General features: G+C 41.4%; 1 protein-coding gene and 1 non-coding gene across 8 annotated transcripts; both read right to left on the reverse strand.

Annotated features, from left to right (window-relative positions):
- Positions 1–22,730: 22,730 nt before the first annotated feature.
- LOC110568090 (ankyrin repeat domain-containing protein 62-like) lies at positions 22,731–121,429 on the reverse strand. Of its 7 annotated transcripts, XR_010340905.1 has the most exons (22): positions 121,288–121,429; positions 94,119–94,233; positions 93,795–93,968; positions 91,133–91,239; positions 89,665–89,802; positions 87,222–87,289; positions 85,855–85,908; positions 81,100–81,170; positions 78,996–79,159; positions 72,067–72,100; positions 71,656–71,797; positions 59,730–59,943; positions 57,901–58,078; positions 55,881–56,819; positions 54,059–54,211; positions 52,138–52,216; positions 51,233–51,271; positions 50,470–50,626; positions 49,705–49,827; positions 30,691–30,844; positions 25,654–28,681; positions 22,731–24,802 (listed from the first exon to the last, which is right to left on the reverse strand). XR_010340905.1 is itself a non-coding variant. In XM_064371808.1 (15 exons), the coding sequence occupies exons 1-15, from the start codon at positions 121,383–121,385 to the stop codon at positions 54,020–54,022; spliced, it is 2,688 nt and encodes an 895-aa protein (XP_064227878.1). In that variant the 5' UTR covers positions 121,386–121,429; the 3' UTR covers positions 53,916–54,019. The 7 variants fall into 7 exon arrangements, 2 of the variants coding, with proteins under 2 accessions (XP_064227879.1, XP_064227878.1); XR_010340904.1 differs by having other exon boundaries at positions 50,470–51,271; XR_010340906.1 differs by lacking the exon at positions 49,705–49,827 and having other exon boundaries at positions 50,470–51,271.
- Positions 88,304–88,410, reverse strand: LOC135273004 (U6 spliceosomal RNA). Its single transcript, XR_010340909.1, has one exon. It is a non-coding gene; the product is annotated as a U6 spliceosomal RNA (small nuclear RNA).
- Positions 121,430–123,603: the final 2,174 nt, after the last annotated feature.

A 123,603-nucleotide genomic window follows, 5' to 3' on the forward strand; every position in this document is an offset into this window, starting at 1 on the left:
TGAGATGGAGTCCCACTCAATCGCTCTGGCTGGAGTGCAGCGGCGCGATCTCAGCTCACCGCAACCTCCACCTCCCGGGTTCAAGCGATTCTCCTGCCTCAGCTTGCCGAGTAGCTGGGACTACAAGCGCACACCACCTCGTCCAGCCGTTTTTTTTCGCCCCTATCTCAGGTGATCCGCCCGCCCTGGCCTCCCTAAGTGCTGAGATTACAGGCTTCAGCTACCGCGCCCAGCCGCTAATATTATTTTTAATAACACCGTACCTAGATAATTGGAGTCATATATATTGACAGGCATGAAATTCTTTCATTCATTTATACATGGGTTAATTCAGCAAATATTATTGAGAACTTATTTTGTGCCAGATTCTACTCTAGGGGCTTAAGATACATTAGAGAACAAAAAACAGTAGTATTGGTGGGGCGCGGTGGCTCACGTCTGTAATCCCAGCACTTTGGAAGGTCAGGAGTTTGAGACCAGCCTGGTCAACATGGTGAAACCTGTCTCTATTAAAAATACGAAACATTAGCCGAGCTGGTGGTGCATCCTTGTAATCCCAGCTACTCAGGAGGCTGAGGCAGGAGAATCACTTCAACCCAGGAAGCGGAGGTTGTGGTGAGCTGACATTGCATTGCACCCTAGCCTGGGTTAGAAGAGCAAAACACCGTCTAATAATAATAATAGCTACTAAAGACTAAACGCTGTTTGAAAGATGTTATACATGTTATTTCATTTAATCTTTGCAATAACCTTGCCAAGTAGGCTTTTTGGCTTTATTTATTTATTTATTTTTGAGATGGAGTCTCACTCTGTTGCCTAGGCTGGAGTGCAGTGGCACCATCTCAACTCACTGCAACCTCCCCCTCCCAGGTTCAAGCAATTCTGCCTTCTCAGCCTACCGAGTAGCTGGAATTACAAACACATGCAACTATACCCGGCTGATTTTTGTATTTAGTAGAGCCAGGATTTCACCATGTTGGCCAGGCTGGTCTCAAACTCCTGACCTCAAGTGATCCATCCAGCCAATTTTTTTTTCCTGACCTCAGATGATCTGCCCATCTTGGCCTCTCAAAGTGCTGGGGTTACAGGCATGAGCCACTGCACCTGGCCCAAGTAGGCATTTTTAAATTCTCATTTAAAAAATGAGACCATTTAAGCTTGGAGAGGCTAGGAACCTTTCTAGAGTGACAGAGCTAGCAAGTGCCAGGGTTAGAATTTAAACAAAATTTTATGTTTTTAAAAATAATTCTGCTGACATAGTCTGCCATGGAACAAATGTTGTTGTTGTTTGTTTGTTTTGAAAGGGAGTCTTGCTCTGTCACCGGGCTGGAGTACAGTGGTGTGATCTCAGCTCACTGCAACCTCCGGCTCCCGGGTTCAAGGGATTCTCCTGCCTCAGCCTCCCAAGTAGCTGGGATTACAGGAGCCTGCCACCACACCCACCTAATTTTTGTATTTATAGTAGAGACAGGGTTTCATCATGTGGGCCAGGATGGTCCTGATTTCTTGACCTCGTGATCCCCCATTGGCCTCCCAAAGTGCTGGGATTACAGGCCTGAGCCACTGCCCCCAGCCTGGAACAAATATTTATCTAGATTTTGTGCTTTTATTTCTGGCTTCATTGTGAACTTTTTGAGAGCCTATATTTTATTAATTTTTTTTTGGATAGATGATGTACTGACATAGTTGAAAACAATATAAAAAAGGCATTCATGCCCTGGCAGAGTCTGGCTTCCACCCTTTTATCATACACTTTGCTTTTTTACAGATAACCATTTCTATTGGTTTCTGCTCTTACTTTATACAAAACAAGAAAATCTTAATATATATTTTTATTATACATGAACACCCATATACTCAAAATCAATGAATTTCAATGAAGTAAATAAATTCTTTCTTTTTGGATTTATCTGGAATAAAGGTTGACATGATTCACTGATTAATCTTGGACTAACAGCTCTTTTCGGTTAGGCAAATCTTCCTGTGACATTTGACTGACATTATTAATATTTTACAGCTTCAAAGGACATCAAACTATAAAAGTATCAGTAGGGTTCTTAAATTAGTTTTGCTTTAATAGACACTAATTAAAGTATCTACCACTGCTTTTTTGAGGATTTAAAGATTTTTATAATCTTAGTATGACCTGATACATATGTCAGAGTTTAGAAATTTTGAGTTGACATGCTATGGCTGCACTGGAATGTGGAAGTATTGCAAGATTCAGCTTTAGAATTCTTTGGTATATTAGCATTAAATGTTTTTCCCCAGGACATAAACATATTAATGTTTTTCCTTCCAAGCACAGAAACTAGGAAATCTATTTTGTTAAAAAAAAAAAAAAGTCCAGTTTCCTTTCTTTTTTCTTTTCTTTTTTTTGAGACGGAGTCTTGCTCTGTCACCCAGGCTGGAGTGCAGTGGCCTCGGCTTACTGCAACCTCTGCCTCCCGGGTTCAAGCGATTCTCCTGCCTCAGCCTCCTGAGTAGCTGGGATTACAGGCACATGCCACCATGCACAGCTAATTTTTGTATTTTTAGTAGAGACGGGGTTTCACCATGTTGGTCAGGCTGGTCTCTAACTCTTGACTTCGTGATCTGCCTGCTTCGGCCTCCCAAAGTGCTGGGATTACAGGAGTGAGCCACCGCACCCGACCACAAAGCCCAGTTTCTGAATAGCTACATTCAGTGTTGAATCATTATTTCAGCATATTTTAGGGGCAAGACTGGCTTCATGGCCTGTTGATCCCTGCAGTCAAATAAGATCCTGTGCCTAGAAGGACCCCTTGCCTGGCCTAATGCTTTGCTGTCACTGTCTTGAAATTCTTCCTATATTTTGAGCAAGCAGACCCACATTTTCATTTTGCACTGGGGCTGGCAACTTACATAGACAAGTCCATCTTGGGATATGAAACATACATCTATCCTACTATTTATAGTCTTTTACCTGACCTTAGTAGTAACAGAAGTTAACTTATTGAATTATCCTTCTTTTATCCCCTACTGATATAGATAATAAAGAAAATGAGAGGCTGGGTGCAGTGGCTCATGCCTGTAATTCCAGCACTTTGGGAGGCCAAGGCAGGTGGATCACCTGAGGTCAGGAGTTCGAGACCAGCCTGACCAACATGGTGAAACCCCAGCTCCACTAACAATACAAAAAATTAGCCGTGGGTGGTGATGGGCATCTGTAATCTCAGCTACTCAGGAGGCTGAGGCAGGAGAATTGCTTGAACCCAGGAGGCGGAGGTTGCAGTGAGCTGAGCTTGCCCCATTGCACTCCAGCCTGGGCAACAAAATCAAAACTCCATCTCACAAAAATAACAAATAATAAATAAATATTTTTAAAAAAGAAAATGAGGTATTCTTACTATAATGTTTCTTTACTAGTTAATAAGCAGCCACTATATTTATGATTTATGTTGCTTCCTACATTCAAATCATATTATAAATTGTTTACTTTTGACACTGGCAATATTTTTCCCAGAGATTTATCTTCCTTGACAGTTACTTTGTGGATTAATTATTCTGAGGTTCTTCTAAAGCACTTAAGTGTAGTTGATTCATAAATTGTTTAAGAAGAAACTCAGTTGGGCATGGTGAGTCATGCCTGTGTAATCCCAGCACTTTGGGAGGCCAAGGAGGGAGGATCGCTTGAGTCTAGGGGTTTGAGACCAGATTGGGCAACATAGAGAGACCTTGTCTCTACAAAAAATAAAAAATTAGCCAGGCATGATGGTGTGCACCTGTGGTCCTAGCTACTTGGGAGGCTGCAGTGGGAGGGTCACTTGAGCCTGTGAGGTCAGGGCTGCAGTGAACTGTGATCTTGTCACAAACACACACACACACACACACACACACACAGAACAACTCTTAAATTATTTCATCATACATAGCCTCCTATTACAGTGTTAGAAATCTAGCTTTTAGATTCACTAATAATGATAGCAACAAGCATTCACTTAAAGGCCATTTCCCCCAATTCGTTGATACTTAGTGTCTGCTATAATTATATAAGTAGGTGACATTAGGTTCTGATGTTTAGTACCTGCTATAATTATGTAAGTAGGTGACATTAGGTTCTGTAAACTCAATTCTGGATGTCTTATGAGAAAGCTAGATATCAAGAAGCCAAGAAACTCACTTCTCAGGAAGAACTACTCTAATTCAAAATTGACTGAGTTCCCACAATGTACCAGTCAGCATGTATACAACCAAAAACTAAGAAAATCCTTTCCTGGCTGGGGTAGGTGGTTCATCCCTATAATCACAACACTTTCAGAGGCTGAGGTGGGAGAATTACTTAAGCCCAGGAGTTCAAGACCAGCCTAGGGAACATAGTGGGACCTCATCTGTACAAAAAAATTTAAACAATTAGCCAGGAATGTGCACACCTGTGATCCCAGCTACTTGGGAGGCTGACATGGCAGACTTGCTTAAGTCCTGGAGGTTGAGGATGCAGTGAGCCAAGATCATGCCACTGCACTCCTGCCTAGGTGACAGAGTGAGGCCATGTTTCAAAAGAAAAAAAAAAAGAAAATCCCTTCCACAAGTTCCCATTAATTCTGATATCTTTCTCATCCCTCGTGGGTTGCAGGAATCCTCCCAATGCCTTCACAATATAGGCTGTCCAAGTTGCCTGCAAAATGTATGGATGAGAAGAGACTTTCTTGATGTTTCATTTTGAATGTGACAGACTACAGCTTTATCATGTAAGAGAAAGTGAAGTATCAAATAGACTTATAGATCCAACCTCAAAGAAAAACAATAGCTTTGGCAAGAGAAAAAGGAGAGATTTTTAGAAAAGTTTACATGATTATTTCTAGTGTTGTATTTATACAACAGGTAAGCAGACAACTTTAGCTAGGATGGTTGGCTGCCCGTGTTGCATGAATTTGATTAGCTATAATGAGGATTGCATTACATGTTTCAACTCACTAGAATGCCATGCAAGTCCATATTCTCTCTGGATCTTCCCTTCCTCCACCCTTTAAATAAAATCGAATCAAAGTGGATGGCTCCCGAAGCAGCTGATGTACTACAATATGTATTTAATAGGAGGAGCTAGTAAATTAACCTTCCTCAAAGTTTTGGAACTCTGCTGTTCCTTCATAGGAAAGAGAACAGCAAGGAATTGTCTCCCAAAATAATGCATACAAACTTCATTCTTCTTCTTTCATCAAAATAATGTTTCCTGTTTTAAAACAAGCATTTGCTCATATTGGTACATTCCTAATCAAATTCAGCCAAGTATATCCTCCTGCCAAATTAGCTTTCTAGAAAACATTACAAGTAGAAGAGGTGATACTGGAGGCAATGAGCAGAGTTGATACACATTATTTACCAGTAATGTACAGAATTGTTATTAAAGCAGCCAGATGCAGTGGCTCATGTCTGTAATCCCAGCATTTTGGGAGGCCGAGGCAGGTAGATCATCTGAGGTCATCCTGACCAACATGGAGAAATCCTTGTCTCTACTAAAAATACAAAATTAGCCAGGCATGGTGGCACATGCCTGTAATCTTAGCTACTCTGGAGGCTGAGGCAGTAGAACTGCTTGAAGCCGGGAGGCGGAGGTTGTGGTGAGCTGAGATTGCACCACTGCACTCCAGCCTGAGCAACAAGAGCAAAACTCTGTCTCAAAAAAAAAAAAAAAAAAAAATTGTTGTTAAAGCAAAGTATTTAGTTTTTAGTTCAAATAAGCTCTCACTTTGAATAAACATATAGATCACATCTGAATTCATATACATTTTTTCCTTTTTGTAAGTATACATCAAAATGACATACAGAAAAACCACTTAATTTGATAAAAAGGCAGCATTAATGAAATGAACAAAAAATAACCAGTTTATTTACTGGAAAAAGTTATACATTACACCATATTCAGTTGGTAACACAAACCAAGATATAAGAATCAATATATTGGCTTCTGGTTATTTTCTTAGCACTGGAGTGCCTTTGCCAACCATTGAGTGCATGATCAGATTACACAAATATAAGCACATATGTCTCATGGATTCTCCCATGAGACATTATTCACTTAGGATTGTCTACAATAAAAAAATTCTAAAGTACAAGCAATAATAAATTAATAAGAATTTTTTGAATTTAAAATAAATGCATGTGTCTTTGAGCACATCTCTTTTGAAATTAATATTTTTTAAAATAACAAGAAAAAAGTTTCTTAGATCAGTCTTTTAGTCATGTTTTCATATGGTATTTATCAGTAGGTGGAAACATTTCACATTATTTAACCCCAAAAGGCAATAAAACTTCAATTAAATGTAGGAACAGTTGAGTCATTATAACAATAATACAGTGTACAAATCAGGGTTGGCCACACAATATACATGTTAATACTGGAAAGAAATACAATATCAGAATCATGGATGGTTCATCACATCAGTATAATCATGCAAATAAAAACACTGAGTAGATTATAAAAATGTCATAAGTGATTTCCAAATAATAATTGTTTGACTCTCATAGTGAAACCATTGAGCTTAAACATTTCGTGAGAATAATGTTAAAATGATGTATTTCCTCTAAGATTGGCTGCACAAATCATACCTATGAACCCGATGATTCATTCTGTATCTCCATGGTCTATCATTGAATAGTTATTTTTAAATAAAATGATATTTCCCCTTACTTTATAGTTCTCTCATCTTTGTTTTAAAATGACTTTTTTTAAAAGAAAAACATATTTACACTAAGAAGCACCAGATTTACTTCTCAGTGTTTTCATTAGAGAACAATGATCGTAGAGTAGTTCTGAAAAAAAAAAGAGTGAAAAATGTGTTCTCAACGACTGTTCTACAGCAATTAAACTCCAAAAACAGGAATAATCTGGCTCAGCAGCTTATCCAGGCTTCAGATTAAATAGGGAAAATTTTAAATAATTCAAGAAGTAAGGACTAGAAATACACTGAGGATTAGAGCCATGCATTTCAGTATGGAAAGGAGACTAGGTACAGATTAAAATCTCCTTGCGTTCCTAATGGACAGAAGATCACAGAGAAATGAGACTCCTATAGTGTTCATCTTATGAATATGGGAACGCTCACATGATGTGAAATAACTCAGGCAAACATTTTACACTGCATATTTCTATGCACTCTAGCTCTTAACTAAAGGCAGTTAATTGCTCTTCTTAAGTAGAATACTATTTCTGGAAAATTCTCAGTTGTGAAACATGTCTTAATACTAAATATGTCTTTCAATTACACTTTCAATAATAAGGATGAAAGACATGTCTACATGAAATCTTTCAGGTGTTAACATAATAGGATCAGGTTAGGGCTGGGTGCAGTAGCTCATGCCTGTAATCCTAGCACTTTGGGAGGCCGAGGTGGGTGGATCACCTGAGGTCAGGAGTTCAAGACCAGCCTGGCCATCATGGTGAAAGCTCATCTTTAAAAAAAAAAAAAAAAAGGAGCAGGTTACAAATGCAACACATCAGGGACTATGGTAATTAAGTTGGCATATAAATAAAGAATAACTTAATTTTTGACACAACGCACCTGGGGGCACTATTACAGACAATAGAAAAGGTCACTCGGGAGCTAGATTGATCTTGTAGTTCCATAGAAGTTGATTTTAAGGTAAAAAAAGTACTTGTCAATATCAGCACTGATCATTCTATCTGTCATAACCTATCATAACTCCAGTTCAACAGCTTTTTGAAGAATTATGTTCCCTTTACTTGAAAACATATTCTTGTAGATTTTTTGCAGTCTTAAATATAAGGATTACTTAAAATCACTCTAGTTTATAAACAAACAAAAAACTGGAGGGCAAATTTTTTAAAATTGTGAACTTTATTGTATAAATTTCTTTCAAATTTAGCCATACTTCCTACCTACCATATCAATGTATTTGTGGCAGCCTGGGGTTGAACCAGCACAGTTCCTTACTGGAAATCCATCAGCTTCTCCTGATGTCTCTGAGGGACAGATTGTAACTTTTGGCTGATTATGACAATTATACATTAAAATTGACACTCATCCCAGAAGAAAGGATATTTTATTTCTTCCTTTTCATGTTTTGTGATCTCCATTTGAGACACGCAGAGAACTTTATTTAATACAGAATATCCAGAAATCTCTACATTCTTAGATTACTGGACCAATGTTTTGTGCTTGTTTCAAACAAAAGAACTTAATCTGCACAAGGATATTTTCCAAAGCATGAAAAAGCAAATGTTGTATATTGAAGATCCTTTTAAATAAAGACAAAATCCGAAATGTGTTTGCCCCCACTAAGGGATTGCATACCTTCTATTTTTGAAGTATTCCTGAGGACATTGTTTTTTAGACTATGATAATTGAAGTTTTTTAGTAAAAGTACTATATTCTGAATAATTTTAAAGATACCATGAAATATAGCTGGAAGAAAAAATAACACCAGCAATCCTTTTTTTCCCAACCAATATCTTGGAAAAATTAAGATTGCTAACCTATTTTCTTTTTTTTTTTTTTTTTTTATTGCATTTTAGGTTTTGGGGTACATGTGAAAAACATGCAAAGTTGTTGCATAGGTGCATTCATGGCAGTGTGATTTGCTGCCTCCCTCCCCCTCACCCATATCTGGCATTTCTCCCCATGCTATCCCTCCCCAACTCCCCCCCCCCGCTGTCCGCTCCACTCCCCCGCAACAGACCCCCGTGTATAGTGCTCCCCTCCCTGTGTCCATGTGTTCTCTTTGTTCAACACCCTCCTATGAGTGAGAACATGTGGTGTTTGGTTTTGTGTTCTTGTGTCAGTTTGCTGAGAATGATGGTTTCCAGGTTCATCCATGTCCCTACAAAGGACGCGAACTCCTCATTTTTAATGGCTGCATAATATTCCATGGTATATATGTGCCACATTTTTCCTGTCCAGTCTATCATTGATGGGCATTTGGGTTGGTTCCAGGTCTTTGCTATTGTAAACTGTGCTGCAATGAACATTCGTGTGCATGTGTCCTTATAGTAGAACGATTTATAATCCTTTGGATATATGCCCAGTAATGGGATTGCTGGGTCAAATGGAATTTCTATTTCTAGGTCCTTGAGGAATCGCCACACTGTTTTCCACAGTGGTTGAACTAATTTACACTCCCACCAACAGTGTAAAAGTGTTCCTATTTCTCCACATCCTCTCCAGCACCTATTTTCTCCAGATTTTTTAATGATCGCCATTCTAACTGGCGTGAGATGGTATCTCAATGTAGTTTTGATTTGCATTTCTCTAATGACCAGTGATGATGAGCATTTTTTCATATGTTTGTTGGCCTCTTGTATGTCTTCTTTTGTAAAGTATCTGTTCATATCCTTCGCCCATTTTTGAATGGGCTTGTTTGTTTTTTTCTTGTAAATCTTTTTTAGCTCATTGTAAATTCTGGATATCAGCCCTTTGTCAGATGGGTAGGCTGCAAAAATTTTTTCCCATTCTGTTGGTTGCCAATTCACTCTATTGACTGTTTCTTTTGCCGTGCAGAAGCTGTGGAGTTTGATTAGGTCCCATTTGTCTATTTTGGCTTTTGTTGCCAATGCTTTTGGTGTTTTGGTCATAAAGTCCTTGCCTACGCCTATGTCCTGAATGGTTTTGCCTAGGTTTCCTTCTAGTGTTTTTATGGTGTTAGGCCTTATGTTTAAGTCTTTAATCCATCTGGAGTCAATTTTAGTGTAAGGTGTCAGGAAGGGGTCGAGTTTCTGCTTTCTGCATATGGTTAGCCAGTTTTCCCAACACCACTTATTGAACAGGGAATCCTTTCCCCATTGCTTGTTTTTATCAGGTTTGTCAAAGATCGGGTGGTTGTAGATATGTGCTAACCTATTTTCAAATATAAAATATTTTATGATTAACCAGTAACACTTTAATATGTTTTAAAACTTAAAAGAATCACAGAATTATGAGCTCCCAGAATTGAAATGCATTTTTCTATCTTGCCACTTAATACTTACTAGACCACCAATGTCAAATTTTTAAAAAACAAATATTCCTTATGAAGATCAATTTCCATGTAGATTTTTCAGTGTTAAAAATCTCTTTCCATGGAGGATCCAAGATGGCCGCTTAGGAGGAAGTCGGGATTGCAGCTCCGAGAAAAGGCGCAGAGGGTGAGTGGACGCCACATTTCCAGACGGATTTTTACTGCCCACAGACCAGGAGACTCACAGGAGGACAAGCCCCACGGGTTGCCAGCACCGCTGGTTTGAGTGGCGTGGCCGCTCAGCCTACGCCCTGGGGCGGGGGGCAGTGGCTTCTTATGCAGAGCGAGAGAGACAGAGTTCCCTCTGAGCCAGCAAGGGGAGGTGAAGCAGGGAGCCAAGCCAGGAGACCCCGGGCAAGGGAGCGCCACGAATCTCAGAGCCGCTGCTTCAGCTGACGCAGTGGCACACAGGGCAGTGGATTTTAACTGCCCACAGACCAGGAGATTCACAGGCGGAGAAGCTCCACGGGTTCCTAGCGCCGCTGGTTTGACCAGAGCAGCCGCTCGGCCTGCACCGGGGGCGGGGAGCAGCGGCTCCTTGAGCAAAGTGAACAAGACTGTGTCCCCTCTGGGCCAGCAAGGGGAGCTGTGGCAAGGAGGCAAGCCAAGAGATTACCGGGCAAAGAGGGCCCCTCTGGAAACACGCCTGAACCCGGGACGGTCCAGCTCTGTGGGGTAGGGGCGTCCTCCATCGGGAAACACCCTGCAGTTCCCGGGGCAATTTTCCGTAACCAAGACAACCCGCCACTACAGAGACTCCGTCACTACAGGGGCGGGCCAGCATAGCGGAAGCAGTTCTAACTACACCCACAGGACTGCAGGGAAGCTCACACGGAAGCTGGGTGGAGCCCAAAACACCTCAGGGAAGCCTCTGCAGGCTGAGTGTGACTAGACTGCCACCTTGTGGGCAGGGAAAACAGTAGCAACACAGCTGAAAAGCATAAAGCGCTAACCCCCTCGGCCGGAACACCTGGGGAGAAGAAAAGGGGGTTTATGAGTTCAGCTGCTGCAGACTTAAAATTACCAAAAGCAGAAAGACAGCAAGTACAAAGTCAATAGGTGGATAAATCCACAAAGATGGGAAGAAACCAGTACAAAAAGGATGAAAACACCCAAAAGCAGAACACCTCTCCCCCTACAAGGCAGCATAACTCCTCACCAGCTCGGGAACAAGACAGAGAACGAGTGTGATGAAATGACAGAATCAGCTTTCAGAAAATGGATAATAAGAAACTTCTGTGAGCTAAAAGAACACGTTCTAACCCAATGCAAAGAAACTAAGAACCTTGAAAAAAGACTTGATGAAATGCTAACGAGAATGGACAACTTAGAGAGGAATATGAGTGAATTGATGGAGCTGAAAAACACAACACGAGAACTTCGCGAAGCATGCACAAGTTTCAACAGCAGAATTGACCAAACAGAAGAAAGGATATCAGAAGTCGAAGATCAACTCAATGAAATAAAACGAGAAGGGAAGATTAGAGAAAACAAGGTAAAAAGGAATGAACAGAGTCAACAAGAAATATGGGACTACGTGAAAAGACCTAATCTACGTTTGATAGGTGTACCTGAATGTGACGAAGAGAATGCATCCAAGCTGGAAAATACTCTTCAGGATATTATCCAGAAAAACTTCCCCAACCTAGCAAGGCAGGCCAATATTCAAGTCCAGGAAATACAAAGAACACCACAAAGATATTCCTCTAGAAGAGCAACCCCAAGGCACATAATCATCAGATTCACCAGGGTTGAAATGAAGGAGAAAATACTAAGGGCAGCCAGAGAGAAAGGTTGGGTTACCCACAAAGGGAAACCCATCAGACTCACAGCAGATCTCTCAGCAGAAACCCTACAGGCCAGAAGAGAGTGGGGGCCGATATTCAACATCCTTAAAGAAAAGAACTTTCAACCCAGAATTTCATATCCAGCCAAACTAAGCTTCATAAGTGAAGGAAAAATAAAATCCTTTGTGAACAAGCAAGTACTCACAGATTTCATCACCACCAGACCAGCTTTACAAGAGCTCCTGAAGGAGACACTACACATAGAAAAAAACAACCAGCACCAGCCACTCCAAAAATGCACGAAATGGTAAAGAGCAGCAACACAATGAAGAATCTGCATCAACCAATGGGCAAAACAGCCAGCTAGCATCAAAATGACAGGAGCAAACTCACACATAACAATATTAACCCTAAATGTAAATGGACTAAATGCCCCAATCAAAAGACACAGACTGGGAAATTGGATAAAAAGCCAAAACCCATCAGTGTGCTGTATCCAGGAAACCCACCTCACATGCAAGGATACACAAAGGCTCAAAATAAAGGGATGGAGGAAGATTTACCAAGCAAACGGAGAGCAAAAAAAAGCAGGAGTTGCAATTCTCATCTCTGATAAAATAGACTTTAAAGCAACAAAGCTCAAAAGAGACAAAGAAGGACATTACATAATGGTAAAAGGATCAATGCAACAAGAAGAGCTAACGATCCTAAATATATATGCACCTAATACAGGAGCACCCAGATACATAAGGCAAGTTCTTAAAGACTTGCAAAGAGACTTAGACTCCCACACATTAATAGTGGGAGACTTCAACACACCATTGTCAATATTAGACAGATCAACGAGACAGAAAATTAATAAGGATATCAAGGACTTGAACTCAGACCTGGAACAAGCAAACCTAATAGACATTTACAGAACTCTCCAGCCCAAATCCACAGAATATACATTCCTCTCAGCACCACATCACACCTACTCTAAAATTGACCACATAATTGGAAGTAAATCACTCCTCAGCAAATGCAAAAGAACGGAAACCATAACAAACAGTCTCTCAGACCACAGTGCAATCAAGTTAGAACTCAGAATTCAGAAGCCAACCCAGAACTGCACAGTCTCATGGAAATTGAACAACTTTCTTCTGAATGTTGACTGGATAAACACTGAAATGAAGGCAGAAATAAAGATGTTCTTAGAAACCAATGAGAATGAAGACACCACATACCAGAATCTCTGGGACACATTTAAAGCAGTCTCTAGAGGAAAATATATAGCAATAAGTGCCCACATGAGAAGAAAGGAGAGAACTAAAATTGACACCCTATCATCAAAATTGAAAGAGCTAGAGGAGCAAGATCAAAAAAACTCAAAACCTAGCAGAAGACAAGAAATAACTAAGATCAAAGCAGAATTGAAGGAGATAGAGACACGAAAAACCCTACAAAAAATCAATAAATCCAGGAGCTGGTTTTCTGAAAAGATCAGCAAAATAGACAGACCACTAGCCAAACTAATAAAAAAGAAAAGAGAGAATAACCAAATAGATGCAATAAAAAATGATAAAGGGGATATCACCACAGATGCCACAGAAATTCAAACCATCATCAGAGATTATTACAAACAACTCTATGCACATAAATTAGAAAACCTGGAAGAAATGGATAAATTCCTGGACAGTAGCCTCCTCCCATGCCTAAACCAGGAAGAAGTCGAAACCCTGAATAGACCAATAACAAGGTCTGAAGTCGAGGCAGCAATTAAGAGCCTACCACCCAAAAAAAGCCCAGGCCCAGATGGTTTCACAGCCGAATTCTACCAGACATACAAAGAGGAACTGGTACCATTCCTACTGAAATTATTACAAATAATCCAAAAAGAGGGAATCCTTCCCAAATCATTTTATGAGACCAACATCATCCTAATACCAAAACCCGGCAGAGACTCAAGAAAAGAAAACTACAGGCCAATATCCATGATGAACATAGATGCAAAATCTTCAATAAAATACTGGCAAGCCGATTACAACAACACATCAAAAAGCTTATCCACCATGACCAAGTAGGATTCATCCCGGGGATGCAAGGCTGGTTCAATATATGCAAGTCTATAAATGTAATTCACCACATAAACAGAACCAAAAACAAAAACCACATGATTATCTCAATTGATGCAGAGAAGGTCTTCGACAAAATTCAACAGCCCTTTATGCTAAAAACTCTCAATAAACTAGGTCTCAACGGAACGTATCTCAAAATAATAAAAGCTATCTATGACAAACCGACAGCCAATATCATACTGAATGGGCAAAAACTGGAAGCATTCCCTTTGAAATCGGGCACTAGACAAGGATGCCCTCTCTCACCACTCCTATTCAATATAGTACTGGAAGTTCTAGCCAGAGCAATCAGGCAAGAAAAAGACATAAAGGGTATTCGATTAGGAAAGGAGGAAGTCAAATTGTCTCTATTTGCAGATGACATGATTGTATATCTAGAAGACCCCATCACCTCAGCCCCAAATCTCCTGAAACTGATAAGCAACTTCAGCGAAGTCTCAGGATACAAAATCAATGTGCAAAAATCACAAGCATTCCTATACACCAATAACAGACTTAAAGAGAGCCAAATCAAGAACGAACTGCCATTCACAATTGCTACAAAGAGAATAAAATACCTAGGAATACAACTAACAAGGAACGTAAAGGACCTCTTCAAGGAGAACTACAAATCACTGCTCAACGAAATAAGAGAGGATACAAACAGATGGAGAAACATTCCATGTTCATGGTTAGGAAGAATTAATATCGTGAAAATGGCCATACTGCCCAAAGTAATTTACAGATTCAACGCTATCCCCATCAAGCTACCAATGACCTTCCTCACAGAACTGGAAAAAACCACCTTAAACTTCATATGGAACCAAAAGAGAGCCCGCATAGCCAAGTCAATTCTAAGCAAAAAGAACAAAGCGGGAGGCATCACTCTACCGGACATCAAACTCTACTACAAGGCTACAGTAATCAAAACAGCATGGTACTGGTACCAAAACAGAGATATAGACCAATGGAACAGAACAGAGGCATCGGAGGCAACACAACATATCTACAACCACCCGATCTTTGACAAACCTGAAAAAAACAAGCAATGGGGAAAGGATTCCCTGTTCAATAAGTGGTGTTAGGAAAACTGGCTGGCCATATGCAGAAAGCAGAAACTGGACCCCTTCCTGACACCTTACACTAAAATCGACTCCAGATGGATTAAAGACTTAAACATAAGATGTAACACCATAAAAACACTAGAAGGAAACCTAGGCAAAACCATTCAGGACATAGGCGTAGGCAAGGACTTTATGACCAAAACACCAAAAGCATTGGCAACAAAAGCCAAAATAGACAAATGGGACCTAATCAAACTCCACAGCTTTTGCACGGCAAAAGAAACAGTCAATAGAGTGAATCGGCAACCAACAGAATGGGAAAAAATTTTTGCAGCCTACCCGTCTGACAAAGGGCTGATATCCAGAATTTACAAGGAACTAAAAAAGATTTACAAGAAAAAAACAAACAAGCCCATTCAGAAATGGGCGAAGGATATGAACAGATACTTTACAAAAGAAGACATACATAAGGCCAACAAACATATGAAAAAATGCTCATCATCACTGGTCATTAGAGAAATGCAAATCAAAACTACATTGAGATACCATCTCACGCCAGTTAGAATGGCGATCATTAAAAAATCTGGAGAAAACAGATGCTGGAGAGGATGTGGAGAAATAGGAACACTTTTACACTGTTGGTGGGAGTGTAAATTAGTTCAACCACTGTGGAAAACAGTGTGGTGATTCCTCAAGGACCTAGAAATAGAAATTCCATTTGACCCAGCAATCCCATTACTGGGCATATATCCAAAGGATTATAAATCGTTCTACTATAAGGACACATGCACACGAATGTTCATTGCAGCACAGTTTACAATAGCAAAGACCTGGAACCAGCCCAAATGCCCATCAATGATAGACTGGACAGGAAAAATGTGGCACATATACACCATGGAATATTATGCAGCCATTAAAAACGAGGAGTTCACATCCTTCGTAGGGACATGGATGAACCTGGAAAACATCATTCTCAGCAAACTGACACAAGAACACAAAATCAAACACCACATGTTCTCACTCATAGGCGGGTGTTGAACAAGGAGAACACATGGACACAGGGAGGGGAGCACTATACACGGGGGTCTCTTGGGGGGGAGGGGGGATAGTGGGGTGGTGGGGAGTTGGGGAGGGATAGCATGGGGAGAAATGCCAAATATAGGTGAAGGGGAGGGAGGCAGCAAATCATACTGCCACGTATACACCTATGCAACAACCTTGCATGTTTTTCACATGTACCCCAAAACCTAAAATGCAATAAAAAAAAAAAAAAGAGTACTTTGAGTGTGATTATATTCAGCATAAAAGAGTATTTTGAGAGGGAGTATATTTTTTATAAAAGAGTACTTCCAGTGTGATTATATTCAATATAAAATAGTAATTTGAGAGGGAGTATATTTTTTATAAAACAGTACTTCCAGTGTGATTACATTCAATTGAAAGAGTATTTTGAGAGGGTGTGTATTTTTTATAAAAGAGTACTTCTAGTTTGATTATATTCAACATAAAGAGTACCTTGAGAGGCAGTATATTTCTTATAAAAGAGTACTTTGAGTGTGATTATATTCAAAATAAAGAGTACTTTGAGAGGGAGTATTTTTTTTTATAAAAGAGTACTTTGAGTGTGATTATATTCAATACAAAAGAGTATTGTGAGAGGGAGTGTATTTTTTAAAAAAGAGTAGTCCGAGTGTGATTATATTCAATTTAAAAGAGTACTTTGAGAGGGAGTATATTTTTTATAAAAGAGTACTTTGAGTGTGATTATATTCAACATAAATGAGTACTTTGAGAGGGAGTATATTTTTTATAAAAGAGCACTTCCAGTGTGATTGTATTCAATATATAAGAGTACTTTGAGAGGGAGCATGATTTTTATAAATGAGTATATCCAGTGTGATTATATTCAATATAAAAGAGTACTTTGAGAGGGAATATATTTTTTATAAAAGATTACTTTTAGTGTGATTATATTCAGTATAAAAGAGTACTTTGAGAGGGCATATATTTTTTATAAAAGAGGACTTTGAGTGTGATTATATTCAAAATAAAAGAGTACTTTGAGAGGGTTTATATTTTTTAAACATTTGTACTTTGAGTGTGATTATATTCAATAAAACAGAGTATTTTGAGAGGGAGTATATTTTTTATAAAAGAATACATGGAGTGTGATTATATTCAATATAAAATAGTACTTTGAGAGGGAGTATATTTTTTATAAAAGAGTACTTTTAGTGGGATTATTTTCAATATAAAAGAGTAGTTTGAGAGGGAGTATATTTTTCTTAAGAGACTAATTTGAGTGTGATAATATTCAGTATAAAAGAGTACATTGAGAGGGAGAATATTTTGTATGAAAGAGTAGTTCTGGTGTGATTATATAAAATATAAAAGAGTACTTTGATAAGTAGTATATTTTTTATAAAAGAGTGCTTTGAGTGGGATTATATTCAATATAAAAGAGTACTTTGAGAGGGGGTATATTTTTTATAAAAGAGTACTTCCAATGTGATTATATTAAAAAAAAAAGAATACTTTGAGGGGGAGTATATTTTTTATAAAAGAGTACTTTTAGTGTTATTATATTCAATATAAAAGAGTAATTTGAGAAAGAGTATATTTTTTATAAAAGAGTACTTCCAGTGTGATTATATTCAATATAAACGAGTATTTTGAGAGGAAGTATATTTTTTATAAAAGACCACTTCCAGTGTGATTATATTCAATATTAAAGAGTACTTGGAGAGGGAGTATATTTTTTATAAAAGAGGACTTTGAGTGTGATTATATTCAGAATGAAAGAGTAGTTTGAGAGGGTTTATATTTTTAAAAAAATTGTACATTGAGTGTAATTATATTAAATATAAAAGAGTACTTTGGGAGGGAGTACATTTTTTATAAAAGAGTACATCCAGTGTGATTATATAAAATATGAAAGAGTACTTTGAGAGGTGGTATATTTTTTATAAAAGAGTACTTTGTGTATGATTACATTCAATATATAAGAGTACTTTGTGAGGGAGTTTATTTTTTATAAAAGAGTACGACCAGTGTGATTATATTAAAAAAAAAAGAGTACTTTGAGAGGGAGTACATTTTTTATAAAAGAGTACTTTGAGTGTGATTATATTCAACATAAGTGAGTACTTTGATAGGGAGTATATTTTTAATAAAAGAGTACTTCCAGTGTGATTATATTTAATATAAAAGAGAACTTTGAGAGGGAGTATATTTTTTATAAAAGAGGACTTTGAGTGTGATTATATTCAAAATAAATGAATACTTTGAGAGGGTTTATATTTTTTAAAAATTTGTACTTTGGGTGTGATTATAGTCAATAAAAAAGAGTACTTTGAGAGGGAGTATATTTTTCATAAAAGAATACATTGAGTGTAATTATATTCAATATAAAAGAGTACATTGAGAGGGAGTATATTTTTTATAAATGAGTACTTTGAGTGTGATTATATTCAATGTAAAAGATTACTTTGAGAGGGAGTATATTTTTTATAAAAGAGTGCTTTGAGCGTGATTATAGTCAACATAAAATAGTACCTTGAGAGGGAGTATATTTTTTATAAAAGGATACATCCTGTGTGATTATATTCAATATTAAAGAGTAATTTGAGAGGGAGTATATTTTTTATAAAAGAGTACTTCCATTGTGATTATATTCAATATAAAAGAATATTTTGAGAGAGAGTATATTTTTTATAAAAGTGTACTTCCAGTGTGATTATATTCGATATAAAAGAGCACTATGAGAGGGAGTATATTTTTTATAAAAGAGTACTTTGAGTGTGATTATATTCAATATAAAAGAGTATTTTGAGAGGGAGTATATTTTTTATAAGAGACTAATTTGAGTGTGATTATATTCAGTATAAAAGAGTACATTGTGAGGGAGTATATTTTTTATAAAACAGTAGTTCCAGTGTGATTATATAAAATATAATAGAATAGTTTGAGAGGGAGTATATTTTTTATAAAAGAGCACATCCAGTGTGATTGTATTCAGTATAAAAGAGTACTTTGAGAGGGAGTATAATTTTTATAAATGAGTATTTCCAGTGTGATTATATTCAATATAAAAGAGTACATTGAGAGGGAGTATATTTTTTATAAAAGAGTATGTTGAGTGTGATTATGTTCAATGTAAATGATTAATTTGAGAGGGAGTATATTTTTTATAAAAGAGTATTTCCAGCGTGAATATATTCAATATAAAAGAATATTCTTAGTGTGAGTATATTTTTTATAAAAGTGTACTTCCAGTGTGATTATATTCTATATAAAAGAGCACTATGAGAGGGAGTATGTTTTTTATAAAAGAGTACTTTGAGTGTGATTATATTCAGCATAAAATAGTATTTTGAGAGGGAGTATATTTTTTATAAAAGAGTACTTCCAGTGTGATTATATTCAATGTAAAAGAGTATTTTGATAGGGAGTATATTTTTGATAAAAGAGTAATTACAGTGTGATTATATTCAACATAAAATAGTACTTTGAGAGGGAGTATATTTTTTATAAAAGAGTACATCCAGTGTGATTATACTCAATATTAAAGAGTAATTTGAGAGGGAGTATATTTTTTATAAAAGAGTACTTCCAGTGTGATTATTTCAATATAAAAGAGCACTTTGAGAGGGAGTATATTTTTTATGAAAGAGTACTTTGAGTGTGATTATATTCAATATAAAAGAGTATTTTGAGAGGGAGTGTATTTTTTATAAAAGAGTAGTTAGAGTGTGATTATATTAAATATAAAAGAGTACTTTGAGAGGGAGTATATTTTTTTATAAAAGAGTGTTTGAGTGTGATTATATTCAATGTAAAAGATTACTTTGAGAGGGAGTATATATTTTATAAAAGAGTACTTCCAGTGTGATTATATTAAACATAAAATAGTACTGTGAGAGGGAGTAAATTTTTTATAAAAGAGTACATCCTGTGTGATTATATTCAATATTAAAGAGTAATTTGAGAGGGAGTATATTTTTTTAAAAGAGTACTTCCAGTGTGAATATATTCAATATAAAAGAATATTTTGAGAGTGAGTATATTTTTTTTAAAACTGTACTTCCAGTGTGATTATATTCGATATAAAAGAGCACTATGAGAGGGAGTATATTTTTTATAAGAGTACTTTGAGTGTGATTATATTCAATATAAAAGTGTACATAAAGAGGGAGTATATTTTTTATAAGAGACTAATTTGAGTGTGATTATATTCAGTATAAAAGAGTACATTGTGAGGGAGTATATTTTTTATAAAACAGTAGATCAGGTGTGATTATATAAAATATAATTTAATAGTTTGAGAGGGAGTATATTTTTTATAAAACAGTACTATGAGTGTGATTATATTCAACATAAAAGAGTACTTTGAGATGGATTATATTTTTTATAAAAGTGTACTTCCAGTGTGATTATATTTAAAATAAAAGAGTACTTTCAGAGGGAGTATATTTTTTATAAAAGATTACTTTGAGTGTGATTATATTCAACATAAATGAGTACTTTGAGAGGGATTATGTTTTTTATAAAGGAGCACTTCCAGTGTGATTGTATTCAATATAAAAGAGTACTTTGAGAGGGAGTATAATTTTTATAAATGAGTGTTTCCAGTGTGATCATATTCAATATAAAAGAGTACATTGAGAGGGAGTATATTTTTTATAAAAGAGTACTTCCAGTGTGATTATATTTCATATAAAAGAGTACTTTGAGAGGGAGTATATTTTTTTATAAAAGAGTAGTTTGAGTGTGATTATATTCAATATAAAAGAGTATTTTGAGAGGGAGTATATTTTTTAAAAATGAGTACTTCGAGTGTGATTATATTCAATTTAAAAGAGTACTTTGAGAGGGAGTATATTTTTTATAAGAGTCTAATTTTAGTGTGATTATATTCAGTATAAAGAGTATATTGTGAGGGAGTATATTTTTTATAAAAGAGCACTTCCAGTGTGATTGTATTCAATATAGCTATTTTTGTTCACAGAGACATGACAGTCTAGGTAAAAAATCTGAAAGAATAAAAATTAAAACTCCTGTAACTAATAAGTGAAATAGCAAGGCTGCAGGATACCAGGTTAATATACAAATTAATATCAATTACCAGTAATAAACAAGTGTAATTTGAAATTAAAAACACAATACTATTTACATCAGAACCCCCCATAAAATTTTTTCACCAAATGAAGAAATGTATCTTCAAATGAAATACATCTTCATTTGATGGGTGAACTCAATAGATCAGATTAAATATATCTTCAGCAAAGAAGGAATACAGATGGCAAATAGGCATGTGAAAAGATGTTCCTCATCATATATCATTAGGGAAATGCAAATTAAAACCACAAGATACTACTATTCACCTATTAGAATGGTCAAAATCCAGAACACTGACAACACCAAGTGCTGACAAGGATGTGAAGCACAAGAACTCTCATTCATTGCTAGTGGAAGTGCAAAACAGTACAGCCATTTTGGAAATCCGTTTGGTGGATTCTTATCAAACTAAACCTACACTTACCATGTAATACAGCAATCATCGTCCTTGTTATGCACCCAAATGAATTGAAAATTTATGTCCCTACAAAAACCTGCACATGGTTGTTTATAGTAGCTTTATTTATAATTGCCAAAACATGGAAGCAACCAAGATGTCCTTCAGTAGGTGAATAGATAAACTGTGGCACATTCAGACAATGGGATATTATTTAGCTTCAGTGCTAAAGAGAAATGCATCAAGACATTAAAAGATATAGAGGAGACCTATGCATATTACTTAGTGAAATAATCCAGTCTGAAAAGGCTATATTCACCGTAATCTCAACTATATAACACTTTGGAAAAGGCAATATTACGGAGACAGTAAAAAGATCAGTGATTGCCGGGGGTTGTTTTGGGGTGATGAGGAGCAAAAATGGATAAATAGGTGGAGCGCAGATTATTCTAACAGTAAAACTACTCTGTGTGATACTATAATGCTGGATTCATGTCATTATACATTTGTCCAAAACAATGAATGTGCAGCACCAGGAGTGGACCCTCATCTAAACTACGGACTTTGGGTAATAATAATGTGTCATTGCACATTCATCAATTATAGCGAATATACCAACGCTGTGCATTGTGGGGAGGGGGAAGGGAGTATATGGGATATCGCCATAACTTCCTCTCAATTTTGCTGTGAACCTAAACTGTTCTAGAAAAAAAATGTTTAAAAAAAAACCAAAAAACAAAAAAACAAGTGGCAGGCCAGGTTTGGTCCAGAGACGTCATTCTTTGCTGCCCTACAGCCTACAGGGTCTCAGTGCTGGACTGAACTCATGGGAAACTACCAGGCACATACACTGCTCCCCCGAGCAGATGTCAGAGCAGTTAATGGGGGAATTACAAATCTATCTGACTTCTCCATGTTTTTCTCCAGAGACAATATCCGACTGAAGCCAGTTTACAGTCTCTCAATGAAGGGTGATGGCAGGCTTTTGGTTTTGTTTTGGTTTTTGTACTAACTTTCATGCCTCAGCGATCTGTGGCAATCCAAGCACCTATTAAAACAACTCTGCTGTTCCTGCCACCACTGAGGTTCATTCCTGATGAAATTGTGGTCCTTCAATGACCACCCAGCTGTGGGGTCTTTGCTGCTAAAGAGAAATGAGACACCATGAAACACTCAAGAGTGTGGGCAGGAAGGGAGGTCTTCAAAACCAGCAAGAAAAATAACCACTGGAGCTTCCCTTCCACAGGAAGGAGTACAAATGACTGATGAGGGGTGTGAACGCGTGGCAGGCTGAGACTAGAGGAAAAGGATCTCTGTTTAATATTTCCATGGTAAATGGTGTATAATTGTTTCAGCACAAGACAAATATAACTGAAAGGACCAAGCTTGGATTTGTTTTAACAGGCAGGTTCGTGGGGAGGAAAAACATCAGCCGAGGGTATAGAAAGGAAAAAAAAAGAAATTTATTTACAAAATATAGATAGATAGATAGATAGATAGATAGATACAATACCATCCACAGCAACACCGGCATAGGAATCAGCACGGGTAATCACAGCAACACTGGCAAAAGAATCAGCACGGGTAATTGCAACCACACTGGACTCAGCATGGGTATTCGCAAAGTCAACCTGGAAGCTTTGTTTTTCTTCTTCTCTCTCTTCTACATAACACTGGACTGTTTGTTTTATACTGTATTAGCACTAGACTATTTTTATACTGTACTAAAAAAAGACATTTATTTCTTTTATACTGTGCTAAAAAAAGTTTATTTACAGTCTATGTAAGAATATGCTGACTCCGTCTTCATTATGTAACTACATCCTTGAAGTTATTTATTAAAGAGCAGACATGGGAATTGGCCAGATTCCCGTGCCTTGTTTATTTAAGTACATCTAGGAACTTTCTGAGCTCTGAAAGCCCCCAGACAGTTCAAGGAAATGAAGATTATGAGGAGTCTGTGCAAAGCCTTATAAACAATCTAGTTAACCCTTACGTTTAGGTCCTAAGGCTTTCACAGAGGAAGTATGATCTTCATTTACACTTTATGTATATGAGTTGGACGATATATATTGGGTAGTGATAACAGAGCAACAAGAAGGCAAGCAACATATTAAAATACAACATGTTAAGAGTAGACATAAGAAATATTTGTTTCAACCAAGTAGTAGGTAATCAAGAAGTAATTTAGTTAAATAAGTTCCATCCTTCTCTATTTTGTTTAATTTCTTGCATTAATTGCTTAAGCTTGTTAATTTTATCCTGTATTTTTTGACTATTATCAGTTAAGTTAAAACAACACATGCCTTTGATTTTCTCACATCCTTGGTGATGGAATAAGTAATTAATGGCGGCTCTATTGTCTAAAATAGCTTGTCGTAAGTTGTGTTGTTTATTGTTTAATAGAGCTAATGCTTGAGAGGTTTGATTTAAAGTTTTTGCCATATTACATCCTAGGTGTTGTAACTGCCTTTGATTTATAGGCCCAAAGAAAAGTGTACCAATTACACTAGCAATCATTGCTGCTCCTTCTGCTTCCGATAGGAAGGTTACTTGATCATTACAAGTTTCTTGATCTATAGGTACAGATCGGCGGGTTCTACTACTATTATGTTTAAGCTGTACAATGCTATCCTGAGTAGGGAGAAATACAGAAATGCGTGATAAGCAACATTTAGTATTGGTTGTGACATTAGCTGGAATATAATTGTAAGTATAGCTATTACAAGTGAAAAACCATCCAGTGGGTAAGGTTACATATCCTTTAACAGATGGGTAATTTTGAGTAGTATTACACAAAAGAGTGCCAGGTATAGATTTACACTGAGTAGTACAATTAACAAAGTTTACACAAGTGTCATTAGGGGTAATAATTGTTTTAGGAGTACATAACTGCAAATAGTTTACAGGTAATGTATATGAAGATTTTCCCCAATTAGCTAAATCATCATAGGATATAGTCTTGTCAGGGAAATTTGCAAGGAAAGTCATTTCTTTAATATCTTTGGCAGGTTTACATACTGGTCGAAGACAGTTTCTCAACATATAATGGTGGTGATGGTCTTGTTCCAGGCAGAAAGAAGTAACATTTAACACCCGCGCTAGCGAGAGCCAGAAGTTTTCTTCCTGACTTGGAGATGATATCAGGGCAATGGCGAGGTGTACAGTTATCAGGATTATGAACATCTGTAAAGAAAGCTCTTTGCTGGGCCCACTTGTACATGGCGTTTGCTCCACAGTGACCTGTGTGTTCATGTATCCATTTGGCACATGTTAGATGATCTTCAGCATGGGTATTGGAATTAATTTTAGTTAAATCAACCTTTTTATTGTGTAATTTTTTAACAGAATCTGAAGAGGTGTGAGCATCTACATGAAAAACAGAAACATTAGTATATTATAAAACAATCTATATATTTTGCCATATTTCTGCTCCCCATAATGATTTGTCTCGAATTTTCCACCCATCATGTTCCCATTGTGTCTGGATCCCAATCAGCCTTAGCGGTAGCAATGACTGTATGAACCTTCTCAGCATTTACCTTTTTCTTCCTTTTACGATATTTGTACTGAGCACAATGCACTGCAGTTTTTTCAGCTACCCCCTGATATGTTTTGACCTGATCTCCCAAAACAAAGTTTTGACATTGTAACATAGACAATTTACTTTGTAAATCTGCCAACTCTTTTTCCAGCTGCAATTTTTCTTGCATAACCTTCTGTCTGCCTATATATTGCTTTCGATATGCAGATAACAAGATCCAACCTCGGTGACTTACAGCTGCTATTTCTTTTCCTTTCTCCACTGGAACCAACTCTAACGTTTCACACACCTGCATAGGGTTAGGAGATCGCAAACGACCATCCCAATTCTCACTCAATCCTGTCCCACAAACCCAAATACGAGCTACTGATGAGAAGGTGGGATCATCCCACCCTGGAATATCACAAGTTACAGCTTTAATTTCTCACTTAAAAAGAGGCATGTTGCTTTCCCTTCTCCCCGAATCCTGCCGACTATGCCAATTTGTTTCAGCACAAGACAAATATAACTGAAAAGACCAAGCTTGGATTTGTTTTAACAGGCAGGTTCGTGGGGAGGAAAAACATCAGCCGAGGGTATAGAAAGGAAAAAAAAAGAAATTTATTTACAAAATATATAGATAGATAGATAGATAGATAGATAGATAGATAGATAGATAGATAGATAGATACAATACCATCCACAGCAACACCGGCATAGGAATCAGCACGGGTAATCACAGCAACACCGGCAAAAGAATCAGCACGGGTAATTGCAACCACACCGGAATCAGCACGGGTATTCGCAAAGTCAACCTGGAAGCTTTCTGTTCTTCTTCTCTCTCTTCTTCTACATAACACTGGACTGTTTGTTTTATACTGTATTAGCACTAGACTATTTTTATACTGTACTAAAAAAAGATTTATTTCTTTTATACTGTGCTAAAAAAAGTTTATTTACAGTCTATGTAAGAATATGCTGACTCCGTCTTCATTATGTAACTACATCCTTGAAGTTATTTATTAAAGAGCAGACACGGGAATTGGCCAGATTCCCGTGCCTTGTTTCTTTAAGTACATCTGGGAACTTTCTGAGCTCTGAAAGCCCCCAGACAATTCAAGGAAATGAAGATTATGAGGAGTCTGTGCAAAGCCTTATAAACAATCTACTTAACCCTTACAATAATCCAGAGATCACTACTTCCAAAGTCAAATTTCACTAGAAAGCCAGCTTCCTGTGCAGTTATCACAGAGATCTGTGTGAGATCCTCATCATAGCTTTGTTTACAAACATAAATTTGACTTTTGCAAAGAATACAGCAAATATGAGGTTGATCTTTTGGGTTACTGAAAAATGGTTTTCTCACAAAATTTGGAAGGTCTACAGACAATGAGATAAAGGAATTTTCTGAGTGCCAGACACCCCCATGAGGATGAGTCAGGGCTCCTGGCATCCACCGAGGAAAGGCTAAGGTATCTTGCTGAGATTTCTGCAGATTCCATGTCTGGAGCTTGCTCCAGTGGCTCCTCTCCAAGTGTAAAGCCCAACTTGGACTTTATTTTACTTCTCAGTAGCCAAGTTTCTTTTTTATTTTTTTATTTCATTTTTATTTTTTAGATGGAGTCTTGCTCTGTTGCCCAGGCTGGAGTGCAGTGGCGCCATCACAGCTCACTGCAATCTCTGCCTCCATGTTCAAGTGATTCTCCTGCCTCAGACTCCCCAGTAGCTGGTATTACAGGTGCACACAAGTAATGTTAAAAAAAAAAAAAAAATACATTTTTGTATTTTTAGTAGAGACAGGGTTTCACTGTGTTGGTCAGGCTGGTCTTGAACTTCCAGCCTCAGGTGACCCACCCACTTTGGCCTCCCAAAGTGCTGGGATTACAGGCATGAGCCCTTCCAAATATAATCTCCAAACTCAATAATTACATTGCCTAGTTGGAAGGAAGCAGGCTCACATTTTTTTTTTTAATAGAGATGGTGTTCTCACTATTTTTTAAAAAAGTGCCTAAGCTGTGGCAATAAGTTGAAAATAGTGATTTTCCTGCAAAGGAGACCTGGAGAGGAAGTTTAAAATGCAAAAGATAATGTAACAGAAATAAAGGTTGCAAAAGGGGCCTCAGGTATTTTAGGACCAATGCTATGTCAGTCTGGAGATGCCTGAACAGAACTGTGTGTGCTCTATAGCTCTGAGGACTGAAAAGAGACAAAGCAAGGCCCCTAACACTTAAGATATTATAGGCACAGGAATACTGAATGACAGCTAAAGTCCCTTATCTTATATGAGGCAAAATCTGGAATTGACAATGTATATAACCACTATGTGTCACAAACTTAGATATAATTAGGTTTTTCTAATACTCTGCAGTTTTTAATGTCTATTTAAATATTTTGTCAGAGTTTTAAAGAATAATTGTACTTAAAAATAAAATGGTAATATCTCATTTAAAACTAAATGCTTAATTTATAGGCAAAAATCATCTATAATGATTCAGAGATCCAAGTAGAAGAAGATGCCTTAATTTTGATATAATTCTAAAAGAATAATTATACTATACCAAATGGAATTTATTGAATGCAGAAATGCTTTCATATTGAAATTAAAATAGGAGGCGCTTTTTAAATGTTAACCAAGGAGCGCACAGTGAAATGACTGTGTCCAACGCTGCAGATATGAAACATAAATGAGATAAAATATTGCAGAATTGAAACTGAGTTACTATTAATTATAAAGAAAATCACATTGATGAGTGCAAAAATGTCAAAATTATTTCAATGTCAAAATTGCTAAAAGTGTTAAATATGTCTATTATGCAAAAGGAAAACTGGCAGAAATATTTGTTAATTTAATTAAGTTAAACAGTACCAAGTAAGTATTGAGCTTGGAAATACAATTCGAACTTTTTTGAAACTACTAAAAGTATCACAACATATGGCAATTCTGAAAACTGCTGATGCAAAAACTTAATGTAATCAAATTACCTTTCTTTGATTTTTCTAATACCAAAAAGTCTAATCATAATTTGCAAATGTCAACTCTTCTCTGTCATCACTAGATCACTGTCTCCACTAAATACAAAATATACACCAAGTAGGTATGAAACCTATACATATTTACTATTTCTGAATAGAATAGGGTAAATCAACTGGCTACATCCTATACATTATTACTGGCATTGTGAGGTATTGTAGAAATACCTCTACTAATCCTAGAAATGTTCTGACACTTGTAGGAAAGATAGAACATCTAGCAGATTAATTTCCAAATTATACTAGAGAACTTTAAGAAGACAGATGTTATGGCTTTATACATCTCAATCTGACAATGATCAACAGTGAGAATTACACAAAATTAATTTAGGAGCACTTACGGATTGGCTTATGGTCCTGGGCATCCTTTACTTCTATACAAGTTAAGCTCGTGATTCAGTAATTATTTCCATTTTCCTGCATGGCTTTGATGCTGGTCACCTTGTAGCCCAGAAAACTCCCTTTCCCAGAAAACAGTACTTACTCTGTCTACTGATCCACATACTTCCTTTTCCTTGCAGACCTGGCCTCACAGATTGAAATATAAACTACTCACCTGATTTCCTTCTACTAATGGGAGAATGGGCTCTGGTTTGTAGTCACTACAGCCAGTGAGTGTGTAGGAAGGAGGTCTGAGATGTGGGTTTGTGATCCTGTGACTTCACTTCCCCAGAAAACTACAATTATCACTTCACCTGTAGATAGAATGGCAGTACATATTTGAAGAGTTAAAGTTATTTTCAGAAAACCAATTACCAAAAACAATGACAATGTTCTAATGTGCATCTCCAGAGACATAAAAATATTTGGGAGAGGTGATAAATTTCCACAATATCTGGAAGAAAATGGGCTCCTGAAGGAAGGAAGCAGGAAATGATGAGTCTGAGACGTGAGAGACTGAAGCAAAGCATGTGTGTCTTACTGAATTCTGTGCTTCCCTGGGTTATACATCTGCTGAAAATCTAATTTTCAGCTAATCTCCAAACTATGGAGCCAAACTGTTCTTTAAACAGATGAGATCACACAAAGAGCTTGAGAAGGAGATGTCAACAGTTTACACAGCAGAGAAGAACTTAAAGTCAAACATTAATATAAAGAATAAATAGAAAACAAATTATACAATTCAATGCAAATTAATATTTAAATGTAGATAATATGTATTCTAGGAACATATATTTTATCAACATTTACCCCATAGAGACAGAGATTCTAAACTAAATATTTATAGAAGAAACAGAACATTCACTAACGACCCCTCCTATCCATAAAAATGTACTGATTTTATGGATTCCAGAAGAAAATTCTACTCATGTACTAATGAATATACCAATAGATCCTAAAATTTTTAAAAGCTATAATTATTCTTCCCAATCATTTTTAGGAAGGATAAATTGATATAAGAACTGTTTGCATGAGCAATAGAATATCACAAAGAATTAAAAGGTATGAATATGAAAGTAACATTTTTACATATTAGAAACAATTGTGTTAACACATTAAAATATTATAGCATTATTAAGTGCCCTTTATGCCAGAAAGGCAAGTGAGATTCATTCTCAGGAAATTCTATAATACAATAAATTACATTAATTGAATTAATGAGAATGTCATGTGCTCATGTTCATAAATGCAAAACAGATAATGTCAAAATGTCACAGAAAATTATATTTCAAATAATGTAATCATTAAGAAATTAGCAGAAAATATTTTTAAACATAAAAATAGATTTGTAAAATGAAAAGTCGTGAAGTTACATGATTAGACAGGAAGAGTCAACATTATTAAGAAATCAAAAATACTTTTTTTTTTTGAGACAGGGTCTCCCCCTCTCATCCAGGATGAAGTGTAGTGGCACAATCTCAGTTCACTGCAACCTCCACCTCTTGGGTTCAAGTGATCCTCCTACCTCAGCTCCCCAAGTAGCTGGGATCACAGTTGTGCAACACCATGCCTGGCTAATTTTTTTATTTTTTGTAGAGCCAGGATTTTGCCATGTTGTCCAGGCAGGCTGGTCTCAAACTCCTGAATTCGAGTAATCCACCTGCCTCAGCCTCCCAAAGTACTGGGATTACAGACGTGACCCACCATGCCTGGCCAAGAAATAAAAAATACTTCAATAAATAGATTTTAACTCCAACATAGCTATCATCTGTTTGTATTCTAGAGATAGAAAGTTTACTCTAAAGAAGAATAAACAAATAAAAATGTCCATGAAAAGTCTGAACAGACTGTAGACTTTGAGATTAAAATTGTGTTGTGTTAATTCATAAACAGAGTGAGAGACCAATGGAATGTAAAATTCAATAGTGGACTAATATGAAATACACTGTACAACAAATGCAGCAGTGGTGAAAGAAGCCATGCAAGCTCAGTGTGTCTCCCTGGGGACTGAAGCTCACAGACATGCAGCACAGATTCTGTCTCTCACTGTGTTTGCTCCCTGCAGGTCTGATATTCCTACATGTGCAGGAAGAATACTTTGCCTTCCTGCAAGAATATTTTTAGCTAAAATCTAATGAATGTGATTCCTACTGCCTCAATACTCATTGTAACCTGTTTTCAGAGCCCATAATATGCTTCCTGGTGAGCTGAGATGTCACTGCCATTACTAAAACTTTATTACCTGCAAGTGACCCATGTCTATGTTTGTGAATTATAGAACCAGTCAGATATTATTGTAGTAATTCTGTAGTTGGTGACTTGCCTGGTGCAGGACTATATGGAGGCTTCTTTCCTTACTAGGTCTGCAGGTGAAGAGAGTCTAAATGAAGCATTCAGAGATACTGGGATGGGCCACTCCAAGGTGTTATGCTCTCAATGTATACCCCAAACTAACACAGGCACAAAGTTCCATGTCCCTTTAGAAGAAGAAAAAATATATTTGGAAAGAATAATCATCATTGGTTGTGAAACAGAAAGTCTTCAGAGCATGTGCTAAAAAACAAACAAACACTAACAGATGTTCCATGGCTGGAATAAAAGTGTCAATAGACGCTGGTGAGGCTGGATGGAAAAGGGAACACATACAGAGTTGGTGGGAATTTAAATTAGTTCAGCCAGTGTGCAAAGCAGTTGATTTCTCAAAGAACTTAAAACAAGTACCATTTGACTCAGCAGTTCCCTTACTGGTGCTGGGTATGGTGGCTCACACCTGTAATCCCAACACTTTGGGAGGCCAAGGCAGGTGGATCACCTGAGGTCAGGAGTTCAAGACCAGCCTAGCCAACATGGGAAAACCCTGTCTCTAGTATAAACATAAATATTTGCTGGGCATTGTGGAGGGGACCTGTAATCCCAGCTACTCAGAGGCAGAGGCAGGAGAATTGCTTGAACCCAGAGGAGGTTGCAGTGAGCAGAGATCATGCCACTGCACTCTAGCCTGGGAGACAGAGCAAGTCTCCATCTAAAAAAAAACAAAAGCATAATAAAAGATAAAAATTCCCATTACTGGGTACATACCCAAAAGAAAATACAACATTTTACCAAAAAGACACAATGTAAACCTGCATATGTACCCCTTCTATCTAAAATACCACTTGAAAAATATTTTAAATAAATATTTGTGAAAAATGTTATCTCACTGTAGGAATAAAGAACTTTCTAACTAACTTAAGAAGCACACAGCCAAAACTAAGGACTAGTAGCAGGGCTAAGGAAAGCCAAAAGTGTCAGCATGCTTGGCACAAGCTGATAGGTATTTGCTGAAATGACAGCTGCCCTGGGGAAATGAAAAAGTGTTATTCAGACACAATTATGGATTCTTCAATTTCTTGATTTTCCTGGGACATCTTTATCATTCTCTGACCTCCTGAGTGTGGTCAGACATCTGCCTCTTAGAGGTGACTTGTTGGCTGCAAACTGTGGCATTTATTACTGTCCTTTGCTCAAGGAAGAGGGACCTCTCTAATCCTAGAAATGTCTACATCTGATGAAAGAAATCAAGGAACTAAACAAATGAAGAGATATACCATATTCATAAACAGAAAGACTCAGTATTGTTAAGATGCCAGTTTTTCCTAATATACAGATTCAATGCAATTCCAATCAAAATGGAAGCAAATAAGTTGGAGAATATAGACAAACTAGCTCTAAAGTTTATATAACTAGGCAAGAGACCTTCAATAGCAAAGCACAATTTTGAAGAACAAAATTGGAGGACAGACTAATCAACTTCAACACTTACTATAGAGCTATGTTAATCAAGAGTGTGGTATTGATGAAAAAATAGACAAACATATTGGTGAAACAGGATAAAGTTCAGAAATAGACACATATATTCAGTTTATCTTTGAAAAGGAAATAAAGGAAACATGATGATGAAACAAATATTTTCTTTTTCAGGAAGGGGTGCTGGAAAAACTGAACATCCACATGCAAAATAATAATAATAATAATAAATCACAGACCTTACACCTTAACCGAAATTAACTCAAAATAAAGACCTAAAAATATAACAGAAAATGATAAAACTTACAGAACATGACACAGGAGAAAACAGATTATTGGGTTTGATGATGACCTTTCAAAAAAACAAGAGTTGCAGTTCATAAAAGAAGTAATTGATGAGCTAGATTTGATGAAAATGTAATTTTTCCCCCCCCCGGGGGAAGACACTAAAAAAAAAAAAAAAAAAAAAGAAAAACAAACCACGGACTGGAAGAAAATATTTGCCAAAACCTATCTGATTAAGGGCTGTCACAGAAATATATTAATATTCTTAAAACTAAACATTAAGAAACACCTTAATTAAAAAATGAGCTAACAGGCGGGAGTGGTGGCTCACATCTGCAATCCCAGCACTTTGGGAGGGTGAGGCTGGTGGATAACTTGAGGTAAGGAATTTGAGACCAGCCTGGCCAATATGATGGAACCCTGTCTCTACTAAAAATACAAAAATTAGCTGGGCATGGTGGTGCACACCTGTGATCCCAGCTATTTGGGAGGCTAAGGCAGGAAAATCACTTGAACCTGGGAGGTGGAGGTTGCAGTGATCCAAGATCGTGCTGCTGCACTCCAACCTGGGTGATGGAGCAAGACTTTGTCTAAAAATGGAGCTAAATACATTAACCGGCACATCATCAAATAAAATATACAAATGAAAAATAAGCATATGTAATGATGCTACACAAAATATTTCCTCAGGGAAATGTAACAATGACATGCCACTGCACACCTATTAGAATGACCAAAATCCCAAATACTGACACCACCAAACACTGGCAAAAATTTGGAGAGGAACTCTCATCCAATGCTTTTGGGAATGTAAAATGGTGCTGTCATTTAAAATTTTTATTTATAATTTCAACTTTTATTACAGATTAAAATATAAACATGCAGGTTTGTCACATGGGTTAAATTACATAACACTGAGGTTAGTGGTCCCAACAATCCCATCATCCAGGAAGTAGGCATAGTACCCAACAGGTGGTTCTTCAACTCAGCTGGCCCTCCATCCTTGCCTTGTCTAGTCATCCTCAATGTCTATTCCCATCTTTATGTTCATGTGTATTCAATGTTTAGCTCCCACTAGTAAGTGAGGACATGTGTATTTGGTTTTCTGTTTTTGCAGTAGTTCACTAGGATAAGTACCTCCAGTTCCATTATGTTGCTGTAAAGAACATGATTTTATTCTTTTTATGACTACATAGTATTCCATGGGGTATATGCACCACATTTTCTTCTTTATCCAGTCTACCATTGATGGGTGCTGCCATGAACATGTATATGAATGTGCTTTTAGGGTAGACTGGTTTATATTCCTTTGGGTATATGCCTAATCATGGGATTGCTGGGTCCAGTGGTAATTCTGTCTTTAAGAAATTGCCAAACTGCTTTCCACAACAGCTGAACTAACTTACATACCCACCAGCTGTGTATGTATTTCTTTTGCTCCACAGCCTGGCCAGCATGCTATTTTTTGACTTTCGAATTATAGCCATTCTGACTGGTGTGGGATGGTATCTCCTTGTGGTTTTGATTTGCATCTCTCCACTGATTAGTGGTGTTCAGCATTTTTTTGTAAGCTTGTGGGCATTATGTATATCTTCTTTTGAAAACTGTCTGTTTATGCCCTTTGTCTACTATTTAATGAGGCTGTTTTTTGCTTGTAAATTTGTTTCTTTTAGATATGGGATAATAGACATTTGTTAGCTGCACAGTTTGCAAATGTTTTCTCCCATTTGGTTGATTGTCTGTTTACCTGTTGATAGTTTATTTTGCTATTCATAGCAAACGTTCAAAAGGGAAGCTCTTTAGTTTAATTAGGTCCAATTTGTTGACTTTAGTTTTTGTTTCAATTGCTTTTGGCATCTTCATCATGAAATCTTTGCCAGGTCCTATGTCCAGAATGATACTCCCTAAGTTATCTTTGAGGGCTTTTATAGTTTCAAGTTTTACATTTAAGTCTTTAGTCATCTTTAGCTGATTGTTGTATAAGATGTAAGGAAGGGGTCAAGTTTCAATCTTTTGCATAAGTCTAGCCAGTTATTTCAGCACCATTTACTGAATGGGAATACTTTCACCATTGCTTGTTTTTGTAGATTTTGTCAAAGACCAGATTGTTGTAGGTGTGCAGCATGATTTCTGGGCTCTCTATTCTGTTCCATCCATCAATAAATCTGTTTTTGTACCAGTAACATGCCGTTTTGGTTACTGTAGCCTTGTACTATAGTCTGAATTTGGGTTATGTGATTGTATATATACCACATTTTAAAATCCACTTATCTATTGTTGGACACCTAGATTGTTTTCATATCTTAGATACTGCAAATAATACTGCAATAAACATGGGAAGGCATACATCTTTTTCATATACTGATTTTAATTTCTTTCTGTATATTCCCAGTAGTGGAATTACTGGATCACATGACAATTCTATTTTTAGCTTTCTGAGGAAACTTTTGTTTTCCAAAATGGCTGTATCAATATACAATACCAATAATGGTGGATAACAAGTCCATTTTTTCCCTCATCTTCTCCAAAACTTATCTTTCATCTATTTGCTAATTGGCTGTCAAACAGATATGAGGTGACACCTCATAGTGGTTTTTACTTTGTATTATCTCATGATTAGAGATGTTGAGCAATTTTTCATATATCTGTTAGCCATTTGTGTGTCTTCTTTGAGAAATATATATTTAGGTCTTTGCCCTTTTGAGACAGTGTCACCCAGGAGAAAGTGCAGTGCTGTGACCAAGGCTTAATGCAGACTCAACCTACCAGGATCAATCCTCCTACTTCAGCTTCCTGAGTAGCCGAGACAAGAGTAATGTGCTTCACACTTGCCATGGTGGTTTGCTGCCTCCATCCCAACATCCCTTATATTAGGTATTTTTCCCAATGTTATCCCTTCCAAATCTCCCCACCAACCCATCCCTCTGCTAGCACACCACCCAGCAACAGACCCCATTGTATAATGTTCCCCTCCCTGTGTCCTCATGTTCTCATTGTTCAACACCTGCCTATGAGTGAGAACATGCGGTGTTTGGTTTTCTGTTCTTGTGTCAGTTTGCTGAGAATGATGGTTTCCAGATTTATACATGTCCATGCAAAGGACATGAACTCATCCTTTTTTATGGCTGCATAGTATTTCATGGTGTATATGTGCCACATTTTCTTTATCCAGTCTATCATTGATGGGCATTTGGGTTGGTTCCAGGTCTTTGCTATTGTAAACAGTGCCACAATGAACATACATATGCACATGTCTTTATAATTGAACGATTTATAATCCTTTGGGTATATAATCAGTAATGAGATTGCTGGGGTATTTCTATTTCCAGATCCTTGAGGAATCACCACACTGTCTTCCACGATGGTTGAACTAATATATACTACCACCAACAGTGTAAAAGTGTTCCTATTTCTCCACATCCTCTCCAGTATTTGTTGTCTCTAGATTTTTTAATGATCGCCATTCTAACTGGCATCAAATGATATCTCAATGTGGTTTTGATTTGCATTTCTCTAATGACCAGTGATGGTGAGCATTTTTTCATGTTTACTGGCCGCATAAACATCTTCTTTTGAAAAGTGTTCATATCTTTTGCCCACTTTTTGATGGGATTGTTTGTTTTTTCTTGTAAATTTGTTTTAGTCTCTGTAGATTCTGGATGTTAGCCCTTTCTCAGATGGGTAGCTTGCAAAAGTTTTTTCCCATTCTTTTGGTTTCTGGTTCACACTAATGATTGTTTCTTTTGCTGTGCAGAAGCTCTTAAATTTGATTAGATCCCATTTGTCTATTTTGGCTTTTGTTGCCATTGCTTTTGGTGTTTTAGTCATGAAGTCCTTGCCTATGCCTATGTCCTCAATGGTATTGCCTAGGTTTTCTTCTGGGGTTTTTATGGTGTTAGGGCTTATGTTTAAACCTTTAATACATCTGGCGTTAATTTTTGTATAAGGTGTAAGGAAAGGATCCAGTTTCCGCTTTCTGCACATGGCTAGCTAGTTTTCCCAACACCATTTATTAAACAAGGAGTATTTTCAATGGAGAAAAGGCAGTCTCTTCAGCAAACAGTGTTAGAAAATCTGGATAACCACATACAGAAGAAAAAAAAATTGTCAAACATTAATTAACTGCAGATGCATCGATTTGTTTCTGTGCTATCTCTCAGAAGATAGCACAGTTGGTATGTCTGTCTTGATGCTACCGCCATGGGGTTTTGATGACTAAAGCTTTGTATTGAAATCTGGTAGTGTGATGTCTTCAGCTTTAATATTTTTGGTCAAGATTTCTGGCTATCTAGAGTTTCTGTGGTTTCTTACAATTTTTTTTCTACTTCATCAGAGTGAAATTGGAATTTTAATAGAGATTGCACTGAATCTGTAATATTGCTTTTACTATACACTTTTTTAAACAATATTAATTCTTCCAGTTCATAAGCATGAGATAGAGATAACTTTTTCTTTGTTTCTGTCACATTGAATACTTTTATCATACTATAAAACTACAAACCAATATTACTGATAAACATAGATTCAAAAATCCTCACCAAAATCGTTTGAATCTGTATTCAACAGTACATTGAAAATGATCATTCTCTATGACCAAGTGGAATTTATTCCTTGGTTGCGAGGATGGTATAACATGTTAAAATCAGTAAGTGTTGTTTACAATTTTTTGTAATGTTTCATAGTTTTTAGTATATCTTTCACTTTCTTGATTAAATTTACTCCTAGTATCTTATTTTGTTTCACTGTATTTCTTTTTGTCAGTTTTAGTGTGTAGTAACACTTTACTGTTGCTTGTGCATCCTTGTCTTGTTCCTGATCAAGAGACACAAGAAAAGGCTTCAAATTTTCACCATTGAATATAATGGTAGCTGTAAACATGTCATATTTGGGCCTTATTGCGTTCAGAAACATTCCTACTATACCTAATTTATTAACAGTTTTTATCAAAAAATGATATTAAGTTTTGTCAGATGCTTTTCATGCATCAATTAGAATTACTGTGCTGTTTTTGTCTCTCATTCTGTAAAAATGGTAAATCACACTAACTGGTTTTAATATGTTATGTCATCCTTGCAATCCAGGAATAAATCCCATTTGGTGATAGTGAATGATCCTCTTTAATGTACTGCTGAATACAGACTCATACTATTTTGTTGAGGATTTTTGCATCTATATTTATCAGTAATATTTGAAAGGGTTTGACAACAATTGGGATTAGTTTTTCTTTAAGTATTTGGTAGAGCTTAGCTGTGGAGATATCTTTTCCTAAAATTTTCTTTGGTGGGAAATTTTATTTACTAAATCAATCTCGTTATTCTGTTAAGACCTGCACCTTCTTCATGATTCCATCTTGATAGGTAGGAAGGTATGTACATCTCGTTTGTCCAATACATTCCTGCATAATTGTTCATAGTAAGTCTCATGGGCCTTTATATTTGTCTTATCAATAATATCCCATTTTATGTTTACAATTTTATTTGAGTCTTCTCTTTTTTCATAGCCTAGCCAAGCATTCATCTATTCTGTTTACCTCTTCAAAATACTACACACATCTCAGTTCTATTGATATTTTCTATTTTTTTCTAGTCCTAATTTATTTCTGCTCTGATCTTTGTTACTTCCTTTTTTCTGCTAAATTTTGACTTAGTTTGTACCTTTTATTCTAGTTTCTTTTGGTGTAACTTTGGGTTGTTTATTTGAGATCTTGCTTTTATTGATGTAAGCATTCATCGCTATAAAATTTCCCCTTAAGAACTGCTTTTACTCGATAAAACATGTATTGAGAAGTTGTTCACACATTTTCATTTCTCTCTTTTGTAAATTTCTTATTTAATTTCTTCTTTATGCAGTTTCTGTTAGTAGTTCAGGAGCATATTGTTTAATTTCTACATATTTGTTAATGTTTTATGATTCTGTTGTGAATTTCTACCTTTATAACATTGTGGTCAGAAAAACACTTGATATAAACTCAACACTGTCAAATTTCTTATTACTTGTTTTATGGCCTAGAATATGACCTATCCTGGATAATGTTATATGTGCACATGAAAAGAATGTGCATTCTGTTTCTCTTGGATGGTATGTCCTACATGTGTTCATTAATTTCATCTAGTCTAAAATGTAGTTGCAGCTCAATGTTTCCTTATTGATTTTCTATCTGGATTATCTGTCCAGTGTTGAAAGTGGGGTACTGAATTTCTCTAGCATTATTGTGTTGCAGTCTATGTCTACCTTCACATCACTTAATGTTTCCTTTATATATTAAGATGCTCTGTTGTTGGGTACATATAGATTTACAATTGCTACATCCTGTGGCTGAATAGACTCTCTTATATCTATATAATGACATTCATAGTCTCTTTTTACAGTTTGTGACCTAAAATCAATTTAGTCTGAGATAAACATAGTTACCTCTACTCTCTGTTTTTGTTTTCATTTGCATGAAATAACTTTTTCCATTTTTCACTTTCACTCATGGATGTCATTTAGCATTAAGCAAGTCTCTCATATGCAGCGTATATTGCATATTGTTTTACGTTATTTACTAAGCCATTCCCTATCTTTTGAACTATATTAGTTTGTTCTTGCACTACTAGAAACAAATACCCGAACTGGGTACTTCATAAAGAAAAAAGGGTTAACTGGCTCATGGTTCAGCAGGCTTTAAGCATGGCTGGGGAGGCTAGATCTTAAAATTATAGTAGAAGGCAAAGAGGAAGAAGTACCTCTTACATGGCTAGAATAGGGGGAAATGAGAAAGAAGGGGGAGGTGCTACACACTTTTGTAAACAGCCAGATCTCATGAGAACTATCATAAGTAACAGCAAGGGAGAAATCCACCCCCATGATCCAACTACCTCCCTCCAGGCCCCTCTTCCAACACTGAAGATAACTGATACACGAATTCAGTAAAGTTGAAGGATAACAAAATAAGCTAACAAAAGTAAGTAGTGTTTCTATGTACCAATAAACTAACTATCTGATGAAATTTTGGAAAACAATCCCAAGTACAATAGCAACAAAAGATTAAATACTTGGGTATAAATTTAACCAAAAAGATAAAAAGGCCTGTATATGAAAAACCTATAAAATACCAATGAACTACAGTTTAAAAACACAAGTAAATAAAAAGATATCCTATGTTCATGAATTGGAAGAATTAATATTGAGAACATGTACAAAAGGTAACATATTTAATGCAATCACTATCAAAATGGGATGCATGGGCTAACTGAACAGAATGGAAAACTCAGAAATAAACCCACATGCTTACAGTCAACTTATTTTTCACAAGGATGCCAAAAACACACAATGAGGAAGGGACAGTCTTTTCAATAAATGGTGTCACAAAAATGGAATATCCACCAGAAAAATAAAATTAGACCCTTAACTTACATCATATTAAAAAATCAACTCCAAATAAAGACTTAAATATGACACTTGAACTGGAAAACTATTAAAAGAAAACAGGGCTAAAGCTCCATGACATTGGTCTGAGCAATACTGTTTTTAATATAACCCTGACAGCACAGTCAACAAAAGCAAATATAAGAAAAATTTGTTGTAGCTTATGTTTTGAATTTCTGGTCATTACTTAACCTGGTCACTACTTTCCGTCACTTCATGGTTGAAAACACCAGCCAAGAGGTGCATCCACCTCCTTACCTGCAGGATCTGAAAATAACTGCCTGTTTCATCCTCTGCTTGGTGCTTTCCGGCATTCTTGGGATCTATATCCTGATGGAAATGTAATGCTCTGGAACCCTGGACATACTAGCCACATGTACATAGACTTTACTTACGGGCAGCAACACAGCTGGAAGTATAATAATCACATTTGGACAGGAATAAGTATTTTATATCTGCTTCTTAGAGATCTGGATTCTATTAAAATGGATTCATGGGTATTGGGGAATGAAAGGATGAATTGATAACAAATATTTCCCATTTCAGTAATAAATCAACTTACAAATAAAAAAAGAGGAGAGATCCAAGATGGCCATATAGGGACAGCTCTGGGGTGCAGTTCCCAGAGAGAACAACGCAGAGGTTGAGTGATCAAAACATTTCCAAGGAGTTTTTACTGCCCACAGACCAGGAGATTCCCAGGATGAAAAGCACCATGAGTTTCGGGCATGGCTGTTTCAGCTGGCACTGAGGGTCTCTGCATAAAAACTTGCACAAATCTGGGTGGCCATTTCAACTGGTGCCTGGAATGCCTGGGAGACAGAGCCACCCACTCAACTGAAAAAAATGGGTCTGAAACAGGGAGCCAGGTGATCTGGCTCAGCAGGTCCCACCCCAACAAAGACCAGCAATCTGAAATGCTCTGGATTGAGAGTTTCACAGCAAGCACAGCTGGACCCAGGATGGTCACATAGCAGCGGGGTAGAGCCCACAGCAGCTCAGCAACACCTCTTCTGGCAGACTGTGACTAGACTACCTCCTTGCTGGGCAGGGCATCAGCACATCAGGAACTTATAAATAAAGCCCCACCTTCCCAGAACAGAGCACCTAGGAAAAACAAGGTGGTTATGAGTTCTGCTGCAGCAGACTTAAATACACCTGCCCAGCAGCTCTGAAGGGAACAATGGAGCTCCCAGCTCAGCACTTGAGATCCTATAAGGGACAGATTGTCTCCATAAGCAGCTCCCTGACCCTCATATATCTAAAGAGACACCTTATAAAACAGAGCTCAGGATGACAGCTGGCAGATACCCTTCTGAGACGAAGATAACAGAAGAAGAAAATGGCAGCAACTCTTACTGTTCTGCAGCCACTGCAGATGATCCCCATGCAAGCAGGGACTGGAGTGCACCTCCAGCAGTCCTATAGCAGCGAGGCCTGACTGTTAGAAGGAAAACTAAAAAACAGAGAGAGATAACTTCAACATCAACCAAAATGACGTCCACTTAGAGAACCCTTCTGAAAATCACCAACTAAAAAGACCAAAGGTAGATAAATACAAGACGATGGGAAGGAACCAGTGCAAAAAAGATGAAAACACCAAAAACCAGAATGCCTCCCCTCCTCCAAAAGATTGCAAATCTTCACAGCAAGGGAACAAAGCTGGATGGAGAATGAGTCTGAAGAATTAACAGAAACAGGCTTCAGAAGGTGGGTAATAACAAACTTCTCTGAGCTAAAAGAACATGTTCTAACCCAATGCAAAGAAACTAAGAACTTTGAGAGAAGGTTAGACGAAATGCTAATGAGAATAAACAGCTTAGAGAAGAATATAAATGACTTGATGGAACTAAAACACAACATGAGAACTTCGCAAAGCACACACAAGTTTCAATAGCTGAATTGACCAAGCAGAAGAAAGTATATCAGGGATTGAAGATAAACTCAAGGAAATAAAATGAGAAGGCAAGATGAGACAAAAAATAGTGAAAATAAATGAACAAAGCTTCCAAGAAATATAGGATTATGTAAAAAGACCTAATCTACGTTTGACAGGTGTACCTGAGTGTGATGGAGAGAATGAATACAAGCTGGAAAACACTCTTCAGAATATTATCCAGGAGAACTTTCCCAACCAAGCAAGGCAGGCCAACATTCAAGTACAGGAAATACAGAGAACACCACAAAGATATTCCTCAAGAAGAGCAACCCCAAGGCACATAATCATCAGATCCACCAGGGTTGAAAAGAAGGAAAAAATGCTGAGGGCAGCCAGAGAGAAAGGTCTAGTTACCCACAAAGGGAAGCTCATCAGACTCACAGCAGATCTCTCAGCAGAAACCCTACAAGCCAGAAGAGAGTGGGGGCCAATATTCAACATCCTTAAAGAAAAGAACTTTCAACCTAGAATTTTATATACAGCCAAATTAAGCTTCATAAGTGAAGGAGAAATAAAATCCTTTATGAACAAGCAATTGCTCAGAAATTTTGTCAGCACCAGGCCTGCCTTACAAGAGTGCCTGAAAGAAGCACTAAACATAGAAAGGAAAAACCAGTTACCAGCCACTCCAAAAATGTACCAAATGGTAAAGAACAACAACACAATAAAGAAACTGTGTCAACTAATGGACAAAACAACCAGATAGCATCGAAATGGCAGGATCAAATTCACACATGATATTAACCTTAAATGTAAATAGGCTAAATGCCCCAATTAAAAGATATAGACTGGCAAATTGGATAAAAAGTCAAAACCCATTGGTGTGCTGTATTCAGGAAACAAATCTCACCTGCAAGGACACACATAGGCTCAAAATAAAGAGATGGAGGAACATTAACCAAACAAATGAAGAGAAAATTTAAAAAAAGGAGCTGCAATCCTAGTCTCTGATAAGATGGACTTTAAACCAACAAAGATTAAGAGAGACAAAGGGCCGGGCACGGGGGCTCACGCCTGTAATCCCAGCACTTTGGGAGGCCGAGGCAGGTGGATCACGAGGTCAAGAGATCGAGACCATCCTGGTCAACATGGTGAAACCCTGTCTCTACTAAAAATACAAAAAATTAGCTGGGCATGGTGGCGCATGCCTGTAATCCCAGCTACTCAGGAGGCTGAGGCAGGAGAATTGCCTGAACGCAGGAGGCGGAGGTTGCGGTGAGCCGAGATCGCACCATCGCACTCCAGCCTGGGTAACAAGAGCGAAACTCCATCTCCAAAAAAAAAAAAAAAAGAGAGAGAGACAAAGAAGGGCATTACACAATGGTAAAAGGATCAATGCAACAAGAAGAGCTAATGACCCAAAATATATATGCACCTAATACATGAGTACCCAGATACATAAAGCAAGTTCTTAATGACTACAAAGAGATTTAGACTCCCACCCAATAACAGTGGGAGACTTTAGCACTCCTCTGTCAGTATTAGACAGATCAATGAGACAGGAAATTAACAAGGACATCCAGGGCTTCAATTCAGATCTCTACCAAGCAAACCTAAAAGACATCTACAGAACTCTCCACCCCAAGTCCACAGAATATACAGTTTTCTCAGCACCACATCTCACCTACTCTAAAACTGACCACATAATTGGAAGTAAATAACTCCTCAGGAAATGCAAAAGAACGGAAATCAAACTGTCTCTCAGACCACAGTGCAATCAAATTAGAACTCGGGATTCAGAAATTAACTCAGAACCACACAACTTCATGGAAACTGAACAACAGGCTCTTGAATGTTGACTGGATAAACAATGAAATGAAGGACAAAGTAATGATGTTCTTTGAAACCAATGAGAAAGAAGACACAACATACCAGAATTTCTGGGACACATGTAAAGCAGTGTCTAGAGGGAAATTTATAGCAATAAACGCCCACATGAAAAGCAAGGGAAGATCTAATGTCGACACCTTATCATCAAAATTGAAACAGCTAGAGGAGCAAGACAAAAAAAAAAAAAAGCTGAAGAGCTAGCAGAAGAAAGGAAATAACTAAGATCAGAGCAGAACTGAAGGAGTTAGAGATACAAAAAACTCTTCAAATAATCAATAAATCTAGGAGTTGGTTTTTTGAAAAGATCAACAAAATAGAGAGACCACTAGCCAGATTAATAAAAAAGAAAAGAGAGAAGAATCAAATAGATGCAATAAAAAACGATAAAGGGATGTGATATCACCACTGATTCCACAGAAATTCTATCATCAGAGATGACTACAAATAACTCTGTGCATATAAACCAGTAAACCTGGAAGAACTGGATAAATTCCTGGACACTTGCAACCTTCCAAGCCTAAACCAAGAAGAAGTAGAAACCCTGAATAGACCAATAATGAGGGCTGAAGATGAGGCAGCATTTAATAGCCTGCCAACCAAAAATAAAGCCCAGGTCCAAATGGGTTCACAGCAGAATTCTAACAGATGTACAAAGAGGAGCTGGTACCACTCCTTCTGAAACTATTCCAAAGAATACAAAAAGAGGAAATCCTTCCAAAGTCATTTTATAAGACTAACATCATCCTGATACCAAAACCTGGCAGAGACTCAACAAGAAAAGAAAACTTCAGGCCAATATCCACGATGAACATAAATGCAAAAATCTTCGGTAAAATTCTGGAAACTGATTGCAATAGCACATCAAAAAGCTTACCAATCACGATCAAGTAGGCTTCATCCCAGGGATGCAAGGTTGGCTCAACATACACAGGTCTATAAACATAATCCACCACATAAACGGAATCAAATAAAGAAACCACATGATTATCTCAATAGATGCAGAGAAGGCCTTTGACAAAATTCAACAGTCCTTTATGTTAAAAACTCTCAATAAACTAGGTATTGATGGAACATATCTCAAAATAATAGAAGCTATTTATGACAAACCCACAGCCAATATCATACTGAATGGGCAAAAACTGGAAGCATTCCCTTTGAAATCTGGCACTAGACAAGGATGCCCTCTCTTATCACTCCTATTCAATATAGTATTGGAAGTTCTAGCCAGAAATCAGGCAAGAAAAAGAAATAAAGTGTATTCAGTTAGGAAAGGGGGAAGTCAAATTGTCTCTACTTGCAGACAACATGATTGTATATTTAGAAGATCCTATTGTCTCAGCCCCAAATCTCCTTAAACTGATAAGCAACTTCAGTAAAGTCTCAGAATACAAAATCAATGTGCAAAAATCACAAGCATTCCTATACACCAATAACAGACTAAAAGAGTGCCAAATCAAGAATGAACTGCCATTCACAGTTGCTACAAAGAGAATAAAATATCTAGGAATACAACTAACAAATGATGGAAATGACCTCTTCAAGGAGAACTACGAACCATTGCTCAAGGAAATAAAAGAGGACACAAACATGAAAAAACATTCTATGCTCATGGTTAGAAAGAATCAATATAGTGAAAATGTCCATACTGCCCAAAGTAATTTATAGATTCAATGCTATCCTCATCAAGCTACCTATGACTCTCTTCACAGAACTGGAGAAAACCACCCTAAACTTCATATGGAACCAAAAGAAAGCCTGCATAGCCAAGACAATACTAAGCAAAAAGAACAAAGCTGGATACGTCACGCTTCCTGACTTCAAACTATACTACAAGGCTACAGTAATCAGAACAGCATGGTACTAGTACCAAAACAGAGATATAGAACGATGGAACAGAACCAAGGCCTTGGAGGCAATGCTGCACATCTACAACCATCTGATCGTTGACAAACCTGACAAAAACAAGCAATGGGGAAAGGATTCCCTGTTTAATAAATGGTGTTGGGAAAACTGGCTAGCTGTGTGCAGAAATGTGACCCCTTCCTGACACCTTACACTAAAATTAACTCCAGATGGATTAAAGACTTAAACGTAAGACCTAATACCATAAAAACCCTAGAAGGAAACCTAGGTAAAAACATTCAGGACATGGGCACAGGCAAGGACTTCATGACTAAAACACCAAAAGTATTGGCGACAAAAGCCAAAATAGACAAATGGGATCTAAGTAATCTCCAGAGCTTCTGCACAGCAAAATAAATAATCATTAGAGTGAACTGACAACCAACAGAATGGGAAAAAAATTTTGCAATCTACCCATCTGACAAAGAGCTAATATTCAGAATCTGCAAAGAACTAAAACAGATTTACAAGAAGAAAACAAACAAACCCATTTAAAAGTGGGTGAAGGACATGAACAGACACTTTTCAAAAGAAGATATATATGAGGCCAACAAACATATGAGAAAGAAAATGCTCTTCATCACTGGTCATTAGATAAATGCAAATCAAAACTACATTGAGCTACCATCTCATGCCAATTAGAATGGCAATCATTAAAAAATCTGGAGACAACAGATGCTGGAGAGGATGTGGAGAAATAGGAACACTTTTACACTGTTGGTGGGAGTGTAAATTAGTTCAACCATTATGGAAGACAGAGTCTCAATTCCTCAAGGATCTAGAAATAGAATTTCCATTTGACCCAGCCATCTCATTACTGGGTATATATCCAAAGGATTATAAATTGTTCTATTATAAAGACACATGCACAAGTATGTTCATTGTGGCACTGTTTACAATAGCAAAGACCCGGAACCAACCCAAATGCCCATTGATAATAGACTGGACAAGGAATATGTGGCACATATACCCCATGGAATACTTTGCAGCCATAAAAAATGATGAGTTCATGTCCTTTGTAGGGACATGGATGAATCTGGAAACCATCATTCTCAGCAAACTGACAAAAGAACAGAAAATCAAACACCGCATTTTCTCACTCATAGGGGGTGTTGAACAATGAGAACACATGGACACAGGGAGGGGAGCATCACACAATGGGGTCTGTTGGGGGGGACTAGGGGAGGGACAGTGGGGTTAGGGAGGTTGGGGAGGGATAACATGGGGAGAAATGCCAGACAGAGGTGGCGGGGGATGGAGGCAGCAAACCACATTGCCATGAATGTACCTATGCAACAATCCTGCATGATCTGCACATGTACCCCAGAACCTAAAGTACAAAATACATATATAGAAATAAAAATTTATATATATATACACACACATATATCAATATATTTGGATATTGATATAATCTCATGTACATATATCTCATATATATTGATATAATCTCATATATACATATATATATATATACACACACACACACACATATATATGTGATTATATCAATATCCAAAGATGTCATTTCTGGAAAGCTGATTTGGAAAATATGGATTAATGCCTTGACCAAAAAAAAAAACTTTTCAAATATTTCCCCCAGTCTTGACTTTGGAACCTGAACAAAGAAAAGTTTCACCTGAAGAACAGACCCTTACCCACTTAATTCAGGGAAGGTCTTCACTTGCCTTCCATCTCTCTTGTGCAGAGTCCAGAGGAGAGATCAGATGAGCTCACTGATCACTGACATATTAACCTTACTGACATGCAAACATGGAACAATGGATGTAAAATTTCCTATCCACCAAGGAAGTGACATCTCCTGGTTCTGGGAATGAGCCAGATCAATGTGGAGAGTTGATAGTGTTTCTATTCAACACTTGGGAGAAGACAGAAAGTCTTGTCAGTGGGAAGACAGAAATGCAATTGGGAATGGAGGTTGGTATGTGTTTCTCATTACTGACTGACTTTTTTCATTCATCTAGTATATGCTGAGTGTTTCCCCTAGAATCATTGACCTTTAGAAAGATGATTCCCCTCACAATTGTGTTATTTTTGTGCTGAAAAACTGATTTTGATTTGTGTTTCATATAGTGTGCATTGAAATAATGGGGGGAATCTCTGTATGAAAGGAAAACAAAGTTTTTCTTTCCTCCTCAATATTTCCAGAGACATCTGCTCAGATTATCTGAGTTTTCCCATTCATAGGATGAGTCTCCTCAATAAATTCCACAATTCTGTGTATGATCATTTAGGCATAGATCACAGTGACACTTGGAAGCATGGTATAAAAATATACATATGTCAAATAAAAATATAAACAAATGTTAAAAATGGAAAACAGATGAGTAAGGCAGGGACTAGCTTGTAGTTATGTCAACAGGGACAAACACTGCAGTTTCAGTCAAATATTTGCTATCTTTGTAGTAGAAGATTTCGACATGTAAATTCTAATTTTGTTGCTTTATAAGTAACTGTGATGCTTAATGACATGGCAGCTTTTAGTATCTTAGGCCATTTACTGAAGGCCTATTAAATCATTTCAAGGCATGTAAGCCAGTGCTTCTGAGAAAGCAGTGACATACATGCTTTCTCCTGATTTCTCCAACTATGTAAAACTTCATTAAAGCTATTCCTGAACAATATGAAGGAAGTTCCTTGAGTAACATAAATCTTCCCAATCTTTTGCCTCAGGAGAGAATGTGGATTATAGAAAAACAGTGGGTGTGAGTAAAGTGGGAAATTATTTGGGTAATGAGAATGTATTTTTTCCTTTGGTCAAGGAAGGAAATCATTGAAACAAGATTGGAATACAGAAATATGATACTAACATATATGGTAAGTTCTTGAGAAAACAGGCTGATAAAACAAAATTTTAAAACACAGAAACAATAATATTAGATTTAGAACAAAGTTTATAAGAAAGTGTAAAAAAAATACATTCTTGTTCAGGATACATAAAGAACTCTTACCAATCAATAAGAAAAAGGCAATCAATTAAAACATGGTCAAAAGATAACAACCAGGTATTTCATCTAAGAAATGACAACTGGCCAGTAACCACAAGAAGATATGCTCAACATCAAAGGGAAATGCAAATCAAAACAACAATGAGGTACCACTTACCACTAGAATGCCTATAATAAAAAGATGAAAAAAAAATACTGGAAAAGATGTGGAGAAATTGGAACCCTAAACCCTGCTCGTGGAAATGTAAAATTATACAGCTGTGTTGAATAACAGCCTGACAGTTCCTTGAGATTAAACATAGTTACCATTTGACTTAGATTCCCACTTGAGTAGTTACCCAAGAGAAACATGTGTCTGCATGCATGTCCAGTGCATTATTCATAATAGTAAAAACCTGGAAACAGTCCAAATGTCCATCAACTGTTAAATAAAATGTGAGATTTCTCTGCAATAGAATATTAATCACAAATAAGAGGAAACAATCTACTGATACATGCTGTACAATACAGATGAGCGTTGAAAACATTATGCTAAGTGAAATAACCTAGACACAAAAAGCCACTATTTCATGATTTTACTTATATACTATACCTGGCATAGGTAAATTCATAGAGACAGAAAGTATAATAGAGGTTACTAGGGATAAGGAGAGGGATTATGGGAAGACATTATTTAATGCATACAGAGTTTCTGTTAGGGATTATGAAAAGTTCTAGAAATTAATAATGTTGATTGTTGTATGACATTGTAAATGTATTTAATTCCATTGAAGTATGGAGTTAAAAACTGTTAAAATGTGAAATTTTATATTATATATACTTCACCAGAACTTTAAAAAATAATTGACAATGCTTAGCATCTTTTAAACAGAAGATTTAGAATAAAAAATTTCAAGAAAAAACTGTTTAAACATTATTTTGAATTAAAAATATGAACTTAACCTTCTCCCCCAAATCAATCTTATATTAACAATATTAAAAAAAAAACCCACATATGTATTAGATGCAGAAAAAACATGAGAAAATTGAACATTTTTCATTAAAAAAATAATCTCGGTGGGGCCAGGTGTGGTGGATCACACATGTAATCCCAAGAGTTTGGGAGGTTGAGGCAGGTAAATCACCTGAGGTTGGGATTTTGAGACCATCCTGACCAACATGGAGAAACCCTGTCTCTACTAAAAAATATACAAAATTAGCTGGGCATGGTGGTGCTTGCCTGTAATCCAATCTATTCACGAGGCTAAGGCAGGAGAATTGCTTGAACCTGGGAGGCGGAGGTTGCGGTGAGCTGAGAGCGGGCCACTACACTCTAGCCTGGGCAACAAGAGTGAAACTCCATCTAAAAAAAAAAAAAAAAAAAAAAAAATCTCAGCAAACTGTGAATACAGGAGAATTTCCTGAACATGTCAAAGGGCTTCTTTAAAATACCTAATGCTAACATCCTACGTAATGATGAAAGACTGAATGTTTTCCCCTAAGACCAAGAATAAGACTGGCATGTCAGCTCTTACCACTTCTGTTCAACGCTGTACTGGAAATTCGAGCCACTGTAACCACTTTTAAAAGAGAGTCAGGAGAAGGAAGAAAGGAGGGAAGGAAGAAAGGAAGAGTGGAAGAGAGGAAGGGAGGGAGGAAAATAAAATAAAAGGAATTTAGACTGAAAAGAAATGAGTAAAACTGTCTTTGTTCACAGACATAATCATCTGTGTAGAAAACCAAGTGAAATCCATTGCAATATTACTGACATCAGTAAGTGAGTTTTGCCACATTGCAGGACACATGATTGATATACAAAAATCAACTGTAATTCTATATGTTACAAATAAACTGTTAGGAATTGAAATTTTAAAAATAATACTATTTCTAATAGCATTAAAATATAAAATTCTTGGGAATATATCTGACATACTATGCAAAATATCTGTACAATGATAACCAAAAAGTACTGTGGAGAAAAATCAAAGAAGAGCTAAGAAAATACCTTATTCATAGGTTGAGAGACTCAACATTATTAAGATGTTAATTCTTTCCCATGACATAATGCAATCCCAGTCCAAATCCAAGCAGGTATTTTGTAGAAACTGACAACTGATTTTAAGACTTCCATGGCATATAGATAACACAGAAATGCACAGTAACTCGGAAAAAACAAAGGAATAGATTTAGAGAGCAAATACAATGCAGTTTGAAGAATTATTACAAAGCTACAATAATCATAACAGTGTGATTTTGACATATAGATAGATCAATGGAACAGAACAGTGTCCAGAAACCAGGTATACATCACACTCACACACACACACACACACTCTTAAAATGTCACTGGTGAAGTGACTGCTTATGAACAGTAATTGCTTGATACATTAATCTAGGATCTGTTGGCCTTAAATCACTACCATAACCTTGAGGAGTTGATGATGTCTTTGTTTTCTGAGAACAGTTTCAGTGTGCAAGCTGATGGTTCCATAGAGATGGCAGAACAAAGTGTAGAGCCAGAAAAAAAGGGATACCCACAGACTTCTTGAGATTTTTTTTAAAGTTATAAAACATGATAAACTAATGAGGCATAAGTATACTTTTCATTATGAATGTTTATGTTTTCACATCTTTCAGTAATGTGTATAAGAAAAAGTATTTAATGCAGTATTTATTAACAAAGCAATGGAGAGGGATGACATTCACTATTTACAGTTCATTTCAGAAATCAATGATTTAAATTTAATTCATAATTTTTGGCAACATACCCTCATGTACTTCTGCAGTTATGTTCTCTTGCACACCTGCTGTATTTGAAAAAGTCAAATATTATTAATAATGTTTAAATTAAACAAGAGACATTCTCATGTAGCTCCATTGTAAGTCAAGGAGTATCTCTACTCTGGGTTGATCATCCCTAACCTGAAAATCTGAAATCCAAAATGCTCTACAATCTGAAACTTTTTGAGCACAGGCATGTTATCACAACTGGAAAGGTCCACACCTGACCTCATGTGACAGGCTGTGATGAAAACATAGTTAAAACTTTGTTACATGCAAAACGTTTTTGTAAAACATTGTACAGGCTGGGTGTGATGGCTCATGCCTATAATCTCAGCACTTTGGGAGGCCAAGGCAGGTGGATCACCTGAAGTCAACCAGCCTGGCCAACATGGTGAAACCATCTCTACTAAAAATACAAAAATTAGCCTGGTGTGGCAGCACATACCTATAGTCCCAGCTACTTGGGAGGCTGAGGCAGGAGAATTGCTTGAACCTGGGAGGCAGAGGTTGCAGTGAGCTGAGAACACACCACTGCACTCCAGCCTGGGTGACAAAGCAAGACTCTGTGCCCCACCGCACCCACTCCTCTCTTGCAAAGAAAAAAAAGAAAATGAAAGAAAAAAGAAAAAGAAAAATATCGTATAGAATTATCTTCAGGCTGTGTGCATAAGGTATATATGAAACATAAACGTATTTCATGTTTACACTTGGTACCATTCCCAAGGTATTTCACTAGGTGTATACAAATATTCCAAAATCTGGAAAAAATCCACTTTTGGTCTTCCCAATAATTTCAGGCAAGGGATATTCAATCTGTCCTACTAGAAAAATAAAATTCCTTTTCAATGTGACAGAAATTAAGAGATTGTCTTATTGAACTTCAACTTACCAGAATTTTCGGAAGCTGCTCAATTTTGTTCGCTTGCTCTTTCATTCTAATTTTTAACATGACATTTTCCAGTGTAAGCCTAAAATACATATATTTTAAAATAATTATTTACAGACATAATTTTTAAAAACAACATATAAATTCTGAAAAAATATCTGAAGAAATAATTACATAAATTCTGAGACATTTGAAAATTAGAAAATTGAGCAACTGCCATTTTTCTACCTTTGTTTTGTGGATGATGTGTAAAATTAAAAGTAAAGTAGAAAAATTATGCATTTCAAAATAGCTTACAGCTGAAATTTTTTCTTGGCTTCACATAGACATACTTATTATCTTAACTGATATAGTTCTCATACTACACTACTCATTTGCTTTATAAATACTCAAGATATTATGTGTGCTGCTTTAAATTGTACTTTTGCACGTGGTCTGGCATCTCCTCATTATATCTTAGAGTCTCTGTGAGTTGATCCTGGATTTCCTGTATCTAAAACAAAGAATTGAAAACAACCTTTAGGTGTGGAAACCAAATGCCTATCAATAGGTAAATGAATGAACAAAAGATGGTATATATAAAATACTGTTTTTAAACTATCAAAATGTATTTTATTAAAAAATGATAATAATCTAGGACAAATCAATCTATTACCTGTTTTTAACTAAATTTTATTGGAATGCAGCCACACTCCTGCAATCTGCATATTGTTTGTGGCTACATTTGTGCTGTAAGTGCAGTGTTGAGTTGTTCCAACAGGGATCTTATGGCTCACAAAGTCTCCAATAATACTACCTGGTCCTTTACAGAAAAATTTACTGACCTATGCTGTAGGATTAAAATACAATATTTTTCTTGCTTTTACTTTATATTTTATCAGATACTCAAATTGATAAATTTGGTTAAACGGGGAAAGAGAAAATTACTTTATGGTAAGCATTTATATTTTTGAATTCCAAACACCACTACCACATCAGCTATAATTTTGTTTCTTTTTTGTGTGTATGCATTTAATTTTGTTGTAGCAAGGCAACTTATACATTTTTAATATTTAAAACTAAGCATCATCTTTCCTCTCCAGGCAAACCACAAGAAAATTTAAAAATAAACGGGAACATAATTAAAATAGACAAGATCAATTTCAAATAAGATCCTACAGGTTCTGTTGATTGAGTAGCAGGGCTCACATCATCATTAGGAGAGAATTTATTTACAAGTGTCATCTTAAACGGTAGGGATGTCCATTAAACATGCCAAAGGATAAGCCATGTTATCAAAATGCCCACTTGACCCACGCAAACATCTCAAACCTACCCTTTGCTGACCTTCTATAACTCCATTTTTAAAGTTGTTTTTTTTTTTTAAACTAGAGAAAGTAGACAGACACATGTTGGCAAATGCTAACTGCTCATAGTCATATGACTCTGACTATAGCCCAATATAAAGTCAGAGCAAGGATTTTTATCAAAACAAAAATTTATTCTGTAGAATGGCCTTTCTGTACAAGTTAAACTGAAACCCATGAAATAAGTAAGCACAAGTTCTTTATTCACACAGAAAAGTAGAGATTAAAAAAAGAAAAATTTCTGAAACATTCCATTAGGAATTATCCTCTGAATTAATCTGGCTTGTATCCCCATGGCAATACAAAAATCACTAAAAATATACTGTAAGCAGAAAAAAAAATTATCTAATCTATGAGAAATGATGTGTAATTCTCAACTTTCTTAACTGGAAATATTATAAGAAAAATATGTATTATTATAAAACATAGCAGAGATTGAGAAATGAGTGCATTACAAAGATAATAAAATTAATTATAATTAAAATATGAAAAAAGCTGTCCACTAAAACTAGTATCCTACAACAGTTGATATTAACCAGCTACAGAGTAACTGTTGACATGCTAAGTTTCATACATACCTGACTTCTCATCAGTCCGAATTTCTTTTTTGTATCTCGTGTCTCATCTTCTAAAGTATTTTGACGTTGTGATGAAATCTCTAGCATACCTTCTGACAGTAATTGTTTGTTCAGGGCATCACCCAGTTCTCGTTTGAGTTTTCTCACAACTACCTGATAAGATGTTATTTTTGTTACGGATTTTACATATCACCTTATTATTAAATTGTGTTAGTAATATTTAACTCTAATGTATACACTTAGAAAAGTATCACCACACACACAGATTCTTTCTTTTTCCCCCTCATGTGTATACACTCCTGTTTATTAATGAATCCAGTTAAGGATAAAGAAGGTGTTATCTTCATGCCAAACTGCTGCTGTGTTACTCATACAACAGATTCAGTCCACTGATGAATATGCACTGAGGTTTTTAAACCTCAAAAAGAAACAGGTATGTGGGTGGGACTGGTGGTAGTGAATTTTACACTGTGCAATGTTTTCTCTCTTTTTTATAAGAAGAAGCTCAAATCAACCTCAGAGTTCCTCACATATTCAGTCACCTGCTCATATCCTTCCAACAGATTTCCATCTCAGAAGAAAAGTTACATTCCAATGGCCTTCAATGCTCTAGGTAACCTGGCTTCTACCTCCCTCCCTGATCTTGGCTGCTATGTCTCTCTTCCCTACTCCCTCCATTCCTACCACCCCTCATTAATCTGAAAATGGGGATCCAACGTGAAACTAATAAATCACAGACAGCTAAGCTTATCTTTGTACAGGACATTATATCCAAATGAGAGTCACTGAGCCTTGAAATAAAAATTATGACCACATTTTTCATTAAAAAATCGAAAGTAACTTATAAATGCTAGTGGGAAGATTAAATCAAATCTAGTTTGGTAACATTTACCACATTTTCCCCATATTATAATGTAAGAAAAACTAGATGTCTTTGAAGAATGGAAAGGTCACATCAATGTATAATTTAAGATTGAATTATTTTCAGATTTAAGTGAAATTGACATGAAAAAAAATAAAATTGACCAGGCACGGTAGCTCATGCCTGTAATCCCAGCACTTTGGGAGGCCCAGGTGGGCGGATCACTTGAGGCCGGGAGTTCAAGACCAGCCTGACCAACATGGTGAAACCCAGTCTCTACTAAAAATACAAAAATTAGCTCAGCATAGTGGCAGGTGCCTATAATCCCATCTACTCGGGAGGCTCAGGCAGGAGAATCACTTGAACCTGGAAGACAGAGGTTGCAGTGAACGAAGATCGCACCATTGCACTCCATTCTGGGCAACAGAGAGATATTATAAATAATATTATATTATTTATAAAATAATAAATAAAATTATACCAACTAAGATACATTAAAAGCTATTGAAGAAAAATAATTTTAAAATAAGGATTACACTTTTGTTCATCTGGGAAATCTGGAATTAATGGTCAAAGTAAACCAATTAATTGAATCAATTTCAAAATAACACTTTAGGTATGAATATTTCTTTATATCTGTTTTATCATAATCCTAAAATGTGGCAACATACAGACATTAAAATTATTTCAGCAGTGTTAAGACTACATTATAAATATTAGTCTATATTAACATTTTGTAACTGAAATGCTTAAAATTTCCTGAGTGTCACATTGTCACATCTCTTAGCTCTAACTTTTATTTGCTGGAAACAAGTTACGTTTTTTAAGGTGATACAGCAGATCTGTTTATCATGTATATACTTTCATATTCAACTAGATTCACTGTTTAGCCATAACCAAATATTACTTTAAATTTTACTTCAGGAAGTTTGAAAAATATGTATTTTTCTTGATACTTACTTCTTCTTCTTCTTTCTCTTTTTCATACTGACATTGCCTTTCTTTTAAAAGAGCATATTCCTCTATCAACCCCTTGTTGTTCTCTTCTAGCAGAATACAGTGCTTTCTACACTCAGCTTGAAGTTTCTCTACAGTATCTTCACATTTGGCTTGGATATTAATTATTAATTTTTCCTGATTGTCAGCTTGCTTGTGAGCATCATTAAGTTGCTGTTGATGCAATGCATTTTGGCTTTGTATCTGAAATAGTTCATCCTCTACAGATGGTTGCTTTCTCACATATTTTTCCACTATATGTTGGGCATTTTGGTACATGTGTTCAATGGCCTTCAATCGATGCGGTGTTTGGCTTATGACTCTTTGCATGTGTTCTATAGCCAACGTCTTTTTCTTGAGAGCCTCACTTTCACAATGGAGCTCAGTTTCCAGGCCACTGGATTTACTCTCAGCTTTAGAAAGTTGCTGACAAAGAATCTGAATATGAGAATTCATATTTTCTTGTAAATGACACCACTGATTTACTGTGTTCTGGAAAGCAAGCTGTAGGTCTCTTTTTGATGACTGACTTTGATCACGATCACATAGAACAGCAGTCAGTCTACAACTGTATAATTCCACCTCTGTTTCCAGTCTTTGCTTTCTTTGTTTTTCCTTCTCTAGCTCAGAATTGAGCACTGTATTCTTATCCAATGTCAGAGCATTAAGCTTTTCACTATACCAGTTTATCGTTTTTGTCAATGTTTCCTCATTCAGCTTTAGAGTCTTTTCAAGGTCTTCACTCTTTTTCTTTATAATTTCAATATCCTTGAAATACGTATTTTCATTTTCCTGGTTCTGATGTTTTACTGTGTCTATTTCTAGCCAGAGTCTGGCCATTTCATCCTGCATCAAGTGATTTTTCTGCCGCAGGTCTCTTTCTTTTTCATGAGTACGAGAACTCTAAAACAAAGAAAACTTTCAATTAGTACCCAAAAAAATGACACATTATGACTTCTTCTGAAACTAAATAAGTAATAACCCATACATTTATACAATGAAAGAATTGTCATCTGGATATCCAACTGGAAAAGAGAAGTTGAATCAAAACTTCAAACATTTTAGAGCATAAATTCTCAAAAGTTCAAAAATGTATTTCAAGACAATTAATTTTAAAAAAGGCTTTTACTGAATTTCAACAAACCCAAAGGCATAAATGATTAGTAACTATGAGTACATTTAGAAATTGGGTTTACACACTAACATCTAACCTATACTTTTCCCTATAGTGTAAGAGCCTTAGCTCTGCAGGTATTTGGACAGATGAAATTTTCCAAATTCCTTTCCTTTTTCCTGCAAATATTTTATAGATAATTCTACTTTTCTTACATTTTTAGAGTCAGTTTTAAGAATGACAGGTATTGATAAATGATAAATCTAGGCATTGTACTAAGCACTTTTATATGCATACATCAATTCAGTCATTTAGTTATCACAATTCTGAAGGGAAAGTTTAAAAATACAAGAAGCTGCTGGATTTTCCCCAGGTCTTCTGACTCCTAGTGCTCCTCCACCAGATCATGGTTACTTCCATGAAGTAGATATGCAAATACAATAAAAATCTTTTCTTTCAAAACACCAAAAGTAAAGAAGATAACATTTATAAAGCTCTTCTTAGGACATCATGAGATTATGTACTATTATGATAACTTTTATTTCATTTTCACAATGCTTGAAACCATAATTAATGTGAAATAGAAAAAACTATATTGAACTATATCACTAGGAACAAATTACTTATCTATAAAATATCACTAAGTATATATCATGGAATATCATTGTTTTCCAAAGGTCTTTGAACTGAAATAAAATACTACTTTGATGCCAAGATTTACAATAAATAATTGTAGCTATAAGTGTCATTCATTTTTAAGATGAAACAAAATTTGTGGTTTTAGAACTAAATATATATTAAGTCAAAGGGATATTATAATATTAACAAAATAATATTAGAAATATAAAATTTTACCAAATGTTAATGTACCTGATATAAATTATTTCTTACAGTCTTCAATTTCATTTCCAATGATTTGAGAGTCAGTTGAAGTTGTTTTTTCGCTCCAGCTTGTGTCCAATATTTCTTTTCCATTATTTCGAACTCTTCTGTACCTTTTTCATACTTTTCAGGCTTTCTTCTTTTTTCTTCTTGTTGTAAGATTAATCTGTGGTTAAATATACTTATCTTAAAATCCTTTAAAAACAAAGCACTCGTATGCTGGTTTATTTTCCTAATAAAGTGCTCATGCTCTTGAATATTTTTTCTTTCTGGTTTTCATGTTAATTTCTCACTTCAATGTCTTCCAAAGGACATATATAAATTGAAAAGTAGTAAGGAATAAACATTCTGCTAATTGATTAGCTTCTGTTACTAATAACTCTAGTAAATATTATTGAAAAGGACATTGAAAATTCTTAGGTAAAGTTGCAAGCTAAAAATTACCTTTTCTTCACACATTAATAATTACTCCTCAGTCAGAATGAATCATTTAGAGTAAGCTAATTAAAAAGAAGTTATTTTTTATAAATAAGTTGATACCTTCAGCAGAAATAAATTTTCATATTCATGAAATATTGCAGGTATCCCTAAACATGATTTACATTGTAAGATAGCACCTTCAGGTGTCTTCTTGCAACATTTATCTGCAGATAACTATCATCCAAGCCTCGGCTAAGGAATCTAAGATGTTACCCCATACCTTTTATGTTTCTTTTTTTAATAACACTTTTAACTTACCCTATTGATTATTATGTATTTTACAAACAATGTTAAAATCCATTCTCAAACAAGACAAAATTTAATATTTAAACAGTAAAGAGTAATATGTGCTTTCAGCATAGAATCTTGATTTAATTTAATCTCTGTAGCAGAGACAGATGTTGACTAAGCTAATCAGTAATCACTAAAAGTAAAATTCCATTTTACTTTTAATTCCTTGCATACTAAAAGTAAAACTAGGCCAGGCATGGTTGCTCATGCTGTCATCAGTGGATAATTTGCAGTCAGGAGTTTGAGACCAGTCTGGCCAAGGCCAGTGGATAACTTGCAGTCAGGAGTTTGAGAACAATCTGGCCAACACAGCAAAACCCTATCTCTGCTTAAAAAAAAAATTAGCCAGGCATGGTGATGCATGCCTGTAATCCCAACTACTTGGGAGGCTGAGGCACAAGAATCACTTGAACACAGGAGCAGAGGTTGCAGTGAGCTGAGATTCCACCACTGCACTGCAACCTGGGTGACAGAGCAAAACTCTGTCTCAAAAAAATAAATAAATAAATAAAAATAAATAAAACTGAATAATTTTAGAAATAATTACTCTGGGTGGAGAAAAATATCCATGTCATACTCTGTTGAATTATAAATTAATATAAACTTTCTTAAGAACAACTTAGAAATATTCATCAAAAATCTTTTTTAAAAGCTCCTATACTCTAACCAGATAGCTCTATTTTGAAACATTTTTCCAAAGTAAATGAATAGAAATGGAGAAAATTATGGCTATGTAGGATGTTCCTTACAGCATTAATACAATAAATTAAGACCCCAATTTCAATTTATTAAATAATGAGATTGCCATAGAGTAGAAATCTATATAATCATTTAAACAATGATTTAAAGGAATATGCAATTAATTATTAGAGAAATATTCACAATTAAGAGCTTGTGATATTATACCCAAGAATTTCACATTCCACAATTTTAAGAAGTTTTTTTCTCTATTAAACCCTAGAAGGTAAGTCAACTATTATAAAAATTATCCTACATATCTTTAGTATAAACAGCTCAAATATTTCTTTAAAACTAGAATGTTTTACCTTAAATTATGGAGCTCTTGTTTCCATTCAAGTTTCTGATGCTCTGACTGTGATTCGGTTTTGTCTGTTTCAGACAGTTCCTTTTGTAGTGTACTAATCTTATTTTTCATTTTTTGAAATTTCACTGTAAGTTGTTCACAGTAATATATTTTATGTTCTACTAATATTTCATGTGCAGATACTGCATTCTTGATTTTCAATAGGCTAACAAAATCTGTAACCAAGGGAAAACAAAATAGAGATAAAATACATGAGTAGGGTTTTAGATATAAAGGACTGTGGATATCAACATGGCAATCATTCATACACTGAATGAGTATGTATATATTGACTGCCTGCAATGTGGAAATTATAGAAAGAGCTTCAGATAAAACAGACAACACGTCCGACCTTGTTTAAGCTTAAAGCATAGTGAAGAACAAAGACAAAGGTGACAAATATAAATTCAGATAGCTGCTTTAAGAATACATAGTTTTATAATCACATAAGAGAATTTGACCTATAATTGCCCAAGGGAAGATTTCCCTGAGGAAGAGAAGGCTACACTGAGAAATGAAAAATGAGAAGGAAGCACTTGAGCAAAGGAGGAAGCAGAGCACTCTGGCTAGTCTGATGCATGTTCTGGAGCTCTGCTGCAATCTGCTTCCAGCCAAGAGGGAGCAACGGGTGCTGATTTTCTTTCTTACCTGAAGCCAAAAACAACCAGGCAAAATAATGAAACAATGCCTTTCAACACAGTGGACTTTGGTAATGAGGATGGTAATCACTGAAAGACAAGAAACAAATGTAGGCCTTACAAAAGTCCCAGCTTTTTGTGTGGACAGAGCTCCCAGGCCATGACAAAGGGAGAAAATCTGACACAAGATTCCCTGAGCTGTGGTGGTGACGCTAAGAGTCTGGTAAAATGAAAGCAGAGAGAAATCACAGGACAGAACACTTGAGAGGAGAAAGCAGCAGAGGAAACAAACCCTGGACATCTGCAGAGGTCCACTCTAAAGTATTTAATAGAATAATGAAAAAAATCCACATGTGCTAGGAAACTTCCTAAGACCAAGGCGGCAGGGAAAACAATAGAACAAGATTAGAAGAAACAATGTCTGCTGTTCTCGAAGCGCCCAGAAGAGGGTCCATTCCCAGGAGCCAGGTCCAAAAACTCATACTTCACAGGACAAGAAATAATCAGGAAACTCTTGCCTCAGGAGTGGCAAATTACCCAAAATCTAAAAGCAAGAAAAAAAAGAATTCTGTTTATAAGTAAATGACTGTACCCCCAAAAAACCTGCGACAATAAGTGGAGGCATGTAAGATATTTCTTTAAAAATCAAACCATACTTGCAGAAATGCCAATTGCAATGTCAGAGGTAAAAATGACAGAGGCTGAAAATAAACACAGATTAAACATCACAATCATAAACTTGACATGATGAACTATGAGAAACCTTCAAGCAACTAATATATGTCCCCAAATAGGAAGAAAGACAGAAAAGAAAACTGAAAAAAAAAATGGCCAAAAACATTCTAAACTTGGCAAAATCCATAATCCCACAGATCCAGGAAGGAACTGTCTGAGAAAAAAAATAAAAGGGTACCACTGTCATTTTCTTATGCCATCTATGATGTGGTATAACATCACTTGAAGGCAGACTGTGATAGGTTAAAATTATATACCATAAATCTGAAATAAGCCACTAAGATAGCAAACAGTTACATACAATCAACCAAAAAAGAAATGTGAAATTAAACTATAGAAAATAGCTGACTAATCTAAAGGAAAGCAGAAAAAGAAGAAAAGAGGAACAAATAACAGCGAGACTAACAGCAATCGAACAGCATAATGACAAAAAACGTAACTATATTGATAATCACAATATAAATGAAACTGGTTTATAAGCCTCAATTAAAAAGCAGACTGACAGACTCAATAAGAAAGCAATACCTAACTACATGCTGTCTATACGAAGTGCACTTTAATCGTAAAGACATAAATTGGCTACAAGAATAGGAAAACAATACATGCTAACACTTTTCAGAAGACTACTGAGAAGAAATGGTTGTATTAACATTAAAGCCGATTTCACAGCAAAAACATTTCCAGCAATAAATAAGGTCATGTCATAATGATAAAAGTTTCATTTAATCAAGAAGACATAATAATCCAAAATGTTTATGCCTCTAATGTCATAAGAAATTCAAAATGCAGAAGGCCAAAGTGGATAGAACTACAAAAAGAAATAGCCAATTTCTAAGTAATCTGAGGTTTCAATACCTTTTACTCAAGAAGTGATAGAACAAGGAGACAGAAAATTAGGAAGAACAGAGCAGACTTATCACCATGCTTTTCAAGTACCTATGGAACACTTATTAAAATAGACAATATTTTAGGCCATATAATAAATCTCATTAAAAAGATTTCAGTAGAAGAAGGCCAAATAGGAACAGCTCCAGATTGCAGTTCCCAGTGAAAACGCAGAGGGTGAGTGATCACTGCATTTCCAAATGAATTTTGAATGCCCACAGACCTGGAGATTCCTGGGCCGAAAATCACCACGAGTCTCTAGCGCAGTTGTTTCAGCTGGTGCAGTGAGTTGCTGCACAGAAACTCAAAGAAATTCGGGTGCTATTTCAACTGGTGACTAGAACGCCTGAGACACAGAGTCACCCGTTCAACTGAAAAAAAGGGGGCTGAAACAGAGAGCCAGTTGATCTGGCTCAGCTGGTCCCATGCCCACAAAGACCAGCAATCTGAAACGCTCTGGATTCAGTGTTTCACAGCAAGCACAGCTGGACTGGGGATGGTCCAGCTCTGCGGGGGGAAGGGCGTCCGCCATTACCGAGAAAATCCTACATTACCAAGAATTAAATCCATTAAATCAGCCATTACAGAGACAGTCTGCCATTACTGAGGCAGACCACCATTACTGAGACAGTTCTAACTATACTCCTATAAAAAAAACTGCAAGGAAGTTCACACAGCAGCTGGGCAGGGCCATGGCAGCTCAGCAACACCGATGCCGGCAGACTGTGACTAGGCTACCTCCTCGCTGGCCAGGTCATCTCTGAAAAAAGACAGAAGAATGTCAGGAACTTATAAATAAAGCCCCACCTTCCTGGGACAGAGCACCTGGGAAAAAAGGTGGTTATGAGTTCTGCTGCAGCAGACTTAAATGTACCTGCCCAGCAACTCTAAACAGAACAACAGAGCTCACAGCTCAGCACTTGAGCTCCTATAAGGGATAGACTGTCTCCTCAAGCAGCTCCCCGATCCCTGTATAACCAAAGAGACACCTCATAAAGGAGAGCTCAGGCTGATATCTGGCGGGTATCCTTCTGGGACAAAGATAAAAGAAGAAAAGGGGCCGGGCGCGGTGGCTCACGCCTGTAATCCCAGCACTTTGGGAGGCCGAGGTGGGGGGATCATGAGGTCAAGAGATCGAGACCATCCTGGTCAACATGGTGAAACCCCCTCTCTACTAAAAATACAAAAAATTAGCTGGGCATGGTGGCGTGTGCCTGTAATCCCAGCTACTCAGGAGGCTGAGGCAGGAGAATTGCCTGAACCCAGGAGGCGGAGGTTGCGGTGAGCCGAGATTGTGCCATTGCACTCCAGCCTGGGTAACAAGAGCAAAACTCCGTCTCAAAAAAAAAAAAAAAAAAAAACTAGCAGCAACCCTCACTGTTCTGAAGCCACTGCAGGTGGTCCCCAAGCAAGTAGGGTCTGAAGTGGACCTCCAACAGTCCTACAGCAGGGGAGCCTGACTGTTAGAAGGAAAACTAAGAAACAGAAAGAAACAACTTCATCAGCAACAAAAATGACATCCACTCAGAGACCCCATCTGAAAGTCAACAACCACAAAGACCACAGATAGATAAATGCACAAAGATGGGAAGAAACCAGTACAAAAAGGATGAAAATACCCCAAACAAGAATGCCACTCCTCCTCCAAGAGATCGAAACTTCTCACCATCAAGGGAACAAGTCTGGATGGAGAATGAGTCTGATGAATTGACAGAAAGAGGCTTCAGAAGGTGGGTAATAACAAACATATCTGAGCTAAAAAGTCATGTTCTAACCCAGAGCAAAGAAACTAAGAAAGTTGAAACAAGGTTTGAAGAAATGCTAATGAGAATAAACAGCTTAGAGAAGAATATAAACAACTTAATGGAGCTGAAAAACACAGCACGAGAACTTCGCGAAGCATACACAAGTTTCAATAGTCGAATCGACCAAGCAGAAGAAAGGATATCAGAGATTGAAGATCAACTCAATGAAATAAAACAAGAAGGAAAGATTAGAGAAAAAAAGAGTAAAAAGAAATGAACAAAGCCTCCAAGAAATATGGGATTATGTGAAAAGACCTAATCTACGTTTGACAGGTGTACCTGAATGTGATGGGGAGAATGAATCCAAACTGGAAAACACTCTTCAGCATATTATCCAGGAGAACTTCCCCAACCTAGCAAGGCAGGCCAACATTCAAGTCCAGGAAATACAGAAAACACCACAAAGATATTCCACAAGAAGAGCAACCCCAAGGCACATAATCATCAGATTCACCAGGGCTGAAATGAAGGAAAAAGTGCTAAGGGCAGCCAGAGATAAAGGATGGGTTACACACAAAGGGAAGCCCATTAGACTCACAGTAGATCTCTCCATAGAAGCCCTACAAGCCAGAAGAGAGTGGGGGCCAATATTCAACATCCTTAAAGAAAGGAACATTCAACTTAGAATTTCATATCAGCCAAACTAAGCTTCATAAGCAAAGGAGAAAGAAAATCCTTTATAAACAAGCAATTGCTCAGAGATTTCATCAGCACCAGGCCTGCTTTACAAGAGCTCCTGAAAGAAGCACTAAACTTAGAAAGGAACAACCAGTACCAGCCACTCCAAAAACATACCAAATGGAAGGAGCATCGACACAATGAAGAAACTGCATCAACTAATGGACAAAACAACCAGCTAGCATCAAAATGGCAGGATCAAATTGAAACATAACAATATTAACCTTAAATGTAAATGGTTAAATGCCCAAATCAAAAGACACAGACTGGCAAATTGGACAAAAAGTCAAAACCTATCAGTGTGCTGTATCCAGGAAACCCATCTCACATGCAAGGATACACATAGGCTCAAAATAAAGGGATGGAGGAAGATCTACTGAGAAAATGGAGAGCAAAAAAAGCAGGAGTTCCAATCCTAGTCTCTAATAAAATAGACTTTAAACCAGCAAAGATCAAAAGAGACAAAGAAGGGCATTACATAATGGTAAAAGGATCAATAAAACAAGAATAGCTAACGATCCTAAATATATAAGTGCCCAATACAGGAGCACCCAGATACATAAAGCAAGTTCTTAATGACCTACAAAGACACTTAGACTCCCACACAATAATAGTAGGAGACTTAAACACTCCACTGTCAATATTAAACAGATCGACGAGACAGAAAATTAACAAGGATATCCAGGACTTGAACTCAGACCTGGACCAAGCAAACCTAATAGACATTTACAGAACTCTCCACCCCAAATTCAAAGAACATACATTCTTCTCAGCACCACATCACACATAAAACTGACCACATAATTGGAAGTAAATCACTCCTCAGCAAATGCAAAAGAATGGAAATCATAACAAACAGTCTCTCAGACCACAGCAAAATCAAATTAGAAGTCAGAATTCAGATACCTAACTCAGAACCACACAACTTCCTGGAAGCTGAACAACTGGCTCTTGAATGTTGACTGGATAAATAATGAAATGAAGGCAGAAATAAAGATGTTTTTTGAAACCAAATGAGAACGAAGACACAATGTACCAGAATCTCTGGGGCACATTTAAAGCTGTGTCTAGAGGAAATTTTGTACCAATAAATGTCCACAAGAAAAGCAAGGAAAGATATAAAATCGACACTCTATCATCAAAATTGAAAGACCTCGAGGAGCAGTATCAAAAAAACTCAAAAGCTAGCAGAAGACAAGAAATAACTAAGATCAGAGCAAAACTGAAGGACATAGAGACACAAAAAACCCTTCAAAAAAATCAATAAATCCAGAGGCTGTTTTTTTGAAAAGATCAAAAAAATAGACAGACCACTAGTCAGATTAATAAAAAAGAAGAGAGAATAATCAAATAGATGCAATAAAAATGATAAAGGGGATATCACCGAAGATTAAACAGAAATACAAACCACCATCAGAGATTACTATATACAACTCTATGCACATAAACCAGTAACCTGGAAGAAATGGATAAATTCGTGGACACTTACACCCTTCGAAGCCTAAACCAGGAAGAAGTTGAAACCCTGAATAGACCAATAGCAAGGCCTGAAGTTGAGGCAGCAATTAATAGCCTACCAACCAAAAAAAGCCCAAGTACAGATGGGTTCACAGCCAAATTCTACCAGACATGAAAAGAGGAACTGGTATCACTCCTGAAGCTAATCCAAAAAATCCAAAAAATCCAAAAAGAGGGAATCCTCCCCAAATCTTTTTATGACACCAATATCCTGATACCAAAATCTGGCAGAGACTCGACAGGAAAAGAAAACTTCAGGCCACTATCCAGGATGAACATAGATGCAAAAATCTTCAATAAAATACTGGCAAACTGATTGCAACAGCACATCCAAAAGCTTATCCATCACGATCGAGTAGGCTTCATTCTGGGGATGCAAGCCTGGTTCAACATATACAAGTCTATAAACATAATTCACCACATAAACAGAACCAAAGACAAAAACCACATGATTATTGCAATAGAGGCAGAGAAGGCTTTCGACAAAATTCAACAGCCCTTTATGCTAAAAACTCTCAATAAACTAGGTTTGGACGGAACGTACCTCAAAATAATAGAAGCTGTTTATGACAAACTCACAGCCAATATCATACTGAATGGGCAAAACTAGAAGCATTCCCTTTGAAATCTGGCACTAGACAAGGATGCCTTCTCTCTCCACTCCTATGCAATATAGTATTGGAAGTTCTAGCCAGAGGAAACAGGCAAGAAAAAGAAAGTGTATTCAATTAGGAAAGGAGGAAATCAAACTGACTCTATTTGCAGATGATATGATTGTATATTTAGAAGACTCTATCATCTCAGCCCAAAATCTCCTGAAACTGATAAGCAACTTCAGTAAAGTCTCAGGATGCAAAATCAATGTGCAAAAATCACAAGCATTCCTATACACCAATAACAGACTTAAAGAGAGTCAAATCAAGAGCAAACTGCCATTCACAATTGCTACAATCTCCTTGAAGGACCTCCTCAAGGAGAACTACAAACCACTGCTCAACGAAATAAGAGAGGACACAAACAGATGGAGAAAAATTCCATGCTCATGGTTAGGAAAAATCAATATCATGAAAATGGCCATACTGCCCAAAGTAATTTATAGATTCAATACTATCCCCATCAAGCTACCAATGACCTTCTTCACAGAACTGAAAAAAACCACCTTAACCTTCATACGGAACCAAAAGAGAGCCCGCATAGCCAAGTCAATTCTAAGCAAAAAGAACAAAGCCAGAGGCATCATGCTACCTGACTTGAAACTATACTAAAAGGCTACAGTAATCAAAACAGCATGGTACTGGTATCAAAACAGAGATATAGACCAATGGAACAGAACAGAGGCCTCAGTGGCAACGCCACACATCTACAACCATCCAATCTTTCACAGACCTGAGAAAAACAAGCAATGGAGAAAGGATTCCCTGTTTAATAAATGGTATTGGGAAAACTGGGTAGCTACATGCAGAAGGCAGAAACTGGACCCCTTCCTGACACCTTATACTAAAATTAACTCCAGATGGATTAAAGACTTAAACATAAGACCTAACACCATAAAAACGCTAGAAGAAAACCAAGGCAAAACCATTCAGGACATAGGCATAGGCAAGGACGTCATGACTAAAACACCAAAAGCATTGGCAACAAAAGCCAAAAATAGACAAATGGATCTAATTAAACTCCAGAGTTTCTGCACAGTAAAAGAAACAATCATTAGAGTGAACTGGCAACCAACAGAATGGGAAAAAATTTTTGCAATCTACCCATCTGACAAAGGACTTATATCCAAAATCTACAAAGAACTAAAACAGATTTACAAGAAAACAAACAAACCTATTCAATAATGGGCAAAGGATATGAACAGACACTGTTCAAAAGAAGACATATGTGAGGCCAACAAACATATGAAAACATGCTAATCATCACTGGTCATTAGAGAAATGCAAATCAAAACTACATTGAGATACCATCTCATGCCAGTTAGAATGGCAATCATTTAAAAATCTGGAGACAGACGCTGGAGAGGATGTGGAGAAATAGGAACACTTTTACACTGTTGGTGGAAGTGTAAATTAGTTCAACCATTGTGGAAGACAATGTGGCGATTCCTCAAGGACCTAGAAATAGAAATTCCATTTTACCCAGCAATCCCATTACTGAGTATATATCCAAACGATTATAAATCATTCTATTATAAGGACACATGCACACAAATGTTCATTGCAGCACTGTTTACAATAGCAAAGACTTGGAACCAACCCAAATGCCCATCGATGATAGACTGGACAGGGAAAATGTCCAGGACCATGGAATACTATGGAATACACCATGGAATACTATGCAGCCATAAAAAATGATGAGTTCATGTCCTTTGACGGGACATGGATGAATCTGATTTTTTAAAAAGGAAAAACTCTCAGGAAAGTAAGAATCCAGGGACCTTCATCAGCATGATAAAGAGCATCTATGATGAACCCACAGCTAACATGCGTCATGGTGAAAAACTGAATATGTTCCCCAGAAGATGAAGAACACAAGAATGTTTGCTTTCACTGCTTTTATGTTGCATTGTTCTGAAGATTCTGGCTAGTTTAGTTAGGCAAGAAAAAGAAAAGTCATCCCAGTTGAAAAAATAAATAAATCTGTCTTTATACACAACCATGATCACACAATAGGTTTGGGTAAATTCTAACCTATGGGCCAGCTTCTTGTCTTTGTCAATGATCACAGCTGTGTTCATTAATGTACAGGTTGTCTATGGATGCTCTCATACTACAATAGCAGAGTCAAACAGCTAAAACAGAGACCCCTTTTTCCACAAGTCTTTAATAAGAAACTACTTTAAGAAAAAGTTTGACAGTCTTTGGTGTATATAGAAAATCTCATCAAATCTTCCAAGAATGTACCAGAACTACTCAGTGAGTTCAGTAAGATTGGACTATGTAAAATCAACATAGAAAAGCCAATTGTATTTCTATATATTAGTGAAAAACAATCGGAGTAAAAATTTTAAAATATCATTTATGACTATATCAAAATGTGAAATACAGAAACATCTGATAAAACACAAGAAGACCTATATACTAAAAACTACAAAATATTACTGAGAAAATTAACTATGACCTATATAAATGCAGACATACACTTCTTCAGGAGTAGAAAGATTCATTATTGTTAAGATGTTCATTCTCCATAAATTAATCTATAAATACAACACAATCCCAACCTAATGTCCAAAAAGCCAGGAGGCTTTTTTTTAAGTTGACAAGTCAATTCTAAAGTTCGTGTGGAAATGCAAAGGTTCTAGTACAGCCAAAACAGAACAAATAACAAAATTGGAAAACTGATTTTGAGAATTATTATAAATCAATAGTAATCAAAACAATGTGTCACTGGTACAGGATGAACATCCCTTATTCAAAATGCTTGGCACCAGAAGTATTGCAGATTTTGGATTTTGGAATATTTGCAAATATATAAAATGATACCTCTAGGAGATAGGACCCAGGTCTAAACATAAAATGTGCTTATTTTTCAAACACACCTTATACACAAAGCCTGAAGGTAATTTTATTTTATTTTAATTTTTGAGATAGTCTTGCTCTGTCACTCGAGCTGGAGTGCAGTGGTGAGATCACAGCTCATTGCAACTTTCACTTCCCAAGTTCAAGCGATTTCTTGCCTCAGCTACCTGAGTAGCTGGGATCATAGGTGTGCATCAACACGCTTAACTAATTTTTGTATTTTTAGTAGAGATGCAGTTTTGCCATGTTGGCCAGAATGATCTCAAGCTCCTGACACAAAGTAATCCTCCCGCCTCGGCCTCCCAAAGTTCTGGGATTATATGCATGAGCCACCGTGCCTAGCCTCTGAAGGTAATTTTAAATATTTTATAATTTTTTGCATGAAACAAAGTTTGTGTACATGAGCTGCTCAGATATGGGACTTTCCACTTGTGAGATCAGGTTGACAATAAAAACACTGGATTTTACAGCATTTCAGATTTGGGATTTTTGAATTAGGGATGCTCAACCTATATAAAGAAAGTCAAATACAGACAGTTTCGAACTTAAGGTGTTTTAACTTAGTAACTTTACAATGGGTTTAATGAAGTACCACTTAGCTTTTGACTGAAATCAGAAGTAACCCTACCATAATTTGAGGAGCATCTGTAAATTAATAGAATTCAATAGAGTCCACAGGCAAATAGATGACATACAGGCAACCAGTTTGTTTCTGACAAAGGCAGGACAGCAATGTAGTAGAGAAAGGATAGCCATTTCCATACATGGTGCTCAAACAACTGGCTGTTCATATCCAAAAAGTTAACTTGAATCCATATACCTCATTCTATATATAAAAATGAACTCAAAATGAAGCGTACATTTAAATGTAAGACCTAGAACTATAAAACTTCTAGAATGAAGCATAGAATAAAATTTTTGTAAAAATTTTGAGAAAATTACTTGTGCTAGGCAAAGATTTCTTAGATATGACATAAAATGCAAACTCTGTAACTAAACAGAGTTCATCAAAAGTAAAAACTTCTGCTCTTTAGAAAAGACACTATTAAGAAAATGAAGTGAAGCCACAAACTGGAAAAAATGTTCTTGTAAAGTAATAGTGTCCAGAACTCTTAAAATTCAACAAGCAAGAAAACATCCACCTAATATTGTAAATGGAAAAAGATATGAAAACACAGTTCACCAAAGAGGATGTACAGATGGCAAATAAAACATGGAAAGATGTTCAATATGTTTATTAGTCATTAGGATCATGCACAAAATCCACACCCATGAGAATGCTACAGATAAATACTGCAATACTTAGTGTGACAACACAGCAACTGAAACTGTCCTATTCTGTTGATGGCAATGGAAAATGGTACACGTTTCGGAAAACAATTTAGCAGTTTTTCTAAAAAGGGAACATAAAGCAGCACAGGACACTTTCATGGGTGATGGATAAGATAACTATGTTCATTATGGTGACAGTTTCACAGGTGTATACACCTATCAAAAAACTTATTAAGTTGTACATCTTACATATGTGCACTTTAACATATATCAACTATACCCCACTAAAGCTAAAGATTGTATGAGCAAACACCTGGGGCACTGGCTGTGACATGGAGAGAAAAAAGGATATGAAATGATGCAGTATAAAGCTAGAGTGCTGACATGTCTACCTTATAGCAATGACAAGTGGCAGTTGGGTGTTAAGCAAGCAGGTAACATGATCAGATGTAAATTTTTTAAATGTATATAATTACGGTTGCAGAATAGACCATGGTTTTGGAAGGTGGAACAGTAGGGAAAAGAGTTGAAAAAGAGTTATCACATTATTCAACATACGAGATAATGACCTGACCCTGGGTAAAGGCACAGGAGAGAAGCAGAGTCAGCAAAAAGATTGGGAGTGTCATTCACACTGAGGAAAGTACAGTGGAACGATCACAGCTCTTTGGTTAAGAGTATACAAGATAGAGCAGTTCTCATTCCATATTCACAAAAAGCATGTTTCTGAGATGAACATCCCTATAACACATCAGTGATCTATGGTACAGTGCCGAGCAATGTGTGCAAACATTACTGTAGGCTAGGGAAAAAGCCTTACATTTATGCATTGGTCCTACCTTTACAGTCCACTCTATGTTGTTCAATGAGTAACTTAAAATTCTTATCATCAGAGTAAGGCAACTCATCATCCTCTGAGGTTGTTTCAGATGACTGAATTATGTCATCGAGGTCATCCTTGAAATGTACATGTCTTTTAACCTATAAAATAAATAACACTGTTTCAAAATGTCCCCCAAATATTTATAGCATATATTAAATGTACACCAGTGGGAATTATTCATCTTTTTTTATGAGCAAAACCAAAGTACTTCTTAAAATAGTTAATAGACTGTGGTTAAAAGGGTACCTTTATGAATGGTTACTGCTGCTTTTTCAAAGCCAATATCTTTACTACAAAAGATTTTCTGTTTTTTTAAGTGACCTTTAATAAGGGATTTTCAACAACATTCTTGACAATTTTACAATACCTTGTTCTTTTTATTAGATGTTTTCTTTGCAAGCCTAAAAGAAAAAATTACAATCAGGCAAATAGTAAATATGTAAAATACAAAGACTATAACTATTTTCTATATAAAAGCTCTATATTTATCATTTCTCTCTCCTATTCATAAAGTTTACAGGTAATATTTCACAGGTGATGTAAAATACAATCATTTTCTACAAGGGGATAAAGTAAATGGAAAGGGTAGCATTAGTTTTCTGACAGCCAAAGAAAAAGAAAAATCATATTACTTGCATTATTTGATAGAAAAAAATATATATATATACACACACACACTAGGTTTTCCTCTTGTTTCCCCTATTGACTTATTTATTTATTTATTATTTATTTTTTGAGAGAGTCTTGCTCTGTTGCCTGGGCAGAGTGCAATGGCATGATCTCGGTTCACTGCAACTTCTACTTCTAGGGTCCTGGTGATTCTCCTACCTCAGCCTCCTGAGTAGCTGGGATTACAAGTGCCTGCCACCACACCTACTTATTTTTCATTTTTCATTTTTTTGTATTTTTAGTAGAGATGGGGTTTCACCATGTTGGCCGGGCTGGTCTTGAACTCCGGAACTGAGGTGATCCACCTGCCTTGGCCTCCCAAAGTGTTAGAATTATAGGTGTGAGCCACCGCACCTGACCTTATTGTCGTTTTCTATACAAACAAGATTTAATTGGTACTAAGACTTATTTGATAAATATTACTTATGTAACAGAAACGCTTTTTAAAATTATGACATTAGTGAGCTTTTCAGGACATACTGTGCAGATACTATGTACTATTCTAAACACTGTACAAGTGTTTAAGTCACTTGAATCCTCCCAACAATTCTGTGAGGTAGATAACATACCAGGCATTTTATAAAGTAAGAAAGTAGGCATGGAAAGGCCATATAACTTGCCCAACCTCATAAAACTTGTTAGTAGCAGATTAAGCATTCAAACCCATGAACTCTGGCTCCAAAATATGTGTTTCAGGATACTCTATAATACACTATAAAAGTAATATTTATTTTCAAGTGTTTACAAGTAATATAATAGCAGATGAATTCATATTATCTTTCCATTTCTTTCTATGATTACAAATAATAATCTCTGAATCTTGAAATTTTTTAAAAATTAGATTTTATACCTATGCAGCTTTGGAAACCTGCTTTTAATAAACTGAAAATTTGGTTTCTCTAAAGAAATTCACAAAAAAAATTCATTCATCCATTCAACTATTTATTTATGCATTCAACCGAAACTTGCTGAGTGTACAAGACATGTCAAAGACACTGTTGGTCCACAGAAACATTTAATTTTTACATTTGAACAATACAGTCCAAAAGTAACAGTCTGCAATTATTTTTTCAGTAGTTTGCTTTTCTATTATTAATTAGAAAGCTTCCCCTTCCCAGCATCTGAACAACCGTAAAGGAAACATACCTGTTATTTTAGACTACCTTGGCACAGCGATTTGTGATGCTACTTTCAAAGGTACTGTGATACATACATCATCAAGGCAAATTTAAATTCTATCCAATATGACCTAGTGTTTGTATGTTTATTGTTACAGAATTTCTAAAAATATATGCATGTGAGTTTAAGTCATGATCTTCATGTACCATTACATTAAAATAGTCCATTCCTGAACCAATTCTGAAAAAAGACCACTTCTGATAAAACTAAACATGAATAGAAATTGTATGAATAATTGATTTACTATAGATATTTAAAAGATAACTTTCCAATCCTCAGACATGCAAACAAAACCAAATTCCAAAAACACATTTCTTCTCTACCGGCTCATTCTGAACACCAAACAAGAATACTCTAACAGCTTCCATTTTAAAATTGAAAAAGAAACAAGAGTCATTTGAATCTCGCATTCTTCTTCTTTTACTTGTTACCCATTTCTCTACTCCCTTTTGCAGTCAAAGTTCTCTCAAGATTTGTCTGTGCTTAGCCACTACAGTAAGGGTTCCATGGCAACCAGTTGAAACACATCGTTTTAATCAGTCTTCCAGCAGCATTGACACAGTCGAGTATTCTCTAGATTAGTCTGTCTACACTATTTTCTTTCTGGAGAAAGTAATCACTGCTAATATTCCTTTACAAGGAGGTAAGAAAATTAGTGATTTTATCCTTCTTCATCCTTAACCATTTCACTAAAACTGATACCATTATTTTTCTGGAAGACTACCAGGAAAAATTATATATGAACATGAGAAAGACATTATGGAAGAGGTAAAAGACAAGAGGAGCTCACCAGGCCAAAACAAAAACAAAAACAGTAGGAGAAATCCATTTTATATAGAGAACAGAATGTGAGCACAGGGATTAGGCACATGGCATCCAGTTGTTTCCTGGGAAGTTGAAAGGTAAAAAAAATACATGAAAGCAAACACTGAAAGAAGAATGCTACAGTACACTTGAATGCTACGCTAAAAGGCTGGAGCTCGCTGCCTGCAAGGCAATGACTCTTAGACATGGGGTCATAGTTGGATTTGTGCCATAGTTACTGTTTTAACATGTTTCATTTAAATTAAGTTTTCAGAATACTATGAGGCACATATAGCCTGAAAGAAACTGTAAAATTACCTTAAAGGGAAAAAACACTTGCTTTTAAAATACCTATGTGTCTTTATATGTAGTTCAAAAATAGCACTATTCTGATTAGTTTGAATTTTGTTTGAAATGATTTAGAAACTTTTGTATACTTACAGTGTGGTATCTATTCCTAATATGAAAAGCTGGATTTATCAGCAGAAAATTGTAAACGTGAATAAGAATATCACTATCATGTACCTACATAAATTTAAAAAAAGGCTGAAATTTCCCATTGGAGATTATTATGTAGGAGTTCAGCCTGAGCCCCTAAAAACACAAAAAACAAAAATAAATCCATCAATTTTACCAAAAATATATGTAGATGAGTCTTCTGTTTAAGACTAAGCTTCTAAAAACTATCTTTCTCAGATAACAAACAATTTCTCTTGACTCAAACTTAAAAAATAAGTATATAATTCTGGAATATAAAATAGTGTTCATTTGAGCATAGTTGATAGAAGGCAACTTTCAAACAGAAAACATCTGATTAACATTGCCACAAACTAAGGAAAACTGACCTGTAGCCATGGTAACAGGTAGCCACCCAGAACCAATTTTTAATCTAGTCAATCAATGACCACTGGCCTCATTAACACCAACCAACGAATGTCAGCCACTTGCCTCTGAAGACATCCAGAGACAAACTCATTCCAATCAGCATGCCTGGAAGTGCCAACTAATCCACAACAGTCTTACACAGATAACCACATTACTCCAGATGATGTCAACCCAGTTATGCCTATGAGAGTCAGCCAAGCCTTCAACTTCACTATTCCACAAACCTTTTATAAGGCTTAGTAGCTGCTCCATTACAAGAGACTGTGCCTATATACACCATGGAATATTATGCAGCCATCAAAAATGATGAGTTCCCGTCCTTTGTAGGGACATGGATGAATCTGGAAACCATCATTCTCAGCAAACTGACACAAGAACACAAAATCAAACACCGCATGCTCTCACTCATAGGCGGGTGTTCAACAATGAGAACACATGGACACAGGGAGGGGAGCACTACACACTGGGGTCTGTTGGGGGGGAACAGGGGAGGGACAGTGCGGGGTGGGGAGTTGGGGAGAGATAGCATGGGGAGAAATGCCAGATATAGGTGAAGGGGAGGAAGGCAGCAAATCACACTGCCATGTGTGTACCTATGCAACAATCTTGCATGTTCTTCACATGTACCCCAAAACCTAAAATGCAATAAAAAATAAAAAAAATTTTAAAAATTAAAAAAAAAGAGACTGTGCCTGACCAGCACAGACTTACTAGAGAAAGCAATAAATCAAACTTTTTTTTTTTTGAGACAGGGTCTCGCTCTGTTGCCCAGACTGGAGTGCGGTGGCAAGATCTCGTCTCACTGCGAACTCTGCCTTCCAGGCTCAAGCAATCCTTCTGCCTCAGCCTCCCAAGAAGCTGGGATTACAGGCGCACCACTACTGACAGCTAATTTTTGTATTTTTGGTATAGATGGGATTTCACCATGTTGGCCAGACTGGTCTTGAACTTCTGACCTCAAATGATCCACCTGCCCTGGCCTCCCAAAATGCTAGGATTACAGGAGTGAGCCACCGCACCTGGCCAAATCCAACTTTTATCTGTTTATTTCAGAAGCTAAAGGCTCATAATCCTTTGAAAAGAATTTTTACATCCATTGCATTCACCACACGAATATTTTATTATTCCTGATAAAATACCAGTGAAGTTTGCAACTCCTATGATTCCTTGTACCATGATTGAAATGATCATAATTACCAGTAATAGAATGGTGAATGACCACAATACTAGACTTTTCTCCCTAATTAGAAAACTATTAATATAGAGAGTATAGCTCATTAAAAAGAGCCAAAAGAGTCCATAAAGAGCATAAAGAGCATATAATTGCCAGGTAAAATTGTCAGAATGAACCCATATCAAATGTACTTTAAGTGAGTATTAATGTTTAAAACTGTACACCAGGATAAACCAGACTAGAAAGGCAAAAGCTTAAATCAGGAAAATAAGAGGTCAGATCCTGTGCTGGCTTTTGAGTATTAGGAGAAAATTCGGCATGTATTTTGAGTGAAATGAGAAGCAATTAGAAGTTTTTAACCAAAAGAGTGACATAATCTGACATGTTTTAATAGGTTCACTGGTTAAGAATTGATGAAAACAGGATTAAACATGGAGAAACAGAAGACCAATTAGCAGTCTATTATGCTAATCTAGATGGCCGATCAGATGATAGTGGAGTTGCTTAGACATGAAAGATGTGACTGGTTTTTGGATATATTGTGAAGTTAGACCTGACGAGATCTGCTAACATCTTAGCTGTGGAGTGTCAGAGGTGGGGGTTGGGGGAGGGAGACAGAGAAAGCATGTGTGAGTCAAGGATGACAGCAGGGTTTTGGGCAGAGCATTTACAAGAGTTATGATTAATGGAACAACAAAAGACTACATGAGGGGCAGGTAGGAGGAAGACCATCTGTAGCTAGATTTTGGACCTGATAAATTTGCTGTACCCAATAGTTAATCAAGGAGAGATGTCAAGTAGACAGGTTGATAAATAGGCCTGAAATGGACTGGAGGTATAAATTTAAAAATCATTAGCATATACGAGCTAGTAAAAGTCACAAGAAAAAACCTCAAGAACTGAGCCCTGGGTCACTTCAATCTGTAAAAGGTAGAAGATGAGGAGACGTAAGCAAAACAGGCTAAGATCGATGGACTAGAAAGTCAGGAGGAAAATCTAGGTGAGTGAGTGAGATTCTGAGGGCCAGTGAAGAAAGTGTTATAGAGGAGAGAGTTTTCCATTGGGTCAAGTATTGCTGATAAGTTACATAAAGCGAGATCTAAAGGAATTATGGCTAGATGTATTACAGTGAAAAATCAGTGACAACCTTGAGAATAACAATTTTGGAGGAGTGGTGAGAGTGAAAATTATGGCAGTGAGTTAAAGAGTGAATGGAAAGGAAATTTGAGTCCATGAGTACAGACAGGTTAATTTTAAGGATATTTTCAATCATTTCATAATGATTAATAATGATTAATGATTAGTTACATAGTATGTTTTAATATCTTAAAAGCTTTTAAAAATTATACACACACACACACACACACATGCACACACATACACACATATATATATGTCAAGCCAGACATATATGGCAAGTCAGACCAAAGTACTAAATAACATCATAAAATTATAGAACTAAAACACCCCTTGAACATTTCTAGATTATAAAGCTGGTTATCATTTTGGTCATGCTTATAAAGACCACAGAAAGACTAAAGGGCAGTATTTCTTACTTGAGAAAAATCACTCAACTCTGAGATATTTTAATAATATCTGACATATTAAAATAATAAATTCTATAAGATGAAAAAAGGTAAAAATTCAAATCTTATTTTGTCTACTGAATTTTATAAATTATATAATAGGAAGTCATTGTTGTAAAATACGGTGTTGTGCATACTGAAATATCTTTTGAAAGGATAATGGGATGCATTCAAAGTGCCTCAAAAGAGGAGGTTCACTGCATTAGCAGCACCTTGGTTTTAGCATAGGAGTCAGCAAATCAGTACTTGTGGGCCAAATTCAGCCCACTGCCTGTTTTTGTAAGTAAAGTTTTCTTGGAACACAGTGCTACCTATTTATCTATTGTCTATGAAAGATGTCAGAGACCTTCTGGTTCACGAAGCCTAAAGTAGTTACTCTTTACAGGAAAAAATTGGGTGAACTACTGACTTGGTAGATCAAAGATCCTTTGATATATTTTAACAAGTTTTACCAATACACTGAATATTTACATGGAATATAGATCCCCATGTGAAATCCCTTGACAATATTCAGATTATTGTGAGAATCAATATTTGAGCACTCATGCATTGAGAACAAGAAACAAATGCCATAACTAGCAATTTTGTTGGTAATGCAAAGTGCCAAGGTAGTATGTAGTTTCCTTTTGCAACTCAGTAGATATTACAAGTATCAAGATACTACAATATCATATTCTGACAAAATTTACTTAAGATGTGTTATCAAACTAAATGTTTTAAATATACATTACTGATGAAGTAATCAGTATACTATAGATCCAATCTAATTTTAAAAACAGGGTTGCATACTACGTTATTTAATGGGTATGACGATTTACCTATTTCCTTATTAATGGGATTTTAGACTATCTCCAGCTTTGTGATATGATGATGCTATAATGAAAATTCTTAACATATATAAGCATGTAACATATATAAAATCCTTAACACAGATTTATTATACGTAAGATGTTTTATATTATTAAATATTGCTACTATTAAATATTGCTATAGGCTTACCTATTATACTCTTCACTCTTCTGCCTGGGAAATTGATGATTATCAGGTTTTCTGCTCCTTCTTTCTTGGATTAATTCATCATCATCACTGTCACTGTAATCGGCATGTAGGTTTCTTGACACTTCCATTTTCTTATTTCTGCATGTTTTCATTTTTTCTGCAACCTTCAATGAAAGTTTAACACTGATAACAATTGCCATTATTTTATCTAATAGAAAGAACTTTTTTGTTTTCATTCATTTTATCACTTGACTCTGTCATGATAATGGTCATTAAAATATTTTGTATTTAATTTTATCACTATATAATTATTAGCATAAATTACGTTATGATTTTTTCATCAATATTCATATAAAGTCTGAATCATTTCTGTCTGAGTGAATAAAACAAAAATTTCCACACTTTAAAAAAGGTCTCATTTGAAATTTGTGCTTTTATTCCCTCCACTCTTTGCTGTCTAATATAAATTTTCACCCCCTTGTGATGAGCAGAAATAGAGAAATAAAAGGACAAAGCCATGAAATCTGTCCCTTTCTATCTTTACCTCCTGGAGTTTACACTTAATGGCCAGATTTAGAGAATGTGGCATTGTGGGGCTTCAGGAACAGAAAGGAAAATTTCCCCTTTCTGCAATAAGCTTTCCCCACTGTCTTTCATTTTTCTTTTTTCATTTGGATGCTAGGATATCAAAAATGTGAAGGTGCTTGCTGAAAAACAGGAACCAAAATTTGAAACAACAGAAGAAGCAGAGTGAAACCACTGAGATGCTGGATAGAGTTCTGGAAAATGAGATGCTTGCTGCTGTGCAGAGAGAAGGCGAGTCGTGAAAAGAAAATACTGAAGAACAGGATCTCAAGATGAGTAAAAAGCCCCCAAATCACCCTGGAATCACTTTTGAGATTGGTGCTCATTTGGAGGCACTGCACTACTTAAAAAAAATGGTTTTCATCTGTTAAATGTACACTATGTCTTCTATGCCTTTGACGATTACCAAAATCAAATGAGAAAACATAGAGAAAAACAGTCAGCACTCAGTATCCATCACGAATTGAAAAAATCGACTATGAGGAGGGCAAGATGTTGGTCTATTTTAAGCGCTGGAGTCATCATTATGATGAGTGGATTTACTGGGATAGCAATAGATTACGACCCCTTGAGAGGCCGGCACTAAGAAAAGAAGGGCTAAAAGATGAGGAAGATTTCTTTGATTTTAAAGCAGGAGAAGTTCTGACTCCTTGGACAGACTGTAACTATTACCCTGCCAAGATCGAAGCAATTAACAAAGAAGGAACATTTACAGTTCAGTTTTATGATGGAGTAATTCGTTGTTTAAAAAGAATGCACATTAAAGTCATGCCCGGCCGGGCGCGGTGGCTCACGCCTGTAATCCCAGCACTTTGGGAGGCCGAGGCGGGTGGATCACGAGGTCAAGAGATCGAGACCATCCTGGTCAACATGGTGAAACCCCGTCTCTACTAAAAATACAAAAAAAAAAAATTAGCTGGGCATGATGGCGCGTGCCTGTAATCCCAGCTACTCAGGAGGCTGAGGCAGGAGAATTGCCTGAACCCAGGAGGCGGAGGTTGCGGTGAGCCGAGATCGCACCAACGCTCCAGCCTGGGTAACAAGAGCAAAACTCCGTCTCAGAAAAAAAAAAAAAAAAAAAAAAAAAAATCACAATGGAGAATACATTTTTAATCATGGTATTAGTGACTAGTAATATAAAGTTGCAAATTTTGAACCATCAGCAAAGATTACTCATTTAACATGAACCCAAGTTGGCAGCCATCCCTATTGTTCATAATTTTGATTGCTTGAAATTATAATTCAGTATTTGATGTTTCTTTATTAGTTAGGAGGTTATAAAAAAGGAAAAGTAAACAATATTCAGGAACTTTGGGCTTTACTTTGAAGGGAAAAGATTAGCTGTAAATCACTATGCATTCTGAGAATATTTTAAGATTTATAACCAGGTAAAATGGTTTAAAATTAAATATTATAATCAACTGATTCTAAAAGGACAGTTCAAAGGTAATTTCATTTGAAATATGCTATGTTATGAAAGCAAAGAAAACCAGAAATTTGAAATTAAAGTTTTACATACCTGTTGCTGGTTATTTTCACATCCTTGAAGCTTTTCTTGTTCTCCCTCTGATGTCATTTTTAAGTCTTGTTCTGGTCAAAAAAAATCCATGTATTTCATTAAAATGAACTACTTAGAATAGCTGGATAAAAGCTATAGTCTTTATAAACATAAACTTAAACATTTATTTTTCTTTTATAAAATCAGAGTTTAAATAAAGCTTAATCTGTGGTGGAATATTTGCTTCTTTTTTTATTTATTATACTTTAAGTTGTGGGGTACATGTGCAGAACCTGCAGGTTTGTTACATAGGTGTACATGTGCCATGGTGGTTTGCTGCATCCATCACCCTGTCATCTACAGTTATTTCTCCCAATGCTATCCCTCCCCAATTTCTCCACCCCCTGCTATCCCTCCCCTAGCCCCCAACCCCCCAACAGGCCCCAGTGTGTGATGTTCCCCTCCCTGTGTCCATGTGTTCTCATTGTTCAACAGCCACTTAGGAGAACATGCAGTGTTGTTTAGTTCTTGTGTAAGTTTGCTAAGAATGATAGTTTCCAGCTTCATCCATGTCCCTGCAAAGGACATGAACTCATCGTTTTTTATGGCTGCATAGTATTTCATGGTGTATATGTGCCACATTTTCTTTACTCAGTCTATCATAGATGCGCATTTCGGTTGGTTCCAAGTTGTTGCTATCGTAAACAGTGCTGCAATGAATATAGCGTGCATTTGTCTTTATAATACTACGATTTATAATCCTTTGGGTATGTACCCAGTAATGGGATTGCTGGGTCAAATGGAATTTCTATTTCTAGATCCTTGAGGAATCACCACACTGTCTTCCACAATGGTTGAACTAATTTACACTCCCAACAGCAGTGTAAAAGCATTCCTATTTCTTCACTTCCTCTCCAGCATCTGTTGTCTCCTGACTTTAATGATTGCCATTCTAACTGGTGTGAGATGGTATCTCATTACGGTTTTGATTTGTATTTCTCTACTGACCAGTGATGATGAGCCTTTTTTCATGTTTGTTGGCTGCATAAATGTCTTCTTTTGAAAACTGTCTGTTCATATCCTTTGCCCACTTTTTGATTTTTTTTTTTTTCCTTGTAAATTGGTTTAAGTTCTTTGTAGATTCTGGATATTAGCCCTTTGTCAGATTGGTAGATTGAAAAAATTTTTTCCCATTCTGTTGGTTGCGAGTTCACGCTAATCATAGTTTTTTTGTTGTTGTTGTTGTTGTTTTGCTGTGCAGAAGCTCTTAAGTTTAATTAGATCCCATTTGTCAATTTTGGCTTTAGTTGCCCTTGCTTTTGGTGTTTTAGTAATGAAGCCCTTGCCCATGCCTATGTCCTGAATGGTATTGCTTAGGTTTTTTTCAGGGATTTTATGGTGTTAGGTCCTATGTTTACATTTTTAACCCATCTGGACCTAATTTTTGTATAAGTTGTATGGAACAGATCTACTTTCAGCTCTCTGTCTATGGGTAGTCAGTTTTCCCAACACTATTTATTAAATGGGGAATCGTTTCCCCATTGTTTTTGTCAGGCTTGTCAAAAATCAGATGGCTATAGATGTGTGGCTTTATTTCTGAGGCCTCTGTTTTGTTCCATTGGTCTACATCTCTGTCCTGGTAGCAGTACCATGCTGCTTTGATTTAAGGTGGTTTTTTTCCAATTCAGTGAAAAAAGTCAGTGGTAGCTTGTTGGGGAAAAACAAGCAATGGGGAAAGGATTCTCTATTTAATAAATGGTGTTCGGAAAACTGGCTAGCCATGTGCAGAAAGCAGAAACTGGACCCCTTTCTGACACCTTACACTAAAATTAACTCCAGATGGATTAAATACTTAAACATAAGACCTAACACCATAAAAACCTTAGAAGAAAACCTAGGCAAAACCATTCAGGACATAGGCGTAGGCAATGACTTCATGACCAAAACACCAAAATCATTGGCAACAAAAGCCAAAATTGACAAATGGTATCTAAGTAAACTCCAGAGCTTCTGCACAGCAAAAGCAACAATCATTAGAGTGAACTGGCAACCAACAGAATGGGAAAAAATTTTTGCAATCTACCCATCTGACAAAGGACTTATATCCAAAATCCACAGAGAACTAAAACAGATTTAGAAGTAAAAAACAAACCCATTCAAAAGTGGGCAAAGGATATAAACAAACACTTTTCAAAAGAATACATATATGAGGCCAACAAACACATGAAAAAATGCTCATAATCAATGGTCACTAGAAATGTATTCTAAAAGTGTTTTCTTTACGGATGAAATTCAAAAGGAAGCAGTAGAAGTGCAGATACCAGAAGACGCAAATGAAGAGGGAATTGCACTAAGAAAAAGAACCAAATACTGGCTTTTTTACCGATGTCACCAGAATGCTGAGAAATAGTATATTCAGCATATCACCTTATATTTTTCTCCATGATATTATACAAAAGATGTCAGTTTCTCCAAATTCCTGGTCTGCAAACTACACTTGTGTTCAAAACTTGAAACTGTCAACACATGGCTGTGTTATAATTCCACGACAAAGAGAGGGTATGTGTCTGACAGCAGGTTTTAGTTGCTGCTACTATATTTAAGCTTCAAAACATATCCAGAGGAACTTATCAAGGACTTGAATATAAATCAAGTTTTTCCACAAGCAGATAAGAAAGACAATACTTTTCCTCACACATGATCTTTAGGTTTTGACAACTGTGGAAAAATGTTGGCACGTGTACTCATCAGTCTAGATTATTTTCCCTGACCCCTTGTACATAGCTGCTGTAGTTACTAAAAAGTTAGGTAGGATCTTGGTAGATTTGTTCTTTCATATTTGAACACCAGAAGTATGAATCACATCAATAATAAACCTTACAACTCTAAAATGATTCTTTTGGAAAGGATACCACCAAAAAGCTTTTCAAAGTTACATCCATTTTATTTTTTAGTAATCTTAATTGTTAGAATTGATATTACCTTCTTGAAATTCTCACGTTTTAAATTTCTGCAACACCACTTCCTCTGACTCCTCTCCTACATTTCTCTAGCTACTGCTCATTCTCCCTTACCCACGCCCTTTTCCTTTGGAAAATGTTGCTATGCCTAGGGTCCTGTCACTGGCTTTCTTGTCATTATACAACTTCAGCTCATTGAGATCTATGAGTTTGCTTAATAATTATAACAGGATCATTCGATGTTGGCAACTCCTACCTCAGAATTTCATCTCCAGCTAGAAATACCTATTATCCAATTACCTACAAAAAGTATCCTCTATGATTGTTCCATTAAACTCACATTTGTCTTCCTTCTTCCCTACACTTCTCTATTTACCTGAAATTCCCTGTTCCTCTAGTATAGTATAAATGTTAGTGCACAACTTCAAAACTTATAATCTAAGATTTCTCTCTGCCATCTAACATTTTACTTTCAACAATCACTAAACCATATTAACTCCGCCTCTTTTCTGCCTTGAATTTATATTTTCATTGCCACAACAGAAATGTTTATATTTTCTAGTTAAACATGGCCTCTAAATTGATGTCTTTCACAAGGGAAAAAAACCCCTACCAATTATTAATATTTTCTAAATAAAAACTAAGAAAAAAATGAAAAGAGAATAAGGGCAAGAAAAAAATAGATATTTTAAAGTGAATAAACTGAGCTTCTTATAATTATTTCACCTGGGGTGGGTGAAAATCTCATAGTAGATTAAGACTAGTGCAACGACTGGTGATAAGGAAACTATAGTTTTGACCATGGCCAAAGTTTTCTTTGTCTCCCAGTCTATGTGGTTACCTTTCATCTACCTTCTAAGTGAGGGGTCAGCAAACTACAGGTCATAGGCCAAATCCAGCCTGCCATATGCTTTTGTACATAAACGTTTTTTGGAGCACAGTCTATCTATGCCTGCTTTCACACTTCAGTGGCAGTGTTTAGTAGCTATGACAGAGACTAAACGGCCTAAAATATTACCTATCTGGCCCTTTACAGAAAAAGCTTATCAATCCTTGCTTTATACAATAACCAGAATGCCCTAATCCTCAAATCTTGTGACTTCCCTTCTGAAAAATTTCTAGTGAATCCCTGCAGCAAACATTGCTGGTTCCCTATCAAGTAGTCATTCCTTATTCTTTCTTGCTGGAGAAATGCAAGTTTACCTGGATATTCATTATCCAATATCCCTCCAAGCTCCAAAAAGAGAAATAATTATTCTAAGCGAATCACAGTAATTACATTTGCTTTTCCAGTGCCAGGTTTAGGAATGAACAGCTGGTGTAATCAAGCCAATAAAATGTCACAGGAAGTCCAATGCAAGTTTCTGACTTTTCTTCCTTTTCTAAAAGGAACACTTGAAAAAAAGTAACCCTTCCAGCCTTTAATACTCTCTTGTGAGAACGTGATGTTTGAAGCTGTTGCTAAGTAGCCAACCATGAAAGGAGATATCAACAAAACACTGCCAACAGCACAGCTGAAAGAGGGACAAGTGAGATAGGATGGTATTGCTGAACCACCAAAACAGCTTTGGCTCCCATTGTTTCAGCTATTGTTAGTTAGATCATCTAATGTTTGCAGTCACAAGCACTCTAAGAATTTTTCCATGGCCTACGGATAAGATCTATTCATTTCAATATGTTTAAAAAGTCTTTCCTAAGCTTAACTTAGCTAGATATTCAAATCAATCCCAACCACTCTCATATTATACTTTTTTTTGCACTAGCAAAACTGTACTAACTGCTCATAAACTCTGTGAAGTTCCCTCAAGCATCTTACCTTTTGCACTTGCTTTTCCTTTTGGGAAATGTGCAATCTTGTTAGCTGTTCCTTCTGCCAAAAATACAATCTTGTTAGATATTCCTTTTGTCAACCATCATTCTTCGGCTTCTTTACCTGGCAAATGTCTACTCACTCTGCATGCTTACCTTAATCCTACCCATGTTTTATTATAATAACATTTTAGCTAATGGTAACAGAGTGTCTTCTTCTAACAAAATTGATGTTATGACAATTAACTAGCAGATGGAACAAATCTCATGGTAACAAAGTATATATATCTCATTTGATTTCCACTTGCGGGGAATTAAGTCAATACTAGCGAGACCTTGTTGGTATAAGAATATGTAACATGACCTGTGCTTCACAATAAGGAATTTATTTTCTGACTTCACATAGTAGGTATCTTTAAAAAATAATATCCTATTGGTATTGGTACAGTTCTTATGGATGTTTCTTCATGGTACCAGAAAAGTCTCATTGAAATTCTGGTTTTGAAGAGAGTTACCTTTTCAGTGACACAAATCACTCTGTCAGAGTTGACCTCTGAACAACAAAGGTTTGAACTGCAGGGGCCAATTATCTGCAGATTTCCTTCTGCCTCTGCCACCTAAGACAGCAAGATCAATCTCCATCTACTTCCCCCTCCTCCTCAGTCTAGCCAACTTGAAGACTCTCAGGATGAAAAGCTTTATGATGATCCACTTTCCACTGAATGAAAATATATTCTTTCTTCATTATGATTTTCTTTATGTTTCTTTTGCTCTAGTTTATTGTATTAACAATACAGCATATAACACATATAACAATAATTAAGATACAACAAATATGTCTTAATTGACTTTATAATCAATAAGGCTTCCAGTCAACGATAAGCCATTAGTAATTAAGTTACGGGGGAGTTTAAAGTTATACACAGATTTCAAAGTGAATAGGTGACTGACACCCCTAAATCCCACACTGCTCAAAGATCAGCTGTAATATGTATTTACTAAATACAAAGCATTTATTTTACAGATTAGAATATCCAATTTTACAAGTCCAATTCATCAAAGTGACTATAAAGAAAACATACTACATACTAACTTAAAAATCTTTTTTCTTATTTACACAAAAATATCATCTAGAATTTTAGAAAATAAGATAATGAATTGTTTTTTCAGATAATATGGCTTGAGATTATAAAATCGCCTACAAGTAACCTTTTAAATAATTCTGAAATCTAGATTACCAAGAAAGTAATTTAAAAACATACATTCAATTTACACAGTGGTTTTTTTAAACTGCTGTTTTGTGATCACTTCCTTCCTCTTACATTTTTATCTATGATAGGACCATCGAGAGGAATGCACTGTCAGAAGTCTTACCTGGATTGCTATTTTGAAGACTTTTCCATTTCTTGTTTGCTTTATATTCAGAAATTAGTCTGCGAATGCTATGTATAAAAATGTAGTAAATACAATTAGTATTTTAATGCTGATATGAAAAACATTTACCAAATACATTAAATTCTTAGAGTATATCAAACAATATCAGAACTTTATCCCACATACTTTTAGTTTTTAAGCTCTACAAAATTCTTATTAAGTTTCTAATTAACGAAGAAAAAAGTAAAGTACTCATGAAGTGAGGACAGTAAAACTCAGTAAATTAACATGTAAGGTTGACATAATGGAAAACGATCTGACTTGTAAGTCCTAGCTCTGTAACCAACATGTATTTGTTCTTGGACAAGTTCCTTCTCTTAGGCTCAATGTCTTCTTCTAAAGAATGAAGATTTTGCTACCTTATTCACTAGGTTGTTATAAATGTTTAATAAAATAACATTTTAATGTGCTCAGAGAAATAGTAAAGCAAAGGAATAATTTATTCTTGAACTTTATTGTTGAAATTATTTTGGAATTACAAATGAAACCCAATGTGTAGTTTCCCATATGTCTTAACATTAAAATGTTGTGATCTTCTGAAAATGTTGTTAAGCCTTAATTTTGCTTATTAGTTGTTCTATTATCTGTGGCTTATGATTCAGGACATCTCAATTATTTCATAGTTTGTGTTTGTAACTAAATTTATTAATAAATAGATTGTCTCATTAGAATAGATAACATGACTTTAACTCTGAGCCAGCAGATCTTTGTTAGGATGATGCTTTCTCTCCATGGTCATCTAAAACTGACATGGAAGACAAAAACTCTAATTTTTTCAAGTTTCATGAAGGAAATGTAAGTGAGTATTTTCTCATTTCTGAGATACATACTACCAATATATTCGCACACAACACACCATGGGTTACTCAGCTCCATTCTCATTTCATAAATTACCTTATAACAATGTTTTTGTAATGAAAATGCATAATTTCACTATTGGCTAGCACCTGTTTTGCTCTGACTCACACTGTTTTCTGGGAACTTGCCAGAAAACTAGTCAGATTACCTTTTTTGTAACTGTGTGAAATATGGAATGTTTCACAGATTAGTGTGACATGCTTATGTAGGGGCCATGCTAACTTTCTCTGTATTGTTCCAGATTTAGTATATGTGCTGCTGAAGCAAGCACAAAGCCCTACTTTTATAAATGGGTGCTGATGAATCATGGATGAAGCTTGGCTCTGTTCAGTCCAACTCACCTACCTAAGACTCAAGTCATTCTGATAATGGCTTCCTATGAGGTAGAATTTGAAGATATTTTAAAAACTTGAGGTAGAGAAGCAAGTAGCTTGGGAGATTTTTATTATCGAAAACAGATTCTTTGAGGGGCCAGCCACAAGTTGGTGCCCACTGCTCTGGGAAAGGATAACATGGGACCTTCCGCTATCTAAGAAAAGCTGCTACATAAGATATAAAGGGGCTTGGGGTAAAAATCTGGTAGCAAAGAAGAAAAAACTTTGATATCTTTCTGCAACACTATCTGAACATCTCTAATAGCTTAGAACTATCCCAACTAATATTTGCTGGAAAGAAGACAAACAAGGGACTCAAAGAATAACTTACCATCAATATCTAGGATTCCAGGCTAGGATGTGGGCTCCACATGAGATTTTGAGTATGGGAGGAAGGGTCAATTTGCTCACTATGTGTGTGGGTAAAGCTAGGATGTCTAGAAGCCAGAGCAGGGTACTGGTGCTTTGGAAACAATGGCCGAGCATATAAGCATATTTATGTGAACTACAAGTTGTGACTTGGAAGCCTATGTATAGATTACTATAAAGAATGAGGGATCTAAATCAGAAGGGGCATTCTTGTGGCAAAGGTCAATCTTTACTGGACTGCAGGAGTAGTTTCAATGACAAAAACCAGTTAACAGAATCCATGGGAACAACAGAATAATTAGAATATCCTCCCCTTTCCACTCCTACTGACTTGTAAAACATGATTGTCTTCTTTGAACTTAGGGGACCTCTTAGGTTCTTGAAAAATTCAAGGTAGAGGGTATAGAAGACAGCTCCCAGGAGATAGTCCAACATTTTCTGATAAACTGGACATTTCAAGACTCAAATAACTAATTATAAAAATCAAAGATGTGAAACTATTTTATCCCATGCACAGGGGTTATACTTGGAATGAAATGGAAAACATTAGGATCCTTAAGCATAAAAGTCTTTAAGAGTCTTGAGTTAAGGAATCCTGCACTCATTGCTACTTCTAACTAGTCTAGTCTTATGCTTGATTTCCGGCTGATGAAGTGGACTAACTCACGGCCACTCCAAACCTATCTGAACCAAACTATGAAATCTCACCTGATGGATAAGATGTAATGGTTACAATTATTTTAAGCCTCAATTTACTGTTCAGTGGCCTTTTAAACACTTACTCTTGAAAGTTATAAGCAACAGCATAGTCTTCCGCTGCCCATCCAGATATATCTTGGAAAACGACATCAATATTGTGCTGAAGAAGCTGGTCGACTATACTTGTTGATCCATTACGAGCAGCAAGTATGAGGGCTGTTCTAAAATAACAGAGAGATAATTTCATGTTTAGGAACTTTAGCAAAGTTACATTAAAAACTATATTTATATACTTTACCAATTTAATATCTTGTCTGACCATGTAGAATTAACCAATTATATATAACTAATAAACAGAAGCATCATGGGTGCTCAAGGGTTCATGTTTGTAAATTGCAACCAAAGCCAAAAGGAAGGGACAAGAAAGCCTCTTGTCCCACTGGGATATGACACAGAAGAAGTTGCTAAAATAAAGTCCTTTGATGAGCAGGATACTATGCTCAGGTCACTTATCTAAAGTAGCTAAACATTTAAGTGATGAATTATCCATTTCTTCCCTAGTCTGATATATAGTAATTCAAAATCAGCTTGGGGTAAGTAAGAGCTATCTGTAGGTTTAAAACAATAAAAATAATGCTAATAATAGCCACAATAGTTTCAGTTAATACTACTCATAATCATGTGCGAGGCACTAAATTAAATATACACATTACTCATAAACAACCACCATTGAAAGAGATATTATTTTCTCTTTTTCACATAGAAAAACATACTTAGTGATAAGCAATGTTCCCAAGGTCACACATCTAGCAAGTAGAAAAGCGACAAATTAAACCCAGTCTTGGGTGAATCTAAAGCTTATCCTTTTTTTTCCTCATTGTCAGCCACCCATGGCTTGTATTCATGAAAATAAAAGTTTATCCATTTAAAGCTATCTTTTTTCCCTCTGCCCATACTAATTAAAAATAACATAAAAATACGCTAGAAGTAAAAAGAAGAAAAAAACCCAATGAACCCACAGTATCTTGCAACAGCAATTAACAGTCACTCAGGAATAATCTAACATTAAGATTCTTGAGAGAAAGCAAGCTAAAGCGAAGTCATGCAAAAGACAAAATGATTTTCAACTCTAATTTATCTTTAACATAGTATTTTTAAAGGAAAAGTATGTAAGAAGCAGAGGTTAAAACTACTATAAGAGAGTTAAGAAATTTCAATATTGAGTCAAAGTAAACTACAAGTTGAAGTCCACACTTTTAAAACAAATAAAACCAATATGAAATCCCTTTAGTTAATGTAAGATCATATGACTCAAAATATCAGCTCATCTGTCAACAGTCAACATAATAAGAGAAGATGAATCCTACAATACAGACTTTTTATGTTGCCCAGTGTAAATAATTGTTTACCTGATGATTTGTGTTGATATTTCTCTCTCTATATCAATAATAATAAGTTAATCTTATCAATTTAATATTTCTGATGAGTGACTGTTACCACTCTAGAACAACACTCAGGTTTAAAAATGAACAACAAAAAAAACTATCATACCTTTGAAAATTATCTATTGCAGTTAAATCTGGTTTTTTCTTCAACAAAAATGCCACCATTCGCTCTTTTTTCCTATTTATGGCAAGTAAAAGTGACGTAAGTTCACCCTGTAAAGCAGCAAAAACAATTTATAATTCACAAAATTACATATTTCTCAACTGAACTGAAAACCTTATGTAAGATCCTATGAACTTAAATGTCTGAAGTAGAAAGTAAATAAAAAGCAATCACTTCCTTCTCACTCCACTGTGCTTCCCCACATGCTGTTCCTTCCCTCTCAGATACCCCTCCTAGGGTGCCTGGAAGGCACAGTAGCAGACTGGAGCACATATGCCTCACATAAAGGGGTAACCTCTGCACAGCATACTGAACAGTGATATGAGCTCAAGGGAATTCAGATGTGATCCTTTAAGAGAAGCCTGAAATCCAGATCTGTGTATGAGTCATCTGAATTTTACATGCTGACACATCTTATGGAGGTAAACTAAACTAAATCTATGGGGCACATTTAGACTTCAGACCTTGTGTTTTCATCTTTGCTATGAATGTATTTTTAAATAGTTGTATGTAAAGCAAATACTTGCATGTAAAATATTTCCTTTTAGTTTCAGATGTTTTACCAAAAACCTCAAGCCCAAAAATGCAATAAAAATTGCCATTAAGATTCATAATTGCCACTTCAAGAACTTTTCCAGCATTCATTCATTTACATTCTATTTGTATTTAACTTTCCCAACTCATTTAAAAAATAGATAATTAGTTCACAGGACTGCTGTAACTAAGTTACTGAAAGAATACCTATCTGTATTCTTACTAACTTCATGGTTTTCAGTGTTTAAAACTGCCATCCTAACCATGCCAAAACTCTACAAATCTAATTACTTACTGAGATAGTCCATAATACAGCTTCAACTTTTAAAAAAGGTGAAAAATTTGCTACTATTCTAATGGGAGAACCTGCTTATAACAATGATTTCTTGACCTACTCGCCTGAATGACAACTAAGAGACAAAAAACCCTGAAAGGGTCAGCCTCTGCTTATTAAAAACTATCTCAAAGCAATTTCTAAAGACCTTCTGAATGGCGGTGAACATTCAATGGTGTCAAGGAAAAGGTATTATTCCGTAAGCTATTAAGATGTTGCAAATAATATTCGTTTGAACTTCCCACCCACAGAGGTAGAGAAAGATAAAAGTCAAGCTAATATTCAAAGAAGGAATTTAAAGGAAGTATTTATAGTGCCTATGAAACTCCGAACTCTTTAGAAATTTCTTAGGTTTTTGAGATAGGGAAATTTCTATTACACTTATCTGTTCAGTTGGTTCTTACCCAGAAGTGTATCAGAACATCAAGGAATTTTGTGGTTGTAGCCGCTGCTGCTGCTGTTGCTAAAGACAGAGTCTCACTCTATTAACCTGGCTAGACTCCAACTTCTGGGCTTAAGCAATCCTCCCACTTCAGCCTCCCAAGTAGGTGGGACTACAGCCATGCACCACAAGGCCTAGCTTCAAGGAAATATTCTTAAACATCCATTTCCAGGCTTTAATAGATTTACTATATCAAAATCTTCAGGAGAGAGCTGAGACTTGTAGATTTCGTTTTACTGTCCCCAGGTTACAGTGATGCACAATTCTAGCTGAGAACCAGTGCAGTAGACAATCACTTCAGTCTCATCTCTCACCCAAATGACTAATTCCCTTTATCATTTAGGGATTTGGCCAAAAAGAAGAAAGAGTAAGAGACAGAGTCATTCACTATACACACCATTCAATTTTCCTGTCTAGGGTGAAACGGACTAGTAAACTCAAAATCCAACTTGATTTTGCTATTTGTAACTCCTCATCTCCCATCTTCCATCAAGATATTCTAGATTTGAGAGGGCAATTTAGATGCTTATCTAAGTGACTCTTTCGGCCAGAATAGAATAATATCCATTAATTATGTGTTCTTCCCTCTGCTGAACTGCTTCCTACTTCATCAGCACCCATTCATGCCAATCTGGTTTCCTCAGAGTCCTACCAAAATTGATCTTGAGGCAATTTTACAACTCACTCTCCCAAACTAAGACTTATTATTCCCCAAACTGAAGAGAACCTTGTCTAGACACATACACTGGAAACAAACAAAAAAGACAAAACCCTCTTCTCAGTATTTGTCCTCATTGCCTAATGTCCAAATCAGCATGCATATTTCTGATGGCTGTTCTTTACCCTGTCCAACCTTTCCCTCTTGTGCCCTTGACCAAGAGCAATCAATTGCTCTCACATAAATTATTTTTTGGGGGAAAAACTGTCAACAGCAGCAAGGATTATATTGATTGTAAAATACTTTAATTTTCTTTGAGATTTAAGGGCAAATTTTGCTTTTCTGGGTCACCTTATGCTAATCAGAGGGGAAAAAAAACTCGGGTGGAAAAATGTTTTAAAGTATTACCTTTCACAAATTCTGTTTTCACAAATATTTGTAAGTGCATATGCTGCATCCTCTAGTGCTTTAAAAGCTTCCATATTTATAGGAAAATCTTAGATAATTACATTATTTAAAAATATCTTCACTTAGGGAGTACTTGAGCTTCCAAATATAGAAAACTGACCCTTACATACGTCAATGGTAAAACAAATACACTTGAAATACTTTGAAAAGAACACCGGTTGATCTATACCTGGCTTCTTGCTTCGATATCTGCACCATATGCAAGCAGTTTTCCTGCCATTGATATATTCTCATTGTCAATGGCATAGTGCAGGGCAGTGTTGCCGTACATATCTGTAATATTTGGATTGGCGCCATGTTCCAGGAGGATGGATGCACAAACCTCTTTCTGACATTGTACAGCCTGTCAGTATTAGACCAAGAAATAGATTGTAAATTCTAGGAAATTTTCCACCTGATTCAACAACTAGTTATATTCCAATGAGATTAATTCATTTTATTCTGTGATTTTAAATTAAATCCATTCCATGCTGAAAAAGTTGACACCATATACCTTGATCAGAGCTGTCCTGTTTTCACTGTCAGTGAGGTCAAGCTGGCATTTTCTGGCCACCAAGTGAGTTACCACTCCTGGATGGCCATGGGCACATGCCCAATGTAGAGCAGTCCTATTAGAGTGAGAGGACATTTCAGGCAATTGTAGTGCACTATCCCAAAACAAACAATGATACATTTAACTGTAAACATCAAATAGTATGTTATCCCTCTGCCTTAAAAACTAATAGTTACTTTGCTGTGAAGAAAGTTCAATCTTTGTTAGCAATTATTACCCACCACATTAATGAAAGAGCAGGTTGCTTCATAGAAAGGGCTTAGCCTTTGGATTCAGTTCAATTTGGGCTTGATTCCTACTTTAAGCTCTGTCACTCATTCACTGCTAGTGAGCCCTTATGAGCCTCAATTTTCTCATTAGTAAAATACAGATGAGAATAGTAGCTATCTCCCAGTGTGATGCTTACATGAGAATCTATACAAAGCATTTACAACAGTTCTCAGCACAAATAACCGCTCAATAATCGTAAAGCATTACTACTTACAAAACCATTTTAATTAAGTAAAATATTACAATTATACCTACTTTGAAATATGTTTTAAGGATTAGAGGTATCACTGTATTTCAACTAAGAAGCTCATTTTGTCACATTTTAACATTTCTGACTTTGGAATCCTGCTTATAATCCTACCCCCGTCCAGAGACACAGGACCCCTGGCACATATCCCTGTCCACAGACCCTGGACCCCGGCACTTCCCCTGTCCAGAGACCCAGGCCCCCGGCACCTACTCTGTCCAGCGACCCAGGACCACTGGCACCTCCCCCCTGTCCAGACATCCAGGCCCCAGGCACCTATCCCGTACATGCGCCCTGGAGCCCAACACCTACGCCTGTCCAGAGACACAGTACCCCCGACGCCTACCCCTATCCGGAGACCCAGGCACCCTGGCACCTGTCCCTGTCCGGAGGCCCTGGACCACGGCACCTACCCAGGCTCAGCCCCCCGGCATCTATTCCTGTCCAGAGACGCAGACCCCCGGCACCTACCCCTGTCCAGAGACCCAGGACCCCGGCACCTACACCTGTCGAGAGACCCAGGACCCCGGCACCTGCCCCTGTCCAGAGACCCAGGCTCCCTCGCACGTACCCTTGTCCAGAGACACAGGCCCTCTGGCACCTTGCCCTGTCCAGAGGCCCTGGACCCCGGCACCTATCCCTGTCCAGAGACCCAGGCCCTCCGGCACCTGCCCCTGTGAGGAGGCCCTGGACCCCGGAACCTTCCCCTGTCCAGAGACCAAGGCCCCCCGGCACCTGCCCCTGTCCAGAGACCCAGGCCCCCCGGCACCTGCCCCTGTCGAGAGACCCAGGCCCCCTGGCACCTACACCATCCAGAGACCAAAGCCCCCCGGCACCTACCCATGTCCGGAGACCCAGGACCCCCGGCACCTGCCCCTGTCCGGAGGCCCCAGATCCCGGCATCTACCCAGGCTGAGCCCCCCAGCACCTATCCCTGTCCAGAGATGCAGGCCCCCCAGCACCTACCCCTGTCCAGAGACCCAGGACTCCGGCACCTACACCTGTTCAGAGACCCAGGACACCGGCACCTGCCCTTGTCCAGAGACTCAGCCTCCCCCGCACCTGCCCCTGTCCAGAGGCCCTGGACCTCGGCACCTACCCAGGCCCAGTAACCCTGGCACCTACGCCCGTCCAGAGACCCAGGACACCCGGCACCTACCCCTGTCCAGAGACCCAGGACCCCCGGTACTTAGCCCTGTTCAGGGGCCCTGGACCCCAGCACCGACCCTTGTCCAGAGACCCAGGCCCCCTGGCATCTACCCTTGTCCAGAGACCCAGGCCCCCCGGCACCTAGCCCTGTCCTGGACCCCGGCACCTACCCCTGTCCAGGGGCCCTGGACCTGGGATCTGCCCCTGACAAGAGACCCAGGCCCCCCGGCACCTACCCCTGTCCAGAGGCCCTGGACTCCGGCACCTACCCCTGTCCAGAGACCCAGGCCCCCCAGCACCTACCCCTGTCCAGAGACCAAGGTCCCCCGGCACCTACAGTAGTCCAGAGACCCAGGCCCAAGGCACCTACATCTGTCCAGAGATATAGGTGCTCCCGCATCTGCCCCTGTCAAGAGACACATGCCCTCGGCACCTGAACATGTTCAGATGCCCTGGACCCTGGCACCTGCCCCTGTCCAGATACCCAGGCACCCTGGTCCCTGCACCTGTCCAGAGACCCAGGCCCCTCGGCACCTACCCCTGTCCAGAGACCTAGGCCCCCCGGCACCTACCCCTGTCCAGACACCCAGCCCCGCCGGCACCTTCCCCTGTCCAGAGACCCAGGACACCGGCACCTACCCCTGTCCAAAGACCCAGGCCCCCGGGCACCTACTCCTGTCAAGAGACCTAGGTGCCCCGCCACCTGCCTCTGTCCAGAGGCCCTGGACCCCAGCACCTACCCAGGCACAATCTCCCCGGGACCTACCCCTGTCCAGAGACCCAGGCCACCCAGCAACTAGCCCTGTCCAGAAACCCTGGACCCCAGTACCTACCCCTGTCCACAGACCCAGGCCCCCCGGCACCTACCCCTGTCCAGAGACACAGGCCCCCGGCACTTACCCCATCCAGAGACCCAGGACCCCTTGTACCTATCCCTGTCCGGAGACCCAGGTCCTAGGCACCTACCCCTGTCCAGAGGCCCTGGACGCCGGCACGTATCACTGTCCAGAAACCCAGGCCCCCCGGCACCTACCCAGGCCCAGGCCCCCGGCACCTAACCTTGTCCAGAGACCCAGGCCCCTCGGCACCTGCCCTTGTCCAGAGGCCCTGGACCCTGGCAACTACCCAGGCCCAGGCCCCCCAGCACCTACCCCTGTCCAGAGACCCAGGACCCCGGCACCTACCCCTGTCCACAGACTCAGGACCCCCGGCACCTAGTCCTGTCCAGAGACCCAGGATCCCTGCACCTACCCCTGTCCACAGACCCAGGCCCCCTGGCACCTACCCCTGTCTAGAGACCCAGGCCCCCCGGCACCTACACCTGTCAAGAGACTCAGGCCCCCCGGCACCTACCCCTGTCCAGAGACCCAGTACACCATCACCTACCCCGTCCAGAGACCCAGGACCCCCACCACCTACCCCTGTCCAGAGACCCAGTACACCATCACCTACCCCGTCCAGAGACCCAGGACCCCTGGCACCTAACCCTGTCCAGAGACCCAAGCCCCCGGCGGCTACTCTGTCCAGAGGCCCTGGACCCCGGCACCGACCCCCGTCGAGAGACTCAGGCCCCCAGCACGTACCCCCGTTCAGAGGCCCAGGCCCTCGGCACCTGCCCCTTCCAGAGACCCGGGTCCCCCGGCACCTACCCCTGTCCAGAGACCCAGGCCCCCGGCGGCTACTCTGTCCAGAGGCCCTGGACACCGGCACCGACCCCCATCCAGAGACTCAGGCCCCCAGCATCTGCCCCTGTCCAGAGGCCCTGGACCCCGGCACGTACCCAGGCCCAGGCCCCCCAGCACCTACCCCTTTCTAGAGACCCAGGCCCCTCGGCCCCTACCCCTGTCCAAACACCCAGGCCCCCCGGCACCTGCCGCTTTCCAGAGGCCCTAGACCCTGGCACCTACCCCTGTCCAGAGACCCAGGGCCCTGGTACCTACCTTGTCCAGAGATCCAAGACCCCTGGCACCTAACCTTGTCCAGAGACCCAGGCCACCGGCACCTACCCCTGTCCAGAGGCCCTGGACCCCGGCACCTACCCAGGCCCAGGCCCCCAGCACCTACCCTCTCTAGAGACCCAGGCCCCTCGGCCCCTACCCCTGTCCACACACCCAGGCCCCCCGGCACCTGCCGCTTTCCAGAGGCCCTGGACCCCGGCACCTACCCCTGTCCAGAAACCCAGGCCACCTGGCACCTACCCCTGTTCAGAGACCCAGGCCCCCGTCAACTGCCCCTGTCCAAAGACCCAGGCCCCCCGGCACCTGTCCCTGTCCAGAGACCCAGGACTCCCGGCACCTAACCCTGTCCAGAGACCCAGGTCCCCAGCACCTACCCCGTCCAGAGTCTCTGGATACCGGCACTTACCCGCATTCCGAGACCCAAGCCCCCGGCACCTGCTCCTGCCCAGAGAACCAGGCCCCCTGGCAACTGCCCCTGTCCAGAGGCTGTGGACCCCGGCACCTGCCCCTGTCCAGAGGCCCTCAACCCTGCCACCTACCCAGGCCCAGGCCCCCCAGCACCGACCCCTGTCCAGAGACCCACGGGCCCCGGCACCTACTCCTGTCCAGAGACTCAGGCCCCCCGGAACCTACCCCTGTCCAGAGACCCAAGCCCCCGGCACCTACACTTTCCAGAGACCCATGACCCCGGCTCCTACCGCTGTCCAGAGTCTCAGGCCCCTGGCACCTACCACTGTTCAGAGGCTCTGGACCCCGGCACCTAGCAACGTTCAGAGACCCAGGCCCCCGGCATATGCCCATGTCCAGAGATCCAGGCCCCCAGGCACCTGCCTCTGTCCAGACGCCCTGAACCCCGGTACGTACCCAGGCCCAGGCCTCCCGGCACCTACTCCCATCCAGAGACCCAGGAACCCTATCACCTACGCCTGTCCAGAGACCCAGGCCCCTGGCACCTACCCTGTCCAGAGACACTGGACTCCAGCACCCACCCCTGTCCAGAGACCCAGGCCCCTCGGCTCCTACCCTTGTTCAGAGACCCAGGCCTCCCAGCACCTGCCCCTGTCGAGAGGCCCTGGACCCTAACACCTACACAGCCACAGGCCCCCCGGCACCTACCCCTGTCCAGAGACCCAGTACACCGTCACCTACCCCGTCCAGAGACCCAGGACCCCTGGCACCTAACCCTGTCCAGAGACCCAGGCCCCTGGCGGCTACTCTGTCCAGAGGCCCTGGACCCCGGCACTGACCCCCGTCCAGAGACTCAGGCCCCCAGCACCTACCCCCGTTCAGAGACCCAGGCCCTCGGCACCTGCCCCTTCCAGAGACCCAGTCCCCCCGCACCTACCCCTGTCCAGAGACCCAGGCCCCTGTCACCTACCTCTATCCTGAGATCCAAGCCCCCCGGCACCTGCCCCTGGCCAGAGACCCAGACCCCCCGCACCTATCCCTGTCCAGAGACCCAGGCCCCCGGCACCTTGCCCTGTACAGAGGCCCTGGATCCCGGCACCCACCCAGGCCCAGGCCTGGATAAATTGCAAAAATTTTCTCCCATTTTGTAGGCTACCTGTTCACTTTGATGATAATGTTTTGTGAAAAGTTAGCAAAATAGATAGATAGATCCCGAACAAAACTAATGAAGAAAAAAGAATCAAATAGACACACAAAAATGATAAAAGATGTATCACCACTGATCCCACAGAAATACAATTACCATCAGAGGATACTACAAACACCTCTACACAAATAAACCAGCAAATCTAGAAGAAATGGATAAATTCCTGGACACATACACCCTCCCAAGACTAAACCAGGAAGACATCGAATCCCTAAATAGACCAATAAGAACTTCTGAAATTGAGGCAGTAATGAATAGCCCACTAACCAAAAAAAGCCCAGGACCAGATGGATTCACAGCCAAATTCTACCAGAGGTACAAAGAAGAGCTGGTACCATCCCTTCTAAACTATTCCAAACAATAGAAAAAGAGGAACTCCTCCCTAACTCGTTTTATGAGGCCAGCATCATCCTGATTTTAAAACCTGGCAGAGAGACAACAAAAAATGAAAGTTTCAGGCCGATATTGCTGATGAACATTGATTTGAAAATCCTCAATAAAATACTGGCAAACCGAATCCAGCAGCACATCAAAAAGCTTATCCATTACAATCAAGTGGGCTTCATCTCTGGGATGCAAGGCTGGTTCAACACATGCAAATCAATAAACGTAATCCGTCACATAAACAGAACCAATGACCAAAAAAAAAAAAAAAAAACAACACCACATGATTATCTCAATAGATGCAGAAAAGGTCTTTGATAAAATTCAACACCCTTTCATGCTAAAAACTCTCAATAAACTAGGTGTTGACAGAACTATCTCAAAATAGTAAGAGCTATTAATGACAAACCCACAGCCAGTACCATAATGAATGGGCAAAAGCTGGAATCATTCCCTTTAAATCCAGCACAAGACAAGGATGCCGGCTTTCACCACTCCTATTCAACATAGTATTGGAAGTTCTGGCCAGAGAAATCAAGCAAAAAAAAGAAACAAAGTGTATTCAAACAGGAAGAGAGGACATCAAATTGTCTCTGTTTGCAGACAACATGAGTGTATATTTACAAAACCCCATCATCTCAGGCAAGCAGAGAGCCAAACCTTGAGTGAACTCCCATTCACAATTGTTACAAAGAAAATAAAATACCTAGGAATGCAACTTACAAGGGAAGTGAAGGACCTCTTCAAGGAGAACTACAAACCACCGCTCAAAGAAATAAGAGAGGACACAAACAAATGGAAAAACATTCCATGCTCCTGGGTAGAAAGAATCATTATCGTGAAAATGGCCATACTGCCCAAAGTGATTTATAAATTCAGTGCTATTCCCCTCAAGCTACCACTGATTTTCTTCACAAAACCAGAAACAACTACTTTAAATTTCATATGAAACCAAAAAAGAGCCCGGATAGCCAAGACAATCCTAAGTCAAAAGAACAAAGCTGGAGGGATCACACTACCTGACTTCAGACTGTTCTAAAGAGATACAGTAACCAAAACAGCATGGTTAGTTCACTGGTAGGAACTAAACATGTAGACCAAAGGAACAGAAGAGAGACCTCAGAAATAACACCACGCGTCCACAACCATCTGATCTTCCACAAACCTGTCAAAAACAAGCAATGGGGAAAGGGTTCCCAATTTAATAAATGGTGCTGGGAAAACTGGCTAGCCATATGCAGAAAACAGAAACTAGACCCATTCCTTACATCTTATACAAAAATTAAGATGGATTAAAGACTCAAACATAAAAACTAAAACTATAAACACTCTAGAAGAAAACCTAAGCAATCTCATCCAGGACATAGACAAGGGCAAAGACTTCATGACTAAAAGAGCAAAAGCCATTGCAACAAAAGCCAAAATTGATAAATGGGATCTAACGATCACCCAGTCTCTGCCCCTGTCCAGAGACCCAAACCCTCGGCACCAGCACCTGTCGAGAGGCCCAGGACCCCCGGCACCTACCCAGTCCCAGGCCCTCCGGCACCTACCTCTGTCCAGAGACCCAGGTCCCCAGCACCTACCCTGTCCAGTGGCCCTGGACCCCGGCACCTACCCCAGCCAGAGACCCAGGCCTCCTGGCACCTACCCCCGTTCAGAATCCCAGGCCCCCGGCACCTGCCCCTGTCCAGAGACCCAGCCCCTGGCACCTACCCCTGTCCAGAGACCCCGGTCCCCGGCACCTGTCCGTGTCCAGGACCCAGCCCCCTGCACCTACACCTGTCCAGAGGCCCTGAACCCTGGCACCTACCCAGGCCCAGGCCCCCCGGCACCTAACCCCATCCAGAGACCCAGGACTCCTGGCACCTACCCCTGTCCGGAGATCCAGGCCCCCCGGCACCTATCCTCCTTCAGAAACCCAGGCCCTCGGCACCTGCCCCTCCCGGAGACCCAGGTCCCCCGGCACCTACCCTTGTCCAGAGACCAAAGCCCCCGGCACCTACCTCTCTGCAGAGACCCAGGCCCCTACGCACCTGACCCTGTCCACAGTCCCAGGCCCCCGGCACCTGCCGCTATCTAGAGACCCAGGCCCCCCGGCACCTCCCCCTGTCCAGAGACACAGGCTCCCCGGGACCTGCCCCTGTCCAGAGACCCAGGAGCCCCGGCACCTGTCCCTGTCCAGAGACCCAGGGCCCCTGGCACCTAACCCTGTCCAGAGGCCCTGGACTACGGCATCTCCCCAGGCCCAGGCCCAGGCCCCCCGGCACCTACCCTGTCCAGAGACCCAGGCCCCCGGCACCTACCCCTGTCCAGAGGCTCTGCATCCCGGCTCCTACTGCCGTTCATAGACCCAGGCCCCCAGCACATGGCCATGTCCAGAGATCCAGGTCCCCAGGCACCTGCCCCTGTCCAGACGCCCTGGACCCAGGCCCCTACCCAGGCCAACGCCCTCAGGCACCTACCCTCTTCCAGAGACCCAGGACCACTGGCACCTATGCCTGCCCAGAGACCCAGGCCCCCGTCACCTACCCTGTCCAGAGGCCCTGGACCCCAGCACCTACCCCTGTCCAGAGACCCAGGCCCCCCGGCACCTACCCCTGTCCAGAGACCCAGGCCCCCCGGCACCTACCCCTATGCAGAGACCCAGGCCTTCCAGCACCTGCCCCTGTCCAGAGTCTCTGGACCACAGCAAATACCCAGGCCCAGGGCCCCCGGTGCATAGCCCTATCCAGAGGCCCTGGACCCCGGCACCTACCCCTGTCCAGAGACCCAGGCCCCCCGGCACCTACCCCTGTCAAGAGACACAGGCGCCCCCGCATCTGCCTCTTTCAATAGACCCAAGCCCCCCGGCACCTGCCTCTGTCCAGAAGCCCTGGACCCTGGCACGTGCCTGTGTCCATAGACACAAGCCCCCCGGCACCTAACCCTTTCCAGAGACCCAGGCTCCCCGGCATCTAGCCTGTCCAGAGACCCAGGCCCCCCGGCACCTACCCCTGTCCACAGACCTAGGCCCCCGGCTCCTATCCTGTCCAGAGATCCAGGACCCGGGCACCTACCCCGTCCAGAGGCCCTGGACACTGGCACTTACCCCCATTCCGAGACCCAACCCCCGGCACCTGCCCCGTCCAGAGACCCAGGCCCCCCGGCCACTGCCCCTGGCCAGAGGCCGTGGAACCCGGCACCTGCCCCTGTCCAGAGGCCCTGGACCCTGTCATCTACCCAGGCCCAGGCCCCCCAGCACTGACCCCTGTCCAGAGACCCACGGGCCCCGGCACCTACCACTGTCCAGAGACGCAGGCCCCCTGGCACCTACCCCTGTCCAGAGACCCAAGTCCCCCGGCACCTACCCTTTCCAGAGACCCAGGACTCCGGCATCTACTGCTGTCCAGAGACTCAGGCCCCTGGCACCTACCCCTGTTCAGAGGGTCTGGACCCCGGCACCTACCAACGTTCAGAGACCCAGGCCCACGGCATATGCCCATGTCCAGAGGTCCAGGCCCCCAGGCACCTGCCTCTGTCCAGACGCCCTGAACCCCGGTACGTACCCAGGCCCAGGCCTCCCAGCACCTACCCCCATCCAGAGACCCAGGACCCCTGGCACCTACGCCTGTCCAGAGACCCAGGCCCCCGGCACCTACCCTATCCAGAGACACTGGACCCCAGCACCCACCCCTGTCTAGAGACCCAGGCCCCCGGCACCTATCCCTGTCCAGAGACACAAGCCTCCCAGCACCTGCCCCTGTCAAGAGGCCCTGGACCCTAGCACCTACCTAGGCCCAGGGCCCCAGCACCTACACCTGTCCAGAGACCCAGGGCCCCCGGCACCCAGCCCTGTCCAGAGGCCCTGGACCCCGGCACCTACCCTTGTCCAGAGACCCATGCCCTGCGGCACCTACCCCTGTCCAGAGACCCAGGCCCCCGGCACCTACCCCTGTCCAGAGACTCAGGACCCCGGCACCTACACCTGTCCAGAGACCCACGCCCCCGGCAGCTACCCCAGTCCAAAGTCCCAGGCCCCCCGGCACCTACTCCTGTCCAGAGACCCAGGCCCTCGGCACCAGTCCGTGTCCAGAGTCCCAGGTCCCCCTGCACCTACCCCTGTCCAGAGGCCCTTGACCCTGTCATCTACCCAGGCCCAGGCCCCCCAGCACTGACCCCTGTCCAGAGACCCACGGGCCCCGGCACCTACCACTGTCCAGAGACGCAGGCCCCCTGGCACCTACCCCTGTCCAGAGACCCAAGTCCCCGGCACCTACACTTTCCAGAGACCCAGGACTCCGGCATCTACTGCTGTCCAGAGACTCAGGCCCCTGGCACCTACCCCTGTTCAGAGGGTCTGGACCCCGGCACCTACCAACGTTCAGAGACTCAGGCCCACGGCATATGCCCATGTCCAGAGGTCCAGGCCCCCAGGCACCTGCCTCTGTCCAGACGCCCTGAACCCCGGTACGTACCCAGGCCCAGGCCTCCCAGCACCTACCCCCATCCAGAGACCCAGGACCCCTGGCACCTACGCCTGTCCAGAGACCCAGGCCCCCGGCACCTACCCTATCCAGAGACACTGGACCCCAGCACCCACCCCTGTCTAGAGACCCAGGCCCCCGGCACCTATCCCTGTCCAGAGACGCAAGCCTCCCAGCACCTGCCCCTGTCAAGAGGCCCTGGACCCTAGCACCTACCTAGGCCCAGGGCCCCAGCACCTACACCTGTCCAGAGACCCAGGGCCCCCGGCACTCAGCCCTGTCCAGAGGCCCTGGACCCCGGCACCTACCCTTGTCCAGAGACCCATGCCCTGCGGCACCTACCCCTGTCCAGAGACCCAGGCCCCCGGCACCGACCCCTGTCCAGAGACTCAGGACCCCGGTACCTACACCTGTCCAGAGACCCACGCCCCCGGCAGCTACCCCAGTCCAAAGTCCCAGGCCCCCCGGCACCTACTCCTGTCCAGAGACCCAGGCCCTCGGCACCAGTCCGTGTCCAGAGTCCCAGGTCCCCCTGCACCTACCCCTGTCCAGAGGCCCTTGACCCTGGCACCTACCCAGGCCCAGGCCCCCCGGCACCTACCCCCATCCAGAGACCCAGGACCCCTGGCACCTAACCCTGTCCAGAGACCCAGGCCTCCGGCACCTACCTTGTCCAGAGGATCTGGACTCCGGCACCTACCCCTGTCCGGAGACCCAGGCACCCCGGCACCTATCCCCCTTCAGACACCCAGGCCCCCAGCACCCGCCCCTCCCGGAGACCCAGGTCCCCTGGCATCTACCTCTGTCCAGAGACCAAGGCCCCGCGGCACCTGCCACTGACCAGAGGCCCTGGATCCCGGCACCTACCCAGGTCCAGGCCCCCAGCACCTACCCCTGTCCAGAGACCCAGGCCCCCCGGAACCAACCCCTGTCCAGAGAGCCAGGCCCCCGGCACGTACCCCTGTCCAGAGACACAGGCCCCCCGGCACCTACCCTTGTCCAGAGACCCAGGCCCCCGGCACCTGCCCCTGTCCAGAGTCCCAGGACCCCTTACCTACCCCCGTCCAGAGACCCAGGTTCCCCAACACCTATCCCTGTAGAGAGGCCCAGGTCCCTCAACACCTACCCTTGTCCAGAACCCGACACCTACCCCTGTCCAGAGACTGAGGCCCCCGCGGCACCTACCCCTGTCCAGAGACCCAGGACTCCTGGCACCTACCCCTTTCCAGACACCCAGGCCCCCGGTACCTACCCCTGACTAGAGGCCCTGGACCCTGGAATCTATCCCTGTCCAGAAACACAGGCTCCCCGGAACCTACCCCTGTCCATAGACCCAGGCCCCCTGCACCTACCCCTGTCCAGAGACCCAGGCCACCCGGCACCTACCCCTGTCCAGAGACTCAGGCCCCACGGCACCTACCCCTGTCCAGAGACCCAGGTCCCCGGCACCTACCCCTTCCACAGACCCAGGAGCCCTGGCACCTACCCCTGTCCAGAGACCCAGGCCCCCAGTACCTACACCGTCCAGATGCACTGGACCCCCGCACTTACCACTATCCAGAGACCCAGGGCCCCCGGCACCTACCCCTGTCCAGAGAACCAGGCCCACCGGCACCTACCCCTCTCCAGAGACCTAAGCCCCCCCCGGCACCTACCCCTGACCAGAGACCCAGGGATCTGGCACCTACCCCTGTCCAGAGACCCAGGCTCCCCGGCATCTACCCCTGTCTAGAGACCCAGGACCCCAGCACCTACGCCTGTCCAGAGACTCAGGATCCCTGGCACCTACCCCTGTCAAGAGACCCAAGCCCCGGCACCTGCCCCTGTCCAGAGACGCAGGCTCCCTGGCACCTGCCGCTGTCCAGAGGCCGTGGACCCCGGCACCTGGCCCTGTCCAGAGACCTAGGCCCCCGGTCCCTGCACCTGTCCAGAGACCCAGGCCCCTCGGCACCTACCCCTGTCCAGACACCCAGCCCCGCAGGCACCTTCCCCTGTCCAGAGACCCAGGCCCCCGGCACCTACCCCTGTGTAGAGACCCAGGCCCCACAGAACCTACCCCTGTCCAGAGACCCAGGCCCCTGGCACCTGCCCCTCTCCAGAGACCTAAACGCCCGGCACGTGCCCCTGTTCAGAGGCCCTGGACCCCGGCACCTACCCAGGCCCAGGCCCCTCGGCACCTGACCCTGTCCAGGGACCCAAACCCCCGGCACCTGCCTCTGTCCAGAGGCCCAGGACCCCGCACCAACCCCTGTCCAGAGACCAGGGTCACCCAACACCTATCCCTGTCCAGAGACCGAGGTCCCCCAACACCTACCCCTGTCCAGCACCCCGCATCTACCCCTCTCCAGAGACCCAGGCCCCCAGGCACCTACACGTGTCCAGAGACCCAGGCCCCCCGGCACCTACCCGTCCAGAGACCCAGCCCCCGGCACCTACCCTTTCCAGAGATCCAGGACCCCGGCACCTACCCCTGTCCAGAGTCCCTGGACCCCGGCAGCTAACCCCGTTCAGAGACCCAGGCCCCCGACAGCTGCCCCTGTCCAGACACCCTGGACCCCGGCAATTACCCAGGCCGAGGCCCCCTGGCACCTACCCCATCCAGAGACCCAGAACCCCTGGCACCTACACCTGTCCAGACACCCAGAACCCTGGCACCTACCCCTGTCCAGAGGCCATAGACCCCGGCACCTATCCCTGTCCAGAGACCCAGGCCCCCCGGCACCTACCCGTCCAGAGACTCAGCCCCTGGCACCTACCCTTTCCAGAGACCCAGGACCCCGGCACCTACCCCTGTCCAGAGTCCCTGGACCCCGGCAGCTAACCCCGTTCAGAGACCCAGGCCCCCGACAGCTGCCCCTGTCCAGACACCCTGGACCCCGGCAATTACCCAGGCCGAGGCCCCCTGGCACCTACCCCATCCAGAGACCCAGGACCCCTGGCACCTACACCTGTCCAGACACCCAGGACCCTGGCACCTACCCCTGTCCAGAGGCCATAGACCCCGGCACCTATCCCTGTCCAGAGACCCAGGCACCCTGGCACCTACCCCCATTCAGAGACCCAGGCCTTCAGCACCTGCCCCTGTCCAGAGACCCAGGCCCCCGGCACCTGCCACTGTCCAGAGACCCTGGACCCCGGCACCTACCCAGGTCCAGGCCCCCCGGAACCTACCCCTGTCCAGAGACCCAAGTCCCCGGCACCTACCCTTTCCAGAGACCCAGGACTCCAGCATCTACTGCTGTCCAGAGACTCAGGCCCCTGGCACCTACCCCTGTTCAGAGGGTCTGGACCCCGGCACCTACCAATGTTCAGAGACCCAGGCCCACGGCATATGCCCATGTCCAGAGGTCCAGGCCCCCAGGCACCTGCCTCTGTCCAGACGCCCTGAACCCCGGTACGTACCCAGGCCCAGGCCTCCCAGCACCTACCCCCATCCAGAGACCCAGGACCCCTGGCACCTACCCCTGTCCAGAGACCCAGGTGCCCCAGCACCCACCCCTGTCAAGAGACCCAGGCCCCCCGGCACCTGCCCCTGTGAAGAGACCCAGGATCCCCGGCAACTACCCCGTCCAGAGGCCCTTGACCCCGGCACCTGCCCCTGTCCAGAGACCCAGGCCCCTCAGCACCTGCCTCTGTCCAGAGGCCCTGGACCCCACCACCTCCCCAGGCCCAGGCACCTCGGCACCGACCCCTGTCCAGAGACCCAGGCGCCCCGGCACGTACCCCTGTCCAGAGACCCAGGCCCCGGGCACCTACCCTGTCCAGAGACTCAGGACACCGGCACCTACCGCTGTCCAGAGACCCAGGACCCCGGCACCTACCCCTGTTTACAGGCTCTATACCCGGGCACCTACCAACGTTCAGAGACCCAGGCCCCCGGCACATGGCCATGTGAACAGGTCCAGGCCCCTAGGCACCTGCCTCTGTCCAGATGCCCTGGACCCGGCACCTACCCAGGCCCAGGCTCCGCGGCACCTACCCCTGTTCAGAGACCCAGGACCCCTGGCACCTACACCGGTCCAGAGACCGAGACAACCGGCACCTACCCTGTCCCGAGACACTGGACCCCAGCACCTACCCCTATCCAGAGACCCAGGCCCCCCGGCACCTATCCCTGTCCAGAGACCCAGGCCTCCCGGGACCTGCCCCTGTCGAGAGGCCCTGGACCCTAGGACGTACCCAGGCACTGGCCCCCCGGCACCTACCTCTGTGCAGAGATCCAGAGCCCCAGGCACCTAGCCCTGTCCAGAGGCCCTGGACGCCGGTACCTACGCCTGTCCAGAGAGTCAGGACCCCCAGCACCTACACCTGTCCAGAGACCAAGGCCTCCCAGCACCTACAGCGGTCCAGAGACCCGGGCCCAAGGAACCTACAACTGTCCAGAGACCCAGGCCCCCGGCACCTAGCCTGTCCAGAGGCCCTGGACCCCAGCATCCACCCCCGTTCAGACCCAGGCCCCTGGCACCTGCCCCTGTCCAGAGACCTAGGCCCCCCGGCACCTACCCCTGTCCAGACATCCAGCCCCCCCAGCACCTACCCCTGTCCGGAGACCCAGGCCCCTGGCACCTGCCCCTCTCCAGAGACCTAAACCCCCGGCACCTCTCCCTGATCAGAGGCCCTGGACCCCGGCACCTACCCAGGCCCAGGCCCCTCGGCACCTGTCCCTGTCCAGGGACCCAAACCCCCGGCACCTGCCTCTGTCCAGAGGCCCAGGACCCCGCACCTACCCCTGTCCAGAGACCAGGGTCCCCCAAAACCTACCCCTGTCCAGCACCCCGCACCTACCCCTCTCCAGAGACCCAGGCCCCCAGGCACCTACCCCTGTCCAGAGACCCAGGCCCTCCGGCACCTACCCCTGTCCAGAGACCCAGCCCCCGGCACCTACCCTTTCCAGAGACCCAGGACACCGGCGCCTACTGCTGTCCAGAGACCCAGGTCCCCGGCACCTACCCCTGTCCAGAGTCCCTGGACCCCGGCAGCTACCCCCGTTCAGAGACCCAGGCCCCCGACAGCTGCCCCTGTCCAGACACCCTGGACCCCGGCAATTACACAGGCCGAGGCCCCCCGGCACCTACCTCGTCCAGAGACCCAGGACCCCTGGCACCTACACCTGTCCAGACACCCAGGCCCCTGGCACCTACCCCTGTCCAGAGGCCATGGACCCCAGCGCCTATCCCTGTCCAGAGACCCAGGCACCCTGGCACCTACCCCCGTTCAGAGATCCAGGCCTCCGGCACCTGCCCCTGTCCAGAGACCCAGGCCCCCGGCACCGGCCCCTGTCCAGAGACCATGGACCCTGGCACCTACCCAGGCCCAAGCCCCCCGGCACCTACCCCCGTTCAGAGACCCAGGACCCCAGGCACCTACACCTGTCCAGAGACGCAGGTCTCCCGGCACCTGCCCCTGTCGAGAGGCCCTGGACCCTAGCACCTACCCAGGCACAGGTCCCCCGGCATCTACCTCTGTCCAGAGATCCAGGACCCCAGGCACCTAGCCCTGTCCAGAGGCCCTGGATGCCGGCACCTACCCCTGTCCAGAGACCCAGGCCCCCCGGCACCTACCCCTGTCCAGAGACCAAGGCCCCCCGGCACCTACCCCTGTCCAGAGACCAAGGCCCCCCGGCACCTACACCTGTCCAGAAACCCATGCCCCCGGTGCCTAGCCCTGTCGAGACACCCAAGCCCCCCGGCACCTGCTCCTGTCCAGAGGCCCTGGACCCCGGCACCTACCCAGGCCCAGGCCCCCCCGCACCTACCCCTGACCAGAGACCCAGGCCCCCCCGCACCTACCCCTGTCCAGAGGCCCTGGACCCTGGCAGCTACCCCCGTTCAGAGACCCAGGCCCTTGACAACTGCCCCTGTCCAGACACCCTGGACCCTGGCAATTACCCAGGCCCAGGCCCCCCGGCACCTACCTCGTCCAGAGACCCAGGACCCCTGGCACCTACACCTGTCCAGAGGCCATGGACCCCGGAACCTATCCCTGTCGAGAGACCCAGGCCCCCGGCACCTGCCCCTGTCCAGAGACCCAGGCCCCCGGCACCTACCCCATCCAGAGGCCCAGGAACCCTGGCACCTACCCCTGTCCAGAAACCCAGGCCCCCGGGACCTACCCTGTACAGAGGCCCTGGACCCCAGCAGCTACCCCCGTTCAGAGACCCAGGCCCTTGGCACCTGGCCCTGTCCACAGATCCAGGCCCCCTGGCACCTCACCCTGTCCAGACACCCTGGACCCCGGCACCTACCCTGGCCCAGGCCCCCCGGCACCTACACCCGTCCAGAGATCCAGGACCCTTGACACCTACGCCTGTTCAGAGACCCAGGCCCCCGGCACCTACCCTGTCCAGAGGCCCTGGACCCCGGCACCAACACCTGTCCAGAGACCCAGGCTCCCTGGCACCTACCCCTGTCCAGAGACCCAGGGCCCCCAGCACCTAGCTCTGTGCAGAGGCCCTGGACCCCGGCACCTACCCCTGTCCAGAGACCTAGGCCATCCGGCACCTACCGCTGTCCAGAGACCCAGGCGCCCCTGCATTTGCACCTGTCAAGAGACCCATGCCCCCCGGCACCTGCCTCTGTCCAGAGGCCCTGGATCACGGCACCTGCCCATTTCCAGAGATCCAGGCCCCCAGTACCTACCCCTATCCAGAGACCCAGGCCCCCCGGCAACTACCCCTGTCCGGAGACCCAGGCCTCCCGGCACCTATCCTCCTTCAGAGACCCAGGCCCCCGGCACCTGCCCCTCCCGGAGACCCAGGTCCCCCGGCACCTACCCCTGTCCAGAGGCCCTGGACCCCGGCACCTACCCAGGCCTAGGCCCCCCAGCACCTACCCCTTTCTAGAGACCCAGGCCCAAGGCACCTACATCTGTCCAGAGACATAGGCGCCCCCGCATCTGCCCCTGTCAAGAGACCCATGCCCCCGGCACTTGAACATGTCCAGATGCCGTGGACTCCGGCACCTGCACCTGTCCAGAGACCCAGGCCCCCGGCACCTAGCCTGTCCAGAGGCCCTGGACCCCAGCATCCACCCCCGTTCAGACCCAGCCCCCTGGCACCTGCCCCTGTCCAGAGACCCAGGCCCCCCGGCACCTGCCCCTGTCCAGAGACCCAGGCCCCCCGGCACCTGCCCCTGTACAGAGGTCCTGGACCCTGGCACCTACGCAAGCCCAGTCCCCCCGGCACCTACCCCCGTCCAGAGGCCCAGGCCCCCTGGCACCTACCCCTGTCCAGAGACCCAGGACCTCGGCACATACCCCGGAGACCCAGGCCCCCGGCACCTAGCCTGTCCAGAGACCTAGGCCCCCCGGCACCTACCCCTGTCCAGACATCCAGCGCTCCCGGCACCTTCCCCTGTCCAGAGACCCAGGCCCCCGGCACCTACCCCTGTGTAGAGACCCAGGCCCCCCAGCACCTACCCCTGTCCGGAGACCCAGGCCCATGGCACCTGCCCCTCTCCAGAGACCTAAACCCCCGGCACCTGTCCCTGTTCAGAGTCCTGGACCCCGGCACCTATCCAGGCCCAGGCCCCCCGGCACCTACCCCTGTCCGGAGACCCAGGCCCCCCGGCACCTATCCTCCTTCAGAGACCCAGTCCCCTCGGCCCCTACCCCTGTCCAAACACCCAGGCCCCCCGGCACCTGCCGCTGTCCAGAGGCCCTGGACCCCAGCACCTACCCCTGTCCAGAGACCCAGGCCCCCGGCACCTATACTTTACAGAGACCCAGGCCCCCGGCACCTACCCTGTCCAGAGACACTGGACCCCAGCACCCACCCCTGTCCAGAGACCCAGGCCCCTGGCACCTATACCTGTCCAGAGACCCAAGCCTCCCGGCACCTGCCCGTGTCGAGAGGCCCTGGACCCTAGCACCTACCTAGGCCCAGGGCCCTGGCACCTACACCTGTCCAGAGACTGAGGGCCCCCGGTACCCAGCCCTGTACAGAGGCCCTGGACCCCGGCACCTACCCCTGTCCAGAGACTCAGGAGCCCGGCACCTACACCTGTCCAGAGACCCAGCCCCCGGCACCTACCCCTGTGCAACGACCCGGGCCCCCGGCACCTGTCCGTGTCCATAGACCCATGTCCCCCCGGCACCTACCCCCGTCCAGAGACCCAGGACCCCTGGCACCTAACCCTGTCCAGAGACCCAGGCCCCCAACACCTACCCTGTCCAGAGGATATGGACTCCGGCACCTACCTCTGTCCGGAGACCCAGGCTCCCTGGCACCTATTCCCCTTCAGAGACCCAGGCCCCCCGGCACCTACCCCTGTCCAGAGACCCAGACGTCCGGCACCTACCCTGTCCAGAGACCAAGGCCCCCCGGCACCTACCTCTGGCAGAGACCCAGGCCCCTATGCACCTACCCCTGTCCACAGTCCCAGGCCCCCGGCACCTGCCGCTATCTAGAGACCCAGGCCTCCTGGCACCTCCCCCTGTCCAGAGACCCAGGACCCCGGCACCTATCGCTGTCCAGAGACCCAGGCCCCCGGCACCTACCCCTGTCCAGAGGCTCTGGATCCTGGCACCTACCGCCGTTCATAGACCCAGGCCCCCGGCCGGGTAATTTTTTGTATTTTCAGTAGAGATGGGGTTTCACCATGTTAGGCAGGCTGGTCTCAAACTCCTGACCTCTGGTGATCCTCCTTCGTTGGCCTCCCAAAGTGCTGGGATTACAGGTTTGAGGACCATGCCCAGTCTATTGGCAGTATTTTAAACATTTTCTTACTGATACATAAAATAATGCGGCATCCCATAATTCACAGTGCCTTACACTGAGATATGGTATATAGAAGAGGCAGCTCTACTCATATGATTGGTATCGAAATACATTTTCATTCTTATAAGTACCACAGAAAAAGAGGGCTGAAATGAAAATAACAACACATTTTTAAAACAAAGTAATTCTTACTTTTTCAGAAAACTTAGAGCCAAAGAAAACTCAGGATTCAAATGAATAGGAATATCTATTTTGTTAATACTTAGATTTATAGAATGTATTGAATCAAGTAATTCCAAAAATTAATAGTAGTGTTTAACACTGTTGGTATTTAAACTTCTGTGAGCTAAATTTAAATTCTCAGAAGGGTATTTAAAGGTTATCTTTTACAAATATTTCCTAGCTTCAGAAATACTTTCATTTGAAAAAAGGGAATAAAAGCTTCAATTGAGATTTAACCCTAATAGTCCAATTTTAAATCTCTCAGCTTGCTCAGGCTGGGCAGGTAAGTGAAACTTTTAAGGATGGAAGGGGGTCCTGAAAGATGGAAGAATGTGTCTGTTACATGAAAGGTATTTGGCTTACGTTGAAGAAATAAATGGAGTGAAAGAATGAATACACAGAGCTGAGGAGTTCATTATTATTGTTTGCATATATGTAATAAACCTTTATATAATAAAAATTATATATACAATAAAATGTATGCAGAAAAACCTACAAGCACACATAATAATGTCCCCTTTACAAGGAATGGCTCCAAGATGGCCGATTAGGAGCAGCTCAGGATTGCAGCTTCCAGGGAAAGCATGGAGAGTGAGTGGATGCTGCATTTCCAGATGGATTTTTATTGCCCACAGACCAGGAGATTCCCAAGCAGAGGAGCCCCATGAGTCACCAGCACGGCTGTTTTGGCTGGTGCTGTGGTTCTCCGCACAAAATACATGGGTCTGGGCACCATTTTAGCTGGTGATTGGAGCTCCTGGGAGATAGAGTCACCCATTCAACTGATAAAAAAGGGGGCTGAAACAGGGAGCCAGGCCAGGAGATTCCTGGGCAAAAAAGTGCCATGAATCTCAGAGTGGCTGTTTCAGCCGGCGCAGTGGGTAACTGCACGGGAAATCACACAGATCCCGGAGCCTTTTCAACAGGCGACTGGAACACCTGCGAGACAGAGTCACACATTCAACTGAAAAACAAAGAAAGAAAAAAAAGGGCTCTGAGGCAGGGAGCCAGGTGATCAGGCTCAGCTGGTCCCACCCCCAAGAAAAAACAGCAATCTGAAACACTCTGGACTGAGAATTTCACAGCAAGCACAGCTGAACCTGGGATGGCCCAACTCAGTTGGGGAGGGGCGTCCGCCATTACCGAGGCAGTCCACCACTATGGAGGTAGTCCGCCATTGCCGAGGCAGCCCACGATTACAGAGAGAGTTCGCCATTATAGAGGTGGCCAAACATTGACAAGGCAGTTCTAACTATACCCGTATAAACAGGACTGCAGGGAAGTTCACATGGCAGCTGGGCGGAGCCCACAGCAGCTCAGTGAAACCTCTGCAGCAGACAGTGACTAGGCTGCCTCCTCACTGGGCAGGCCAGCCCTGAAAAAAGGCAGCAGCACAACAGAAACTCATAAATAAAGCCCTAACTCCCTGGGACAGAGCACCTGGGGAAGAAAAAAGGGGGTTTATGAGTTCTGCTGCAGCAGACTTAAACGTACCTGCCCAGCAGCTCTGAATGAACAATGGAGCTCACAGATCAGCACTTGAGCTCCGATAAAGGAGAGACTGTCTCCTCAAGCAACTCCCTGACCCCCGTATATCCAAAGAGTCACCTCATAAAGGAGAGCTCAGACTGACATCTGGTGGGTATCCTTCTGGGACAAAGATAGCAGAAGAAGAAAGTGGCAGCAACCCTTACTGTTCTGCAGCTGCTGCAGGTGATCCCCAGGCAAGCAGGGCCTGGAGTGGACCTCAGCAGTCCTACAGCAGAGGGGCCAGACTGTTAGAAGGCAAACTAAGAAACAGAAAGAAATAATTTCGTCATCAACAAACTGGATGTCCACTCAGAGACCCAATCTGAAAGTCAACAACTACAAAGATGACAGGTGGATAAATCGAGAAAGATGGGACGAAACCAGTGCAAAAAGGATGAAAACACACAAAACCAGAACGCCTCTCCTCCTACAAGGGATCATGACTCCTCACCAGCAAGGGAACAAGGCTGGATGGAGAATGAGTGTGATGAATTGACAGACTCAGGCTTCAGAAGGTGGGTAATAAGAAACTTCTGTGAGCTAAAAGAACATGTTCTAACCCAATGCAAAGAAACTAAGAACCTTGAAAAAAGATTTGATGAAATCCTAACGAGAATAAACAACTTAGAGAGGAATACAAGTGAATTGATGGAGCTGAAACACACAACACGAGAACTTGGTGAAGCATACATAAGTTTCAACAGCCGAATTGACTAAGCAGAAGAAAGGATATCAGAGGTCAAAGATCAACTCAATGAAATAAAAGGAGAAGGGAAGATTAGAGAAAAAAGGATAAAAAGGAATGAACAAAGTCAACAAGAAATATGGGACTATGTGAAAAGACCTAATATATATTTGATAGGTGTACCTGAATATGATGGAAAGAATGAGTCCAAGCTGGAAAATACTCTTCAGGATATTATCCAGGAAAACTTCCCCAACCTAGCAAGGCAGGCCAATATTCAAGTCCAGGAAATACAGAGAACACCACAAAGATATTCCTCAAGAAGAGCAACCCCAAGGCACATAATTGCCAGATTCACCAGGGTTGAAATGAAGGAAAAAAATGCTAAGGGCAGCCAGAGAGAAAGGTCGGGTCACCCACAAAGGGAAGCCCATCAGACTCACAGCACATCTCTCAGCAGAAACCCTACAAGCCAGAAGAGAGTGGAGGCCAATATTCAACATCCTTAAAGAAAAGAACTTTCAACCTACAATATCATATCCGGCCAAACTAAGCTTCATAAGTGAAGGAAAAATAAAATCCTTTACGAACAAGCAAGTACTCAGAGATTTCATCACCACCAGGTCTGCTTTACAAGAGCTCCTGAAAGAGGCACTATACATAGAAAGGAACAACCAGTACCAGCCACTCCAGAAACATACCAAATCGTAAAGGGCATCAACACAATGAAGAAACTACATCAACTAATGGGCAAAACAGCCAGCTAGCCTCAAAAGGGAAGGATCAAATTCACACATAACTATATTAACCCTAAATGTAAATGGGCTAAATGCCCCAATCAAAAGATACAGACTGGCAAATTGGATAAAAAGCCAAAACTCATCAGTGTGCTGTATCCAGGAAACCCATCTTACATGCAAGGATACACAAAGACTCAAAAGAAAGGGATGGAGGAAGATTTACCAAGCAAATGGAGAGCAAAAAAAAAGGAGGAGATGCAATTCTCATCTCTGATAAAATAGACTTTAAACCAACAAAGATCAAAAGAGACAAAGAAGGACATTACATAATGGTAAAAGAATCAATGAAACAAGAAGAGCTAATGATCCTAAATATATATGCACCTAATACAGGAGCACCCAGATACATAAGGCAAGTTCTTAATGACTTACAAAGAGACTTAGACTCCCACACAATAATAGCGGGAGACTTTAACACCCCATTGTCAATATTAGATCAACGAGACAGAAAATTAACAAGGATATCCAGGACTTGCACTCAGATCTGGACCAAGCAAACCTAATAGACATTTACAGAACTCTCCACCCCAAATTCACAGAATATACATTCTTCTCAGCACCACATCACACCTACCCTAAAATTGACCACATAATTGGAAGTAAATCACACCTCAGCAAATGCAAAAGAATGGAAATCAAAACAGTCTCTCAGACTACGGTGCAATCAAGTTAGAACTCAGAACTGAGAAACGAACTCAGAACTGCACAGCTTCATGAAAACTGAACAACTGGCTCTTAAATGTTGACTGGATAAACAATGAAATGAAGGCAGAAATAAAGATGTTCTTTGAAACCAAAGAGAACGAAGACACAACATACCAGAATCTCTGGGACACATTGAAAGCAGTGTCTAGAGGAAAATATATAGCAATAAATGCCCACATGACAAGCAAAGAAAGATAAAAAATCAACACCCTATCATCAAAATTGAAAGAGCTAGAGGAGCAAGATCAAAAAAAACTCAAAACCTAGCAGAAGACAAGAAATAACTAAGATCAGAGCAGAACTGAAGGAGATAGAGACACAAAAAAAACCTTCAAAAAATCAATAAATCCAGGAGCTGATTTTTTGAAAAGATCAACAAAATAGACCACTAGCCAGATAACAAAAAAGAAGAGAGGCCGGGCGTGGTGGCTCAAGCCTGTAATCCCAGCACTTTGGGAGGCCAAGGCGAGTGGATCACAAGGTCAAGAGATCGAGACCATCCTGGTCAACATGGTGAAACCCCATCTCTACTAACACAAAAAATTAGCTGGGCACGGTGGCGCGTGCCTGTAATCCCAGCTACTCAGGAGGCTGAGGCAGGAGAATTGCCTGAACCCAGGAGGCGGAGGTTGCGGTGAGCCGAGATCGCGCCATTGCACTCCAGCCTGGGTAACGAGCGAAACTCCGTCGCAAAAAAAAAAAAAAAAAAAAAAAAAAAAAAAAGAAGAGAATAATCAAATAGATGCAATAAAAAACGATAAAAGGGATATCACCACAGATTCCACAGAAATACAAACCATCATCAGAGATTATTACAAACAACTCTATGCAAATAAACTAGTAAACCTGGAAGAAATGGATAAATTCCTGGACACTTGCATCCTCCCAAGCCTAAACCAGGAAGAAGTCGAAACCCTGAATAGACCAATAACAAGGTCTGAAGTTGAGGCAGCAACTAATAGCCTACCAACCAAAAAAAAGCCCAGGTCCAAATGGGTTCACAGCCGAATTCTACAAGACATACAAAGAGGAGCTGGTACCACTCCTTATGAAACTATTCCAAACAATCCAAAAAGAGGGAATCCTTCCCAAATCATTTTATAAGACCAACATCATCCTGATACCAAAACCTGGCAGAGACTCAACAAGAAAAGAAAACTTCAGGCCAATATCCATGATGAACATAGATGCAAAAATCTTCAATAAAATACTGGCAAACTGACTGCAACAGCACATCCAAAAGCTTATCCACCATGATCAAGTAGGCTTCATCCCAGGGACGCAAGGCCGGTTCAACATACACAAGTCTATAGACGTAATTCACCACATAAACAGAACCAAAGACAAAAACCACATGATTATATCAATAGATGCAGAGAAGGCATTTGACAAAATGCAACAGCCCTTTATGCTAAAAACCCTCAATAAACTAGGTATTGATGGAACGTATCTCAAAATAATAAAAGCTACTTACGACAAACCAACGGCCAATATCATACTGAATGGGCAAAAACTGGAAGCATTCCCTTTGAAATCTGGCACTAGTTAAGGATGCCCTCTCTCACCACTCCTATTCAATACAGTATTGGAAGTTCTAGCCAGAGCAATCAGGCAAGAAAAAGAAATAAAGTGTATTCAAATAGGATAGGAGGAAGTCAAATTGTCTCTATTTGCAGATGACATGATTGTATGTCTAGAAGACCCCATCATCTCACCCCAAAATCTCCTGAAACTGATAAGCAACTTCAGCAAGGTCTCAGGATACAAAATCAATGTGCAAAAATCACAAGCATTCCTATACACCAATAACAGACTCAAAGAGAGCCAAGTCAAGAACGAACTGTCATTCACAATTGCTACAAAGAGAATAAAATATCTAGGAATACAACAAAGGATGTAAAGGACCTCTTCCAGGAGAACTACAAACCACTGCTCAAGGAAATAAGAGAGGACACAAACAGATGGAGAAACATTCCATGTTCATGGTTAGGAAGAATCAATATCGTGGAAATGGCCATACTGCCCAAAGTAATTTACAGATTCCATGCTACCCCCATCAAGCTACCAATGACCTTCTTCACAGAACTGGAAAAAACCACCTTAAACTTCATATGGAACCGAAAGAGAGCCCGCATAGCCAAGTCAATTCTCAGCAAAAAAAAAAAAAAAAAAAAAAAAAGGCAGGAGGCATCACACTACCGGACTTCAAACTTTACTACAAGGCTACAGTAATCAAAACAGCATGGTACTGGTACCAAAACAGAGATATAGACGAATGGAACAGAACAGAGGCCTCTGAGGCAACACCACACATTTACAACCATCCAATCTTTGAGAAACCTGACAAAAACAAGCAATGGGAAAAGGAGTCCCTGTTTAATAAATGGTGTTGGGAAAACTGGCTAGCCATGTGCAGAAAGCAGAAACTGGACCCCTTCCTGACGCTTTATACTAAAATTAACTCCAGATGGATTAAAGACTTAAACATAAGACCCAACACCATAAAAACTCTACAAGAAAACCTAGGCAAACCATTCAGGACATAGGTGTAAGCAAGGACTTCATGACCAAAACACCAAAATCATTGGCAACAAAAGCCAAAATAGACACATGGGACCTAATCAAACTCCACAGCTTCTGCATAGCAAAAGAAACAGTCATTAGAGTGAACTGGCAACCAACAGAAAGGGAAAAAATTTTTGCGATCTACCCATCTGATAAAGGGCTGATATCCAGAATCTACAAAGAACTAAAACAGATTTACAAGAAAAAAACAAACAAGCCCACTCAAAAGTGGGCAAAGGATATGAACAGACACTTTACAAAAGAAGACATATATGAGGCCAACATATGAAAAAATGCTCATCATCACTGGTCATTAGAGAAATGCAAATCAAAACTACACTGAGATACCATCTCACGCCAGTTAGAATGGTGATCATTAAAAAATCTGGAGACAACAGATGCTGGAGAGGATGTGGAGAAATAGGAACACTTTTACACTGTTGGTGGGAGTGTAAATTAGTTCAACCATTGTGGAATACAGTGTGGCGATTCCTCAAGGACCTAGACATAGAAATTCCATTTGATCCAGCAATCCCATTACTGGGTATATATCCAAAGGATTATAAATCATTCTACTATAAGGACACATGCACACGAATGTTCAATGCAGCACAGTTTACAATAGCAAAGACCTGGAACCAACCCAAATGCCCATCGATGATAGACTGGACAGGGAAAATGTGGCACATATACACCATGGAATACTATGCAGCCATCAAAAACGATGAGTTTGTGTCCTTTGTAGGGACATGGATGAACCTTGAAACCATCAGTCTCAGCAAACTGACACAAGAACAGAAAATCAAACACTGCATGTTCTCACTCATAGGTGGGTATTAAACAATGAGAACACATGGACACATGAAGGGGAGCATCACCCACTGGGGTCTGACAGGGGGAAATGGGGGAGGGACAGCGGGGGGTGGGGAGTTAGGGAGAGATAGCATGGGAAGCAATGCCAGATAAAGGTGATGGGGAGGAAGGCGGCACATCACACTGCCATGTGTGTACCTATGCAACAATCTTGCACATTCTTCACATGTACCCCAAAACCTAAAATGCAATAAAAAAAGAACATAAAAACAGAAAAATAAAGTGATGTATATACTTAATTTTGTTAAATCACTTTAAAATGGTTTATAAAGTGCTCTATAAGGGGAATGATGAGTAGATCAGAAACCAGCTAAGCGTTGTTTTTGTTTTGCTGCTGAGAAAGATGGCTTGGGTGCTCCAGCCCCATGGCAAAGTTTCCACATCCCAAGTGCTACTGAACCTGCCAAGGGTAGAGAGCCCAGTGCCCTTTATGACAGCACTCACCTCACCCCCACCTTGCATTCCACCCACATTCTACCCAACTCTATCCCTCACCAGTGCCCCCACTCCATCCAACCCTATCCCATTCAACCCCCCACACCACTCCACACCCCATCCAAGCTTCACTCCACTCCACTCCTGACCAGTCCCCATCACATCCAATGCCCTCACCCACCCTCCACCACAGTTCCTCATCCCATTCAACCCTTACTCCACTCCACTCCCCACCAGTCCGTCACCAACGCTACACTCACCATAGTCCCCCACATCCAACGCCACCCAACTCCACTTCCTACCACAGTCCCTCACCCAACTCTACCCCCACCACAGTCCCCCCATCGCCCACCCAACTCCACCCCCAGCCTGACTTCCACCCCACCCATGCCTTCACCCGCACCATATCTCCTCTACCCCAAAACCAGGAATGGGGGCTTCTCCCCTCTCCCCAGGCCTCCCTTAGCAGCCCCCGACCCCGGCCATTACCTCTTCTTCTTGTCTCCGTCGTTTATCTCATTGACCTGGAGTAAGAGGATCTGGTCCACCTTGTTGACATCACCTGCGATGGCAGCTCTGTGGATCATGCCTAGATCCTTCGGCCGGATGCGGGTACCGGGTGTTCGAGAAACCATCGCCATCCTTGTGATGATTCTTCCTCCATCTAGCCACGTGTCTCCTCCAGGCCCTCAGGAACCACTCCCCGACCCTCATCCTGAAACCAAAGATCGCCCAGGCTAAGGGACTGGCTTCAAGATAATTCAATTCCTACTGGCTTTCCGCCGCTCTGGACCAAAGCACCCGGAGGTAATCAGCTCCAGCCACAACCGCCGCCAGGGACACTCGAGTCTCCAGCCTCTGAAAGCAGCGTCTAGCCGAGCAGAGCCGGTAGGCACCAGCGCGCGCATGCGCCCGTTAACAGCCAGCCGGCTGGCGCATGCGCGCGCTGACAGCCAACGACGGAGAGAACCCCCTCCCCCCGCACCGTACCCCTACCCGCACCGCGGAGAAAGGGCTCTGAGCCCCGCTCTTGCGGGCGCCGCCTGGAGGCCGGGAAGGCCCTCGGGCGAGTAAGCAGGCTCCCTGGAGTGCGATGCTGCCATGCTCCAGGTTTCCACTGACTGCTCTGCTGGTGCCGGGGGGGCCTGGGTCTCTGGACAGGGTAGGTGCCGGGGGGCCTGGGTGTCTGGACAGGGGTAGGTGCTGGGGGGCCTGAGTCTCTGGACAGGGGTAGGTGCCGGGGCGCCTGGGTCTCTGGACAGGGTAGGTGCCGGGGGGCCTGGGTCTCTGGACAGGGGTAGGTGCCGGGGGGCCGCCTGAGTCTCTGGTCAGGGCTAGGTGCCGGGGCGCCTGGGTCTCTGGATAGGGGTAGGTGCCGGGGTGCCTGGGTCTCTGGACAGGGGTAGGTGCCGGGGGGCCTGGGTCTCTGGAGAGCGGTAGGTGCCGGGGGCCCTAGATCTCTTGTCAGGGGTAGGTGCCGGGGGGCCTTGGTCTCTGGACAGGGGTAGGTGCCAGGGTCCAGGGTCTCTGGACAGGGGTAGGTGCCGGCTGGCCTGGGTCTCAGAACAGGGGTAGGTGCTGGGGTCCGGGGCCTCTGGACAGGGCTAGGTGCCGGGGGCCCTGGGTCTCTGGACAGGGGTAGGTGCCCGGGAGCCTGGGTCTCTGGACAGGGGTTGGTGCCGGGGGCCTCGGTCTCTGGACAGGCGTAGGTGTGAAGGGTCCTGGGTCTCTGGACGCGGGTAGGTGCTGGGGGGCCTGGGCCTGGGTAGGTGGCGGGGTCCAGGGTGTCTGGACAGGGTGAGGTGCCGGGGGGCCTGGATCTCTGGACAGGGCCAGGTGCCGGGGGCATGGGTCTCTGAACGGGGGTAGCTGATGGGGTCCAGGGCCTCTGGACAGGGTAGGTCCCGGGGGCCTGGGTTTTTGGACAGGGGTAGGTACCAGGGGTCCTGGGCCTCTGGATGGGGTAGGTCACGGGGGCCGGGGTCTCTGGACAGGGGTAGGTGCCCGGGGGCCTGGATCTCTGGACAATGGTAAGTGCCTGGGGGCCTGGGCCTCTGGACAGGGGTAGGTGCCGGGGGACCTAGGTCTCTGGACAGGGGTAGGTGCCGAGGGGCCTGGGTCTCTGGACAGGTGCAGGGACTGGGGGGCCTGGGTATCTGGACAGGGGCAGGTGCCGGGGTCCAGGGCATTTGAACATGTTCAGGTGCCGGGGGCATGGGTCCCTTGACAGGGGCAAATGCTGGGGCGCCTATGTCTCTGGACAGAGGTAGGTGCCAGAGGGCCTGGGTCTCTGGACTGGGGTAGATGCCGGGGGGGGGCCTGGGTCTCTGGACAGGGGTAGCTGCCGGGGGCCTGGGTCTCTGGACAGGGGAGGTGCCAGTGGTCCTGAGTCTCTGGACAGGGATAGGTGCGGAGGGACTGGGTCTCTGGACAGGTGTAGGTGCCGTGGGCCTGGATCTCTGGACAGGGGTAGGTGCCGGGGGGCCTGGGTCTGTGGACATGGGTAGGTGCCGGGGGGCCTGGGTCTCTGGACAGGGGTTGGTTCTGGGGGACCTGGGCCTGGGTAGGTGCCGGGGTCCAGGGCCTCTGGACAGGGCTAGGTGCCGGGGTGCCTGGGTCTCTGGACAGGGGTAGGTGCCGGGGGGCCTGGGTCTCTGGAGAGCGGTAGGTGCCGGGGGCCCTAGATCTCTTGTCAGGGGTAGGTGCCGGGGTCCAGGGCCCCTGGACAGGGGTAGGTGCCGGGGTCCAGGGCCCCTGGACAGGGCTAGGTGCCGGGGGGCCTGGGTCTCTGGACAAGGGTAGATG

This window comes from Aotus nancymaae, unplaced genomic scaffold (assembly GCF_030222135.1).
Source record: "Aotus nancymaae isolate 86718 unplaced genomic scaffold, 86718_ANA_hifiasm-v0.15.2.pri h1tg000183l, whole genome shotgun sequence".
Lineage (NCBI taxonomy): Eukaryota > Metazoa > Chordata > Mammalia > Primates > Aotidae > Aotus > Aotus nancymaae.

Bases quoted from the DNA above. Each gene is read 5' to 3' on its own strand.
- LOC110568090 (XM_064371808.1), bottom strand. From the start codon at position 121,385: ATGATCCACAGAGCTGCCATCGCAGGTGATGTCAACAAGGTGGACCAG. The intron at 58,079-59,729 runs GTAAAACATTCT...ATTTAACCACAG, and splicing joins CAAGAGCTCCATAATTTAAG to ATTAATCTTACAACAAGAAG. The intron at 56,820-57,900 runs GTACATTAACAT...TCTTTGTTTTAG, and splicing joins TAAGAAATAATTTATATCAG to AGTTCTCGTACTCATGAAAA.